Here is a 144179-nt window from a genome sequence, read left to right as displayed (position 1 = left end):
AACCAGACTGAGAGACCATTTAAAGGCTCAGGAACCCTTTGCAGGTGTTATGGCTTAATTAGCTGATTAGAGTGGGACACTTTGAGCCTAGAATATTGAACCTTTTCACAATATTCTAATTTTCTGAGATTGTGGATTTGGGGTTTTCATGAGCTGTAAGCTATAATCATCTCAATTATGATGCATCATGGCTTGAACTATCTTGCTTTGCATGTAATGAGTCTATCTCATATATTAGGTTCACCTTTTAAGTTGCATTACTGAAATAAATGAACTTTTGCACAATATTCTAATTTTTTGAGTTTCACCTGTACACTGAATAACCCTTAAAAGTTTCTTGATTTCCTCTTGTACTGGCTCTCTACAACAAAACTGGGGTGTGGTGGGGCAGCAAGGAGGTCTTCCAGATGCTGTTTATTCCCAAATGTAGTTGCTTCAGAACTGAAGGATCTCAGAGGAGGTTCTAGTTCAACCCTCAGGCACCTTTTCCCTCATTAATTTAAAACAGATTGTCTGGAAGTTGAACACCAGTGAATTCAGGTCAACTTTTAGGGGTTTTCCCCCCCTGGTCAAGGGAGAGTTTTGATATGATTGATGAAATCTGTTAGAATCTTCTCATCCTAAAATGCTGCTGAATTTAATCTGAATGGGGAGGTTTCTGCTTAGGCAAAGCTTATAATTTATGAAGGAGATGAAATATTGTTGCATGTCATTCTGAAATTGTTGAAGTGTTGGTTTTGTGGAAAGGATTGTGATACATGAGAAAGAGAAAGGAAAGGGAGGAGAGGTAAGAAAAGGGGAGGGAAGGAAGGAAGGAGGGAAGGAAGGAAATTATTGTGTCAGCTTGGGCACCATATACTGTGATAATAAATGTTACATATCAATTTAATGTCTATCCTCTTGTTAAAGGTATGCATAGTGACTTTTTAATTATTTAATGGGAAGCTTATCAGATTCTGGTTTTTCTAAATAAAATATTTAGAGGGTGTGAACAATGTGCAATATGAATGTCTTTTCTTTGATGTACTTTAAAAGTGAACAAAATTTAGCTTCCTCACATTGCTTTGATATCAAGATGTTTTTTGAGTAATGAGTTCACCAGTCTTTTTTCTCCAATATGGTACTTTTCTGATCTTTTTTTCATCAAAACCATGTTATGAAAAATATTATTCATTAAAATGTTTTCTTCTTTTTATCATATTTTATATTGACAGATATTTTACATTTTGGAAACACATATACTAATCGTGTGTGTGTGTGTGTGTATCTCAAAACCAACCTTTTAATTTAGTGAACTATTTTATGCCATGTTCCGATGAATTCAGAAAGCAACTTCACAGTTAACTTCACAAAGTATTCATTAAAAATTACAAATATTTGTGTAACTTAATTACAAGTAATATTGCAGTTAAATGATGCAGCTAAGTAGAGGTGGTTTGTTTGCTTGAGGTCAGCTATTTTGGAACTTTTAAGGATTAGATTCAAGTTATATTAGTCTCATCACTATAATTCCTTGAGTGGAGTCCTTATTTAAAATATCCCAGTTATTGAACATAAAGAAAGGCTATTTTTCTCATTCTCTTTCTGACAATTTCACTGTTTAGCATTCACACAGTCCCAGAGGGCCTACCAATTCTTTGGAACAAATCTGAAATTCCACAAAGAGCTACACTTTTTTTACCAGCAACATTATGTTGCTGGAACAGAAGCTTTCTGTGGGTGGAACAACAACCCCTTTTGTTGATAATTTATGAAAGCACTGAAGGAAATGATGATAATGAAATGATGAGATGTCAGAGTGCTGAGTTGATGTACTGTACCGTCTTAAATTATGGGGGGAATCACAAGCTCCCCCCACATCAGTGTTTGCAGGTTCCCTTGCTGTCTTCTGCATGGTAAACAGCAGTGATGCAGCATTGCAGTGCAGGCGCTGCCCCTTCTGTACAGACATGTGATGTCATGAATGCTTATACAAAAAGGTAGGGTTTACATCATTATACCACAATGACACTTTGCTATTTCTACTCATCCTTGTTCATTTGAAGATATCTTTGGCTCCCCTAATAATTTTTCTTTCTTCCTCCTGTCTCTGAAATATTGGAAACTGGAAACTCTTCCTGCTTCATTTCGTTGTTTGTATAGACCACATCTAAATTTCTATCCTCCTTTTTCAACATATTATTTCTCAGAAAATACTCTAAGCAGTAAACATGAAAAGTAATCATAGTGTTGCTTCAAGATAATGTGTAATGTTTTCAGAATCTGTGAGGAATGATGGCAGTTTCTCATGGTTAAACTTCAAAAATAAACACATAAATAAAGAGAAAAATATACTTCTGACCTTCAATATTTATTTCATTTAAAGTAGAAAATGCTCTGGTCAAACGTTTTTTTATTTCAAAGCTACAGTTCATAGCAAACCTAAAACCTACACAGATGTAGAGGGACACATTTTATGGTTGAGCTGTTTTTGTTGATGTACTATTTGAAAGTCATTCTTCTAATTAAAAAAGTTGCTTCTATATTGCAATCTTTCTCTCTTACATGCACACACACACACACAGAGAGAGAGAAAGTCTAATTGCTTTCTTCAGATGAAATAAGATCCATCCCAAGTTGCAATTATTTTCTTTTTCTAGTCCTCTTCAATTTAACTTTGGCCACAATTTGAAAATAATACAGGTAATTTATATAGAGCTTTAAAAAAGAGATTCCAACATCTAACTATGCACTAATTAATTCTCAAACTTTGCTACTGTCTATGTAGACAAAGACAATTTGTTCAGAAAAAAGAACATCTCCAAGAGTTTCCTGAGAATAGGACAGGCTACTAGTAGTTGTAACTTTAGCCCAGTTTCATTCTCCCTCCCCAAGCAAGGATTATTCTTGTAGACTGTTCAATTTTTTTTCTGCAATACAAGTAGTGAAGGGCAACTTTGCAAGATAGTTCCTTAGAATGATTGCAAAACATTGCAACAAGAGACCGCGATTGAATAAGCTGGGTGGTGAATTCTGAAAGCTGTAGTTCACATATCTTAAAGTTAGTAAGATTCATTTCTCTAAACTAGCAGCTCTCAGAGAAGTTTAAATATTTTAATACTATTCTACGGGTTGTCAAAGGGGTATAATGCATGTTGACTCAGTATAAGAAATGCTGGAGGACAAAAAGGGAGGATCCATTTCAACTGGTTTTGCAGCTTCATATCAAAAATAGCACTTCCAGAACAAGCAGAACAGATTGATACCAATAAAGGAAAACATTTGTAACTCCGGGTTGAGTGGTGTGTGGCCTACTGGTGAAGACCCCCATCTCCTACTCGTAAGGTTGGGAGTTCAATCCTAGGTAGTAGCAGAGATCTGCTATACAAAGAAAAAAATACTTGCTGTGAACTCTGCATGGTGTCAGGAAGGGCATCTGACCAGTAAATGGTCAGCTCCATCCAGTGGCCTCACCTCTACCTTGAATTAAGAGATTACAAAGTCAAAAAATGGGATCTTATTTGTAGCTCAGGGTTGAAATGAGTGCTGCTTGGTTCTTTCTGACCTGGTTATTTTCTTGTAGAAAACAAGTCAAAAAAATGCTAGGGAATCTCTAGAAGCCTGGCACTCTGACAAATTAGTCATCAATAAAAACCATGTCTATATACTATGCAAAGAGAAAATGGACAAACCAAAAAGGGAACAAAAAGACCAAACTACCTCACCACCAGCAATCAGTACCCAGATGAACATAGGTTAAGTCCATCTGACCAGCAATCCATTAATTAACATTCGGCCAACAATCAAGTAAACAATACTCTATACAAGGCCTGTCAAACTGGCAGCCCATGGACTGGATATGGCCCATGCAGGCCTCACCCACTCCAGCTCCGCAAAGGCAAAAAACATTATGATACGTCACATAATACGTCACATAATCTGGCGTTCACCATGAAATGGTGAAATGCTACTATTTTCATCTATGTCTCAGCTGGACATAAACAGGGGAAGATCTGACAGGTGTTCTGCCCTAGCTGAAGAGATAGGAAGAATTATAAAACTCTTGTCCTTTTAAAAATAAAATGAAATGAAATTCACCATCCTCAAAAGATAACATCCCAGAAAGAAAAACAATTGATGCTTGCTTTCCCAGCATGGATGAGACCAGGGAAAAGAAGCTGGGAAGTCCACTAATATGGTCAAAGAAAAAAAAATCATGAAATCAAGAAAGGATCTTCTTAAAATGGCTTCATTTCAAGATGGTTTCTTAAGATGTTTCATTCCTATACAAACATCTTGTTAGGATATGTGCAGAGTAACCCTTGTATAAAAAGTCTATGCACATGGAAAACGGTTTATGAGAACAGTTATGAAGAAATTTACAGCCACACAGAGTTTAACCAGTTGCTTTAATGTTTACCTGAAGAAATAGCACAGTCCAATAAACAGTCCATGTCATACACGTTTTTAACAGTCCAGAAATATCCAGTTATAAAGTCTTCTTACCGGTTCCATGTCTTTTACAGCAGATAAATATCAAACCATAATACAACAAATAACCTTCAAAATCAACAGAATATCAAAATAAATCAGTATCGGTCTGTAGTCAGTATCAAAGGAGATCATCAGTGAAAAAGAGAAAGAGAATTAAACCATGATCTATAACTCCCTCTTATGGCAACTTGTAGCATAATTAACCAACCAGAACACAGCATACTACATTACAGTATTTTTCCTTAAAGCTGCAAACATATATATTTGTAGTTTATATATTGTCAACCCAACTACATTATTTACATATACATAACATTTCTCCCCTTTGGGTTGGTCAATATATAATACATTATGTCTTTAATTCATATTTTTTCACAATTAATAACTCAAACAATTTCATAGAGATTAGAAGATTCTTTATCTAACTCTACATACAATGCTTGTTTGAACTCTGTTATATTTACGTCACTCTCTAATTCACCTTCTAGAAAACTCAGTACATGTTGTTTGTTTATTTTCTTCCTCTACCTTCCCTATCAAATCTTTTGCAGTTATAGATGGTTCGTCTTTTACTGATTCATCAATATTCCTATCATTTTTATGATCAGTGAACAATGGAGTTTTTACAATAATACTATGTTTTTTATTATTATATTCTTGTTTAAACTTTCGCCAGCCAACATGCTCCAGAAATTTAGCACTTTCACTCCAATATATATTAGTAGTACCTGGCTCCCAAAATTTAAATAATCTATGATTAGTTCCATAACCTACAAAATACAATTTCTGAGCTCTATATTGTCCCTTTTGCCTTATTTGCATGGGAGTATGAACCCATGCTGGGGTTCCAAATGTATGCAAATAACTAAGATTTGGTTTTCTTCTATGCCAATGAGTAAAGGTAATTCACCAGTCGTTAAATTTATTACATTATTCAAAACATGGTTAGCACATATTATTGCTTCATCCCACAGTTGCTCTGATATACCAGAATCAGACATCATATTCCTAGCCATAACCTGTAATGTTTGTCTTCTACATTCAATATATGACTTATGTTGTAGTCTATAAGGATCAGAATGCTCATGTTCATTTCCAACTTTTTGTAATATGGTTTCAAAATTGTTATTAGTAAATTCAGTATCATTATTCGTAATTAATCTAATAATTTTCTGTTTCTGTTTTCTTTCAGTAAATTTTAGCCAGTTACAAAATACTGGTATGTTTCTTGCTTTGTTTTCATTAAGTAACAGAAACCATACCTGGAAAAATGATCCATAATACTCAATATATAACAGGCTCCACCTATACTAGGTTTTCTAGGTCCAATGATATCAGCAAATACAACCTCTAATGGTTTACTGGTTTTCAGTCCATTTACCATATTTTCAGAAATTACCTTGTTTTCCTTTTTATTACACATATTGCAATCTACATACCTTATACAAGGTTTTAAATCTATATCAGTAGACAACTCAACAGTTTTCTTGATCATTTTGAAATTTATATGTCCCATACGTCTATGGAGTAGATCAGGGTGTCAAACACAAGGCCCATGGGCCAAATCCGGCCCGCCAGACCTCGTCTGATGGCCCGCAGTGCCACGCCGCCAGCCTTGCAGCCTCCCCTTTTTTTTCCAATGAATTTACTCCGTGCCTGCGGAGTAAATTCATTTAAAAATAGCTCAAGTTAAAAAAAAAAAATACTTACCTTCCGGGACCTGGCCCGACTTCTTCCTGCCCGCACTGCTCTCTGGGTGTCGGACGTGGCGTCATCACGTGACGTCCGCCCGACATCTCCAGGGATCAGAGGAGCGCGCGGACGCCGCGGAGAGGAGCAAGAAGAAAGAAGTAAAGAAAGAAAGAAGTAAAAGGTAAGTAAAGTAAATGGAGGGGGCAGATGGCTGGGCACTATAAAAGGGGCAGTCCAACAGCAGCCTGAAAGCGAAGTTCCAGGATGCGACAGTCGACGACTTTTACCATCTCCTCCCCCTGCTTTGATGCCACAGCTCCGACTTCAAGCTGCACGTGTTCTGTCCATGTTTGGGAGCACTTATCTATGTGAACAGATGTTTTCAGTCATGAATCTGAACAAGACCAAGCTCAGATCACGCATCACTGATGATAACCTCCATGCTGTTTTGCGGATTGCTACAGCACAAGACCTAACGCCAAACATCGATGGACTGACCTTAGGAAAGCGATGTCAGCCATCTAGTCAGTAAAGTTAAAAAAAAGGTAATGCCTTGTGTTTTCCATATGTTTAATAAACAGTGTTTGGCAATATTTGTATGTTTAAAAAAAAAATAATGTTTGTTACCAAAAAACATTTTTCAATACATTGTACAATAATTGTACATTTGAATATCTACTTGTCATTATTCTGACTATGTTTCTGCTTTCAGAGCTTACATTATTACAAAAAACAGTAATAATTGAATGCAGTGACATTAATTTATGATAATAAAGAGTGGACACATAGACCTACAGATACAACCGGCCCTTTGATGGGGACCAAACTGCTGATGCGGCCCCGATGAATTTGAGTTTGACACCCCTGGAGTAGATGAATACATTCATCATGAGGCTTCTTATTCTCATAAGCTGACTTAACATTACTTGATATATCATCATTTATAATAAACAAACCATTTTCCAATCTTGCAGTAATACTTTTACCTTGTTTGTCTATTAAACATGTATCTCCCTGAAATGTTACTACAAATCCTGCTTTTTCCATTTCTCTTACAGATAGCAAATTAAACTTCATTCCAGGTACATATAACATCGGTAAACTTTCATTTATACATGAACAATATTCAGTACTTTCTCCATATGCTTTCATTTTTCATCCATTAGCTAATGATATATGCTGTTCACTCTTTCTCATGTTAACAAATCTTTCTTTACTTTTAGTTATACACTGTGATGCTCCACTATCAACTACCCATATATCATGGTTTACATTTGTAGTTATATTTGATATTGCTAAACTAACATTCTTATGAGCTCTCTGTATATTATTCTGTTTCTCACCCTTTTTACAGTATCTGGCCATATGTCCTTTAGCCCCAAAAGAAAAACATTTCCTAACAATATAGGCAGTTGAAGACAGTTTTTCTTCCTGTGGTTGTCTTTCTCTCAGTTGAATTCTATCTTGCCTTTTTCTTGACTCTTCTAACAGTCTTCCAGTTATGCCAGTCAAGGTAAGTTCATCTCTGTTTAAAACTTCCAGTGAAGACACATAATCATCATAAGTTTCATGCAAAGAAGAAAGAATAATGTAAACCTGATGAAACTCAGAAAAAATCAGTTCTTTTTCTTGTAGCTCCTGGAAAGTACTTTTCATAAACTCCAAATGAGCTAACATAACATTTTATAAGATGAGCTCGAAACAGTTTACATGTAAGATATATGTGTGCACCCACACTATCTCGAACATAAATCTTCTTCAGAATGTACCAACATCTAGCAGCAGATTCTTGACCACGAATATGGACTAGCTGCGGATCACTCAGTGTCAGTCCAATTATACTAAGAGCCTTTTCATTATCCCGGTTAAATTCAGCTATTTTCTTTTTATCTTCATCATTCGATGGATCCAAAGTTGTTACATCCGGTGGATTATTCACTACAGTCCATAATCCTTCTTTACGCAGAAGTAGGCTGCACTTCATAAACCAGGAAACATAGTTTGTTCCATCCAACCAGGTTATCAGGGATAAACTGGTTGACTGTTCTTGTGCCATTATAACAATAAACCAGAGTTAGATGTCTAAATATGAAACTGTGTATTCACACTGGTTCTCAATATCTCACTAGGCCCATAACCAATGTTAGGATATGTGCAGAATAACCCTTGTATAAAAAGGATATGCACACGGAAAACGGTTTATGAGATCAGTTATGAAGAAATATGCAGCCACACAGTGTTGAACAAGTTATATTAATGTTTACTTGAAGAAATAGCACAGTCCAATAAACAGTCCATGTCATGCACGTTTTTAACAGTCCAGAAATATCCAGTTATAAAGTCTTCTTACCGGTTCCATGTCTTCCATAGCAGACAAATATCAAACCATAATACAATAAATAACCTTCGATATCAACAGAATATCAAAATAAGCAGGGTTAGTCAGTATCGGTCTGTAGTCAGTATCAAGAGCTAACATCAGTGAAAAAGAGAAAGAGAATTAAACCATGATCTATAGCTCCCTCTTATGGCAACTTGTAGCATAATTAACCAACCAGAACACAGTATAATACATTACAGTATTTTTCCTTAAAACTACAAACATATATATTTGTAGTTTATATATTGTCAACCCAACTACATTATTTACATATACACAACACATCTGAAGGTATGAAAATCTGAAACTGTAGGTCATAGAGGGCCAAACATTTTATATTCGGTTTGAATTTAGGTTTTTTAAATTACATTTATATCCCATTGATTGCTGGGAAGGAACACCCAGGAAAATTAAAGAGCAGCAGGTTTCTTGTGTGGGCCATTTCATCACAGGCCAAAATGTTATTGACAGATGGCTGTAAAAGACACTTGGAAAGACGTGTGGCTGTTCTCAGTGTTTAATCTAAAACCTACCTTGTCATAAAAAAAAAAATAGAAAGTATTAGGCTCAAAGATATTTACTGTCAAGCTTTTAAACCCAGTAAAAAAGAATATGTGTAGCTCATGGTTGAACTCGGGAGTCCTTGGTGCTCTCTGTCTTGGTTGTTTGTTTGCAGATGTTTCATTAATCCATCTGATAACATCATTTGGTGTGGGGTTTGCTCCCTGTTTATGTATTGTACCTTTCCTGGTCTGTGTTGTGGATGATGTGGTTTTTCTCATTGATAATCCTTAATTCTGTCTGTTTGGTATTATTCCCTTCTTATCTTGGTTTTGACGTCTGGAGAGGATGTGTTCTGGCCTTTTTGTTTCCTTCTTAGCTTTTTTGGTCTCTTTTGAATGGAGAGGAGTAAATGTGATTTATTTCTATGTGTCTATTGATGGATGATTTGTCTCAACTCCAAACTTCCAGGAATTCCCTAGCATTTTTGGACTTGACTTAGTGTAAGATGCTAACAATTTCCTAGTTGAAAGTATGGTTAAGTTTGTCCATGTGTTGTAACACTAAGGGGTTTTCACTACGTCTTCTGACTTCTAGTTGGCGTTCATGGATTCACTCTGCTATTAAACCCAGTTTAAAAGAAAGTGCTTTTATCTTCCTTTTAAATCCCATTTAAAAGGAAGTAAATAGAGGAAGAGGAAAACTTGTGAAATAAAGTACTTGACTGTTTAACAAGCAGAACATGTGGAGAGGAACATATAGAGGCTGCTCAAAAGTAGTGAGCTTGGAGAAATCAATCCGCATTTCTTTTGAAGTCAAATAATACAATGTGCCAAAATGGAATCTATCAAAAGTCACGTGATTCATGGGGTCTGTTAGTTCTGCCTCAAAATATTTATCAACTCAAAAAACTATTTAGAAAGATGCATATTTGTGATTGTTGCCTACAAATGGAAAAATAGGTTAGGTGTTTCAAGGCTCAATAACGGGGCAGAGATTCCACTCACTTTTCCCCTTACTATTTCTTTCTCTCTGTTGCTACAAGCAGTAAAAAGCTATATAATTAGAATGGAGAGGGTGTGGCTGGAGGGTAAGAATGTAAATAATGGAATTATTGTTGTGCTTTTATGATGCAGGCTCTCCCTCTTTTGTATATGCATTATGACACTGCATACACAACCTGACACTGCATACACATTTAGAGTACTAAGAATTAAGTTGAACTTCCAGTTAAGTTGGCAGGATCAGCACAGAAGTGGAACAATCCATTAGTATATGTTAATGGTAAGGAATTCAGGAACTGAGAAAGTAAATCAAGGCTAAATCAATGGTGGCTTGCTGCCCCAAAAGAGCTCTGATATAGCTGTATGCATTAATAAGGCAATAAAAGCTCTTGGCCCCTTACTCAAGTCAATTCAGAGTAGCCACTCAACCATCCATCAGCATTCTTCATATGAAGAAATGAAGTTGTGCTGTTGTATATTTTCTGTAGCAATCTCAGAAGCAGCAAAAAGCCAATAAATCTGAAGGCTTTGAAAAGCTACAAAATGATTCAAATCCACCTTGCTCACAAATCTTCTGAAACTTCACAGCTTAGCTTAGTTCTTCAACTTGACCAGCAGAAGATTCACAGAGATGAAATATTTGGTTCTTTATTACAGACAAGCAGGAAGCCATACAAAGAATTGATTGCTTACTGGCAGTGAGAAGAGGGTAAATGGCTGGCATGAGAGTTTAAAGCGTGAACAATTCTTCTGTCCTGAATTACTACATAGACTTAGGATAATACTTGGTGGCTTTGATAGTGAGCAATTGTTATTTGTTGTTATTTTATATCGCAGCCATTCCTGTTATATAAATCCTGACCTGGAAATCATGGGTTCTTACTGCTTTGACTTGTGATTCTATCCCAGTGGACTAAAATGCAATGCTACACAGTCCTATTAGATATCATCCCCAATATATAAACATTTTTATTTGAACAGTTTATGAGGACACTTACCATACAAAATGTTGCCTCTGGGGTAAATAATATATCTCCTCTCTTTTTCTTCTTCAATGGAAAAAAAAAGATTGTGATTCCTTGTTTTCCAGATGAGAATGCAGCCAGCATGTTACCTGAATGCAATGAGAAAGTTAATGCAGTTTGCATGCTGGCTTTGTAATGAGATGTTCCTGAAGTCTTGCTAAAAGTGAACAAGCTGTGACGTGGGAGAAATCACATTGTTAATGGGGCTGCATGTTATCTGCTGACCACATGAAGGGGTCAATGTAAGACCATTTTAACTACCTGCATTTTCATGGCCTCCATAAACACTGCTAATCACTGTGGAATAATCACTGACTTTGAGCTCATTTTGATCTCCCCAGTGATCAAATCTCTACTGAATTGGAACTTAGAAATTTGTCCTCCCATTCATTCAGGACAAAAGAATTACACTGGTAAATGTTAGCAAATGTGGGCAGTTATTTGGTGTTAGTTTGGTGGAAGGAACTTGTCTCAACTTGATGGACTGAAAAGTATTTTCAATGCCATAAATACAGAATAGTGGATTAACTTCTAACAGATCCGGGCAAAAGAAGCTTCTCATTAGAGTATCTAATTTCTTGGTCCTGCTCTATTTAATAATGACATTAATATTCTGGAAAAAGAAAGCCAATGGTATATTAATCAATAATTGCAATATCTTCCCCCAAAGATATTAAGGAATACATGCAAAGATTGTATTTTGATTGTATAATCATTTGTCTAATAATCTGCCTCCTCCATGATTTCCCACATACCAAGTGAACATATTTTAAAGGAATTCCTCTCACCAAACATTTAATGTTAATGAATTATGAAGGATAAAGAGTTAGGCAACACAAAACAAGGAGATAGCAATTTTCTATGCTATTGCAACAATACAGTTGGCTGACAAAATCTGTCAAGGCAAATTCAGGAGCTTCCTGAAAATAATTCCTCTTTCTCCCTGTCCTCCTATTCTTATTTGTATTTTTATTCTTATTCATGTCTAGAACACAGTATTTCTCTATCACAGTATTACTCTGAGTTGTGATAGGAAAAAATGGAAGTAACAAAAAAGCCATGTCAAGCAATAACAGCATGCTGCCTATTTACTCATCTTGCTTAATTTTATGTAGTTATGTAGACTTGCAGTCCAGTTTTAAGCATGTCTGCTTCTAAATATTCTCAAGAATGTGTGCTTAGGCTTACAGGTTAAGGCCAAGTTATGTCATACAGGTAAAAGCTTGGTTATCTTACAGATTGCTGGTTGCCTAAAATTTATACTTCCATGAATTCTCCACCATCATTCTCAGCCAGTAAGACTTTTAAGATCATATTGTGAATATCTGCTCCTGACTGACACTGACTACTCCCAAAAGCTTCACTGGATCAAGTCTGAATGGGAGGCTGAAATGAAGTCTTACATCTGTAGTGTAGACTGGGAAATTGAAGAAACGTCTCAGAAAGAGGCAATGAAAAGCTTATTTGAGGGACCACTTATCTTCAATCACATCTATTCAGTCTGTCAGTCTGACACGAAGGGCATGTTATGGGTCTTGTCTGTGAAGGGATGTCATTAGGTGAGACCCAAAAGAGAGCCTTTTCTCTCTTCTCTCTGCAGCACTCATCCTTATAGGATGGAGAAGTTCATGTACAATACAGGGACCTCCTCATACACCTTACATTCTTGATCCAAAATTTCTACTCATCTATTTGATAACATAAAGTTGTTGGACAGCTGGTTTTCATCTGTTTTCCTTATGGGATACTGTTATAATTTAGAAAATAGTTTGTGATGGTAGGGTCTAGCTTTTCTTGGATAATTCTCAATTATGGGAGTTTATATCCTAATTTTCAGTACTTTTATACATCAGTCATCCAATGATTTTCTTTCTCTTGGACTTTGGCAATTCATTGTTTGATTCCACCATAGCATCAGAGGTGGGATTCTACCGGTTCTGACCAGTTCTATAGAACCCCTTGTTAACTTTCTAAGCAGTTCGGAGAACTGGTACTGAGAAGCAATCTCCTTGTGTTTTTTTCTACCCTTATTACATTATTGCCAGTACACCTAGACTTCCTGTCTCCAGAGCTTCTGGGGCTTGATTTTCTTAAAGGGGAAGGGTTGTTTTAAGATTTTTACACTGCTGTTGGGAGGAAATACTTCCCTGGACAATCAGCACTTTCAAGAAATAATTGAATAATGAAGCAATCTCCTTGTGTTTTTTTCTACCCTTATTACATTATTGCCAGTACACCTAGACTTCCTGTCTCCAGAGCTTCTGGGGCTTGACTTTCTTAAAGGGGAAGGGTTGTTTTAAGATTTTTACACTGCTGTTGGGAGGAAATACTTCCCTGGACAATCAGCACTTTCAAGAAATAATTGAATAATGAAGCAGAACTGTCAGAAAGAAGCTTTTAATGACAGGGAACCAAGATGAGTGACATTCAGCAAGGCTTCTTGGGTAGCTAGAACGATTGACATTCATACGTGAGTTTATATACCCTTTCTGAGTTTTGTTCTAAAACTGGTCTTTGGTGAAGGTTAAATTCTGTGCTTGGTGACATTTAATCCTGTGTTTATTGGTGGGATAATTTTCCCTATTCAGCTTCAACAAGCAACAGCTACTGTTGTGATTTAATTATTTCTTTTGTGTTTGAATTTTTTCCTGCCTCATGGTTTCTTTTTCTATCTGAGGGAGGGGGTCTTCCTTCACTTCTTTAGTGGTATCTGGCACTGTCCTTTCAGTGTGTACTTCCAAGAGGCAGGATGCAAGCTTGGCACTGATTTTTTTACTGCTTTTCTGTGGGGCATGTGAACTTTCCTTAAATCTAGATGATTTCCTTACGATATCTTGTGAGTGAGTGAGGCCAGCTGATGTCTTTAAGTGATACAAATGGATCTAAGGATTGCTTTTCCTGGGTATGCTTTTTCTGGAGAGCTTAAATGACCTCTCTGCTAAAGGGTTTCACTTTTTATGAGGAAGAGTTGGCTGCTGATAATTATCATTGCATTTTAAGCATTTTAATTCCTCAAGGTGCTCTGGCACCCTGCCTGAGTTGTAACTCGGACTTGCAGGTATTTTTAATCTAATGATTAGTATTTAGGGCAGCTTTTTTCAAGCAAAGAAGCTTTTTGTATTTTTGTACAGGTAATCCTTGACTTACAACAGTTCATTTAGTGACCATTCAAAGTTATAATGGCACTGAAAAAAGTGACTTATGACCATTTTTCACACTTATGACCATTGTAGCATCCCCACTGTCACGAGAGGCCAGGCAAGGAGAAGTGCCCCTTGACATGAATGATGTCGAGTTGGCCACGCCCACCTAGTCACATGACCACCAACCCACACCCGCCAACTAAGCCACGCCCACAGAACCAGTTGTTAAAAAAATTGAATCCCACCCCTGCATAGCATGTTGATCACATAGTTCCTTTTAATTCAGCTACCTATATGTTTTGGATGGACTGTATGTATTTTATTAGACTAAGTATTTATCATATGATTAATTACCTTCATCATGATCAGTAGAAAAGATCATTTACCAGACAAGATTGTAAAGAAGTTACATTCCATTCAAACATGGATTCGTTCTAGTTCAGCTGGTCCTTGGTTTCTGATTATATCCAAAGTACCCTCCAACACTGATCTTTAATTTTAGTTTAGTTTACTTTATTGTCATTGCACCTCGTACAACAAAATTAAGTTTCATCTTCAGTGTACATTATGACTATAAAAATAAACACAAACACACATCTTTCACATTCTATACATTGACTTGAAAACCCCTGATATTGCATTTATACAGAAAATCTGAGAAAGTGTACAGTGCAATTTATAGTCTTCCCCCACAGCTCCTCTCTCTGTGTAAACAAGGTCAATTCATTCCATAATTTGGAGGGACACATTCCTCCCATCAGATTAGTTAGTAAGTTAAATCTTTCCTGGACTCATGGTAGACTTGTTTTTGAAATCATTTGAGCTAGCTATGCTTGAAAGACTATGCCAAATATTATATTGGTAAATCCTTCAGATATGCACTAAGCCAAGGAGAGGTCAAGCCATTTTTATTTTAAATTTGCTTCCCTGGTCACAAAAATTCTGAGAAAAGTCTTTACATAGCATACTCTTTTATAAGCACTTCACTATACATTAATTATTACTTGTTATTGCTCATATCTTTTTTCATTCATCCAATACCATCCTTTGCAGGTTCCTTTCCACCTGCCCTTCTTTATTTGCAAGCATAGATTTCTGTTGCTATGTGCAAACTGACTCACAACCACAACAATTTCATAAGATGGGGGAAAGGAACTGACAAGGGATAAAAGCTTTTAAAGGGCAGAACCTTTACATCTGTTCTTCCTGAATGAGAACATAAACATGTATGTATTTAGTATGTTCAGATACTAAACTACAGTATTGACCTTTACTTTTCAATAATCGCTAAGTATTTCCCATTGAGATGGAAACCTTACATTAGAATATGAAGACAAAGTTAGCATTCTGAAATCTTGAGACAAAAATCAAAGAGTAATTATTTGTTGAACTTCCCATTATCCCACATTCATTTTACTTATGATGACTTAATAGCAGTTGGACTTGAGGCCAAATGCAGTATGTAAAAAGGCTTGCATTTGTGGAATCATTGAAGTCCTATTTGAATAATTAAATAATTAAATAATCTACAAAACAGACCCTTAAAACAAAGTATGGCCATTTCTTACTTGCCCTCCCCAAGTCAGCCAAGTGGTCTCTATCTTGTTGAGGAAGAGGGGCATTCTCTGGCTAAAATGAAGGAATCAATTTATTTTATCACAAATGAGTAACTATTTTCCAAGTGTAGTGAGAGGACATTTTTTTTTTCCCAGTATGCTAGTTGAAGATGTCCAAAACCTACAGTGTCAGTTTTGGATATATTGCTTGACAAAATGTGTTCTTCATTTTGCTCATCTGTCTGTGGAGTGCTTATCTTGCATTACTTAAATATATCACTAAATGGCCTCCAATATTCTTCCCAGAGGATTGTATACATATCAGCTTAGCAACTCTATCAGATGATCACTTGTAGCAGCAATTATTTAAATCAAAAGCATGGCCCTTCATCAGACTATTAGGCAAATCTGCTTTTTTCATCCATCTGTTGCAGCCTTCCATGCCCTAAATGTTATCCAGAAATGCAAATGACATGCCAGAATAATTAGCACAAAATATGAATCATGAGTTAACTTGGAGCCAGAATTTCTGGAATGGGATTGCCATCTGATTTCAAATTATGGATTTTCACATTTTATTAACAACAGTGCTTAAACATACTATATTCAGCATGGAGTCATGTGCTTCTCTGTATGTCTATCTAACACTTCTGCTTTAGAAGCTCCTAGTAGGCCTTACAATTGAAGGTGTTGGTTATCACCTCTAAAGCCCTTTATAGCACAGGAAGTCTTGTCTCCAGTTGTTTCTGCCTATTCCACATAGCTTACCAAAAGGGGCATTCTCCAGGTTCCTTTCTTGAATTGGATGGGACCTAGGAGGTTGTTTTGCATCTACCTTATGGATTGATCTTCCCGCTCTCCTCTAGATTTGACTAACTTTGATCCTGTTAGCTTTTAGATAAACTTTCATGTTCAAGTTGTTTCATCAAAGGTTGGGACCAGGAAGTTAGAGGAGCTCATCCTTGGAGGTGGAGTGTATGCTGATATGCACTGAGCATGCGTTTTGTTGTCATTTTTTGCCCTTTTTTGTTGTTGGTAATGGTATATTGCCTAGAATTGCATTTTTACAAGTTGGATGGCCATCTAGACTTGTAAATAAATAAATAAATCATTTGACACAATGCAGAAAACCATGGGACTATACCCTCCCTTCCTTATAGTTTTATATTTATTTATTTATTTTATTTTGTCAAGCAATTATAAGATAACTGTTATGTTTGGAGAATAATGGAGACCAGACATCTGACCAGTGACTTCAACTCTTTAATAATAGTAAATAGAACAGAACAGAGCAAGGCTATGGGCAGCAGCAACCCTTTTATAGGGTTAGCTGCTACCTTATTAACCAATGACATGTGCAACAAGTTCAAACTAATAACCAATGAGAAGTGTCAAAATAGTGGCCAATCAGGGACTAGTTATGGACCAATCCCTAGTTGTTGTATAAGGACCAATCAGGTGTGCAGGTTTCCAAACCCTGATTTGCATTTATGCTAGTAACTTTTATTGATTCACAACACCCCTCCCCCTTGGGTTCTGTTTGAGGGGAGCTGTAATAAAATCCTCAAGATAGACAGGCCGTTTGGTCTGTCTGGATGATTTCCGTGGCTCCACCGGTTTTGGTCTAAGGTCCGGTTCCGGTGGAGCGTTTGGATGATCTTTATTAAATTCTGTTTCGCTGCACGGTGATTCCATGCTGCTTTCACTGTGGTTGTCTCCGCTACTCCGTGTTTCTTCGGGGTTTTGCAGTTCAGTTTCCCCCGTATTAAAGTTCCCTGAAAAAGTCAACTCCCTCCCCGCTTCAAGTTCCGGTGTTTCGCTGGGCCGTAGGGTTTCCGTTGGCCTGCTATTTGTCATATCAAAGTCAATTTCCTCGATATTTCCTCCCCCTTGAGATGGTGAACCCGGGGAGTCATGGGCGCTGGGTGGTAATCTCGATCGGAGTTGGTCTATGTGGCGTTTCCACACCCTCCCATCATCTGTTAGCAGGCGGTAAGATCCAGGCCCGGTAAGGTGGGTAACGGTTGCGGGTATCCATAACGGGTCGCCGGAAAAGTTTTTGGCAAAGATTAAATCACCTACCTTAAATTCCCGGCATTTGCTGCTGGAGCCGAAGGGCTTTTTCCGGTGCGAATGCAGGGTGGAGCCGGTCAAGGTGCGATCGTAGTTTCCGCCCCATAAGAAGTTCAGCGGGTGTTTTGTTGGTCACACTGTGGGGCGTGATGTGCTGCAACAAGAGAATTCGATTGATTTTCTCGTCGATGTTGCCAAATTCCATTTTGTGAAGGGTCTTTTTTACAAATTGTACCATGCGTTCTGCACGTCCATTCGCTGCAGGGTGCGCGGGCGAGGTTAGCGCATGGCGGATGCCCCGATCAGCAAGATATTGTTCAAAGGGTAATGCAGTAAACTGTGGGCCGTTGTCCGAGACCAACACGTCCGGAAACCCGTGTGTGGCAAATAGTCTGTTTAATTTATTGATAACTGAGTCCGTTGTAGTTGTGTTCATTCGATGGATCTCGAGCCAATTTGAATAGGCGTCGACAGTAATAAGGAAAGTGTGTCCTTTGGTAGGTCCCGCAAAGTCAATATGAATACGGGACCAAGGTCCCCTCGGAGTTTCCCATTCGGTTGGGCTTGCTTTAGGCGGGGCGTTGCTGACGTCCTGGCAACGTTGACAAGTAGCGACCCAGGCCTCGATTCTTTTGTCGATTCCCGGCCACCAAGCGTAGCTGTGTGCGAGTGCTTTCATCCGCACGATACCCGGATGTCCTTCATGCAATACGGCCAAAACAGTTTGTTGCAATTTGCCAGGGATTATGACTCGATCGCCCCACAAGATACAGCCTTTTTGGGAAAACAGTTCGGTTTGGCGAGCTTTGAAAGGCGCCCATTTCGGTGCTATTTGGTCCGTCGGCCACCCCCGTTCAACCCAGCGTAGGATGTGTTGCAGAACTGGGTCACGTTTTGTTTCAAAGGCAATGTCTCTAGCCGTCAATGGTGGTACATGTAGAGCTTCGATCTGTAGTGTTGAAATGGTTGGGGCTGGATCTACAACAGAGTCTGGGAGCGGCGTTTTGCTCAATGCATCAGCGTGGAGAATTGATTTCCCTGGGCGATGTTGCAAGGTGTAGTTGTAGGCCGCCAAGAATTCAGACCAACGGGTCATTCTGGGGGACAATATATACGGGGTTGGTTTATTACCCGCAATGATCCCCAGTAGTGGTTTATGATCAGTAATTATCGTAAACGCACGGCCATAAACATATTCATGAAATCTTTTAACTGCAGCCACAATAGCTAAAGCTTCTTTGTCCAGCTGACTATAATTTCTTTCAGCTTTAGCTAACGTTCGCGAAAAAAACGCGATGCGGGCTTCCGCTCCATTTGGTAATACGTGGGCTAGAATTGCCCCAACCCCAAAAGGTGATGCGTCACACGTGATAGTGAGCGGAAGAGTCTCGTTGTACTGCATAAGTACAGAATCAGAAGTTAGCAATTTCTTTACTTGTTGGAAAGCATATTGTTCCCATTGTCCCCAAACCCACGTTGCTTTTTTGTCTAATAGTCTATGCAATGGTTCAGCTACCGTTGCTTTGTGGGGTAAAAAGACATTATAGAAATTGATAAGTCCAAGGAACGCCTGTAGGTCTGCCTTGTTCCTTGGAGTGGGGGCCTTTTTAATCGCCCTTAATTTGTCTTCGGTGGGATGGATTCCTTGGCTGTCCAGGAGGTATCCCAAAAATTCTACTTTTTCGGTACATAACTGGCATTTACCTTTTTTAACTCTGAGGCCTGCATTTGGGAATCTTCGTAAAACCTCTCTGAGTCGTTTTTCTAGAATGTCTTTGTTAGGGGCGGCGATGAGTACATCGTCGAAATATGGTACGACCCCTCTTATCCCTTGTAACAACCTTTCCATTAAGCTCTGAAAGATTCCGGGGGCAACGCTTACCCCGAATTGGAGCCGGTTGCATTTAAATGCGCCCCTATGCGTTACGATAGTTTGCGCCTCTGCCGTGGTTGGATCTACAGGCAATTGTTGATACGCCTGGGCTAGATCTAGTTTAGCGAAAACTTTCCCGCCACCCAGGGAATGGAGCAAGTGTTGCACTACCGGCACTGGATATGCACTTTGCTGCAGTGTGTGGTTTAAGGTGGCCCGGTAGTCTCCGCAAATTCTTAGTGACCCATCAGGCTTGATAGGCGTCACTATAGGGGTTTCCCAGCGGGCGTGGTCGGTGGGCTCCAGCACGCCCTGCGCTATTAGCTTATCGAGTTGTTCGTCGATTTTAGGCTTCAAGGCGAACGGCACCCGACGCGGCTTAAGGCGGATGGGTGCTACCTCAGGGTTCAAGTTAAACGAGATCGAGGTCCCCTTGTACTTGCCTAGTCCGTTCGCGAAAACGTCTTGGAATTCTTGCACGAGTGCTTCCTCCCAATCGCTGCTCTCGGCCCGGTGGACTCCGGCTACAGTGATTCCGAGCGGCCTGAACCATTGAAGGCCTAAAAGACTAGGCCTGTCGCGGTCCACGACAATCAGTGGTAGTGCGACGGTGCGGTCCTTGAACGAGACCTGGAATCTGCGGGACCCGACGACGGGAATTCGGTTACCCTGATAGTCTTTGAGTATAACCCTTTGAGGGTTAAGGTCTTGGCGGCGAATCGTTGGAATGAGCTGTTGGAGCGTTTTCCACGACACCATCGAGAGGGAAGATCCCGAGTCCACCTCCATCACACAAGGTTTGTTTTCGATGGCAACCTTTACTCGGATTTTTCCGGCATCAAGGGATGTAGCGTGGCCTATGGAGATTGTTTGGTGGGTCTCTTCCCGCCTGGTTTCTTCACGCCTGGTGGAAGTGGTGGACGGTTTGTTTCTGTAGGAGTGGTTTCCCCATTGGTGGTTCAGTTTTTCTCGATGTGTGCCAAAGAATCCGGAAGACTGGCATTCGGCCTGTCGGGGTTTGGAGTTTTGTTTGCTTCTGCAAACCTTTGCGATGTGACCTCGTTTCCTGCAAATGCGGCAGAGTGCGTCGAGGAATTTGCAGCTGGATCGTGGGTGATTCGCCCCACATCCTGCACACGGTCGGGATGAGGGTTGTGTGAACTGGTCTCGTTCCGTTCAGAGTTGGTTGACCTCTTCCTCATCGCTTTCTGATGGGGATTCTAGGTCTTCGTGGTGAGTCGATACCGGGTGTCTCTCTGAGCGAGGCGAGGTATCTTTGGCGAGTTGACGTAGCGGTGCGTTGGTGCGTCGCATTCGGGCTGCCGACTTCTTGGTCGCCTCCGCTGCCGTGGCTTCTTTAAGGGCATCGGTGAGGCTGATGTCCCCCTTAGCCATAATTTTGCTCTGGATCGTGCCATCTTCTAGGCCCAGAACCAGGCGGTCCCGGAGGGCTTCTTCTAAGTCGGAGAATCCGCAGAGGCCTCCAAGGTTGCGGAGGTCCGCGATGTAATTGGCAAGGCTTTCGCCCTTCCATTGGTCCCTCTGGTAATATTCGTGTCTTCTGACTAATGTTGGCACGGTGGGCGCGTAGTGAGCCCGTAGTAAAGGCTCGAGGATGTCCCAGTCCATCTCTTTTACTTCGGCTGGCTTGGCAAGTGATTTTGCCATTTTAAACACGGTAGGCCCACAGTGAGTTAGAAAGATAGCTCTTTTTTTTCCGGTTGTTGCATCTTTCAAATTGTTGGTCTCCAGAAACATCTGGAACCTATCCATGTATGATTCCCAATCTTCGGTTTCTGGGTTGAATGGAGCGGGTGGTACGGCACCGCTGGCCATGTTGCCGTTGATGGTGCGTGTTCGACCACGTGCTCTGTTGGTTGCTCTGTAACTCAGTCAGCTCTTCGGTCTCCGCATCCCATCCTCGTCGCCAGTGTTATGTTTGGAGAATAATGGAGACCAGACATCTGACCAGTGACTTCAACTCTTTAATAATAGTAAATAGAACAGAACAGAGCAAGGCTATGGGCAGCAGCAACCCTTTTATAGGGTTAGCTGCTACCTTATTAACCAATGACATGTGCAACAAGTTCAAACTAATAACCAATGAGAAGTGTCAAAATAGTGGCCAATCGGGGACTAGTTATGGACCAATCCCTAGTTGTTGTATAAGGACCAATCAGGTGTGCAGGTTTCCAAACCCTGATTTGCATTTATGCTAGTAACTTTTATTGATTCACAACAATAACAGGTACAAGTATAAACATAGTTATGAATACATGAAATGGATACATATAAGAAAAATAAAAGGAACAATAGGACAGGGACGGTAGGCACGTTGGTGCGCTTATGCACGGCCCCTACAGACCTCTTAGGAAAGGGGTGAGGTCAATAGTAGAAAGTCTAAGGTTAAAGTTTTTGGGGTTTGGGGAAGAAACCACAGAGTCAGGTAGAGTATTCCAGACATTGACCACTCTGTTGCTGAAGTCGTATTTCCTGCAATCAAGTTTGTGCGGTTTACCTTGAGTTTGTATCTATTGTGTGCTCTTGTATTGTTATAGTTGAAGCTGGAGTATTCATTGACAGGTAGGACATTGCAATATATAATTTTATGTACTATACTTAGATCGGACCGCAGGAAGCGTAGTTCTAGATTTTCTAGGTCTAGAATTTCAAGTCTGGTGCCATAAGGTATTCTGCAACGAATAGAGGAGTGGAGAACTCTTCTTGTGAAATATATCTGGACTTTCTCAACTGTAATAATATTAGATACGTAATACGGATTCCAGACTGATGCCCTGTATTAGTTAAGTCAAGCAGCCATAGCAGAAGCTTGTCATCACCATTGACTATACAGAAGTTATGAATCTAGACTGAATTAAAAAAAATCACCCCAGACTTGATAATTCCACATATGACTCTGGGAACACATTGTGAGATATTGTAAGCACTATGCTACAAGTTAAAAAAAATGAAAGGAAGGAAGAAAATTTTATTGATTTGTATGGGATTGGGAAATAAGAACTCTCTTGAGAGTTAGTCTAAAAGTCTTTTCTTTTCTCCTTCCCCTTTATCTCTTTCTCCTAAGGCAGGCTTTGAAAATAATAATTATTTATTTGTCGCCTGCCTTTATTATTTTCACAAATACTCGAAGTGATAAACACATCCTTCCTCTACCTATTTTCTCCAAACAGTCCTGTGGGATGAGTTGGGCTGACAGAGCACAACTGCACAAGGTCATCTAGCTGGCTTTCCTGGCTAAGGTGGGACTTGAATTTACAGTCTCTTGCTTTCTAGACTAGTGCCTTAATCACTAGACCATGGGTGTCAAATTCACAGTGTCACATTGCTGCTTTTCCCCTTCGTGGACCTGGCATGGGCGTGGCCTGCGCATGATAAATCTGGCCCACAAGTCACCAGTTTGACACCCCTGCACTAGACCAAACTGGCTCTAATTCAAGGAAAGTGCATAAACAAACAAACAAACAAACAAATAAATAAATACATGTAAATTAACCCCTTAGGACAGATTTTTTTTTGCTGTTTCTCTTTTAATTTTGCTAACTAATTAGCTATTAGCTACTAATTAGCTAAAGCAATTTCTGTCATTTTTTAATAAAAAGTCAAGTACCAGATATCAACTATGTAAGCAATTTCAGGGGAAGAGTGAAATTGCTATAATTTTGGCTTATTGGTGTTTGTATTGTTTACATAGCTGAATAGATCACTCTAAGACTTGTAAAAAATAAGTTTTCTTATTCTCGTATTTTGTCCAATAATTGACCTATTTTTATGGCTTGTTAAATTTTCAACCACTTCAGCATTGAAAGAGATAATCAAGTAGTATACATAACATTGAAAATCAATATGAAACAGGAAAGAAGAAAATTGCTGTCCAGAGTCATAAGAGATTGAGGCAGTTTATAAATCTTAAAAATTTCATAAATAAATAAATAAAGCACAGCAGCTTGCATTGACTATCACGTGTCAGATGGATGCATTCCAGCTGAAATGATCGAATTGTTTCAGAGCACTCAGTTAATTGAATGAGAGCTTAGTTGTTTTCTATATAACTGAAACTCTGTTATAATTAGCTAAGGATATTGATGATACCAAATCAAAAATTTAAAAAATCCAGAAAAGAAATAAACAATGATGCAGAAGCAATGACAATGGAAATATGAATGGTTTATTAAAATCAATGCAGAACGTATTGCACTAAATAAGATCATTCAAAGGTGATCAAAGAGTATATTAGAAAATACAACTGGCAGCTTATACAAACACTGAAAAGGACAAAACCACAAAATAATAGTTCTTCAAGATCAAGAAGCTGGACAATTCAATCACAGCAAATTAGCATGAAATCTTAGAGTAGATCAATTACTTTTCTTTTAAATTACATGCTGAAAATGCAAAGCAACTGGACACACCAACTCTCAAAATGCTGATGCCATAATTCCAACTGAAGTAGACTGTTCATGATCTTTTATACGGCAAAACAGCTGAGCTGGATATAATAGGGGGCATGCATAAATGCACCAACGTGCCTACCGTCCCTGTTCTATTGTTTCTTTTATTTTTCTTATATGTATCCATGTATTCATAACTATGTTTATACTTATACCTATTAACTTGTAAGCAATTGACAAATCAAATCAAATAAAAATAAAATAAATAATCCCAGATATATATTCCCCAATTATTGAAATGCACAAAATATTAGCAAATCCATTGGCTATCTGACTGACGGTGTGACCAACCATAATAATTTGATCTTCTCAAAAAACAAACAAGTATTTATACTTTATACTGTAATTTCAAATTTCTTCCTAGCGTATTCCCACAAGTGCAGGGTCCACTTTTATACTGTAATTTCAATATAAAGTACAAATACTTTTTTTTTTGAGAAGACCAAATTGTTATGGTAGGTCACACCATCAGCCATTTGTCATTTTTATCTTGTTTGTTTGTTTGTTTTAGTATTGGGCATGCAAGGTCAGGAAGGCTGCAAGTTCATCCATCTCTCCTCCACCAGGAAGAACCAATGCTAGTTTCAGCTTCCCATGCAGAATGCAGCCAGCAGTTTCCCACCACCTATCTACTTGCAATGAATGCATTCAGTAACTGCTAGGTGGACAGAGCTAGAGACAAAAAACAGGAGCGCACCCACGGAGCTGGACTTGAACTACCAGAGTGTTGGCAATTGTTCAACACATCTAGCATCTTTAAGCCTCTGTGCTACTGCATCCCCTGCTATCCATCTATTGAGTTCTAGTAGTAGTGGCAGTGGTAGTAGTAGTAGTATTTTGATTTTCATTTAATGTACTGTATCATCCAATTTTTTGTAATTTAAACTGTTCATGAATACTAAATAAATAAATCATGGTTAAACCAATCTACACGTATGTTTGAATCTATATGAAATTCAGTTGTTACAACTCTCATTTGCTGCATTGTTGGTCAGCAGGTGTTTTATGTACTAAATGGTCTATCTCTCTACCTGGAACTAATTTAGAACTCTAGTTATCTTCTTTCTCTTCTCTCCCTCTTCCACAGAATATTATATGGCCACCTTTTTATATTTAACGTAACCACTGTTGAAAATATTGAAGAATACAAGTGGTGCTTTTCTTTCTTTTCCCATAGAATAAGATGTGCAGGGAGTTTTCAGGAGAGTCCAAGTTACATCACTAAGCAATATGGTCAAAGTGCAATACTACAGAAGTGCCTCACATAGCAATACCAATCCTGGCAGTTCTGGTTGCCGTTGTGACCATCGGATGCACAAATGAGTAGGAAGAAACAGAAGTCAGAGAGAGAGAGAGAGAGAGAGAGAGAGAGAGAGCATATGTGCCTATGCCAGGGGCTGAAGGGGGTAAGGGCTGAAGGCAGGGTAATGGGGCAGTGAGAAGGCTGACAGAGGCTAAGAAGGGCAAGCAGAGTCTGTAAGGAGGCAAGGGCTGCAGGCATGTGTGTGCACTATGGAGTGTGGGCAGACAGGTACTGCTATGGAGTACAGCAGGGGTGTCAAACTTGTGGCCCATGGGCTAAATGCATCACACACTGGCCACACCCACCTCCATTTTAGCGAAGGGGGAAAAAGTTGTGATACATCACGTGTCGTGAGTTGGACACCCCTGGAGTACAGGATTCCTGGGATCTCACAATCCATAGCTGGCTACTTTGACTGTGCTTGTGGGAAGCCAGAAGGTAACATCAGAAATTGGGATAACATAATTGCAGGGACAATGCAGAACCTAGAATTTGGGGGACCCATTGTAAGTTTCCCTTGTTCATTGTCATTATGATTTTGAACACTGAACAAATAGTTTTAACCCAAGGGAATGTACGTGCCTAAGAATCAAATACTCTTGTGTCTATCCATAAATGTAAAATTTAAGGAATAGTGTAATAAAAGAACAGAACAGAAAAAAAAATACCCTCACTAATTTCAATGAACAACAATTTAACAGCTATATTAAATGGTATCATAAAAGCCACTAAAATTCTTTCTAATAATTTCTATAGTCAAGTGGGTCATTTTCATTTGCAACCTAATTACTCTTGCCATCTACATTTATGCTTCACATGAGGAAAATTTTTAAGCAGTATTTTTAATAAAAAAGTTAAATACAATACAAAAAAAACAACAAAGCTTGAATGTTGCTTGTGTGTAAATCATATTAAACAAGGCATATACTCTGGTTGTAAATTATAATACAATTAGGGCTTTAGCCTCCTTGTTTATTCTCATTATATCACATTCTCAGAGATACTACAGATGGCTTTCATCTTTAAATTCTCAAAACTGTCAACCCATACCAATACATTCAGTATTTGAATTTATTTTATTAATTTCATATTGCCTATTTAATTAAAATAAACTTAACCCAAAAGTCTGCCCCTGAATAAACAATAAAATTCACGTCATGCTAACATTTGAGTGTGTCTACTTTTTCCTCACTATCAGACTATATGAACTCTTCAAAGAAATCTCAGTGCAGGATTCCATTTTGTGCCCCGTAATTTAATCACTGCACATTTTGATTGATTGGTTGCATTTTTATTCCATTATTCATATAAGTACTGTTTCTCAAACTGGGTCATGGTAATTAGATAGAAAGTCCCTGTCAGCCGGTTCATAATCCAAGCAGACAAGTATCATAAGAGACAATTGGAAGTGTGAGGGTGGTGCACTGACTGAAATCTGGACTAGAAGACTGGAAATGTAGCCCCAACTCTACCCTCAGCCATGGGCTTATTGGAAAACCTTAGGCCAAACCCCCCCTCTTTTTTTTCATAAACAACACTTTCCTGAAAGGTTGTTATTGTGAGAAAAACTTAGGGAATAGGAAACTATATATGCATGAACTGGGAATGGGGGTGGGACGGGAGAAGAAATTAAAACCCATTGAATATATAAGTAGAGGGAGGAAAGAGGTTCTCAGTATGCACAGTTTCAGCTTCCTGACCTGCTTATATGCTCTCAATTCCTATCCCTATTCTATGTTTAGCAGGTATATGGTGATTTCAAAATCAAGAACTTTTAAAAAAGCAATTAAAATATCAGAGTCATTCCCCCGCCTTAAGCAAAGCAAAGCAAAGCAAAGCAAAGCAAAGCAAAGCAAAGCAAAGCAAAGCAAAGCAAAGCAAAGCAAAGCAAAGCAAAGCAAAGCAAAGCATGACTAACTCTGCTCACTGCGTAGGGTTCAAATCTGATCGGCTCCAGGTTGATTCAGCCTTCCATTCTTCCGAGGTCAGTAAAATGAGGACTCAGATTGTTGGGAGAAGTATGCTGACTCTGTAAACCACTTAGAAAGGGCTGGAAAGCACTATAAAGTGGTATACAAGCCTTTGTGCTATTGCTAAGTACTATGACTCTTAACACATCTTTGCGAACAACACTTGAAAATAGTAGCTTGAAGTACATCTCATAACTGGCATATTTGGGCTAATGTATTTTCTTTCCAATCCTATTTATATGTATATGCATGTGAATATAACAACTTGATACAGAGTTATGGAGGACATCTATATAATAATATACTAAAGATATTAACTAACAATGAGATACCTGTTGTTATAGTTGACAGAACTGAAGATGAGAAAGATAATCCTATTCTACAAGGTAGCTCATCAAATTCAAGGCAGAACAAAGTTTGAATCCCAGTAGCTTTATTTAGTGACTGAAATAAATGCTTAATTTTGTACTACAGTGCTGAAATATTATATGAAACTATAACATTAAATAGAATTCTCTGTATCAGGCATCAAAGGGAATGCTGTGGTTCACTGGAAGCCAGTGCAGACGGCAGCGGAGTTGGACAGTGGGGGAGAAAGGGGACCAGTCAGGGAGTCTGGAGAGGACTTGGACGAGGATTCTGCGTCCGATACAGGAATGGGGCCAGGACCATCTGGGAGTGGGGTGCTGCCTTTAGAGTCTTCAAAGTCTGGCAGCAGCGAAGCAGAGGACCCCATGGAGCCTGTTCCCAGTGCACGTGTGCACAGAGCTGCTAGAAGGCAAGAGCAGCTGAAGCAAAAGGGGCGATTCGGGAGTAAGGCTGGGAGGTGACTGCCCCTCCCATAAGGGATAAAAGTCAGACCTCAGTGATGAACACATTGCAGGAAGCAAAGCAATTCAATTGGATTCTGAGTCCTTCTTGAAACTCTGCGTACTCTGGTTGTTGTTTTTTCTGATACTTCTGGTGGTCTCTGTTATAATTACTTTGAAGACTTCTGTTTTTGGCAGCATTCCCCAACACTGACAAGTGTGGGCTTATCTTGGGGAACTGTGTATACTGAGTTCTGGCTGGAAATGAAAGTAATTCCCAGCATTGCATTAAAATAGGTTTTGCTTTTGAAACAAGGTTGTGTTTCAATATGTTTGATGAAGCCTGGGTCAGAACAGGGAAAGAAGTGCACATTACTTTACAATTTTTCTTTGCCAATTTTCTGGTAGTGCGACCAGTACCACCACACTGAAATACCTACTTTGGAAATCATGCCAGGAACAGCTTCTGATGAGGTTTCATGGCAAACTAGATGTCCCTGAAGGAAAAGGGATGCTATTCAAACAAAGATAAATAGCCAGATGGTGAATTCTGACCAGCAAAGAAAATGGAAAGATCAAGCTCACAGCTGTAATGCAACTTATATAGACATAAAGTTAACATGACCCTTATTTATTAGCAACTTTTGGATGTAACTATAGTTAAATAGAGATTTTTTGAGTGACAGGATGAAATTCTACATGTAAGTGATTATTTTTTCTGGATTGTGAAGCAATAAAGGAAAAAAAACTGGTATTAAATAATTGGCAAAAAGTTTAAGAAGAAGTCATTATAAAAAAGTTTAAAATGGATAAAAGCGGCAGTTATTAATATATAATAATAACAACCCCCAGAAAAGTGGCAAAAATAGTGGGGATGGGAGGATGAGTATGCAGAGAGAAGAATTAACCCGATTTGCTTCAAAAACGTTTGAACAACTGAGCAGAAACGTAGCTAAATCACTGTATAAAAGATGGAAAGCTATGTAAAACAATTTGATAAAGTCTATACAATAAATCTGAGATTTTCAAGAATAAGAAATATTCCAAAGAAAGTTTTGGTATACTTGTCAGGAATAAGACAAGAAAAAAAGTTTTGCAGCAGCATTTTTATGTAAGACTGAAGATACAGATATAATAATTATTAAAGAAATTTCTACTAGAATTTTGCATAAGAGAAAATAGTATTCTTTTTTGACTAACAGATTAAAACAGAAAAAATACAATTTCAATGGAATAAATGGAAGGATTTTTACTCTTAAACAGCAGGTGATTCAATTGAATTCTGAATAAAATTTAAAAAAAACAATGACATTTCTAGAAAAAAATTGAAAGCAGAATTGAAAGATTCAAATGGAGGTAGAAGAAATTGCAACAAAAAACTCAAAAGGATGATACTGACTAGGGGGTACAGGTATTGCTTCTTCTAATTTTTTAAATTTGATTATGGATTACAAATGTTTAATGTGGAATGTAAATGGAGCAAATGCTCCTCAAAAGGGAAAAAATCATTATTTGAAAAATTGGAGAAAGATATAATTTGCCCATAAGAGACACATATCAGATACTTTCTGTGAGTTACTTTCTGTGAGCTTCCAGACAGATTTGAAGCAAGCATAAGCCCCAAAATTCTTCACAGCCATGGTTTTGCTTTAGTAAATAACTACAGGCTGCCCATTTCCAAGGGTTGTTTCCCAAAACTGCCTTAGCTCTTAGTTTAGAGCATCCAGGGTTTGTGAGGCCAAATTGAGGTTAGCCAGTGTGCAATCCTGGCTATTAATATTTTTGAAATTGTGTAAATGGAGACACGTAAAAGAACATAAAATATTTGACTTGTAAAAAACTGGAAGAAGAATTTTATTTCTGCAGGAACATAAACACAATGAAGTTGTGAGGGTGAAGATTTGTTCTCCGAGCTTGGGTGTTGGTTTCTGAACGTTTCATTACCAGGCTAGGTAACATCTTCAATGGAGTTTAAGGGATGTCAGTGTTCTTCTGTTTATAAGGGCTTCAGGTGTGGGTCTGGCAAGTGAGGATCTTGTGATGGGTCAGCTGTGAGTCATCAGTGAGTTGTGATGGATCTTGGGATAAAGAGATTACATCAGGTCAGGATCACTAGGAGATGAATGCTGGTGGAGGGGGTTGCATGGGTTATTGAGGGTCAATGCTGTCTCTCGGTTGGCTATGTGGTTGATTTGAATTCTGACGGGTTCATAGGCTGGTTGTAGGTCAATGTTTCTCTTGATGGAATTGCTTGTGGAGTGCCAGGCTTTGATGAACTCACGAACATGGCAGGTAGTCATGTGATCAATGATTTTTGTGTTGCTTCAATTGAACTGGTACAGTTTGGTGTCACAAACAATGAAGTTGTTTTGTATATACTGTATTTTTCAGAGTATAAGACACACTCCCCCCTAAAAGAGAGTGAAAATTAAGGTGCATCTTATACATCGAATGTAGCCCCGCCCACCCGCTATCTCCCACCCTTTGGCTGTTTTCACAACCAGCAAGTCTGCTGTTAACATTCACTTCTGGGAACAGCTGATTGAGGATATTCTGGGAGGCCGATCCACCAGCCAATCAGCTGCTCATGCTGAATCAGGCTGCGATAATGTGCTGAAGCTGACCAGGCTGTTTGCTAAAGATGCTAGCCAGATGAATACTGATGCTGGTAGGCAGAGGCAGAATCTTTTTTTCTCCCTCAAAACTAATGCATGTCTTATACTCTGGAGTGTCTTATACTTCAAAAAATACGGTAAATCCCAGAACTACCATCAAAATTTATATTATGAGCATCATTGATTTTTTTGAGGTGGAAATTAGTTTGAATTAAACTAAGACTTTTGATATTGAGATTTTTTTTTTATTAAAAATGACTAATGGAGAAATTAATTAGGTTTCTCTTGATAAAATTGTTGTTTGATGGGGGATTGGAATGAAATAATCTCCCCACAATTGGACAAAATTTATGAGGAAAATATTAAAAACAGTGATGGCAAATTACAAAGTTTTCTTTGATTGGATGGACAATTTTGGCCTGGTTGATAATATGGAGGCAGAAAAATGGCAGTTTAAGAAAGTCTCATGACTATTCTAGAAGACATCAATTTTCAAGAATAGACGTGATTTGAACTTCAAAGAACTTGGCTATTGGGACTTATAAAGCAGAAATATTACCAAAACATTATTGGATTAGTTTGGTTTAGAAAAGAAAATCTAATTCTTTTAGATGGAAAGAAGAACAAAATGTTGCTGGAGAAAGATGCTATAATGGAGGATTGTAAGAAGAACTAAAAGAATTTTTTGAGAATAATTGTTAAAAGCATTGTTGAGGATGTTGGGGAGGCAAGTAAAGTTATTACTATATTATACAATGTAGTAGTGAACTTAAAAAGAAGAATCTAGATAAAACACAAGCGATTTTGGATGAAATAAAGAGAAAAGATGAATTTTAAAAATTGCCATATTTCTCAATAAATTAATATTTTGCAATGACAATTATCTATGTTAACAGTAAGAGAAATGGAAATGGAAATAAAAATGAAGCAAAAAGCCTTTGGATCTGCAAATAAGCTCAGGAAGTGACTAGCATATAAATTATGAAAATAAAATGAAATGATATTTAAATTACAAGAAGGAGATACTGTAATTAATGGACAATGTGATCCATTTCATCAATACTGTGTTTCCCCCCAAATAAGACCCAGTCTTATTTTCTTATGGACTCCAAAATAAGCCCTAGGGAAATAAGCCCTATGGCTTATTTTGAGGAAAACACAATTTCAGGGTGATCAGCCCAGCTGGGCTCCCACCCCCCCTGACATGCACACAAGAGCCGGAAAGCATGTGAGGACCAATGCTATCTGGCAACAGCTGCAGCACAAGAGACACAAAGACAAACTCCTGCAGCTGGCCACCACTCCGGCCCACCACCATTCAGTTTTCCCATGGCCTGCACAGTGCATTCAGATTGCCTGCCCCGCTTTTTTCTGCTGCCAGTGTCACCATGCAAAGATAAGACTCCCACAGTTGGCCGCCACTCCAACCCACTTTCCCACAGCACATGCATTGTGTCTAGATCACCTCCCTCCCTCCCGCAGCTCTGCTTTGATCTGCTGCTTTCACAGGTACTCAATTCACCTGTGCTGTGTGAGCTGTGGCTGCTTCCAGACACTGGTGGCCCATATACACTCATTGCCTCCTATATTGGCCATGCCCACCCCCCTTAATTAGGGCTTATTTTTTGGTAAGGCTTATATTAGGCATTGGTAATTTGGACTAGGGCTTATTTTCAGGTCAGGTCCTATTTTAGGGAAAACACAGTATTATTATTCTTTGTATAAGGGAATGACATTTCTCTAGAAAAAATAGATGAATATCTAAAGAAATAAAATTTGCTGAGGATTACAGAGGAACAGAGACAGAATGTGAATAGACCTATAACATTAAGGAAAGTTTCTGAAGCTATAAAAAGATTAAGCTAGGAAAGGTGCCTGCAGCAGATGGATTATTAGGTCCTTATTATACATGTTTTGAGGATTAACTTTTACAACTTTTACAAAACACAATGAACTCTGTACTACAGGGAGAAAAGATGTCAGAGACTGAGACAGAGGCCAATACAGTATTAATATCCAAAGAGAAACAAGATTTGACTTTAATAAGAAACTATAGGCCAATTCATTATTGAATAATGACTACACGTTATTCAGCAAGATTTTAGCTGAAAATAATTTTGCAAGAATGCATTCATGCAGATTAATGTGGGTTTTTACCTAAAATACAGTTAAAGGACAATGTTAGAAATGGGTTGGATATTTTGGATATCTAAAACAACATAATGAAAAGCAAGCCTCACTGATCTACTTAGATGCAAAGAAGGCTTTAAAAAATTGAAATGGACTTCTTTTTTCAAGGTTTTGAAAGGTAACAGTTTTGTTCAGAACTTTATAAAATAAATAAATGAATTATACCTTGCAAATATTAACACAGGTGATTGTTAATGAAGATTTATAAACCCTCATATATATTCGTAGATTTTCATGGGTACAGGTAAGTAGGTCTAGGTGTGTTCTAAGTAGGTCTAGGTAAGTAGGTCTAGGGGCAGTCAGAAAAGAAGAAAATACTTCCTCCCTCTTCCAGCACCTTAAAGCCACAGGACATGAAATTAATTTCGAAGGAACCAAATTAATATCCAACACTGAACACTCCAGCAAGAGAATAATCAGGGAAGCCATCGAAATAGAGAAACACCCCCATAACATGAATAAATGGGACGATACCTCCCGCCTACCAGACATCTAGAAACTAGCCCTCACCAACAAACGAGTCCCAGCCATGAAAACCAACACCAGACCCAAAACAACACGGGACACCACCGCCAATCCCCCTCATCAGACCCAGGCCCAAACCCATCCTATAAACAAAGGACAACCACCATCCAGAAACCAGACCATGGCTGCTTCGCCAGCTGTCTCACCCCCCCGATCCCAAAACCAAACAAGCTGAAATATGCCAAGAACACAGACCCCAAACTCGAAGCCAGACCAAAACCCAGAATGCTACATCACAGCCACCTGCTCAGGATATTACATCAGAAAACTCTCTCTCTCTCTCTCTCTCTCTCTCTCACACACACACACACACATATATATATACTTTTGTTTTCGCGGGTATTTATATGTATGGTATTTAGGTTTCTTCAGGTATTTTCCCATGTCTTAATATTTGTGATTTTATTATAGCGACGTTTCGGCAGAATCTCATCTGCCATCCTCAGGCTTGTGTATTGGGTTCTTTTTAATCTTGTGTGTCAGGCTTAGCAGCCATTTGTTGTTTGAATTTGGTGCTGGCTTTCTGCTTTATTTAAATGGTTTTTTCCTCATCTTGATTGGCTGGGAGTCTAGGTCTGTTTTTAGTGGTCTTCGAGTTGCTGTGTTCTTGATTGGTTGGCAACATTGTGTTTTCTGCATTGGAATTTCTTAGTGAAGTTTGGTTTCTTGTGAATGGCCGATAATTATTTATTAGGAAGCTAGGTTTTATTTGGGTAGCTGGCTGGGGCGTGTTTGGGCTGGAGGTATTGGGGGGTGGTATTTGTGTCCAGGTGCTTGCCTGGATTGTGCTATAGAGATTTTTTTGTTTGTGAGTGCAGGCTTCCAGATGATTGATAGTCTGGTGGAGTCATCTCTTCTATTCATACTATTAGGTCTTTTATCAATTTCTATGGCTTCTCTGATGATTCTGTAGCCAGGGTTTTCTATAGTAGCTAGGGTTTTGGTGCCACTGAAGTTGATGCTATGACCTGTGGCTTTCATATGTTGGACCAGTGAGGAAGTGTGTTCCAGCTTTTTTATTGCATTCTTGTGTTCTTCAAGATGGGTACTTATCCTTCTGTTGGTTTGTCCTGTGTATGTGGCAGGGCATGATGCGCAGGGTACTTCATATATGCCTTCTAGATCACTTTTATATTTGGGGTTTCTTAGGATGGCTGCTATTTTTTTGTCTGTTTTGAAGGCAGTCTTGATGTGATGTCTGCGTAGATACTATGTAGATACTATGTCCCTGATTATTCTCTTGTTGAAGTGTTCAGTATTGGAGATTAATTTGGTTCCCTCAAAATTAATTTCATGTCCTGTGGCTTTAAGGTGCTGGAAAAGGGGGGAAGTATTTTCTCCTTTTCTGACTGTGTTCTTGTGTTCTGCGATGCGTGCATTTATTCTCCTGTTGGTTTGTCCAATGTATGTGGCTGGGCAATTGTTGCATGGTATTTCATAAACTCCTTGGTTTTCTAGCTGGATCTTGTCTTTGGGGTTTCTTAGGATGTTGGCTATTTTTTGGTCAGTGCCGAAGGCTGTCCTGATATTGTGTTTGTGGAGAATTTTGCTGATTTTAGCTGTGGTGCCTTTGATGTAGTGGAGGAGGGCGATACCATTGTCCTGTTCTGTGTCTCAGTTTCTGGGGGGTATCTCCCTTAGGATTAGGTTGGTAATTGTGTTTCTTTGGAATCTGTTGGAAATTAATACGTTAGTGAGGGTCTGTAATTCTATTCTCAGGTGGTCTTTATTGGCTAGGTGTTTGGTTCTGGAGATGAGGGTCTTGGCTGTGGAGTTGATCTGTGCAGGGTGGTGATAGGATTGTGTGTTTAAGTAGCAGCGTGTGTTTTCTTCCGGTGAATGGTGTGTCCTAGGGAGCCATTGGGTTTTTTGTATAGGATGTCCAGGAAGGGAAGTTGGTTGTTGGCTTCTGTTTCCATGGTGAATTGTATTTTTGGGTGTAGGTTGTTAAGATGTGTGAGGAAGGTGTCCAGTTTTTCTTTCCCATGTGGCCAAATTATGAAAGTGTCATCTATATATCTAAGCCAGAGTTTGGGTTTGGGTTCGGATTTGTCTATAGTGTTGGTTTCAAAGTGTTCCATGTATAGGTTAGCAATGACGGGTGAGAGGGGTGATCCCATAGGTGCTCCTTCTATCTGTTTGTATCTTTGTCCATTGTGGATGAAGTATGTGTTGGTTAGGCAGTGGTTGGTCAGATCTAGGATGTGCTTAAGGGGGTTATATTTGTTTTGGATAGCTGTCAAGGCTTCTTTAATAGGTACTTGGGTGAAGAGGGATATGACATCGAAGCTCACGAGTAGATCGCCGGGTTGTAGGTTTTGTTTCTTTATTCTTTCTATGAAGTGGAAAGAGTTTTGTACGTGTGAGGTAATGGATTCAGTGTAGGGCTGGAGTTGTTTGGCGAGAAATTTGGCAAGATTCTGTAGAGGTGAACCAACGACCCAGGAAATTACAGCACAAGACCCAGGATGTCACAGCAATAGAACTCAGAAGGTCATCACATAGCCCATTACCCAGGTCATTACAACACAGGAGGCAGCCAATACCACAGCCAATACCTCAGCCATACATGTTCTTACGAAAAAGCCAACCAATCTGCAAACATCAACTCCATCAACCAATCAAGAAATAACAACACAGCCAACCTCCCCTCCAGAGAGACGGCAGTTCCAATTACGCTTTGCTCTCACAAGCATGAAGCCGAAAGCACCAGCCTGAAGATGGTGAGTGGGACCTCATCGAAACATCACCAAGATACTCTCAATCTTACATGGGAAAAGACCCGAACACGCCAAGACCTGCATATACATATATACATATATACATGTTATGTCTCACCTTTCTTTTTTCCAAAAAAGAGAAAAGAGTCCAAACTCACACAAACACAGGCAGGTGAGCTGACTCGGTCTTTACAGAGTTAATCCTTTATACTGATAATGTCCTTGGCATTCTAACACACTCTGCCTGCCAAGTCCGAAATGATAACAAGAAAAATTACTCACTAAAGATTCCAAAGCAGACCACAAGAAACAGTCACAACGAAACCTGGAAGAGAAGTAAAACTTTGTCCCGTACAAAGTTTCTGGAGAAAACACACCCACTTTTATCCCCTGTGGGGTGTGTCTCAATGACTCAGCTCACTCTCTGATCCTCCCATGCCTCCTACATTACAGCTCACATTTCTTCCTACGTCACTGCCTAGGATCAAGCCAACATTCGTCCACTTGACTCCCTGTCAGGGGCTGCTCCGATATGCCCTCCTCCTCCTGATTAATCTCAGGCTGTTCCTCTCGGTTGTCTGATGGAACCTGAGGCATTATCAGGGAGGAAGGTCCTGGGGAGGAAGGCATTGCCAGAGAGGAAGGTCCTGGGGAGGAAGGCATTCCCTGTTCCTCCTCCTCATCTTTCGAGTCCTCTTCCTCTAACAGCACAGGCTCGGGAATCGGAGCCACAACACACACACACACACATACACATATATATATATACACACAAGCCTGATGATGGCAAATGAGATTCTGCTGAAACATCGCTACAACTTTAAAAGCACAACTATAATGACGTGGGAAAATACCTGAACAAAGCTGAATACCATACATATTAAGAAAACATATATATATGTTGCCATATCAATCTGCAGACATCAATTCCATCAACCAATCAAGAAATGACAACACAGCCAACCTCCCCACCAGTATATATAGGGAGACGGCAGCTCCAATCATGCTTTGATTGCACAAGCACGAAGCCGAAAGCACCAGCCTGAAGATGGCGAGTGGGACCTCATCGAAACGTTGCCAAGATGCTCCCAATCTTACATGGGAAAAGACCCGAACACACCAAGACCCGTGAAAATCTACAAAAACAAATATAAATATAAATATAAATATAAATATAAATATAAAATATATAAATATATAAATATATAAATATGTATGTATGTATGTATGTATGTATGTATGGCATTCAGCTTTGTTCGGGTATTTTCCCACGTCATAGTAGTTGTGCTTTTAAAGTTGTAGCGACATTTCGGCAGAATCTCATCTGCCATCATCAGGCTTCTGTATAGTGTTCATCTGTGAGTCAGGCTTTTACAGTGGTTTCAGATTTGAATTTGGGGCAGCCTATTGCTGTGCCAGAATGGTTTTTTCTTCATCCTGATTGGTTGAGAGTCTTGGTCTGTGTTTATTGGTCTTGGAGTTTGCTGTGTTCTGCTTGATTGGTGTTTCTAATATCTTCTGTCTGTTTTTTGGCTCTTTTTGTATCTTGATTGGCTGGCAACATTGTGTTACTTTATTGGAGGCCTTTAGTGCAGCTTGGCTCTGGGTAAATGGACGGCTATCATTAGTTAGGAAGCTAGGTTTCATCTGGGTGCCTGGTTGGGGTGTGTTTGAGCTGGAGGTATCAGGGGGGATCTGTTTGTGCCCAGGTGTTTGCCTGGCTTGTGGTGTGGAGATTTTTTTTGTTTGTGAGTGCAGGCTTCCAAATGATTGACAGTCTGGTGGAATCATCTCTTCTGTTCATGCTTTCTGGTCTTTTGTCAATCTCTATGGCTTCTCTGATGATTCTGTGGCTGGGGTTTTCTATAGTGGCTAGGGTTTTGGTGCCATTGAAGTTGATGCTATGACCTGTGGCTTCCATGTGTTGGACTAGTGAGGAAGTGTGTTCCAGCTTTTTGACTGCATTTTTGTGTTCACCCAGGCGGGTACTTATTCTTCTATTGGTCTGTCCAATGTATGTGGCCAGGCATGATGCACAGGGGACTTCGTATATGCCTTGGTTTTCCAGGTCAATTTTATCTTTGGGGTTTCTGAGGATGGCTGCTATTTTTCTGTCTGTTTTGAAGGCAGTCTTGATGTGGTGTCTGTGTAGTATCTTACTAATTTTGTCTGTAGTGCCTCTTATGTAGGGCAGGACAGCTGTTCCATAGGTCTGTTCATCTTCTGGGTCTCTATTATGTCTCAGTGTGTTTTTGTGGATCAAGCCGGTGATTTTGCTTTTGTGGAAGCCGTTGGCTGTCAGTACTTTGGTCAAGGTGCATAGTTCAGTCTTAATGTGTGTCTTGTCTGCCAGGCGTTTGGTTCTAGTAATTAGTGTTTTAGCCACGGAGTTTATCTGTGCTGGGTGGTGGTGGGATTGGGCGTTGAGGTAGCGGTTGGTGTGTGTTTTCTTCTGGTATATGGTGTGTCCTAGTGTGCCATCTGTTTTTTTGTAGATTAGTACATCTAGGAATGGTAGTTGTTTGTTTGTTTCCGTTTCCATGGTGAACTTGATTTTGGGGTGTGTGCTGTTTAAGTGTGTTAGGAAGTTGTTTAGGTTTTCTTTTCCATGGGGCCAAATCACGAATGTGTCATCGATGTATCTTAACCATAGTTTGGGTTTGTGGATGGCATTGGCCAGGGCTCTGGATTCGAATTCTTCCATGAACAGGTTTGCAATGACAGGTGACAGTGGTGATCCCATAGGGGCTCCTTCAATTTGTTTGTATCTTTGTCCTTTGTATATGAAATATGTGTTGGTTAAGCAGTGTTCTGTTAGTTCCATGAGGTGTTTAGCTGGTTGGTATTTATTTTTGATGATTTCCAGGGTCTCTTTTATCGGGACTTGAGTACCAGAAATCCAGGTGTTATAGAACTATGAAACCTTAATGGGAGGGGAAAATCTAAAAACAATGCAGAAACAATATTAATTTATTTGCTGCTTAGAATCTAACGCCAGCTTCGCCCACTGTCAGCTTCTGTTCTACCTGCCAAAGGTTGTGGTTTTTAACATTCCCCCCCCCCTCATAAATCAGTGACCCTTGGAAAAAGGCCTCATTGGACCAGTTCTTCCATTTGAATGCTCTATTACAGATACAGGACAATAGTCAACCTTGAACTGCTCTTTAGGGTAGAATATGTACCATTTTAGTCTATTGAAACAAAGCAAAACAAAAAAAGGACCTGTCTGATATTCTTTTGACTACCGCACAACTCAGGCATGCTGCAATATATTTGTTATCCTTTTATGTGGCACAAGACAGCTTGTCATCTCAGTTATTATTTGCAGCAATCCTTTGTAATAGTTCTTCCCCCCATTGGCTACAGAAAAGTGATGACAGCTAGCACAACAGCGTTCAATGTCTGCATGAGCAATACACTTCAATTCCCACCTTTAATACAAATCTGTTTCTAGCACAAGGACAAACCCCTTCCATTAGCAACTAATGTTTGCAAGTGCCCATGCAATTAACTAATGGCATTTTTTAAAATTCCATCTGGCAGCTATTAACATTGATAAGTTACTTTTGCAAAGCTTTTTTTATGATGCATCAAATTCCTGCTACTCATTACAACTTCCACATTCTCCGTTTGTTAGATAATTCTTTATAGCCAATTGTGAAGTGGCAAAAGTAATAAACCCATGAAAGAAAATCAAAGTCATTCTAGTAAACTTACTCATTTATTTTCTTTTCACTCCAAATACCCCAAAGCCTCCAAGACTGTAATAAACCTTGACTTTATACAATAAATCTTTATTTACCTGGACTACTAGAATCCAGATGTTTCCTTCATTTGTATGTACCTAATGTTACCTTGCTAGATGAGTCATATTTCTTAAGTACCCTTAGTACTATGGTACAAATGAGAGTTGTAGTGAAATATTGCAATATGGTATATTCCTACTCATGTTCCAGTTATTGAATTTTACCTCTTTTTAAAATCTATCAGAACACTATACACTTCGCCTTTCCTTAAGCTCTTGAAGCACAGAGATACTTATCTTTATTTTATTCATTTAATTTACATCCCACTTTTATTTTGCACAACTCAAGGCAGCAGGCATAATGTTGCTGTCTAATATGTTCTCCATAACTACAATCCCATGAGATAGGTTGGAATATTAAGGTCATGCTCCAATCTATACATTACACATTTATACATTACATGATTTCCACATACATACCTCTTGGAAGATAGAAGATTTTTTCTGTTTTTACACAGTGGATATCCCATGTGGTGTTTTCTATTACATTGACCATTAGGGTAGCACTACTACCTATCAGAAATGGGTAGCCAGATCTTATTCTATAGGGTTCCAATCCTCTACCAGGAAGCAAAGTACCATAACTTTGTACTTTGAATTATTATATGCAGTATGTTAGTTTTAGAAGCTATTCGTGTCCCAATGATTTGGGCATGGCATAATGTAACTTCTGTATCTCTCTCTGCTCCAAAACTTAAAGGGAGGTGTATATACCATTCTGATATATTCTCTGTATCCCTTCCTGAAATTCTGAGCCTCAAGACCTGGATAGCTCCTAAAGCTAATGTGTTTTGTAGAGTCATCTAAAGTGTGAATTTCATCTGCACTTTTGGTTTAGAATCCCAATAAATTGCATTGAATGTGGCCAGTGGTTGGTTTCTGACAGTTTCTTCTTTTAGCTACATTATTAATCACTATATTAATGTACATATTTCAAGTAATTTCCCACTTGAATTATATTTGTAGTGGTTTACCTGTTTTGAGTCTTTTAAACAGAGAATTATTGAGTTACAAAAGTGTCTTTTAAATGCCATTCTAGTCAACATAAATCACTCCAAGTAAATATTGGTGACCCAATTTTCTTTAGAAGCTCCCCTCTCATTTTCAAAAGGCAGCCCCACAAGAAGAAATCGTTTGCCATTGCCACAAATCTAACAATTGCTTTTCCAAATGAGCGATGCCCCTTGTTGTTTTGAATGGGTCAGGTTCTTGCTGAATTTAATTATTATATGACTTTATCCTGCTCCAGCACTTCTGAGGCTTCATCTGACTTCCACAGCTCATACATGGTACTATTGGGCAAATATTTTAATATATTATTTCTCTCTTCCTTGTCTCCCTGATTAGTCCCTGAGGACTTCAATCTGCAAGACCTGACAGCTCTCATCTCTCATAGAGAGAAGAAAGAAAACAGAAAGACTGTAATGTAATATTTTCAGCTAGGTCTAGATTCTAGGCAGGAACATAGGACAAGCCAGCATTCAAGACCAAACGGAATGGCTGGTCCCTTATGAGCTTACAGAGATTAAGGGCATTTGGATTGGAATGATATAAGAAGAAAGACAATAAAGTTTTGCTAAAGTAGGTAGGATATGGGTAAGATGTATAGTGAAATAATTTCCCTTCTTTCACTATTTGAAACTAAATGCAGACCTTCTGTATAAAAGGAAGTACTTTTTCAGCCCAAAAAGTATATGGTGGAATTTTCTGCCATTAAATATGATTGCGGCTACTTATTTCAATTAAAAAAGGATTGGACAAGGTCAGAGAGAAAAGTAGCTATTAGAAAATATACAGGATAATGATGGTGGTGATGATGATGATGATGATGATGATAGTTGTGGTGGTGGTGGTGGTGGCAATGGTGGTGTGCCATCAAGTCATTATTGACTCTTAGCAACCATCTAGATATATTTTCTCCATCATGATCTCTCCCCAACTAGGTCCACAAGAAACTATAATAGTGCACTCATCAACACTATAGCAGTCTACCCACCTTACTGCTGGTTGTCATCTTCTTTCCTTTCCTTCATCTTTTACAGTATAACAGACTTTTTCAGAGAACTGGATCTCTGCATAATGTGTTCAAAGTAATATAATTTGAGCCTGCTCATTTTTACCTCATGAAAGAACTCTGGTTTGGCTTATTTGATCATCCATTTGTTTGTATTTTGGGTGGTCCAAGCTATTTGTAAGACCCTTTTCCAACACTAATGTTCAAAATTGTCAATACTCTTCCAACATTGCTTCTTCAAAGTCCAGGGTTTGCTTCCATAGAGGGTCACTCACAGGGAATACTATGACTTGCATGATTCTGATCTTTGTAGGTATAAAGAGATCACAACATTTGAATCTCTTTTTCAAGGGTCTCATGGCTGTTCTACTAATTCCCAGTCTGCAGCTTGTTTGGTTATTTATTTCCTTCCTTTTATATTTACATTTTGGTATTAGCTCCCAACTGCAATGGACTCTGAACAATAAAAAAACTAGAAAAAGCATAAAAGCTACTAAAACATGAGGTCGGATATACAGCTGAGACTAAAATGATCTAATAAACAAAACCAACAAAACAGGGCTCTTGACAAATAATAAACATCAACCACAGACCTAGGATTAGGGCTAGTTTTTTTTTTTTACTATTTCTGGAATCCCAGGAAAAAGGCCATTCTTATCACAATTACATAGATTAAAGCCTGGCTGTCAAGAAATTTTCTATTCCACAGTTCTAGACATGATAGTCTCAAATAGCATATCAATTTATTTTAAAGTCCCAGATTCCATAGTTTTTTTTAGGAAAATAATCTTCTAGACTAACTTTCTCCAACTTAGTTTCCTTCAGATTCCAGGTTTCCTAGCCAGAATAGTAATGAAATTATGGCTGCTGGCTCTTAAAAGCTCTATTACTCTGATTCCATTAATTAACCTAACTGTCCAAAAAAAGAAAAAAATGGAAAAATATGTTGTGCCCAGATTTTTACAATCTCTGAGAAGTTAATTTTCTTATCCTCTATAAAGGGCAGGAGCTGTTCTGAAAGAGATTCTGTTGCCATTTGGAAAAAAAATTAATGACATATTTGTGTAATGATTACAAATGGGATGATGACTTAATCAGTCACTCAGGAGATTTTTATTTTTTTAGTTCATCAAATATCAGCAATAGAGGCTGAAAGTTTTTCATTACCCACTCATCCTGCTGTCTTAAAATGTGTTTTATTTACCTTCAGATTAGTATAGGTTATGTCAGTGTTTCTTAAAATGTGTTCCTAGGAGTCTTAGGACAACTCAGGAGACTGCAAAATCATAATTATTTGCCAGACATTGAAGATATTTGCAAAAATTTGAAACATCACTCTTCTCATTATATATTTTTATTTATTAAAATTATTTATTAAAAACAATGTTTCATAAAAACATTTTACTTATGTTAATGTCAGATGGCTTTATATTTTGACATGATTCAATAAATATTCTATGAATATGCATCCATTTTAATTTTTAGTAGGATAAATTTCAATAAATACAACCCAAGCTCTTTTCGGGTCTTCCATAATTTTTAAAAGTGGGACAGGGTCCTGAGTGGAAAAAAAGTTTTGGGTTAGGTCAACACCAGTGCAGACTCATTCCAGGAGTAGACCTGGGAATGAAAACCAAACAATTGTAGTGACAAAAGCCCATTTTTAAAACATTGTCTTTCTCTTAACTACATGCCACAGTCAGAGTTCTAATGACACAAACAATGTATACTTGATGATGGGGAGAAGGGAGTTAATTTAACAAAGTTTAGAACTGGGCCAGTTTGGGCTAAAACCTAACCTCTTTGATAGATCAGGCTTTAATCAAGAAATTGGATTTTTTTTTAAAGAAAAAAAGGGATGAGCAAAAGAAAGTGGTATTTTTATAATTCTATTCATAATCTTCACCCTATGGTTTTAATTCCTATAGTTATTTTGCTTGTATATCAAAAGTTTATAATCTCTGTAATGCTTCATGTGTTCTATACCAAGTGGCATATTCCTTAAAGGGATCTATGGCAACTCACATTGGCCAACTCACCCCAGCCAACTTACCATGGCCCACTTGCTGCAGCCAACTCCCCACAGGACAATTCACTTTAGGACAAAAGTTATGCTAATATCCAGAAATGGTGGAATTGAATCATCAAAGAAAGGATGCAAAAAGAGGGACAGAATGGAACGTGAATTACAAAAATCAAAATAATTTTATTTTATTTTGACTAATTAAATTTAATTGTTAAATTATCCTGCAGTGAGTTGCCCTATAGCAAGTTGTCCTATTCCATCCTTAGAATAAGCTCCTTATAACTCACAAAGTACCCATCCTTATTTACACTTATGAAATCTAACCTTAAAGAATTTCAATTCAAGCACAGAATAAGTAGTTCCTACTAGTCCTCAGTATATATTCAGTTCAAAACTACTGCAGCAATGAGCCAATGAAGGATAACCATGTGCTCAGGTTCAGTTGGGATTATTGCATCAAAGTCAAACAGTCTATAGACAAACGAATAAAATTGTGTTGTTTTCTGTTTCCTCCATAAAAGCAAACTCTTCTTTAGGCTATGCAGGAAGTGGTATGCCATTGACTGCTTCCAGGATGTTTAGAAAGCTTTCCAATTCAAGTTATAATACTAAGATTTTCTGGATGTCTCTTATCCAACTATGAACAACTCTTAACTTTGAATGAAGTTTTACTTCATTTTACTTAAATTTGAATGAAGTTAATTATGTGCTACCACTGAATTGATGGTTTGGCCTAAAACATTATTACTACTCAGTGTAGAACTGGTTCTATTCTGATATTTCTAGATGGACTGTAAGAAGGAGTATCGTTTTCCTTTTATCCCACTAGACAATGTTAAAGGAGTCATTTTCATATTAACACACTAAAAATCTGAACAACATCAGCTCCCTGCGTATGAGAACATAAGGCTCAACCAAACATATACGATTCTGTATGACAACATGAGAAATCTGATTCTGTTCCATAACACTACCACCACAATTATTCTTGGAACATATGCTTTCCTTTCTTTAGGCTATTAGTGCCAAGGCAGATTTTAGCCCATCTGCTTGTGTTTATTTGGGTACATCATCACTGACACCATCAACATCATCACAAGCTGTTGGACATAATTTAGTGAGCCAAAGATATACTGTAATGCCTAGATCTGAAATTCATAGATATGTAGATCAGAAATGCGTGGATGTTGGGGCTGAAAGCTGAAGGTTATAGGATGAAAGTAGGATGGTTAGCCAGCTGAAAATAATGGTAGTAACACTGGAAATGATTAGTTCTAAGACATAGCTTGCCCTCATTTATCTCAGAACAAATGTTACTGTATCACCATTGGCAAAAACAATGAAATTGGATTGGATTTTGCGGTTGCAGTTGGAAATTCCCTTTTAAAGTTGAACTTTGAATATTTGCTGGTCATTATAAGTTTTTCCACTTACTATAGTAGTTCTCATGTAACAATAGTAATTGGGACCAGAATATAATATCATGCTTTTCCACTAAGAAAAGCATGACATTACATGAATATGCTACTTAGCAATGGAAACTCCAGCATTTCCAATTGCCATTATTAAATGGTAGTTTGTGAGTGCCATTTCTGTCCTCCTGCTAGCTTTCCATTAGACTTTACTTGTAGGAAGCCCACAAAGAATGTCTCAGATGGTGATTCTGTGACTGCAAGATGATTGATGTCATTATGGACTGGCTCCTGAGAGCCCAATTTACAGTCATGTGACCATAAGGGTGGTGTGGCCAAAATAAGCATGAGGATTGATCATAACTGATGCTTCTTCAGTGCCATTATAAGTTTGAACAGTTGCTGAACAAACAGTTGTTAAATTAGGACCATCTGTACCTAGATTTCAACTCCATTTATAGAATTATCTCCTATTTATTTAAAATAGTTTCACCTCAAATAAATCTAATGGACCTTTAAATCAAAGGACTCCTAGCATTGCAAGTCAAAGTTTACCATGCATCTATTTCATCTTTTCCCCCTAAACCATCTTTATTTCTGCAGAAAGTAGTGGGAAAACCTGGAAGTTTAGAATTGGAAGATGATATTATCAGTCCTACTCTAGAATTTCAAAACTGGGATTAACTGTAAATTTAAGAAAAACTCATACTTTATGTTTATGTATAAGTGAAACTGCCAATGAGTTTTTATACTAGGATATTTAAATTGCCTTTGATTTAAGTTGATGGATTCAACACATACTGCTTAAAATTTAGTAAAAATGGTGAGGTTTCATTCAAAGTTAGAATACAACTCCCCAAATGTGTTGCCTTAGGTGCATGAATATTAAAATGGTTGGAATCAATCAAATATCTGCATTTCCAGTGACTGCATATCCTAAGGACTAAATTACACCTTATGTTGTGTTGAAATAAAGATTCCCACACTTCTGCCTTTCTGGCCATTGTCTTCTTTTTATCTCAACCCTTCACAAGTTCTCTGCATGAAACAAAATCACAGTGGCCGTCTTTTGTAGGATGATTTTCTTCATTTGTACAGAATAACGGACTCTTGCAGAGTTTGTGTCTTACCTGTTTCTTCAAAATATACAAGCTCAGCATGGGGGAGTAAACAATCACCCGACAGTATAGAGGTAATCTTTAAAGTAGCATCAATTTCCTCACAGTAACTGCTTACATTAGCAGCCCTCTACCCATCCACCCACATAATCTGTGCCAGCCAGCTGCAAAATAAAAGATATCTCTCTTCTTTGATGGATAAAAGTATTTAGGCCAGTGTTTCTTAACCTTGGAAACCTTAAGGTGCATGGACCTCAGTTCCCAGAACTCTCCAGCTGGCGAGTGGAGTTGAAGTCCACACACCATAAAATCACCAAGGTTGACAAACATTGATCTGGGCTATTGCTTTCCACCTATTAGACTTGGCAAATCTATTAGTTAGTAGTCACCAGTCAAAACCATCATTCATACTATGCTTTTAAATTCTGCTAATGGTCTTTCAATGGCCCTTCACTTGAAATTACTATGCTGTGTGAACTTTCATTCAAAAGTCTGTAGATCATTGTTTTAATCCAACTTCCAAAAAGTCATCAGTCAACATTACCTCTTAATTTATAGATAGAGTATTGAACTGAATGTATACATCCCACAAAATCGTTTCTCTTGAATCATGGAACTAGCTTTGAGATACATTCAAGCTGTTTGGGAAACATTGGTATTTTACAGAATAATTTTTAAGAAATATATAGAGAGACCTACTGCTAATTTGAACATAACATTTTAGGCAAAATGGATAAGTGTAGTCTGTTATATTATTATTATTATTATTATTATTATTATTATTATTATTATTATTATTATTATTATTATTATTATTATTATTATTATTATTATTATTATTTCTTAAAAATTGAAAATGTTATCCTAATCTTATACAGTCTGAAAGAGTTGTTTTTCTATACATGAAGGTTTATGGAGCAACTATACCACACAAAACTCAAAACATCATAACTTAACAATTATGCATGGATTATGTCACTTAAAGAAAATGAGAGAGGGGGGAGAGGGAGGGAGAGGGAGAGAGGGAGAGAGAGGAGAGAGAGAGAGAGAAAACATAAAACAGGACAACAATATTTCCTTGGGAACTCAACAGATCACAAGTTGGTGAAAAGAACACTTCCAAAAAATATTTTACACTTTTCTGACACAAAATCCTCAAAACCAATATTGATTAGTTTTCAGAAAGGGGATACTTGTATGTTTTAGTTGTAACCTTAACTGCAACATGATTCACCATTTGAAAACAAAAACCCCTTAACTCATACTATTGTTCAAGAACTTAAGATCATTTTCAGATTTAGTCGCAAAGAGGTATGGGTATCATCTTTATATTTTAGTAAACTCAATAGGTGGTGTTAGTGAAATATCCAGGATCAATCACATTTAGGGGCTTTTTTCTTAATATTCTTTCTGTTCAAAATACAATTTTCCAGTGCATGATCTTCCTTTTTTAATATCAAATGAACTTCTTAAACACAAAATAGCTTTACATATTTTAGCCTTTACTTAGAAATTGCCTTTCAATTGTCTACAGTAGAATTAATAAAATAGTTTTTCCAGATTGACATCTATCCAAATGAACTTCAACTGACTTTAACCTCAGAGAATGGGTAAATTTGTTTGCAAGATAGGCAAATACAAAAAATATTCATGGGGGGGGGGGGTTCATAACCATCAAAACCATACATAACCATACATCCTTGTATGCAGGGGTGGGATTCTACCAGTTCACACCTATTCGGTAGAACCGGTTATTAACATTCTAAGCAGTTCGGAGAACCGGTTGTTAGAAGAAATCACTGACCTCATCCTGTAAGGAAGGCAGGAAGGAAACATTCTGGTGTTCCTTACAGAAACTGCCTCTCCATTAACCCTTATTACATTCTTGGCAGCACTAGACTTCCTGTCTCAGGACCATCTCTGGAGTTTTTTCCCTCTCCTTTGCTGGTACTTTGCTTGTGTGGAGTGACCATTCAAAGTTACAATGGCACTGAAAAAAGTGACATGATCATTTTTCACATTTACAACTGTTGCAGCATCCCCACAGTCACGAGAGGCCAGGCGAGGAGATGCGTGCCTCGATGTGAGTGATATTGAGTTGGCCACACCCAACCAATAACATGACCACCAAGCCATGTCCACCCAGTCACATGACCACCAAGCCACACCCACCAACTAAGCCACACCCACAGAACCGGTTGTTAAAAAATTTGAATCCCACCCCTGCTTGTATGTAGTCTGATATTATCCCAATCTATTAAGTTATATTAAGTTCTGGTGTTGACAACTGAAACTCTAATCATCTTAAGAGAACATAACCTGAAGAATCTCCTTCACCCACCTGGATCTTATGCTCTTGTGCTTTTGAAGCCCTCTTCCAGATCTCTTCACTTAAGAAGATGAAATAGTTTGTAGCAATATTTCTGTGGTAAACAGTTATGAAATGTCTTCTCCAGAAAGACTCAATAGGTGCTCACACATTAGTATTGTTTTGGTGCCAGGTGGAGAAACTTTTTATTTCCCCCAATTAATTGTATTTTATTTGCATTTTAATTTACATTGTTTTAGAGTTTGATGACCACCTTGCTGCTATCTACTTTGCATGGTAATTTTGTTTTCTATATTAATTGGTTTTATTGTATATGTTTAAATTTGAATTGGTGTTGTGCTTGAGTATATGTGTGATTACAAATTATCTGGAGAACTAAGGCTATAAGTCCTAATAAATACACCATATGTAGCTTAACATATATGATTACCTATGTGTGTCTGTAGATTTCACATGGCAATCAATGGGAAAAACAAACCACTAAGTTTCAGTTTGTTTAGCTTTATCTCTAACATAAATTGGGCTGCTTTCCAAATTGACAAAATAAAGACAGAAAGTTATAATAAATAAATAATATGATATGATATAATATAATATAATATAATACAATGGTAATAATATAATACAATATAATAATATCAGATCCATAAACTAATGTGATCTTTTTCAATTTAGAACATTGTATCATATGGAATAACACAATACGACATCTCTTGTCAGTTTCCTATATGATGTTATTCCAACTATAAGCATCATTTCAGAAAAAGTTGTAGTATGCAGGATGTTGCACTTTTTAAAAACATTTTCTAACAACATAACAATAACCCAGAAACATTATGGAACTCTGACAGACAATGATCGTTAGAGATTACAAGAAAAAAGTCACTTTTTTAAACAATTACTGAGAAATATATTTTTGCATGTTTAAACTAATGTTTCAATTGTGGAAACACCTTATAAAGTATAATGCATTAGATATCCTAACACACACACACACACACACATACACACACACCCCATAAACACACACACGTATGTGTACCTGTTTATCACTAGAATTTTATCCTTGTTTCTTTCTCCTTGCTTACATTATTTGGCAAGCCTAGTTTTAAGTTTTCCTTTTCAATTTGAGTGGGAATCTGCCATCAGAATCCCTTGTTAAAAATAAATCTCTAAATTTATTTTCCTTAAGAAAGATGTTTCCTTAAAACATATTGGAAACCATATTTATAGTGTCATTGTCTTCTCTTTCCAACTTACTCCATTGCTGCTTGGATTTTTCTGAACCTGTGAGTGATCTTCTCTATTTCTATAGCAATAGTAAATACCTTGAGGCATACTATTTAAGAGAAAAAGGAAATTGAAAACACAAAGTCTCCAGTGGTATCAAAAACCTGATATCCCCCCAAACACACAAGCAAGTGAGCTAATGATTATGACAGGAGCTCATATTCCTTGATCATGCAAATAATGTGGGTAAAAGAAAACAAAGACCACTTAAACCATTGTCTCCAGAGCTTGGAGTTGAGTGGAGGTGCCCATTGAACATCTGTGGAGATATTCAATCATCCAGGTCATAGTTATCTCAAAGGTGCTCAGCTTGTCCCAAAAGGCAACTGGACTGTTTTTTCCAGTTGAAGACATTACATTTATTTCAAGAAACTTCATCAATTCTGGCAGGATGGTGAATGTGATGGAAGGATTAGTTCTGACAGGATGGAGTGGGGGTTGGAACGATAAGATTTCTTTGCTGTCATCTTGTCATTAGCACTCTCTCTGAGAGCTATTGAGACCACTTGGTTTTATCTGTGCAGACAGAATATGTCTAAAGGGTTGCTTAGACCCAGAAAAAAGGATGGTTATTTGCAAGACAAGAACTTTGTGAGAAACTGACTTTGGTATTGTGAGCAGTTGTCAAGGACTGGACAACAAGCTACTGGAGAACGTATCTTCTATATGTCTTATTTTGCTAGAAAGTATATCACCATCATCTCAAAGCCTTTTCTCCACCACTTCCTGCTGCTATAGCCATCTATTTTATGGAAGTCCTTCTCCTTGTAAGGTCCAGCAAAAATATCTCCCTCTCAGCAAAGATGTGCGGGAATCCTCTGGCTTCTGCCCAAGAGAACTGCTGGAAGAACCTTTATCAGTCTGGATGGTTGCTACAGCTTTGATTTCCTTCACTCAGCAATTTCCATGTGCCTAAGAATGTTTGGGAAAAGAGTAGGATTTGAATGTGTGCATATGTGTGCATCCAGTTGGGTAAATATATTGGCATATGAGTGATGTATATGCTCATATACATCAGAGTGTGTGCATTTAATGTTTCAATGGAACTGGAAAAACAAGATTACCTTCATAATTTTTTCAAGGACTAAAAAAATCATGCTAAAGGGCAGGGAACCTTTGAACCAGAAGTTTAAACAAAACGGTGGGAAGGGGAAGAAGGACTTGTGATCTCCTCTTTGAGGAGAAAGGATACACTTTCTATTATATGATATTCATAGAATCTTCATTTATTTGCAATCTTATTCATTAAACTTAGTAAAAATTACTTATGAGTAGGCATGCAATCATATTATCTGGTTAACATTTACTCAGTTTTGCAGATCTTCCCACTCTAGGGAATTTTGCATTTTATACATGCTTAAATCATCAATAATTATAAGTTGGCATTTACATTGATTCTTTTAAATATTTTTCATAGTCCACAGGATCTTAGTGTTTTTTTTCTTTGCATACCAGTTTGGCTTACAAACAGAATTAGTTATGAACATTGGATAGTTTGTTTGTTCATTTGCTGTGTGTGCTGTCCACATTAATTATGAAAATTGGGTGATTTGTTCATTTGCTCCATGTGCTGTGACAAATGAAAAAAGAGGAAGCTATAAATTAAATACAGCTTGTTCAGAAAATTAGGAAGCTTTGTTGAACTACGTGTCTATATTTAAGTATCACTACTGATCTATAATATCCACAAGTCCTGAAACATTGCCTGCCTAAGCTTTTCATTCCATTTAATCTTTTGAGCTTTCTTGAAAATTCTCCCTTAGTGCAGTACCGTCAAAAAAATTATGGCCTTTCACTAAATGAAAAGGATGTGATTTAGATCAGCCTCTCTTTACAAGTTCTAATCACCTTTCTCTCAAAAGCAACTGCTGCTAGAGATCAACCACAACATGTAAAAGCATGAAGAAATGATAGTAAGATTCTGTTCTTCTTTTGCAACAAGTGACACAAGAGTTCTTTAGCTTTTGTAATATTCCACTGAAAATTGTCTTTCCATGAAATATAGAAATGATGCTGTATTTCTATTTCCTAGGTTCCAATATAAGAATTAGGAATTATATTTTTTCCCAATATTTCCCACCCACACCAACCAAGTGCTGCACTACCAAAGTAACAACCCAATCTCCCACAAGAGAAACTGTGTAAGAATGCTATGTAGATGAGCAGAAACACACTGCAGCAATCCTGGACATCAGAAAAAGGGAACTTAACATCTATACATTTTCCATTGAAATGGATACCCATCCAACTTTATCAAAAAGTGTTTGACCACTCAACCCAATATACCACAATCAACACGAGCTGTGATAACACTGCCATGAACTAGTACTAGTTATAACCATATGGCATCACGGTAGCATGAAACCAGCTAAGACATGATGAAGAGTCCTTAATTTCACAACATATGGACAGATTTAACTCTAGTTTTAACTGGGAAACTGAGTATCCTAGACCGAGCCAAATCCAAAAACGTTACCTTGAAAGCTGGTACTCAGCAAATTGGCCATGATAGATATAAATGACATCTATATACCATTATTCAAAAGAGAAAATAATAAGACCAAAACACCTTTCCACTAGCAATCATTGTCCAACTGATCAGAGATTAACATCAAGATTAACATTAGACCAACAATCAAGAAGTAAACAATGCTCAATGAAGGAACCACCAACTCAGACAAATATACTAACAGTAAACAGTAAATATACTAACAGTAAACAGTAAAATATACAACAGTAAACAGTAAACAACACTAATCAAATAACCCCCAAGACCACTCGCACCAACACTGACAGAGCAAGCAACTAGTATGTAAAATTAGTGCAAACCGCACTCCCTTCTAGCACCACTGATGTTATCTAGTTTGGTAATTAAACAACTTCAAGAAAACAACCAAGTTCAGAGAGCATCAAGGACTCCACAGTTCAGTCCCAAGCTATAAATACACTCCTACATCAAGACTGTTTTCTGTCTATGCTTTTTTGAAAATAACATGTATAGTGCTTCATTCCATTGAATACAGAATAATTATGTAAGCTATTAAAGTCCTTTACCAGAGTAGATGACTGAGGAATGATGGGAAAAAAGTTTCATTCTAAGGTCATTGAACTTCTATTTATGGAAACATAGGAATAAAAAAAAATCACCTACTTGTTTTTCATCTCCTGGCAGATCATGTTAGTTATTCAGGTTCTTGATATATTCTAATATATCAGGAAGATAGTGCAGTATATAATATAAATGTTCTAACACAATAGAATTATTCTCCAAATACACAAAGCAATACTTAACTATGCAGTCAGAGGCCAATATAATATACTGGAAGGGGTCAATACACTCATCTCGGTCACCTCAGCAACAGCTCCCTCCGTACCTATAAGAAAATTGCATTGTGGCATTTTCATCATTTTTCCCATCTGCTACTCTGCAAAGGACTGTTTTATGATACAATCATACTGGGATTAAAGAAGAGTGCAGAGCATCTAGCACACGAATGGGATAATTTGCTGTTGACTAACATCTTTGAACAGTTTCTAGTTGAGAATATGGTCCAAATTCCTTTGAACCTATGAGATGCTCTATGAGGCAATAGGAGGGAAAATGCTGCTTGCCTAATTGTTAACTGAAACCTGTTTTATTATTTCACCTGTTTTCATCCCTTTATTTACAAGAACCAAAAATGATTGATGGTCATCTGTAAGTCTCTGTTAAAACTTTGAGAACATAAACCAATATTTGGACATGCTAAAGTGTACCTCCAAAGGCAACTCTATTTTCCAGACCTACTCTATCAAATAGAGAGTGAGTCCACATTTAGTTTGTGGCGGTCTACACAGAAAAACAGCAAAGTAATTTAGATACAACAATAAAGAAAGAGTCCTGAATAGAACATGGTGTATCACAGAACTGAATATAACTTTAGAAAAAGATTACAGAATTGCTGAAATCTATAGATATGAAATCTATCAAAACACAAACATGCTATTTTCAGGCAATATCATCACACATCTCAGATAAAAGCAAAAGGCCAGTGAGTTCCTTGATCAAAATGATTGGGCAGGAGGTTTTTATAACCAGACTTCAATTTGATCATGTTCATTAATAGATTAGAAACATGGACACTACAATCAGGAACAGCATCACCTATCCAGATGGCTCCAACCCAGTTAACTTTTCACAAAGTTCTGAAATCTGCTACTGATATGTTTTTTATAATTGCATGTATTGCTTACCTTGGAAGTCATGGATCATTGTTTATAGCTGCTGTTATGTGCTTCTGAAAGACACTACTGTGATAGGGCTGGCCATATACAATAAACAAATAAACAAATGACTTAGGGTAGCTGACAAGTGAGATCCTTGTTGTGGCCAGCCAGCGGCTGGCAGAGTTGGCAGCAGAGTTGGACAGTAGTGAAGAGGTTGGGGAGGAATCCAGGCCATTCCTGGAGGCTGAGGAAGGCTCAGATGAGGGCTCTGCGTGAGAGGCAGAGATGGGGCCAGGGCAGGCTGGCAGCCATCAGTTTCCTTCGGGCTCAGACAGCAGTGAAGCAGGGGAGTTTCTGGAACTGGTTCCCTGCCTATGCATATGCAGAGCTGCCAAAAGGAAGGCACAATTAAGAACTCAGGGTCGATGTGGGAGTAAGGCCACAGGTGGATGATGAATGCCCCCTCCCATCAGGATTAAAAGAGAAGCAAAAGGGGAGGGGGCTTTTGCAGGAAACAACTTGCTCGTTCCTTCATTCCAGCCTCGTGAGGATTTGTCTGTATAACTCAGCCCTTCCCTGTGAGCATTGAGTGTGGAACTATTTACCGGGCAGAGTTCCAGGATTGATAAAGATGTGAGCTAAATTAGTGTACCTTCACAAGACTGTTTGCCAAGCAGCTGGCTGATGGTGAATGAAATAAATTCACATTAATTTAATAAAAGAGGTTTTTGCCGGGACTCAGAATTGACGTAATTCTTTTTGGGAAGGTCTGGGACAGAACAATCCTACCAAATACCGCAATAACCAAATTTCTCTCTGCAGGCTTCAAAATTTATTTATGGAAAAAAGTGCTAGAGGGAAAAGGGTCTGAACAGTACTCATTGTGAGAGTCTGACAGATTTGGTGGGTGATTACTTTCTGTCTGAGGAAGACAAGGAAGGTACCAAAGCAATACAGTGGAAGAATAGCTTGGGGCTATTAGAATGCCCTGTGATTGACCTGCATTTTTTAATTAACACCTGAAAAAGTTGCTGCTTAAACAAGATAGCTCTACCTATTTACTTCAGCAAATGGTGAAAGAGCAAATTTCCTGCCCTAGCCCCAGTCAGATAATTATTTCCAACTTTTGTTTTAACTAGGCAGCCCAATACCTGCTAGATGCTTAACGATGTAGCTAATCCTCACTAATGCACAACTTTCCCTTACTGATGCCTAAATTAAGCAACTCCAGGGGTTGGAGGCAAGAGGATGAAGCCTATTAAACTTGCCTAATCAAAGCAACCTTTTAGGAAGTTGATTCTGGCACTTCTTCATCAGGAATTTAGCCCACGACAGGATTCTGCAGTATGGGCACCTTTTTAATAAATCTTTATTTATTATAAGCATTCTTGATATCCACCTTTTTTGGTATCTGAGACTCACAAGCACACTAGTGCACACTATAGAATACTGGGCACTAGAAATGCAGGTGCTTAGAAAAATTCTAAAAATTGTATATAATAAATGGGCACTAAGGGATAGGCACTACCTTATAATTCTTATACTTGATGGGGAGAAACATACATTTCTATTGTGTTATAAATTGGGCATTCAAAACTGGCAAATCCTCTTTCTTTATAAAACAAATGCTAAAACATAGTGACGGTATGTTTTCTCAAATACTTCAAAATATTGTATGGCTTTACCATTGATGACAAGATATGTCTCTGCTCCATTGCTGATCTTCAGTCAAACCATCACACTACAAATTTATTTTTATTTGAAAGGCTCAGACAGAAGCATGTTGCTATCTTAATTTTCATTGCTTACTGAAGGGAGGGGAAAAACCCTTGGCTCGCTTTCTTATAAAAATGCATACATTAGATTTGCTATTAAAGGTTGTTGTCTGCAAGTATACAATTTTTGTATTACCAGTTAAACTTTGGAATGTTATGTATGTTGTTGTCTGCAAGTATACAACTTTTGTACTACCAGTTAAACTTTGGAATGTTATGTATGCATGGTTAAAATTTACAGAGCTATGTGCCAAGTTGTGCACATGTATCAACGCGTGCATGTTTCTGTTTAAAATTTGTCAAACTATGTGTCTGTGATGTTGTGAAAAGATGAAGCAGGTTGGGGTTTAAAAAGTTATTTTTTCCTGCATTAAAGGGAGTGATTTAAAAAAATGTAACACAAACAAAACCTAGACTGTTTTTTTTTTAAGTTAATTTTTTTCTTGCATTTAAGTCACTAATTTAAAAACTGCAACAAAAATTACAATTATTACCTCTTTATTTGTTTGACAATACATAACATAGATTTTGCTTCCAAATTGCAATGCTTTGGGATTCCCTTAATAAGTCACTTCATTCAGGCTTCAGTTGAATCCATAAGGATAAGGGCTAGGATTATATTAATAATTCATTGTAGGGGTGATTAGTAGTTTTTTATTTTCTCTTTTTCTTATTAGATTAAATCAGGTCGTACCTGATCTGGTGATGCAAGCATCATATGGAATTGTTTTTGTTTACCTTGCTGATTAAAGAAACAGATACATCCCCATTTTGTGTTGCAAGTAGGTCTCTCTGTGTGCATGTACATGTATTCATAGTAACTAGATATACTGTTTTGAGAAAAATGTCTGGTCAACCTTAGACAGAAAATGTGCATTCATCTGTATTTTTTTCCAATAATATCTCAAAGGTGTAGTTAATGTTTTATAACTCTCACTGCCTTAAGAAAGTTCAAAACATCCTCAAAGATCCATCTCATCCTGGGAACCCTTTTTTTAAACTATTACCACCTGGCAGACGGTACAGAATAATAAAAACAAGGACAAATAGGCTGAAAAACAGCTTCTATCCCAGGGCAGTAGCTTTTTTGAATTCTGCTGTATAGTGCAGTGTTGGTGTGGTGTCGGGGGTTTCCGGTTCAATGTGTGAAGGGTGAAGGATGTGTGTTTGTGTTTATTTTCATGGTCATGGTCATGATGTGCACTGAAGATGGTGTTTGATTTCGTTGTACGAGGTGCAATGACAATAAAGTAAACTAAACTAAACTAATGTTTAATTTGGAATTAAACTTGGTTATTTAAAATAGTGGAGCTGATTTTGTTACTGAAACAGTCTTCTAATGCACTTTGTTTCCTGGATATATAAATTCTTTGTGTCTGATGGATTTAATCAGTAGATTGGTTAGCCAAGGTCAGTTTATTTGGCAAGGCTGAGATGAGTTCCTGGTTTTTGCCTCTTTCTGAGTTACTTTAGTTCTGATGTAATTGTACCATGACTGTAACTTAGATGGAAACAAAAAGACAGATTTTTATTTTTATTAACTAGTGACAGCTTTGATATTTTACATTTTTTTAAATCAAAACCCCAAATCTGATTTGGTGAGACTGATGATGTGCAGAAAAAATTAAAATGTATTGAAATTTAGAAGAAGTTAATCGAGTGGTCAGAGTTATAGAAACCAAACCTAGGAGGTAAAGATGACATAACTAAATCAAGCAGAAGAAATAAGACCAAATGACGGACAGAACACATAAAAAGGAATCCTGTTATATTTAAAAATGTAGTTCAATCCAGAACATGATTAACTGGGTCAAGAATTAATTGACCAAAAATAAATCAAAAATAAATTCAAGTTTCTTTAGGATTAACTCAGATCAGTCACTTGTATTGCATAAATACCAATTTATGCAATAATCAATTGTCCAATTTTTCCTATTTAGTCCACCAAGCCTGGAGAGAAAAAGTAATTAAAAAAAGAAATGCTTTCCATTACATAATTCACAGTCAAGACCTGGAAAGAAAACCCTCAACTCCCAAACATCTATTGACTGCAGCAGTGAAGCCTTGCCTACTGCTAGACACCTGGTCTGTAGGGTAATGGTTAATGATATAATGAAGTCTTGAACTAGTCTTCTGGCTCAGGGGATACTAGTTGCTCCCCTATTTTATCTAGTCTCCTGGTTCATGGGACATCAAACATTTTATAGATAACATTGGAGGAACAAGTCCAGAGGATGACTACATAAATATAATCTCAAAACTCAAGTTATATTTAGTATTGAATGAATTTGATTATATGAGGGCTGATCACCAATCTGAGTTTCAAAGCTCTAGTTATCTAGTTTACTAGGAAGAAAGAAACAGCTGCCTATAGCTCTTGGCTAAAATATCATGTTGGTCTAAAATTTTGCAGTCTGAATTTGGTATTCCGGAAGATGATGTTATCCAATCAGTTGTGTCCAAATTTTGGTGATTTTGTATCTTCCAATCTTGCACAATCTTTTTGCGTATTTCTATACTCTGGCTGGTGTCAACTTTGATGGTGTCCTGCTTAAATAACCATGTTATTGGATGGCTTGGTTTCCTTTTACTGCTAACTCTTCCAGACACATTTGCTTTCTCCAGTGAATTCCCCCAACATTTCATAGCCAAAGTAAGTGAGATGCAATTACATGATTTTGCCTTATGGTGACATGTAATTCTAGACATGTACTCCTAGACCTTACTAATTTGTTTTGTTTAGTGAGGAATGAGAGGACTTGATATGAACTGGCCTCCGCAAATAAGAAAGAGGAATAAATCTCCACACACACACACCCCACACACCCATTACATTCTTCTTATTATTTTCCTTTGTAGAAACTTAAAAAGAAAAGTTTCTAACAGATAAATTCCAATTAGCCTGTGGTATGATAGGAATTAGAAATCAAAGTGTTAGGAGGAGGTTTAACTCTACCACATAGCCTACCCTGGATCTGGTCTGGATTCAATCAATGCATATTTTTATTAAAATAATGTATCATGAAAAGGAGAAGATGCATGTACCTCAGGAGGCAGAATATTAGGATAAATTAATTTGCATTTGGAAAGGTGAGCAAGACATTGTCCAGTTCAAGTTCTACTCTATGTTTTCCCTTTCTAATCATAAAACAGCCTTTTGAGTATGCCCTGTTAACGATTATGTTAGCTCTGCTTGTGTTATTAGGCTCTAAACTTTTCAATTAATAACATGGAAAAAATAAGAACCATGGAAAAGTGCCACACAGAAAGGCAGGCAGTTTTAACATGAGAAATATATCTCCCTGAAAAGAAGAGCTCTATTGATTTTTATAGCAGTAATAGGTTTTCTCTAATCCTGGCAGCAATGCAAAATCTACAGTAAATATAATTTTTTTAGAATATTGTTACTGATTCATTTTCCTCATGTCAAGAAATAAAAGCGTATTCTTAATGAATGAGAGACTTTTAGTGTAAAATATTTAGGGATGACAAGTTGGAATGCTTACTGCTTTTTTCCAGCTGAGGGGACTCTTTCATTTGTTTGCTTTTCATTTAAAAACCAATGAATAGACCAGAATTGGATTTATGATATGCAGAAAGTTTACTATAGTGACATTATATAGCACTTTTTAAAAAAAGAGAGAGAAGAAAAGTAATTATTTTCCACTATTAGCCTCAAAGTTTTGTATGCTAGGGGACACAGTTAATATTCCTGGGAATCAGAAATTAGGATAGCAAACCTTGGTTAAACTTAGGCAGGTTGTGGATTTTCATTTGATGAGTTCCTCTTCTCAACTTATGGCGTATATTATTAGCTTTTAATTATTTCACCCTTAAAAATTGTAGGAAGTATCAGCTACATTGGCAGAATGATTTTAAAAAAAGAGTATCAGCTGCTACAAGTTACCTATTCTTGATTTAACAGACATAGTACTAGGTAGGGGGAAGAATCCATATATCTTAAGTTAAAATTTCCTTTGAAGTGATTATTAGAGTCATTCATTAATTTATATTGGGGAAGAATGTTTGTCTCAGACATTGAAGCCTATAAATGGGCCAGTTCCTAACTCTTACATATTTTTGGGCACAGAGTTTAATTAGCACCAAGTTACTATTTTTTTGCTTATTTTAACTTTTATTTCTGGTCTGTCTTTTATAGTTATGTTTTTAGCGGGTTGAGCTATAGTTTCTTTTTACGTGAAGACCGATGCAAAGAATGAGTTAAGCAATTCTGCTTTCTCTTTGTTGTCTGTAACTTCCTTGCCGTCTTCTCTCATAAAAAGGGAGTTATAAATAGATAAATAGGGATGTGTGTTTGTGAATATATATGCAAACAAAGCATAGGGCAGTATATATTAGAGAAAATATATAGTTCTTTTGTCTGGAAACCCAAAGCTATCTTGACACTTCATTTTTTTTAGAACAACATATTTATTTTCATGGGGCAGCAATATCAGAGAGCTCCCTCTTTCTAGTCCACTTGTTCTAAATTTCCAAATTCTAAATAATGAGAAAACTACTGTTATTTTGTGAAATACCCAGCTGATGGAACTATTGCAATGAGGACACCCACAGGTATAGCCTAGTAGGGGACCCTGACAAAGCTGTTTACTAGCTAAACAAACAAATTTAATAAAACACATGGAAATGCATTTCCCAGCTAATCGGTCTTTGAAATAGTTTGATTGTTTCAGGAATGTACAATAAATCCTGAGCAGTTATCTCTTGTTACTTTGTCTATAAAATAACCCTGTCCACCTCCCTACCATTCAGCACTAGAACTGTTAACAATAAAAGAATAAATGCCAAGAAAATGCTATTCATTTATTATGGTGACGATTATTAAGCATTCATCAAGATAGTGCCTTAGGAAATGAATCTTTATGCTCTTTAATCCTTGGGTCTTTAACAAGTATAATTGAAAACCTCTGTCTGGAATACAAACAGGGCATGTTTTACCTCACTGAGCAGACATGATTGCTGTTGCTCAGTTGAAACCCTGTTGCTTCAACTATCCTGGGCTTTCAAATCACATTATGCCTCCTCTCTTCCTACTGCAGAGAATACAGTACGTGTGTGAGGCAGCAAGGAATGATAAAACAAACAAGGCAATGGAAAGACATCCCTTTTCTCTGTTCTACCCTGCACTCCCCACTTTGGTCAAGCAGGGTCATGAGAGACTACAGCTGACAAAGTGTAACTATATAATCCCCTCTGGTCCCTAATCTATTAGATAAAGGAGTCTGAAGTAAAAGCCAAGAGGAACTACTCACCAGATGTTTGATAAATTTACATTATTCCAGGCAATTTGAGGTAATGCAATCTTGACATCTGAGTGGTGTAATTACAAGAGATGTCACCAGCCCTTCTAAAACGCTCTTGCATCAATCACCAAAAACTGTTCCAGAAAGATCAAACATCAATCTGCTCCTCTCAGTGAGGGGGTGGGGAGGTGAAAATGGAGAACAGCTAAAGGCTGGGGTTGCTTCCTGACTTTAAATTAAACTACAACTTAGTTGTAGAAAGCAGAGGATATATGGGAACAATAAAAGACTGGGCTTTCTTTTTCTATTTTGGAAGATATATTGAGATAGTTGTTGGACAACATTATAATCACTGGTGCAGTTTATTGTATTGTTTTTATTTTTATTATTGCCTTTAAGTGTTACAATATATAGGGTGCCAAGTAAAGTGTATCAGATATATTTGCACTACATTACTAAAGTGTAAATTTTAAGTTTTAGAAGTACTATAATAGGTATTACTAAAGCTATTTCTGGAATAGGTGTATTTTTGAATATAATAATTTAAGCAAGGAATTAGAGGTAGGAAAATATATTACTAATATAATGATGCCTAATTATTAATATAATTATAATATAGTATATTCAAAGAAGTTCTATGTCTGTTCATTTCATCTAGCTTGCATGACGGGGTATTTTTTAGACTTAAGCTTTTATTTTTTTAAAAAAAGCAAATATGTTCTGATTGTGACTAATACTTTTTGAAATGTCTTATATAAAATAACAAGAGGCAATTCTGGATTTAGATGCAGTTTGTCAGCATAAATATATATAAAACACAGAAAATGTGTATTTAGAAAAATGAATGATGCATTTTTCATCAGGCAAATAATCTGCCAGAAATTTAGTTTAGAAGGAAACGAGAAAAGAAATGTTGCACCCCTTGTCTAACAATAACATACAGATTATATTGGATGCTTAATTTTTCATGTCTTGCTGTTCTTTTGGGATCATTCTGAATAATGTAATGGTCTTTGAGCAGGCAATTTTTTTATATTATTCAATTTGTTCTAATACCCTGATTTAGTAAGTATGCAGGTAGTTACTGCAGTGTGGAATTGACAAATTTGTGCCAACTTAACTATGCTTATACTTGGCAAACTACATTGCTTAACATTGGCAATCTTGTTTCAGAGATTAGTTGAACAGTAGATATGTGTGTTTATCTGTATGCAAGTGTGTGGACTGCCAGAAAGAGCCAATCAAATAATTCACATATCATTTTAACATTTTTTTCTGGTCAATTTTGACTCATTTAAGAGTTTTAGGGATACATAACATTTTCCCCTGTATATTCTTTCCTTTTCTTTTGGTGTGTGAGGGTAGAACTAAAAGTTAGCCAGATGTCTTTCCAATTACCACCATGGAGCCAATATCCCAAGTTTATCCCAGCAGAATTGTGTGGGATTCTTTATAATCACCACTCTGTGCAGGATTACACTGTATGTAGGCAATGCATAATAAAATCCCCACATGAATCCCTCTAAGCTGCTGAGCTGCACTTTGTGTTTACATGAGCCCAGAGATGTCAGGTGATTATCGCATGCATGCTATCGATTGAATTTTAATCAAAGAAACAGAGGACTGTAACACTGCTATATTCTGTAACATACTTATTGTCTCTGAAGTTGGGCTGATTTCTTCTAACACATCCCTGAAAGGAGAGGAGGCCCCCAAGCAATCCAGTGACTTACAAAAAACACCCAGAAGATTTATCTGAGCAAAGCTTACAACTCTGATCAAAGGACTATCATACCAGTCTCCAATTAAAACACACAGCAATTAACTGGAAGCCTTCAGATATAAAACTTCAAAAATAAAAAAAATAAATCATTGATGGTTGGGGTGGGTGAAAATATGCTCAACCAACAGCTGTTATAATTTGCTATAAAATTCATCCACAATGAGAGTTTGTCAAGATGGCAACAAGAGTCTGGTGATTTATAGGTTAGCTTTAATAATCACATACAAATTTTTATTTTATATGACTGGGAGTGAGAGGCCATTCAGTATAATTTATGAGATAATAGTCTGAAAGGTCTAGGAAAAATCGACAAAACTGATTGTTGTAATGACGAGGCAGTTGAGTTGTTTGATCATGAACAACTGAATTATGATGATCTTGTATTTATATACATTTTTAGTTATCCTCCATCATTGGTTAACTTTGGTTACTGCTTAACTTTCGTTACTGTTTAGTACAGTAATCCATACAATTAATTATCTCTAGTTAAAGTCTAACATATGTTTACTTCCCCTCTCTAATCCTCCTTTATCCATAGATTAGTGACTTTGTTTGCCTGAGTTGTATTTGCTTGGAAACATTCTTTATTTGAGGTTTGCCATCCGAGATTGGAACATTCCTGCAATTACAACTCTACATATCCTCGTTTTTTATTTTAAATGGAGGATTCAAAGATTTATAAATGTATCACAATTGCAGAGGGTTAAGAGAGGGGGAAGCGGGATGAAACAATGTGAATAAATTTGGAATACATTGAATAAAACAACAGGTTGCAATTAGTACAATAATAATAATTATAGCATAAAAGAAAAACTGTCTGAGCCAAGACCAATCAGGGAGCCAATTGGTTAGCCACTCAAAAGGTGAGTAATGAGCATGGATATTATTTTGAATGTATGATTGTAAATTGGCAAGCTCATCCTCAATAGTTTTATTCAAAGAATGAAAATGCACAGCACATCCACGGCGTCCAACTAATGTACAGAACCCTCCTTTATGGGCTAAAGGATAGTCTATGGCAAAACGCTGTTGTAAGACATCTTGATTTAAGTCTTCTATTTCATGCTGCAAATCACGAATAATAGCAGTGGTAGCATTGATGGATTTTTCAAGTCTGCAGGTGAGACCAAGAATAGATCATCTGTTTTCTTGAGCAATTATGCCAGGATAAGAGCCTAGAGTAAGGACTCCTGTAATGGCCCCTGCCAATGCACAGCCAAATGTAGAACCAGAAGACAATTGTGTGTCAATAATGACTTCATCATTACATGTAGGCCCCAGAGAGGAACGCCGCTGTCGAGTTGATGGGAGTGTACCTATTTGAACAGGTAGAGTAAAATAACCTATAGTTGCACATTGATAATTCTGAGGATGAACATTAGTAGCATATTTATCAAAAAAGAACCACATATTAGGATCCTTAAGCTGCCAACCAGCACATATCGATCCTGTATTAGATTGATCAGAGGCATTAAAAATAGGAAAATTGTCAGGATACATATCAGGAGCTATATTAATTCCATGCAAAGAAGAATTAAAGGTACCTGACAACCAATAGTAGTCAGAACAATAACTATAATTCCCTAGCTTTTTAAATATGTGCTGAGCAGCATCATAATCAGACCATTTATGAAGCCAAGTGTGTTTAGCGTGACAACAGAAACACAGACCCCTTGTAAATTGACTAACTTTCAAGTAACGCCAACGGACAGAATTCAATTGCATAGGGGGTGTAGAAAATAGCCAGGAGTGTGAAATAGATTGTAGTTGTGAGACAATAAATGTAGAAGACATGATCAAGTTAGGGGTAAAAGAAATTTGACCAAATGCCATTGGGGGCTCATAGTATAAAGTAATATTTGTGCCATGGGTCATAAACATGCATTGGGCATGATGAACCCACAAATTAGGGTTAAGATGAACCACAGAAGTGTCATTTTGAGCAGAAACACCATTAACCATAAACAAGAAAATACAAAATAAAATGGTAACAGAGTTAGCAATAATAATAGCAAAAACAGCAGCAACAAGATTTTCAGGAGTCTGAGGTAATGAGGCCTGTTGCAGTTGTTGTTGAGCTTGATATGTAGTAGATTTAACCTGGCCCCAAGTGATGGGTTGCAGGCGCGTCGACCTTGGAAGACGGACTTCCGTGTTCAGATGAAGATTGAAATCCGGAATCAGGTTGTGAAAGCCCTGATTCCATGCCATGATACGGACGAACACAGTGCGCTGGAGCCCACACTGCTTGTCAAGTAGAAGGATCTTCCATGGCGGCGTAACCGCGACCCCAGGTGATCAGCGGTGTAGGGCCTTTTCAGGTTGGATCTGGAGCTTGGCAATACTTTACCAAAGGCCTTGCTAAAGATTCAGTAGTTCAAAAATGCAAATTAACAGGTGAGTCTGCAAGAGAATCTAAAAAGGTTAAATAATTCCAAGTATATAATGCTACAGCAATGAGATTTTGAATCTTTCGCAGATGGTAAGGGCCAGACTCAGTTTGTAATTGTTTCTGAAGCAATGCCTTAAAAGTATGATGAGTTCGCTCAACTATAGCTTGGCCCTGAGAGTTATAAGGAATTCCGTGCACTAAAGTAATATTCCATTTCTGACAAAAGGTTTGAAATTCCTTACTAATATAAGTGGGGCCATTGTCAGTTTTAAACTGAGAAGGCCGACCCATTACAGCAAAAGAGGATAGGCAGTGAGAAATAACATCTGAAGTACGTTCATGTTTTGAAGCAATAACCCAAAGGAAGTGTGAATGAGTGTCAATAGATGTATGAAGATAACAGTATGGCTTAAAGGTTGAAAATTGAGTTACATCCATTTGCCAAATTTGATTAGCTTGGGTTCCTCGTGGGTTGACACCCACTGGAAAGGGAACTGTCAGTTGCTGACAAGCTGGACAAGCACGGACAATATCCTGGGCTTGAGATAATGAAATTTTAAATTGCTTTGCAAGCAATTTGGCATTTTGATGAAAATAAGAATGACTAGCAACAGGATCAGCAAACAAAGATGCAACATCCTTTAAGGATTCATCTGCCTTCCAATATCCTTCAGTCAAGGCATTAGTAAAGGGAGTATGACTTTGAATGTGTTCTACATACAAAGAATACAAGCGAGTTTCCAAACTATGTTTTTAAAGATAAAAACAAGGATAACAAATTCTTATCCAAAGAGAGAGCACAATAAGAAAAGGGAAGAGATTGCATAGCTAAATACATATATTGAGTATCAACGATCAAGTTAATAGGTTGGTCATTGAACAATCGTAAAGCCAAAATCACAGCAGCCAGCTCAGCATGTTGAGCTGAAGTCTGAGTGGCAGTAAATTTAGAATACCATTGTTGTTGAATCTGCCAGACAACCACACCCCTTGTAGGTGATCCATCAGTAAAGACTGTAAGAGCTTTAGAAATAGGATTTCGCACAAAAATGGAAGAAAAGGCTGGATTTAAAGTAGTAGTATCCACTATTCTAGGATCCTTGGGTTAAGAATACAACAAGTTTCCCACATATTGAGAAAAGGCTATCTGATATGATTCTGAAATCATAAAATGCTCATGTTCAACTTTTGTACGAGTGAAAGCTATGCTAATGAGATCCTGTCAAGATGTAAGGCTCATTTATGACCTTTAATAATCAAATCCTTTAATGCTGATTGATAAGGATAAATGTTTCTAGGCAGAGTAGCTGACAAATTAATCCATTCATGAATGTTGACCGCTTGCGGGGATGCATTAGAATAAAGACATCCCGTGGGTAAGGGTGTAGTGGGAAGAATAGCTAAGCAAAGTCCTATTGTTAAGGATGTTATCCTGTCCACATATCGATGCTTAAACTTATTCAATATTTCTTGAAGGCATGTTCTTTGAGGATCAGTTAATACAACTAGATCTCCTAGTGATTGTGCTCCCTTCAAAGACTGAAATAAGGGCAACATATCACCAGTTGTAATGTAGAAGAATGGGCGTGCCCAATTAATAATTCCAAGTAATTTTTGCCATTGTACTAATGTATATGATTTCTGTACTTGTAATTCAGAAAGAATTGGAATGGAGGAATTGTGCAACATTCTATGTTTCCCATTTTTCTTTTTTATAACAAAAACAGGAGTATTCCAAGGACTAGTAGAAGGTTCTATATGACCAGCAGCCAATTGTTCTTGAACCAATTGTTGTAAAGCAGTGAGTTTTCCCCTTGATAATGGCCATTGTCCCACCCAAACCAGTGTAGAACAGAGCCATTTAAGAGGAAGAGCCATCATCAAGAATCAAATGGGCATTAAGAAGAGAAAGGATATCACGGCCCCAAATATTAGTATGAATATCTAGAATGTATGGTTGTAGGAAAAAGGACTTACCAGCAGATGTTGTAACATTAATTTCTTGAACACTCTGCCAAGCAACTGTAGAACCTCCTATTCCCCACAATGAAGAAACTGTCGTTTTTGGCCACTGTACTGGCCACTGTAAAGAGGAGATGACAGTAACATCGGCTCCAGTATCCAATAACCCTTGAAATGGTTGTTTATTAAGGAAAAGCATTAACAAAGGACGAGAGGAGTTCAGCTGATGAAGTAAGCCTACAGATAAAGAAGTTGATCCAAATCCTGCATCCCCACAATTACCTATACCAGAAGATGGAATTTCATGTGGAAGAAGCAATTGAGCAACAGAAGAATTACAAGGAAGAACTTGAGGAAGATTCACCCAAATCTGAATCATGAGGATACCAGTGTAATATGAATCTATTACCCCAGGCACAACAAAATAACCCTTTTTGTGTGCAGAAGAACGAGGCAAAATTAAGCCAACTAATCCCGAAGGAAGAGGACCTTTAAATTGAGATGGAACTATTTTAACTTCCATGAGAAATTTAAACTCAATTTCCTCTTGAGTGATTAAATCGATTCCAGCGCTACTGGCTGTGGCTGGGGAGGAGTGAGAGAGACTGCTGGAGGAGTCAAGTAATATTTGCTTCCAGTCTTCAGGGATCATTGTATAACCATTTTTTATTCCTTCTACAAGTCCTCTTGTAAAATTACCACTAATCCCATAGTCTGTAACTGCATTTTTTTTAACTCTCTTAAGATCTGATAAGGCAGACCCTCCCATTCTGCTACTTGCAATCCAAGCTGTGGCCCCTGACCAGGACGATATTGTACTGGACAAACAGACAGTAATTCTGCAAGTTCTGTTCCTGAAACAGAGGCATCCCTTTTACAAGTCTCTACCATTTTCTGGAAAGAAGACTGAACAAGAGTCAGGAGGCTTTTGCTCTGTATCTGCAGGAGCTGAGGGAATTGAAGACATATATTCAGGTGAAGAAGGGGGACAAATGACAGCATTAGTATAACGTGAAGGTGGAGGTGTTAAAAGAGAAAGTTCATTGTGACCAAATTTTTCAATTGCATGCCTACATAAATGCGACACATGCAAAACTTCTATTTTTGCTCGAGGTTCAGTATGCAATGTTTTCCAAATACATTCCCAATCAGTTAATTTTAAAGACCCCTTTTCTGGGTACCATAGGCACTGAGCTGCAATCTCCTGGACCAGCCTTAAGAGATTTCTCTGTGGTACCTCGGTATTATTTTTCTTCAACAAAAAGCCTAATTCATCTACATGCTTCCTTTGTTCCTCAGAAAGCGAAGACCCCATACTTACAGAAACCAAAAGGTTGAAGAAACCACAAAGGGTTGAAGGTGCACCAAATCCTTGCCAGACAAATTAAGAGGGTCCCTGTTCAGGCGCCACTTGTTGTAATGACGAGGCAGTCGAGTTGTTTGATCATGAACAACTGAATTATAATGATCTTTATTGGAGTATAGTCTTGTATTTATATACATTTTTTAGTTATCCTCCATCATTGGTTAACTTTGGTTACTGCTTAACTTTTGTTACTGTTTAGTACAGTAATCCATACAATTAATTATCTCTAGTTAAAGTCTAACATATTTTTACTTCCCCTCTCTAATCCTCCTTTATCCATAGATTAGTGACTTTGTTTGCCTGAGTTGTATTTGCTTGGAAACATTCTTTATCTGAGGTTTACCATCCGAGACTGGAACATTCTTGCAATTACAACTCTACAACTGATCCCTCTAATGCACATAGATCTTGTTCGTAAGAGTTATCCCAGTGGTTTGCCCATGTGTTCTATTATGACCCTATATTCATATGTTTCTTTTGGGTTGGCTTGTTGATTCTATGTTTTATTATAGATCTTAGTATTATCTGAATGAAAAATTACAAACCTAAAGAAAAATCAGTGGATGGCTATAGCTGAACCTACATAAGTAGAAACTGGAAGACAAATAGAGAAGGGCCATGAAGAAGAAGCAATAATACTCTGCTTATTATTTGGGAGTAGAAGTCCTTTTTAAATAAGATACTGAAATCTGACTCCGAATTTTATGAAAGTTTTTTTTTAATCTACAAAAGACTCTTCTGTCATCCAATGATAATCTGCCAGCTAAAAATGTTTCTCATGAATTGAATTGCCTTGACAATAGGTTCTGATATTTTTAAATATGTGATTATTATTACCTTTATTGTCAGAGTACAACATGTGTACAATGAGATTGGCTGAGCCTTCCTTCATGCACTCCCCTCCAACATAACTCACAGTGAGGACAGAAGTCCCTAACCCAGTCCCAATCTTATTACACTATGTGACCTTGTTGCACAATGTGCCGGCCCTGCAAGTCTGTCATACTATGTTGACATGAGGTTATTTTCTGTTCAGAAGTCTGACAGCCCACGGGTAGAAACTGTTCTTCAGCCTGTTGGTGAGGCTGGCTATGCTTCTATATCTCCTACCCAATGGTAGGAGAGTGAAGAAGTGCTGACCGGGATGTGAGTCATTCCTGAGAATTTTCCTCATTCTTCTAAGGCAGCGAGCCCTACAAATGTCATCTAGTGGTATCAGCCCATGATATTTTGTGCGGTGCTCACCAGCCTCTGTAATGTCTTTCTATCCGCAGCTGTCAAGCCACCATACCACACCGAAATGCAATATGTGAGGACACTTTCTATTGTGGACGGATAAAAGGAGGTCATCAGTCATTATTCCACTTTATTCTTTCGCAAGATCCTAAGGGCTTTTTAGGCCACTTGGGTTGTGTTGATTTTCCAGGTAAGATCTTTGCTGAAATAGACTCCCAGGAATTTAAAGGAGGAAACTCTCTCCACACACACCTCCCCCATTTAAAAATAGACAGTAATGATTTGAAAAATTTCTAAATCTTCTCATGGAACCCTAATATCCTAAAGATCTTTTCAGATTCTATATGTGCTTTGTCCACTTACCCTTATTTTAAAGCTTTTATATGCATACAGTGAAGATATCTGTGTTTCAGCTTCAGGACCATAGACAGCAGTCCTATACAGTAACCAAGACCAAAATCATTCTAGCATTGACTAGAGCAGGGGTCGCGAACCTTTTGGATCTCAGGGACCACCAAACTCATACTCTTAAATCCCAAGGACCACTAATATGATTTTTTTTTAATATATTTAATATATTTTTATGTTAAATATAAATTATATATATATACATACATTTTATGTTAAATATAAATTATTGGATGCCACTCCAGGGGCTTTTCAGCAGTCATCTGCCTGCAGAAGGACTGCCGCTCTTGGTGATTAATTGGGGGAGGGAGGGGGAGAAAGTGGGAGCTCCTTTCAGATCCTGGGTGGAGGGTTGAGAGGCTCAGATCTGCAGCTGAGGAAAAGCTGGGGGGGCTCTTCCAGCGTCATCTGGAGACAGGCAAGGAAAGGTGTCCCTGGAGGTACTTTGCTTGCTTTAGCACTTTGCTGCCAAACCCAGCCACAGCCAGTGATTATTTGGGGGTGGGGAGGGGAGAGAAAGCATCTCTCTACCAGGGGAGGAAAGGAGATGAAACTGTTAGGAATGTAAGTCACCTAACAGTTGGGTTGGAAATATATAAACCAGGATAGACATTTTAATACTGTCTCTTTAAGGGAATGCTAAAATTGTAATTGGGTGTGGTTCCTCAAATGGCCATAAAATGGAGCCAGAAACCTGGGTTGCTCTGTCCTGTTGTTGAGAGTGTTGCCGTTCCTGCATTTCTCTATTGACTGTTACTGATCATTGTTATTGTTGGATTTGATATGAGTCTTTTACTGAACTGTTTTTGTTACTGGACTTTGTTATGTGGATTATCCCTGGACTGAAAACTGACTGCTTTAACCATGAATGACTTGGACTGTTTTTTGAACTTTGCTTAACCATTTACTGGAAGTAAAAACCTACATTTTACTATACAGTGTATCTGTATACTGGTTGTGTGTTATTCTTCACCACTCTCACTACATCTCCCTGTGAGCACTCATTCTCCTAACGGGGAATTACCTAAACAATGGGATCTAATCTACCACACCAATCTACCATGCTCCAGGAGTTCTTCGAAATCATCAAATGCTCCCACTTGCAGTTCCCGTGCCTCCTGCCTCAGATCCCTGAGATGCATGCTCCCACACATGATGGCGATGGTGGCAACAACAGTCCCTTCCCCCAGTGCCTGCTGTCAGCTCTCCCCATTAGTTTTCTAGCTTTGAATTGCTCCCGGCTCTCTCTCTTTCCTCCCCCTGCCCACGTGCAGGAAGGAAAGGAAAGGGAGATGGTGCACAGCTCTCCTCTTTTCCAGCCCTTGCTGCCTTTCCCAACATCAAAGCCTCGGAAACGCAGGCAAAGCCACAATAGCGGTAGCGACCTGAGTTGCTTGCTTCTCCACTACTGCCTCCTCCTCCTCCAGCACTACTTCCTTCTCTGAGTAGGGCAATTCTTAACTAACCGAGCATGCTAAGGCAACTCACAACGCTACTGCTGCAGTGGCTTTGCCTGCAATTCAAATCTAGAGAACTAATGGGGAAGAGCTGACAGCAGGCACTGGGGGAGGGGACTGCTGTTGCTGCCGCTGCTGGGTGTAGGAGCTGGTTGGTGCATGCATCTCAGGGGCCTGACTCTAGGGTCCCTTGGAGAGCCAGGAGGCACAAGAACTGAGCGGGCCAGATTAATTGCTTTGGGAGGGTCATTTCTTCTTTGGCGACCGCTGGACTAGAGCACCCAGCCAGCTTTACATCTTGGCCAGAAGGCTGCCAATCTCTCAGAATAATAATTGACTTCACAAATGACTGTTAGCATTTAAGTCTGTAGTTGCTGACTTCATTTGCCTATGTAGGAGGGGAAGGCAGGAAAAAAACATCTTGATCACAAGTGCTTTTTCAGAATCTAAAATAATTATTCTACTGTCCATCCTTCAAAATTAGTAGATAGTGACACTTTTCTGAAATAGGATGTGATTTTGAGGATTCATCCTGACATTCAACTGTTTTTCTAAAGCTTCTAGCATCTGTTTCCATGATCATAAATTATTCTAGGTATATCAGAAATGTACAAAGTGCCCCTGATTGCCACTAAGTGGTTTTGGAATCAGAAACAAGATTGATTAAAATGATAATCTTTTAGTTGAAAGAACTGAACAAAAGGACTAAATAAACTCTGTGGCTATGTTCATATGCACCTGCCATTTATCTTACTGATATAGATAACTGTATAGAGATCATATTTTTAAAAATAGCATTATTTTGCTTAGTTTGAGAAATATAGGCCAGAAAAATATATTCTGTCTTTTTTCTCTTGGAGAACAAAGGAGAATTGAAAATAAAGATGGGAAAACTTCATCTTACATCTTTTATCTGTTCCTTGCTTTTAACCCATTGTCCATAAATCCAATTTCAAAAATAAAATAAAATAGAGTGGGTTTGTTTAGATCCCCAATTCATCATGGCAGATATCAAGATAACAAAGTAGTGGCTAGCAGTATTTCTACAGAAATAACATAGATCCTATCTCAAGATTTAAACAAAACAAAACAGTGTATTATCTTCAAAATAGGCCTGATATTAGAGGGTATCACATAAAAAGAAGACACTCTATTTCCATATTTCATATTCTTCCCCAAATGAAGCATTTCAAGTTAATTCAAACTTTAATAATTTTCTAGAAGAATAAACAAGTCCATTCTAATGAACTGTATGAGGATTTAATTAAATACTTACTAACATGCTGAAGAGTATTTTAATAAGATGAAAGTTTTTTTAATCTACATCTTCTTGATAGGACAATAAAGCCACCAACTTCCAGAAGCATGATAAACCAGTCTCAAAAGCAGCTATTAATCATTTCTTGTATCAAATCATATGGTATCCATTTTGTAATAACCTCAGACTGAAAATGTTAGTGAATTATAACATGCCTTTTCAATCTGTGACTAGGGTCCATTGGAATTTCTTAGAAGAATATAAAGTTTTCATAATGAGATCAATATTATAGAACAAGCAATCTTCTGTTCCCCATCTTCTTATGGTATATAAAACACAGAGAAATCATGGTGTATAACTCACATGTCATAGAGGAGAACATAAAGTTTACTAAAATGCCATTTATAAACTATGCATGGGATACTTCAAATTTTTAGGCAACATATGGTGATTTCTTGATATTAGCTCATTCTTTCCTCACTAAATGTTTTTTTTTTTTTGAAAGAGTTAGAGATATAGAGAGCATGTAAAAGCTAATAACTGAGAGAGAATGGAAAGTTACTAAAGATGGTATGAATACTGGTTTGTGTATATCTGGAGAAGGCTATAGAGAAAATTGTATTTCCAGCAAAAATAAGAATTCAGGTTTTGTGCAAGTAAAGAATAAGAACAAATAAGGCTCCCTGAAAATATGCCACATGGAAGCTACAGGTCATAGCATCAACTTCAATGGCACCAAAACCCTGGCCACTATGGAAAACCCTAGCCACAGAGTCATCAGAGAAGCCATAGAGATTGAAAAAGACCAGAAAGCATGAACAGAAGAGATGATTCCACCAGGCTGTCAATCATTTGGAAGCCTGCACTCACAAACAAAAAAATCTCCACACCACAAGCCAGGCAAACACCTGGGCACAAACAGATCCCCCTGATACCTCCAGCTCAAACACACCCCAACCAGGCACCCAGATGAAACCCAGCTTCCTAACTAATGATAGCCGTCCATTTACCCGAAGCCAAGCTGCACTAAAGACCTCCATTAAAGTAACACAATGCTGCCAGCCAATCAAGATACAAAAGAGCCAAAAACAGACAGAAGATATTAGAGACACCAATCAAGCAGAACACAGCAAACTCCGAGACCAATAAACACAGACCAAGACTCCCAACCAATCAGGATGAAGAAAAAACCATTCTGGCACAGCAATAGGCTGCCCCAAATTTAAATCTGAAACCACTGTAAAAGTCTGACTCACAGATGAACACTATACAGAAGCCTGATGATGGCAGATGAGATTCTGCTGAAACGTTGCTACAACTTTAAAAGAACTACAATGACGTGGGAAAATACCGAACCAAGCCGAACACCATATATACACACACACACACACACACACACACACACACACATTATACACACACACACACACACACACACACACACACTTATTTAATTATGACAAAAATGTAAATGCTTAATGATAACAAAATAAAATTTTCCATGCTGGAAGCCTCTCCCCACCTGGCACCTTCCAAAGACACAGAAGAGCGGGCTGTGTGTGTGTGTGTGTGTGAGAGAGAGAGAGAGAGAGAGAGCTGAGGGGCCTCAGGGCAACTGCTGCTGGGAGAAGCAGAGGCAGAAAGGGGGCAGCGCCCCTTGGATGCCACTCCAGGGGCTTTTCAGCAGTCATCTGCCTGCAGAAGGACTGCCGCTCTTGGTGATTAATTGGGGAGGGGAGGGGGAGAAAGTGGGAGCTCCTTTCAGATCCTGGGTGGAGGGTTGAGAGGCTCAGATCTGCAGCTGAGGAAAAGCTGGGGGGCTCTTCCAGCGTCATCTGGAGACAGGCAAGGAAAGGTGTCCCTGGAGGTACTTTGCTTGCTTTAGCACTTTGCTGCCAAACCCAGCCACAGCCAGTGATTATTTGGGGGTGGGGAGGGGGGGGAGAAAGCATCTCTCTACCAGGGGAGGAAAGGAGATGAAACTGTTAGGAATGTAAGTCACCTAACAGTTGGGTTGGAAATATATAAACCAGGATAGACATTTTAATACTGTCTCTTTAAGGGAATGCTAAAATTGTAATTGGGTGTGGTTCCTCAAATGGCCATAAAATGGAGCCAGAAACCTGGGTTGCTCTGTCCTGTTGTTGAGAGTGTTGCCGTTCCTGCATTTCTCTATTGACTGTTACTGATCATTGTTATTGTTGGATTTGATATGAGTCTTTTACTGAACTGTTTTTGTTACTGGACTTTGTTATGTGGATTATCCCTGGACTGAAAACTGACTGCTTTAACCATGAATGACTTGGACTGTTTTTTGAACTTTGCTTAACCATTTACTGGAAGTAAAAACCTACATTTTACTATACAGTGTATCTGTATGCTGGTTGTGTGTTATTCTTCACCACTCTCACTACATCTCCCTGTGAGCACTCATTCTCCTAACGGGGAATTACCTAAACAATGGGATCTAATCTACCACACCAATCTACCATGCTCCAGGAGTTCTTCGAAATCATCAAATGCTCCCACTTGCAGTTCCCGTGCCTCCTGCCTCAGATCCCTGAGATGCATGCTCCCACACATGATGGCGATGGTGGCAACAACAGTCCCTTCCCCCAGTGCCTGCTGTCAGCTCTCCCCATTAGTTTTCTAGCTTTGAATTGCTCCCGGCTCTCTCTCTTTCCTCCCCCTGCCCACGTGCAGGAAGGAAAGGAAAGGGAGATGGTGCACAGCTCTCCTCTTTTCCAGCCCTTGCTGCCTTTCCCAACATCAAAGCCTCGGAAACGCAGGCAAAGCAACAATAGCGGTAGCGACCTGAGTTGCTTGCTTCTCCACTACTGCCTCCTCCTCCTCCAGCACTACTTCCTTCTCTGAGTAGGGCAATTCTTAACTAACCGAGCATGCTAAGGCAACACACAATGCTACTGCTGCAGTGGCTTTGCCTGCAATTCAAATCTAGAGAACTAATGGGGAAGAGCTGACAGCGGGCACTGGGGGAGGGGACTGCTGTTGCTGCCGCTGCTGGGTGTAGGAGCTGGTTGGTGCATGCATCTCAGGGGCCTGACTCTAGGGTCCCTTGGAGAGCCAGGAGGCACAAGAACTGAGTGGGCCAGATTAATCACTTTGGGAGGGTCATTTCTTCTTTGGCGACCGCTGGACTAGAGCACCCAGCCAGCTTTACATCTTGGCCAGAAGGCTGCCAATCTCTCAGAATAATAATTGACTTCACAAATGACTGTTAGCATTTAAGTCTGTAGTTGCTGACTTCATTTGCCTATGTAGGAGGGGAAGGCAGGAAAAAAACATCTTGATCACAAGTGCTTTTCAGAATCTAAAATAATTATTCTACTGTCCATCCTTCAAAATTAGTAGATAGTGACACTTTTCTGAAATAGGATGTGATTTTGAGGATTCATCCTGACATTCAACTGTTTTTCTAAAGCTTCTAGCATCTGTTTCCATGATCATAAATTATTCTAGGTATATCAGAAATGTACAAAAGTGCCCCTGATTGCCACTAAGTGGTTTTGGAATCAGAAACAAGATTGATTAAAATGATAATCTTTTTAGTTGAAAGAACTGAACAAAAAGGACTAAATAAACTCTGTGGCTATGTTCATATGCACCTGCCATTTATCTTACTGATATAGATAACTGTATAGAGATCATATTTTTAAAAATAGCATTATTTTGCTTAGTTTGAGAAATATAGGCCAGAAAAATATATTCTGTCTTTTTCTCTTGGAGAACAAAGGAGAATTGAAAATAAAGATGGGAAAACTTCATCTTACATCTTTTATCTGTTCCTTGCTTTTAACCCATTGTCCATAAATCCAATTTCAAAAATAAAATAAAATAGAGTGGGTTTGTTTAGATCCCCAATTCATCATGGCAGATATCAAGATAACAAAGTAGTGGCTAGCAGTATTTCTACAGAAATAACATAGATCCTATCTCAAGATTTAAACAAAACAAAACAGTGTATTATCTTCAAAATAGGCCTGATATTAGAGGGTATCACATAAAAAAGAAGACACTCTATTTCCATATTTCATATTCTTCCCCCAAATGAAGCATTTCAAGTTAATTCAAACTTTAATAATTTTTCTAGAAGAATAAACAAGTCCATTCTAATGAACTGTATGAGGATTTAATTAAATACTTACTAACATGCTGAAGAGTATTTTAATAAGATGAAAGTTTTTTTAATCTACATCTTCTTGATAGGACAATAAAGCCACCAACTTCAGAAGCATGATAAACCAGTCTCAAAAGCAGCTATTAATCATTTCTTGTATCAAATCATATGGTATCCATTTTGTAATAACCTCAGACTGAAAATGTTAGTGAATTATAACATGCCTTTTCAATCTGTGACTAGGGTCCATTGGAATTTCTTAGAAGAATATAAAGTTTTCATAATGAGATCAATATTATAGAACAAGCAATCTTCTGTTCCCCATCTTCTTATGGTATATAAAACACAGAGAAATCATGGTGTATAACTCACATGTCATAGAGGAGAACATAAAGTTTACTAAAATGCCATTTATAAACTATGCATGGGATACTTCAAATTTTTAGGCAACATATGGTGATTTCTTGATATTAGCTCATTCTTTCCTCACTAAATGTTTTTTTTTTTTTGAAAGAGTTAGAGATATAGAGAGCATGTAAAAGCTAATAACTGAGAGAGAATGGAAAGTTACTAAAGATGGTATGAATACTGGTTTGTGTATATCTGGAGAAGGCTATAGAGAAAATTGTATTTCCAGCAAAAAATAAGAATTCAGGTTTTGTGCAAGTAAAGAATAAGAACAAATAAGGCTCCCTGAAAATATGCCTTAATGAAGAAGTTGGCTTTCTGCACCATTCTTAATTTCACTATGATAGGACTAAGCCAAGCAACCAGTCACCCCCAAAAATAAAGGATATAAAATACCAGGCTTCAGTTAATAAGTTGCTTACAGAACTTAATTTTCTGCAGGCTGAGGATAGCATTTTTCAAAGCTAGACATATCTGTATTGCTGTAAGTACAAAACACATAACACCATTAATCAAGCACACTGTCCACATGCTGACAGAAAGATTTAATCCATTGCTTACTGTTATGAACTAAAGCAAACACGTTAGCTTAAAAACCCTAATAGTTTTATCCTACAGCAGGCTTGTAAACCTGCACTTCTGATTGGCCCGCGAATAGCGAGCTGTGATTGGCCATCTCTGGCTGATCTGATTGGCTGACAGCGGGTCACCCCTGATTGGACGCTTTTAGCGCGGGTAACTTAAATCATTGGTTGTTGTGGCTGCAGCCAGCTCTATAAAAAGAGCTGCTGCTGCCCATTTATTTGCTCTGTTCTGAAGTCACTAATAAAGAGTTGAAGTCACAGTTCAATGCCACGTCTCCGTTCCTTGCGCCCATGCTCAGGACTTAACACTGGCGACGAGGATGGGATACGGAGACGATAGAGCTGACTGAGCACTCATCGAGCATTACAGAGCACGTGGCTGAGAGCGCAAGCAACAAATGGCAGGATGACCAGCGGCGCCATACCACCCACTCCATTTGACCTGGCAAACGAAGACTGGGACTCGTATATGGACCGGTTCCAGATGTTCCTGGAGACCAACAATCTGAAAGATGCTACGCCTGGCAAGAAATGAGTGGTATTCCTGACCCATTGCGGGCCCACCGTTTTTAAAATGGCAAAGGCGTTTGCAAAACTGGCGGAGGTGAAGACAATGGATTGGGATAACCTCGCGCCGATCCTCCGGGCCCATTATGCACCCGTGGTGCCAACACTCATCCGAAGACACGAGTTTTACCAGAGAGACCAACGGAAAAATGAGAGTGTTGGAGACTTAAGTCGCTGACCTCCGGAACCTGGGTGGACTCTGTGGTTTCGCAAACCTCGAGGAAGCCATGAGAGATCGAATAGTTCTGGGATTAGATGACCACACGACACAGAGCAAGATTATGGCGAAAGGAGACATCAGCCTCGCAGATGTCATCGGCGATGCTACTGCAGCAGAAGCAACCAGGAAGTCAGCCGCTTGAATGCGCCAAGCGAACGCACCGCACCGCCAACTCGCTAGTGACAGTATGCCTTCCTCTGAGAGGCACACTACTACCGCCCATCATGAAGACCTCGAATCCTCATCAGACAGTGAGGAAGAGGAGGTCAACCGGCTCCGGTCAGAACGCGACCAACGAGACCAACGGAACCAGAGACTCCCGCGCCAATGCGCTGGTTGCGGGGCAAACCACCCGTGGTCAGACTGCAAATTCCTCGATGCACTCTGCCACTCCTGTGGAAAGAGAGGCCACATCGCAAAGGTCTGCAGAAGCAAGCGGGGGTCCAGTCCAATCCGGAGGGAGAATAATCTCTGCCAGGCTATAGGCAACCCACCTGTAAATCGGGACCGCCTGAACCACCAATGGAACAACCACTACTACAGAAATCGAGCACCTGCCACTTCAACTAGGCGAGAAGAGGCACACCAAACCATCACTATCGGCCACGCTTCGTCCCTGGATGCAAGGAAGATCCGAGTAAGGGTCGCTATTGAGAATCGACCTTGCGTGATGGAAGTCGACTCAGGGTCGTCCCTATCGATGGTCTCCTGGAAAACCCTCAAACAGCTGATCCCTGCCATCCGTTGCCAGGATCTCAGCACTCAAAAAATCATATTAAAAGACTACCAAGGAAACAGAATTCCGGTTGTCGGTTCCAGCCACGTCCAAGTATCCTTCAAAGACCGCATCGCAACGCTACCTCTGACCGTCGTCGATCGTGACCGACCCAGTTTGTTAGGTTTACAGTGGTTCGCCCCACTCGGAATTGAACTAGCTGGCATCCACCAAACCGGAAGCCATGACTGGGAAGAGGCCCTCGTCCAGGAATTCCAGGACGTTTTCACAGAGAAGCTAGGCAAGTACAAGGGAACCCCTATATCGTTTAATCTCAGCCCCGATGTAGCTCCCATTCGCCTTAAGCCTCGTCAGGTGCCTTTTGCACTCAAGCCAAAGATTGACGAGCAACTGGACAAATTAATAGCCCAGGGTGTGTTGGAACCGATTGACCACGCCCGATGGGAGACCCCAATAGTAACACCCATAAAGCCAGATGGATCGTTAAGAATTTGTGGGGATTACCGGGCCACCCTAAATCACGCGCTTCAGCAGAGCGCTTACCCAGTACCTGTGGTTCAACACCTTCTTCACTCCCTGGGTGGCGGAAAAATATTTGCGAAATTGGACTTAGCTCAGGCGTACCAACAGCTACCCGTAGATGCGAAGACTGCAGAAGCCCAGACTATAGTCACACACAGAGGTGCCTTTAAGTGCAATAGACTCCAATTCGGAGTAAGCGTGGCACCGGGCATTTTCCAAAGTCTGATGGAGAGACTATTACAAGGCATAAAAGGGGTCGTGCCTTATTTTGATGACATCTTAATAGCTGCCCCTACTAGAGAATTATTAGAAAAACGACTCAGAATGGTTCTCCAAAAATTTAAAGACACCGGCCTGAAGGTAAAAAAAGACAAGTGTCAACTTTGTACGGAGAGGGTTGAGTTCCTTGGATACCTTCTTGACAGACAGGGAATCCACCCTACCGAAAAAAAACTAACTGCAATCAAAAACGCCCCAAGACCTAGAAATAAGACAGACCTCCAAGCCTTCCTGGGACTCATTAACTTTTATAACATCTTCTTGCCCCAGAAGGCGACCGTGGCTGAGCCCCTACATAGACTTCTTGACAAAAAGGCTTCCTGGGTCTGGGGACAGCGTGAAGAATGAGCATTTCAACAAGTAAAAGATCTCTTAACTTCCGATGCTGTATTAATACAATACAACGAGACTCTACCCTTAACGGTTACCTGTGACGCCTCACCATTCGGAGTAGGAGCCATATTAAGCCACGTCCTGCCAAACGGTACTGAGGCACCTATTGCGTTCTTTTCGAGAACTTTATCTAAGACTGAAAGGAACTATAGCCAACTTGATAAAGAGGCTCTCGCCATTGTGTCTGCAATCAAACGTTTCCATGAGTATGTTTATGGAAGACCCTTTGCCATAATTACAGACCACAAGCCATTACTTGGCATTTTAGCGGGAGACAAACCAACTCCCCACATCTTATCACCAAGAATGACACGTTGGTCAGAGTTTTTAGCCACATACGACTACCAACTGCAACACCGTCCGGGAAAAGCCATCCCCCACGCTGACGCCTTGAGCCGTTCTCCGCTACCAGAAGTCATAGATGACCCAGCTCCAACCCTAGCCGTATTGCAAATCGAGACTCTTCAGTCACCACCGCTGACCGCACGAGACATCGCCTCGGAAACGAAGAAGGATCCTTCTTTGGCACGAGTCCTCAGCTGGGTGGAACGAGGTTGGCCTGACAACGAACCCAACGACACCTTCAAGCCGTTCAGAAACCGACAGACAGAACTGTTCTCTCAAAAGGGCTGCATCTTGTGGGGAGACAGAGTCGTCATCCCGGAGAGACTACAACATAAAGTTTTAAAAATGTTGCACGATGGACATCCAGGCATCGTGCGGATGAAGGCATTGGCAAGGAGTTACGCGTGGTGGCCAGGCATAGATAAGCAGATAGAAGCCTGGGTGGCCACGTGCAGCAAGTGCCAGGAGACTCGCGCCGCTCCTCCCAAAACACCCCCAACTCAGTGGGAAACACCTCGTGGTCCCTGGTCCCATATCCACATCGATTTTGCGGGACCCACAAGAGGACACACTTTCCTTCTAACAGTGGATGCCTATTCCAACTGGCTCAAGGTCCACAAAATGAAAAGCACCACCACGGACGCAGTCACTAAAAAACTGAATAAGCTATTCGCTACCCACGGATTGCCGGATGTCCTGGTCTCCGATAATGGCCCCCAATTCACTGCCCTGGCATTCGAACAGTACCTAGCAGACCGGGGCATCCGCCATGCCTTAACATCGCCAGCTCACCCTGCGGCCAACGGCAGGGCTGAGCGAATGGTCCAATTTGTAAAGAAAACTTTACACAAGATGGAACATGGAGACATTGACGACAAGATAACCAGGATGCTTCTCCTCCAACATATCACTCCAAGCAGCACCACAAACAGAACCCCGGCCGAACTTCTGATGGGCCGAAAACTTCGCTCACATCTTGATCGCCTTCACCCTGCCTACACACCAGAACAACCCCTGGGGTCCAGCAGCAAGTGTCGTACATTCCAGGTAGGCGACTCCGTTTTTGCAAAAAACTTCTCGGGTGACCCATTGTGGGTCCCCGCTACCATAACGCAACTTACGGGGCCCCGATCCTACCGTCTACAAACTGCTGATGGAAAAATGTGGAAATGCCACATTGACCAACTTCGTTCCAGACTGGCACCTGACTGGGGGAAGGGAAACCGAGGGGGCCAGAAAAGAGATAGAGTATGACCCCACGTTTGAAAACCAGCAAGCAGCACAACCAGCCAGGGATACTCACCGTCCGAGGAAGAACCAAGCCAGGGGATTGCCTCACCACGGAGCAGCCCTGCGTCAGAAACGGAACCAGGGAACCCAGATGACAGCATTGGCGAGGGCAGAGATGACAACCCCGAGTCACAAAGCGAAGCGGTGGGACCGTCTTCGCCGCTGAGGGCGGCAAACAGCCCACCGGAACCAGGGTCGGGGCAGGAACCAGTAGAGCAACGCAAATCAAATAGACAGGTAAAACGACCTGCCTATTTACGAGATTACGTCACCCCACCCCTCAGACGGAACCTAGGGGGGAGGGGTGTTATGAACTAAAGCAAACACATTAGCTTAAAAACCCTAATAGTTTTATCTTACAGCAGGCTTGTAAACCTGCACTTCTGATTGGCCCGCGAATAGCGAGCTGTGATTGGCCATCTCTGGCTGATCTGATTGGCTGACAGCGGGTCACCCCTGATTGGACGCTTTTAGTGCAGGTAACTTAAATCATTGGTTGTTGTGGCTGCAGCCAGCTCTATAAAAAGAGCTGCTGCTGCCCATTTATTTGCTCTGTTCTGAAGTCACTAATAAAGAGTTGAAGTCACAGTTCAATGCCTCGTCTCCGTTCCTTGCGCCCATGCTCAGGACTTAACACTTACATCTTCTTATACTGTAAATTCTACAGGGTATTAGGCCAACTTACATTCTGCCCCTATTAGGCAGAGTCTTTAGAAAGCCAGATAATTTCTATGTGACTCTTCTAGAATATTTAATGCACCTTCTTCAAGAACATTTCATTAATTTTATTCCCTTTGCCATTCAATAGCCGAATTCTATTGCTGTGATGAAAATAAGGTATAATTGATCATAGGAATAATCACTTCTGTCTTATTCATTACTTCAGATGTAATATATAGATCCTCACCTATCTTGCTTTAGGGGACAAGAATTTCTACTCCATAATTGTAATAGTTTAGACTGATACTTGCTATTTATTAACATATGGTACTTAACCTATGATACACTTTTATTATAGGACTCCTTGTTATTTCACTCACCTGGTTGTACTTTTATGTTGCATATTTTATAAATATTGCTGGTCATTGACTGAATAAACATTACTGGTTCTGATACTAACATCCTTTCCGTTTTTCTGAGATCTCCTTACAGCAACAAACATCAGGAAGACTTCTGCCTTGGCTCACATGAAGTTCAAAAAATAATCCATCTTTTTCTCTCTTTTAGCAAATTTAGATTTTTCTGGGCTTCTAGGAAAGTTGCTATCTTACCTTCTGGAGACATTAACTATCAGCTCGCATCAGATTCTTAAGATTGTGTTTACACTGTGTGAAGAAACGAACAGATGTGAGCTCTTGCAATAAAACTGGGCTTTTCTAAAAAGGAAAAAGTGAGGAAGCATAGAAACTACATATAGGAGTTTGGACAATAACATTATTTTTGTTCCACCTTGAACTGACAATGGATTTCACACTAGTCTATTTTTCTACCCAATACAGATAGGAAAAGCCCAGGACTTTTAAAGAGGAAAATTTGAAATTAAAGGGATACTCAGATAGGCAGATGTGGATGTTTGATAGTGTTACAGATATTGTCGTGGGATGTAAGCTGTTCCGAGTAAAGCCACCTTTTGCAATTGACTGATGGTGAATTTGTCAATACCGATGGTGTTCAAGTGGTGCTCCAGATGGTTTGGGATTGCACCCAAGGTACCTATGACAATTGGTACTACCTTTGCTTGCTTCTGCCATATTTGTTCTGTTTCTATTTGCAAGTCTTTGTATTTTGTTATCTTCTCCAGTTCTTTCTGTTCTATTCTGCTGACACATCCATTATCCACACTTTTTTGTCTTTCTTATTGACAATTGGCAGTATTATGTGGCAGGTGCCTATCTGTATAACTATAAAAGGTAAGCATCCAATTATTATAATTCATCGATTTAAAATTCTCTACCATCCTCAATCTGTACATTTTGTTCTAAGATGTGGTTGTAGCTAGTGATACTGATCCATCTGTTCGTTCATGAGTGCTTTCATTTCCACTCAGTGGTATCATTAATGTCCCCCACAGCATTAAGTCTCTAATTTATCAGATAAGTATTTACCCTTTTTTCACTTCAGAGTAGGATGCCTGTATGCCTTTCCTTCAAAGGAAGAGCAACCTATATCTGCCACAGATGCCTAGCATCTAGAACTGTAGAAAAGATATTACTTACAGTCACATGGTGAACAGCCACCTGTGCTTACAGCTGTTTGTCTCTTATAAATGTGCGGGAGTCAAAAATGTACTGTTAATGAAGAATAAACTGCAGATTATGATTTGCTTTGTGGCTAGTAGAGAACAAACAGAGGAATCTTAATGACTCAGCTAGTGAAATAAAGTCTCTCTCGCTGATCTTGAAATGAAGATCATTTAATATAAGATTTTTTCCCCTATCAGGGGAAAAGAGAAGAACAAGATGGCAGCAACCAGTAATGTGTCAAGCATTCTGTACTCAAAGCAAGAGCTCATTAAAGCATTGCTATCATGACTGAACACATTTGTTTAAAAAGTAGTCTATCACCATCTTGTTCTCTATCACCACATCACTTGTCAGCGAAAATTGCACAAGATTACTACCTCCAATGACAACCCTCGTCAATTCTCCTTCCATATATAATAAGTAATACAACCTATAGAAGTACATAGAAGTCCTATTGCAGTGGCGGTGAAACTTTTCGGCACTAAGTGCAGAAACGGGACCGTGTGTGTACCGGAAACCAGAAAAGCAGCTCCCCGATGCATGTGGGGAAGTGCTTGAAACTAGAAGCTTAGCTTCCTGGTGCACACATGCATGCCAGGCACCTGGTCTTCCTATTTCTAATGTGCATGCACACATGAAGACCAGCTGGTGCGTGCATGCATGCCGGAGAGCTGCTCTTCCAGTTTCTGGCATTCATGCATGTGCGAAGACCAGCTGGGTGGTGTGCATGTGCGCACCAGAAATCAGAAGAGCAAAGGGCGAGAGTTGGCATGCCTGGAGAGATGGCTCTGTGTGCTACTTCTGGAACGCATGGCATAGGTTCGCCATCATGGTCCTATTGTATAGGAGAAAAGGCTTAAAAATTGAACATAAGTGCCAAAGTGATATGAGAGACATCCCCAAAACTGATAAGCAGAAGGTGAGGCACATTTCCTCCTGTCCCTGTTGCACCTTGGAAATGGTCTTTCCTTTATTCTTCGTAAGGTTTTCTTCTTCTTTTTTCCATCCTGCAAGATTTCAGTTTATTTTTCAATTAAACCAGCCATTTCCCCTTCAGATTCCGATTTCCTTGTTGCCGTGCTCACTTAGACATACATGCATTGAACCTAGCAAATAATGCAATCAGATAAAAAATCAAGAGGAATGTCATTTATATGTGGGTACTTTTTCCTCCCACCTCCACCTCCTCCCCACCCACACCTCCAATGTGAACATATATGTGTGCATTATTTTATTGAAGATTGAAAGAAAGAGAATTTTCAATATTCCTGGGACTTTTGATGTTCCTCTCTTTAAATAGTTGCATTTGATTTCAGGTTAAGCCCATGATTGCATATAGTTGCCTTTTCCTCTGTTTATTTTACTCTTGCTAATTAGTATTATGAAACAATATTGTCAGAAGAATGTTTAATGGGAAACGAAATATATCTCCATAATAAAGGTAGTGTAAACATCACACATAGGGAATAAATAATCTGTAAATCAAAAGCACATATACTGTACATACTACTACAATGGGTACATCTTCAATACAATTATTGCAGGCATGATGTGTGAATATATACTACAAGTTTGTGGCTATGTCCTGTTCAGCTGATTTTGTTGTTGCCGCTGTTGTTGCCCTTTGCAGATGGCATCACCCTTCCATTTAATCTCTCAATAAAGGAAAAACAGTCAATCAAGGCCATCTTGTCTTTAACAAAAGGCAGCAAATGGAGAGCTTTTTTAAAAAAAAAATCAAATGAACAATTTTTGAGGAACTAGAGCAGCAGTTAAATATGGCAGAAGATAGGGTAACCAATATAGTCATAACTTCAATTGCAATTGGATATGTACAGCATATATCTTTCCATGTAATACCAACATTACATTTCAGAGATGCATGGGATACTCACATAGTTTATATGTGTATCAACAAGGGCCACAGAACATCATGTGTTGCTATGTGATACATATACTAGGATGCAGTGACAATTGCCAAACATCTACTTCATTCTCTGCTCTAAAGACCAAGAGTAGCTGAAGACACACATCTCTATGCCTGAAAAAGCAAAGATGCTTATAGAACAAAACAGATTTTGATATTCCCTGCCTTGCAAGGTACTATATACTTAGGTTCTGAATACAGTAGATTCGTCTTTGCTTGAATAACTGCAGCTAAAACCCAGCTGTAAAATTAATGCAGGAGGCATATTTAATGCACTATTGAGCAAAGTGTGGCCCGACTTTACACACATTCAGACTGCACAGCTCTGAGAATTCTTTGGCTGATGCAAAGTTGAGCATTTTTTTCTCTTTATTATGAATATTTTATTTTATACTGGCAACAATTTGTGTTGCTAGTGCACCTATTTACAAAAAATGTGGGGAGGAATGATTTCCTAAGAGCTATTTGTGCATGTACATCGGACTGAGATGGAAGTGAAATGCAAAATTATCCTATGATATTCCTCAGTTTTTTCTGTCGAAACAAAGTGAATATCTGTCACCAATTTACTACTGAACATAGAAAACTACGAAAGATATAGTAGGTGAAGTAGTCTACAATAATGCTTGATTCATTCAATATCAGGACTATTGTTAGCCCTTAATCCATTTCATGCGGGTTTTTTTTTTTGTCAATAATCTATGAATGCAAGTTTCCCCAGCATGGAAGTTTTTTTTCGTACAAAACACTCAATCCCTCCCTCTCCCCCTCTATCTGTCCCCTCTCTCTTTCCCTCTCCCTCCATCTTTTCCCCCTCTCCCTCTCCCTCTCTCCCCCCTCTCCCAATCCCTCCATCCCCTCCCCCTTTCTCCCTCTCCCTCTCCTGCTCTCCCTCTCGCCCCTCTCTCTCCCTTTTCACATCCCCCTCCCTTCCTCTCTCCCTTCCTCTCACCCTCCCTCCCTCCCTCTCTCTCTCTCATGGCTTTTTACCCAATACTTTTTCAATATATGTGCTTTTCTATGCAATTTTTAATGTACAAGTACAAAATTGGAAGAAATACACAATGCAACTTGCCTACTAGTAACTCAGGAGTTATTGAACTCTGAATTCAATTGTACTGCTTAAAAATTGGTCCAAGAAACATTCTACTACCCATCACTACCAATCCTTTGAGTCTTCTGTGACAAAAATATTATAAACACTTAATTGCAAGTAAGCTGAATGTTTAGCGCACATGATGCACTAAATATTTGTTTCATTGGGCAGAAAGGTGGAATATAAATTGTACAAACATGCTTTAAAAGACAGAAAAAAATCAGCAATAAATAAATTGAATCCATAAAAATATATCACTGTTCTGTCTTAGAATTTCTCATTTTGTGAAATTTATTATATTACATTGTACTAAGAAGGGGGATTGTAAATCATAGGCATGTCATCTTTGAACCTCTCTCTCCCTCCTTTAAATAAGATTACATTGGGATATCAAATGTAAGTGAGCTTCATAATATTCCTTTAAAGCTTTTATGGTGACTATTGTTGCTGCTTTAGCACACAATGTATGTTAATAAATAATTCCACAGAGAAGAAGTCAATTTCCTTAAAGAAAGTGAGCAAAAGGACAATGGACTTTAAGATTCTGGAACCAAGACCCTTGGTTTGATAGCTATCAGTAGATTACTGTTACCTGAAAACAGCCCAAAATTTCAAGAAAGAAAGTAATAATACTATGATATCAAACACAAGAGCAAGAGAAAAAAAACACACACACAGTGGAAGGAGAAAACCATGAGACATAAAATTAGTTTTATAAAATCCTGAGAAATACTAAAAGCACCAAAGAATTGAGCAAAATTTCCTCATTATCAAAATTAGGAGACTTGGCACTAGAAATGAGTTTCTCAAATGAGTTTAAAAATTATTTCCCAAGCAATAAAACATCAAAATACTTCTTCTAGTAGCTGTAAATGGGTAGAGATAAGAATGCATGAATTTCAACTCATATTTCCTATCAAAGAAGTATTCCAGAATGGTTTTTTGTTTTGTTTTGATAAAAATCTACTACTGTATATATACTATATAGTATATATATATATATACTACTAAGAATATATACTACTAAGAATAAGTACCCGCCTGGATGAACACAAAAATGCAGTCAAAAAGCTGGAACACACTTCCTCACTAGTCCAACACATGGAAGCCACAGGTCATAGCATCAACTTCAATGGCACCAAAACCCTAGCCACTATAGAAAACCCCAGCCACAGAATCATCAGAGAAGCCATAGAGATTGAAAAAAGACCAGAAAGCATGAATAGAAGAGATGATTCCACCAGACTGTCAATCATTTGGAAGCCTGCAATCACAAACAAAAAAATCTCCACACCACTAGCCAGACAAGCACCTGGGCACAAACAGATCCCCCCTGATACCTGCAGCTCAAACACACCCCAACCAGGCACCCAGATGAAACCTAGCTTCCTAACAAATGATAGCCGTCCATTTACCCGGAGCCAAGCTGCACTAAAGGTCTCCAATAAAGGAATACAATGTCGCCAGCCAATTAAGATACAAAAAGAGCCCCAAAACAGACAAAAGATATTAGAAACACCAATCAAGCAGAACACAGCAAACTCCAAGACCAATAAACACAGACCAAGACTCCCAACCAATCAGGATGAAGAAAAAACCATTCTGGCACAGCAATAGGCTGCCCCAAATTTAAATCTGAAACCACTATAAAAGTCTGACTCACAGATGAACACTATACAGAAGCCTGATGATGGCAGATGAGATTCTGCCAAAACGTTACTTACATGTATGGTATTCAGCTTTGTTCGGGTATTTTCCCACGTCATTATAGTTGTGCTTTTAAAGTTGTAGCAATGTTTCGGCAGAATCTCATCTGCCATCATCAGGCTTCTGTATTGTGTTCATCTGTGAGTCAGACTTTCATATCCACTTCTATTTTAAATTTGTGGCTAGGCTACTGCTGTGCCAGAATGGTTTTTTCTTCATCCTGATTGGTTGGGAGTCTTGGTCTCTGTTTATTGGTCTTGGAGTTTGCTGTGTTCTGCTTGATTGGTGTTTCTAAAATCTTCTGTCTGTTTTGTGGATTTTTTTGTCTTGATTGGCTGGCAACATTGTGTTCCTGTATTGGAGGCTTTTAGTGTGGCTTGGCTCCAAGTAAATGGATGGCTATCATTTATTAGGAAGCTAGGTTTCATCTGGGTGCCTGGTTGGGGTGTGTTTGAGCTGCAGGTATCGGGAGGATCTGTTTGTGCCCAGGTGTTTGCCTGGCTTGTGGTGTGGAGATTTTTGTTTGTGAGTGCAGGCTTCCAAATAATTGACAGTCTGGTGGAATCATCTCTTTTATTCATGCTTTCAGGTCTTTTTTCAATCTCTATGGCTTCTCTGACAATTCTGTGGCTGGGGTTTTCTATAGTGGCTAGGGTTTTGGTGCCATTGAAGTCGATGCTATGACCTGTTGCTTTCATGTGTTGGACTAGTGAGGAAGTGTGTTCCAGCTTTTTGACTGCATTTTTGTGTTCATCCAGGTGGGTACTTATTCTTCTATTGGTCTGTCCAATGTATGTGGCATGGCATGATGCCCAGGGGACTTCATATATACCTTGGTTTTCCAGGTCAATTTTATCTTTGGGGTTTCTTAGGATGGCTGCTATTTTTCTGTCTGTTTTGAAGGCAGTCTTGATGTGATGCCTGTGTAGTATCTTACTGATTTTGTCTGTGGTAGCTCTTATGTAGGGCAGGACAGTTGTTCCATAAGTCTGTTCATCTTCTAGGTCTCCATTATGTCTCAGTGTGTTTTTGTGGATCAAGCCAGTGATTTTACTTTTGTGGAAGCCGTTGGCTGTCAGTACTTTAGTCAGGGTGCATAGTTCAGTCTTTATGCATGTCTTGTCTGCCAGGCGTTTGGTTCTGGCAATTAGTGTTTTGGCCACGGAGTTTATCTGTGCTTGCAACATGATGTCCTGATGTGTTGTGTCTATGGAGATTCTCAGTCATCCAGGTCATGGTTGTCCCAAAGGTGCTTTTTTAAAGAGGCAACGGGACTTGCTTGTTTTTCTTTGAAGACATTTTACTTCTCATCCAAGAAGTGGATCACTTCTTCAGCTCTGACTGGATAGTGGGGAATGGAAGGATTTATACTCCTTGCAGACAGCTGTTCATTTGCATTCTTTTAGAGAATTGTTGAGGCCACTTGGAGATTTATCTGGGTCTTGGGAGTCACCTGAGTAGTACAAATGGGTGTGGAGCCTTCTTGGTTGAGGCAATTAAGTCCTGGAGCATTGATGTTACTGACTCCAAAGTGCAATCCAGTACTGTTATCCTGCTCTGATAGACCCTCAAAGCATCAAGATAAGCATGACTTGTTTAAATAATTAGGTGCTGGTCTTGCTTTCAGGACCCTTCAGAATGAGACTTCAGAAGCCATGTGTCCTTTCCAATGCTTTGTGCTGAGTTTCCTCCTAAACTGGAAGTGTAGTAGGTAGGAGTTGATACAACCTGATCTGCTGCCCATTCTGGTTGGTCTGGATATTCAAGTTCCCTAATTGTGAGAGTAGCCTGATAAAAAGGTTTGATGAGCTTGATGGGCAATGCCAAGCTTTTTGCCCATTCCTATGCACTCAGCAAATCAGGTGCAGAGATAGGTAAGTCTGTTTATTTCCAAGCTGCAACTAGAAATATTGAAGAACAGTGTGCAGTGTAGCAAAAAATAAAGTTATTTACCCTGATTGTGATGTCTAACTGAAGTGATATAAAATGTAGCTGAAACTGACAGCTGACACACTACCACTATTTTTTTAAAATAAGAAATCATAGACATGATCTTAAAACATCCATCAAATAGTCCTCCATCCCATTAAACACGCAATCACACACACACACACACACACACCATAGAAACTCCAAAATATAAAAGTTGAAAGGTTTTATAAAACTCTTCTCTGGGTAATATAGGTAAAAGTCTGAAAAATAAGAGCTGGAGGAATTGTATCTGGCACTATTAGGTGTTTTCATATTAACTTGCACTCTTAAAATGAAGTGGGAGAGAGCCTTTCACATTGGTGGTGGAAATTTCTATATTCACAGAAATAATTTAAGTTGCTAGATATCAGTCAATCAACACAAAACTGGATAGGAATATTTAATGGAAGTTTCTGCGTTTATTAAAAAAAAACCCTCTTCAGGCGGAATGGCTGAAGGTCAGAAAGAAAGAGACGGCTGAAGTTATGAGCTATTTTTGTACTCTTGTGAGTAGAGCTGATTGTACTCTTACATGGAATGAAAAAAGAAAGAGTTGAGGCAATTAAGTTGCACTGTTATCATATACAGAATAGAAATGTAAATGATTATTAATGAAGCTTGTGTGTATGCATGTGTGTGTGTGTAACTGACAATGGGTGGAATAGATGGATTAAAAACAAAATACTGTAGATGCATCATTTTATAGCATCTTTAGTGATTGCTTCTATAATAATATACATGCTCTTTCTATGCATATCATGTGTTACATTTAGCACTCCATGTTGTCTATTAATTAAATGTAAAACTATAATTTAATCAGACTTTAAGTATAATTTCTAACAGCAATAACACTTACTTATATTGCTTCACAGTGCTTTACAGCCCTCTCTAAGTGGTTTACAAAGTCAGCATATTGGCCCCAACAATCTGGGTTCACTTTTTACCCATCTTGGAAGGATAGAAGGCTGAGTCGACCTTGAGCCAGTGAGACTTGAACTGCCAAATTGCTGGTAGCCCACAATCAGCAGAAATAGCCTGTAGTACTGCACTCCAGAATGGGACCTGGTGGCTCAATGGCTAAGATGCTGAGCTTGTTGAGCAGAAGGTCAGCAGTTCAGCTGTTCGAATCCCTAGCGCCACATAATGGAGTGAGCTCCCATGACTTGTCCTAGCTTCTGCCAACCTAACAGTTCGAAAGCACGTAAAAAATGCAAGTAGAAAAATAGGGACCACTTTGGTGGAAAGGAAACAGCACTCCATGAGCCTTCAGCATTTAGTCATGCTGGTCACATGACCACGGAGAGTTTTTGGACAATGCTGGCTCTTCGGTTTTGAAACGGAGATGAGCACTGCCCCCTAGAGCCAGAAACAACTAACGGTAAAGGGGAACCTTTACCTTTACTGCATTCTAACCACTGCGCCACCATGGCTAATTCAGTTTCTGTGTTGACAATAGAACTATAAATTATAAAATTATATAAAAACTATCTATGACTTCTTTATTTGATTAATTTGAGAAGTGAGTTAAAATAAACTGAAAACAGGGGAAACCATCTACTTGAAGATAAAGAAGAATCCTTTAAAATCCTCCCCATAATCACATTTCTGGAAACCAAAAAAAAATGGAGGCAGCATCAGAAGAATAGGAAGAGTAGGAAATTCTGCTTTTTAGACACTGTCTAATCAGTCTTCATATTTTGTGTTCTATGATATTTTGTAAGGTGAAGATTTGTTCACAGCAGGACTTTTCACAGTGAAATCTAATTTGTTGTTCTCTCAGATGTTGATCTATGGCACTTTGCAGGCACTTAAGGAGAATTATGCATTCAATTTCTTTAGAATTACTACCTGAGTTAGACAAGACTGTATTCTATCTCTGCTCCTCTTCCTTGTGCTCCTCAGCTATGTTATCTGATGAACATCATGCACTGGGAAAGGCATTCATTATTCTGACCAAGACCATCTTGGTCACCTGAATTTTGCACATGATATTGCCTTGAGGAAGACAAGATGAAACTACAACAAGTGATGACTGCTTTAGATAAAGAAGCAACCAAAATTGTCCTCGGGATAAGTGCCATGAAATCAAAGATCATATATGTGAGCTCCACCGCACAGATATGAAGAATCACATTTGGATGACAGTGACTTGATGAACTAGAAAGGTTTACCCAGGGGTGGGATTCAAAATTTTTAACAACCAGTTCTGTGGGCATGGCTTAAGTGGTGTGTGTGGCTTGGTGGTCATGTGACTGGGTGGACATGGCTTGGTGGTCATGTTATTGGCTGGGTGTGGCCAACTCAATATCACTCACATCGAGACATGCATCTCCTCGCCTGGCCTCTCATGACTGTGGGGATGCTGCAACAGTTGTAAGTGTGAAAAATGGTCACTTTTTTCAGTGCCGTTGTAACTTTGAATGGTCACTCCACACATTCAAAGTACCAGCAAAGGAGGGGAAAAAAACTCCAGAGATGTTCCTGAGACAGGAAGTCTAGTACTGCTAGAATGTAGTAAGGGTTAACGGAGAGGCAGTTTCTGTAAGCAACACCAGAATGTTTCCTTCCTGTCTTCCTTACAGGATTAGGCCAGTAATTTCTTCTAACAACTGGTTCTCCAAGCTGCTTAGAATGTTAACAACCGGTTCTAGCGAATAGGTGTGAACTGGTAGAATCCCACCCCTGGGTTTACCTATTTGGTTTACCCACCCTAATCGCATGAAATGTAAATGCAGAGACAGATGTCAAGTGCCGCCTTGGAAAAGTAACACCTGTTTTCCAGAGGATGAATAAAATCTGGTCCTCGTCATCTATAGCAATGAAATTTAAATTCCTGTTTGCTCGCCTCTATAGTGATCCCAACTCCTATTTATGCCAGCGAGATCTGAAAGGTGTCAGCTAGTATTAATAAGAGATTCAACATCTTCCAACAAAGCTGTCTTTGCTGAATCCTAAACATTTGCTATTTTGACTAATGTTATTAATGAAGAAGTGGTTCAAAAGAGTTTCTCCTGCAAATTAAATCACATTGTTGCATGCAGAAAACTCCAACTTACCTATACTCCATATGGAGAACAATTGAATTCCCAAGGGGGCAATGAAATGGACCCTGCCACTGACAAATGACCAAGAGGACGCCCTCAAATTGCATGGGAAAGGACGTTCATAGATGACTTAAGTATTTTAAACATCACATAGGAAGATACCGAAGGACTCACCTAAAACCAAAAATATTGGAGATTCCTTTCTGCCCAATATACTGCATAGCATGGGAGGATGTAATGCTAAATAAATACATAAATCTAATTGGTGTTAATATTCGACTTATCATTACTATCAGTAGTTTCTACTACAGCCCACACGGGAGTACCTATATTTTAAAATATGCTATCCCAGAGCCATAAATAATTCTTGATTTGATCAAATAGTCCCATCAGAGAAATCAGACTGGTGTAATCTATGAATGTTGTAAAATAAATAATAAATCTGAACTTAGTAAACACTCATGGGCTATTTACCTATTGCACATGGGCTATTTTCCTACTGCTATATCCATACTATGGACTCACCAGGTATTTAACAAACTTAGTTTCAGCATCAATATTTGTCATTTGTTTGTTTGTTTGTTTGATTGATTGATTGATTGATTGATTTCTATAGAAACCCATCTCATCAAATGACTGTGGGTAGCTCACAATTCAAACTATACAATTAAAATTTAAAAATTATTTTCAAATGATAAAAACGGGGAAAAGGATTAAAAACATAAAAATATTAAAACATCTAATTTGAAGTACATACAAATGTCTGTACATACAAAAGCAATGTTACTAATTTAATGTGTAGAGTCCTACTTCACAAGTTTTACCCAATGTAAATATTCATAAATAGAAAACATGCAACCTCCATTCTCATGGAATTAATGAAATTTATTTGCTCAGCTTTTCAAATATTATTTTTTTAAAGAAAATATTTGTGGTTTTGTTGAGATTGACAATAATTATCACCTATTTTCAATGCCCATTTGGTTTTGATTGCTGCTTGACAGCAGTTCAGATACAACCAATATATTTTTTTTTCCAAGAGGTTTGCTGTTTCCAGTAACATTTGATATATGTCCCATATGTCTGGCAAGCAAATAATCTAATCTTGCTAAAAGAAAAAAAAAAAACCTTGTATATTCCTATTAAACTTGCCAAGATTTGCGAAAGCTATTATATTATTTTGAAGGCTGTAATGCATTGCCTTGGCATAGTTTTATTTATCTTCACCGTGAAAACCTTAAATTGCATGGGGTAAAAATAAACGGTCCACCTTGGGCACATTGTATATTTCAATAGCTTGACTTTTCTAACCATCGACCCTCTTTTTATTTTAGTCATTTTTTCCCCCTAGTCTATTCATAACCTTCAGCTTTTGAGATATCAGCTCTGCCCTGCCATGTAGCCATTTCTCTGTGGTGACAGCCCTGAGGAGCAAGCAGGGCAGAGAGGGGATTAGATCACAGGGGAAATCACAAGTCAACTGATGCAATAGAGTCTCCGCTTGTCAACAGAGTGGGAAAAGATGAATGGATAACACAGAGAGAATGGACAGAAAAGGTTAGAGTGGCCACAGAAAACCTAGAGCTTTCTCTTTCTTTCTTTCTTTCTTTCTTTCTTTCTTTCTTTCTTTCTTTCTTTCTTTCTTTCTTTCTTTCTTTCTTTCTTTCTTTCTTTTCTTTCTTTCTTTCTTTCTTTCTTTCTTTCTTTCTTTCTTTCTTTCTTTCTTTCTTTCCTTCCTTCCTTCCTTCCTTCCTTCCTTCCTTTCTTTCTTTCTTTCTTTCTTTCTTTCTTTCTTTCTTTCTTTCTTTCTTTCTTTCTTTCTTTCTTTTTCTTCCTTCCTTTCTTTCTCTCTCTCTCTCTCCTCCCTCCCCATCCCCCACTCTCTCTGATATTAGGATATACAATGCCTCTGCAGATCTCCAGGAACATAAATCTATGAGATACCAATTGCGACAGAGTTCAGCAGCAAGCTAAAACTTGGGTTGCAATATATTAAACATTGAACAAAAGTAGTCACTCCAATAAGTGGCAGTTCTACACAGGTGTGTCATTGTAGAGATGTGAAGGCTTAGGAAATGTCTTCAAAAATCTGTGTTAAAAATAGGGATTTTGCATTTTTTTGTCCACCCACCCTCCCCCCAAAAATCTGTTTTTGCCCAAATGCCCAAACCATTTGGAGAAGTTGGAAATAATTAGAAAGTATAAAAGAATACTTGGATTACATATTTTCATTTAGAATAAGAGAAGATTTTAATTTTCTAAAATGTCGACTAGCACTGTATATCTGAAATACATTTATCTACAGTGTCAGTTGCAGGACAGAGAGAATTGTCATATGAAAAGCAGCTTGCCTCAGTCTAAGCCTTTCTTCAATCCTGATCATGCCTCTCTCTAGAGGATAAAATTAAGTGTCAGTGCCAGAAGCAGCAGAAATTATTGAAAGTAGTGGCAGTTCAGATATTAAGACTGAATAGACAATGTCTAAAAATGTGAATTTTAGGATAAATGGTAATCATGGCATAGAGAATGCAAAGGATCTGCAAGCCAAGTACTAAAAGAGAACTGTGAAAAAATGGGACTGAAATAAAAGAAGACGAAACTAATGACAACAGATAGAACAAGCAGCCTTAGACTTGGCAATGATCATATCCAAGTTTATTTTATTTATTTATTTACACGCACACATGCATACACGCACGCACACACCTGAAGGCACGACAAGAAGCAATGGATGGAAACTATTCAAGGAGAGAAATAACCTTGGCTTATTTCTAGGCAAGTGGGAAATAACCCAAGTAATTTGGTACAGTAGTGGAACTGAAAGAAAGGAATGGAGAGAAAGTCCATTCACAAAAATCATTGGTGGATGCCATGGAATACTATTATGGTGAAGGATCTTTTCCTGGAACTGAGATTTGAAGATAGTCAATTCAGAAGACCTCCCAGTAAATCAAATGGGGGACAAAAATGAACACAGTTCCAGATGCCCCAGAAATTTGTCATCTTATTTCTTCTGCCCCTCAACATCAGGCTCCCTTGTATTGTAAAGTGGAAGCACTTCACAAGTGTACTGTTTTACCCATGTCCTCTGATACTAGTGAATTGTGATGCACATATCTTTCCATTATAATATACAGGGTATAAATAAATTGTATTCTGGGTTGTTCTGCTTATCCAGGGGTGGGATTCTCCCAGTTTAACAACCAGTTCGGTGATTGCACGTGCGCAGCTTTCAAAATTACCTACCTTCTATGTTACTTCTAGGGAGTAACACAGCTGAAATGCGGCAATCCGCTCTGCCACACGAATCAGCTGAGAGGATATGGGTAAGTGTTATGTCTCCTCTTTAATTGCAGGCGAGCAAAACAAAAAGCAGCCATTTCAGAATTAATTCAAATCAAAAACAAACCTTCACAAGAGAATGGCTGGAGTAAATTCCAATACACAGCAATAAATCCACACTCTGTCCGGCAATCCTGGCGTGGCAGTAAATCACAACCCTCAGAGAGTTTGCTGCATGTCTTCAATCCCAATTAGTCACTTTGCTTCTGGCGAATTCCACCAGCCCAGCCGTGTCCTTTTATTCACTTATGAAGCGTGCTAATTTCCCTAATTAATGACTAGCTCGACGCTTCCTTTCTCAGCCTCCTTTTGTTTCTGACATCTAGCCATAAGTTCTCCAAATTTTCATCTCCACTGGAAAACTCTCTCATGCCTTCCCTGTCAGCCATTCCCGGCTGCTGATCAGATAAATAACCAGAGGAGGTCGAAGGTCCTGACAACTCTATTACTTCAGGTCTATCTTCCCTTGTTACATCCATCTCCTCATCCTGGTTACTATCCAAATCGCTAAGCAATGCCGGCTCATATTTTGCTGCCATGTCCTCATCACTTGAACTCATATCTGCCACAGGAGCAGAATCCAAACCTGGAGCCACAACAGGTAAGTACAGCACGGGTAGGTGGGCAGGCTGACCTGATCGTTAGAGAGAACCGATTCGCTTAACAGCTGATCGTCGGAGCCAGAGTTTCACCCGAACCGGTCTGAACGGGCAGAATCCCACCCCTGCGCTTAACTATTTTCCTTGCTCTGTGCGTAGGCCCAAAAATATATCTTTAACAAAATCTTGAAACCAAAGATTTCTTAGCGAGCATTCTGGCCCTCCCTGAAATACTCTTTGGTTGGCAACTTAGCCTGTTGCGGTTTGTGTTTGTTCAGAAGAATGAGCGGTAGCTGTTCAGAAGAATAAATCCATTCCCAGTGATCGTTTTGTAGGTAAGGCTGAACAAATGAGAGGTTATCATCTGCAGTGACAGTGCTCAGAGGCACAATGTCAGGTTTCTACAGATGACCTATTGGTGAAGTACTATTGTTTCCATTCAGGTGTCAGGATGAGCTATTCTTCTCTCTGTATTGCAGAATGAAAGGAGGCTTCTACTGTTCCTCCAAGGGGAATATATCAGATTTGGTCAGGGAGATGTTTTATTCACTGAATAAATAAATCAAAGGCTTCCCTGCCCACTATTACTATCATTTTGTGTGAAACTCATCTCAAAATGTGCCTTTTCTAGGAAACAATTAGAACAATATGATAGATTTGTGGGGTGTGTGTGTTCTTTTATGAAGGATAATTCCATCATTGAAAGAAGACATCTATATAGCTAGTGTAATTTGCACGCCTATTATTTGATTTATTTATATTCTAAACCTAAACAAATCTGAACTCTATTTCCTCCCTATATCTCTAGTTACCTTTGATGCTTTGATGAAATTTGCCTGTTTCTGATTTATTTTCTCTCCTTCATTTTGCAGGATGTTTGTGAATTTCTTCAGACTTCTTCTTTCGAGTGTTTTTGACTTGATTTTATTGTTAAAGGTCAAGGGATTCACCACTACCAGTGCTAAGATTTCCATTCCTTATCTTTCCATTAATTTCATGCTTAATTGGCCATTTAGTATGAGGGGAAAAGATCTAATGGGAGGCCCACAGGTGCTTTGTCAAGAGGCCACTGGACTTTTTGGTGTTTTTTTTTAAAGACATTTTGTTCGTCATCCAAGAAGCTTCTTCAGTTCTGCCTGGATGGTGGGGAATGGAAATATTTATACTCTTTGCAGACAGCTGGTCTTTTGCATTCCCACCATCTAGTCAGAGCTGAAGAAGCTTCTCAGATGAGAAGCGAAACATCTTCAAAGAAAAACCAGAAATTCCAGTGGCCTCTTAAAAACGCACCTTTGGGACAATTATGACCTGAATGACTGAGAATCTCTGTAGAAGGAGGCTCCTTTTAATGGAAGGAGCTTCATCCCTGGGATTTTCCATGGAGATGAAACTGAAGTGTTCAAAAACCATCAGAGATATGATTATATCATTTTGTTTTAAGAAAAGGTATTCATATATATTTCTTGGCCAGTACATATTAAAATAAGTATAAAAAACCTTAGTGTTCTCATGAGAGTAACTGTGAAATTCCTTTGGAATACAATTGAAAAGTAGATTCTTGTTCCTGAACAAGAACAGGTAGGGAGAAAAAAACAGAATATGTTTTCTGCATTATATCTCCTTTCCCTCACCTCCATTATTCAATATTTAATTGAGGAAGTTGCCTTGGTCCAATTAACTCAGGCTAGTCAGTATTGGGTGAGTGTATCTCTCTAGTAGTTTGTATTGAAGAAAGTTTTTTCCTCCAGTGATCCTATATAGAGATATTGAGGACTATTGTTGTGCTGTATTGATTAAATAAGAATGCATAAAAGAAAATGGGAATGGGAATCATGCTGAATAAAAATTGTGGTCAGTCAGATAATACAATGGAAACAAGTCTTCTTCTAATAACAGAACAAATTCAGAAGAATTCCTAGGAAATTGTAGAAATAAATAGCTCAGCAGTGTAGGAAGTTAGCACCCACCCCACTCCTAGAAAATTGAAATATCCTAAGAGATATTAAAAAGGCAGAATATTTCCTCTAAAAAGAGTAGAAACTCAGAAGCAGAAACTCATTCCCACCTTTGTTAATGGGTGGGCCATTAAGGCCTGGGCCAGAATATTTTACATAACAAGGAACTCCAGATAAAGCTATAGCAATTGCCAAAAGCCCTTTTAAGGGCATAATCTTCCAGCAAGGCTCAACCAAGCCTGGAACTCAGGACAGCCTACAGAGTTGCCCCTGCATGGCCATGGGAGTTTGACAACCAATTAGAATACAAGCTCCAATTCAAATCCCAACAGAGGGTATAAAACTCAGCCACTCTCAGCACCTCAGTCCTTTTTCTTTTTCTTTTTTTTCTTTTTACAAACTTTTTCACATTAAAAACAAAAATCTCTTTTTTGTGGACAACATCTTTCCGGGTCATCACCTTTACATACAAATATGACAGCAATTATACATTCATATATGCATACTTAATTCTATTATTACCTTTTCCATTCCAAATTTTCAGTAAGGAGAGAAACAAACACATTAATTCTAGCCTCTTTCATTAATCTCAATCGAAACATCTTTTTGTTTCATTTCAATTATTTCAAATATAATCCTTTAATATTTATTTTAAAAATAAAGATAAACAATGTGTTTGCATAATAATAATAATAATAATAATAATAATAATAATAATAATAATAATAATAATAATAATAATAATAATAATAATAATAATAATAATAATAATAAAATTACCAATGTCTCTCCTTGCTTTTAATAGTCTATATTAACTTATTAATTTAGTTGGTTCTTTAGTCTGTCATATTCCCTTTCCATTACACATTATTTTTATAAATTCTAGATTAATACAAATTTCAACACTAAAAAAAAAAAAAGTATAGGTTTCCCCCCTTTTACTGCTTTGAGTGTGACACCTCAATGATTAAAATATAGCTTTATTCCCTCATCTTAATTCCCAATAAACCATTATTTTTAAGAAGTTACAATAATAATCATTACATCTTTTCACTTGGATTCCGGCTGGCTCGGGGCACTCCAGCGGCGAGCGCAGGCAGAAACCGCGCATGATCGCGGATTCCTACCTGCCGCCAAAGCTCTGCAAACCGGAATTCCCATTCCCCCCTTGATTTTTAATAAGAGTTATCAGTATCTATATTACCCTATTTTCTAAATATTTTAAATTGCAGAAATATTCTTATTACCCCTTGTCACCCTGCAGCATCCCTTTTTAATTCATCAACCATTATCTCTGAAAAAACCATTTCTTTTCAGCATTTTACTATTTCTGTATTTCTTTATTTCATGCACCTGTTTCTTACTGCTTCTCCTCCCCCTCTTTTCCCCATATCTTTTCTCATTCCAGTTTATATCCCTCTCTTTCTTAATATCTTCCTTTCCCCTTTTCTGCTGGGTCTTTCTGCCTTTCCCAACTTCACAGGTATTCCCCCTTTTGATTGCCTTCTTAAATCTCAACTTTTTAACCTTCCTTCTTTCCCCACTTCTTTGTAGTGTTCTTTGTGTTGTCTATTTAAAATGCCTTCTCCTTGAATCGACTCCTCCTCCTCTGAAGCTCTTTCTTCTTGTTCTTCAATCGCCATTTCCATTTTTTCTAACACAGAGCAAAGTGATTCACCTCTTTCCTGTAGTAATTCTCTCATATTTTTAAGTTCCATTTTTAATTCCCAAAGAGATATCATCATTACACCCTCTTATATTTTTTGATCGTTAAAGTCCACAAAAAAAAACCAAAAACACTTTTACTCTCCTTCTTTCTTCTTTCAATTTTCTAAAGTTCTCAGTTATTCCAGCCCAGGGTCTATACCAAAAACATCAATCAATCCCACAGTCAGTCTATCCTTGCTTTTTTCTTTATTCTGGTTCTGCTTTCACTTTCTAAGATTCTTACTTTGTTTCAATATTTCTTTAATGTTATATCCACACAAGTTCATTCAGAAACAGGATGCTTTCCTTTTTGTTTGAGCTCAAGTTTTTGTCAAAAGGTGGCACTCTCCATTATACAAAGTCTCCACCTTTTCCCCCTATTCTCTTATTTAGGGTTTTTCGAACCTCAATATTCCAGCACAGTCCAGTCTCCAATTTGTAAACTTTATTATTATTATTTTTTGACAATCTTAAGTCCAGCTTTATTTTATGCCTGTTTATTGCCAAAATATTTTAGTCCAATTTAGTTGAATCTTTAGTTCCGGCTTCTTCCTTTCCCGGTTCGAAGCCCCGCTTAGCTGTCAAAAATATTTTTTATTTTTTTTCCTGTCCCTTTGTAATTTCGCTGCTCACTTTTCTTTTCTTAAAAATTCCATGTTACCTTAATCCCGTGGTATTTTTGTTTAGTTGTATTGCCCAGTTGTCCCAGTTCAGATGTTATCCACCTCTTTCTTCCCTCCTGCACAAATCTTAATCCAGCTGAGTCCTCCTCTTCAAGGTGGTCATTTTAAACCACCTCTGCAGTCGTCTTCGGGGGGGAAAAGACCAAGCCCAGGGGGTCAACCTGGCTTGCGGGTCAATCTGGCTTGCAGCTTCCCCTTACTCCGCCACCTCTCCAAGGCAGCTTCAGCCCCTAATCGTAATGATCAGGGCTCTCCAATGAAAGAGCACGGACTATAGCCGCAGAGAGTCACGATCTACGAAGCGAAGAGGCTCTGCCTTCTTCTGTCAGTCCTTTTTCTTGATCTCTTCCTTTTTACTCTGGAGCTCCAGGCCATGTGGTCCTGATATTAAACCTTCCAAACAGCCTCCATGTTTCCAGTGTCTTTTTCCCCACTTGGAACTGAACCCAGAAGGATATTTCTTACAACAATAGCAACATTTCTTCTATTAAAGAATAAGATTTAATATATTTCCCTTGTTCCATTGCACTTGGTTTGAGAATTATTCTGCTCTGCTGATTCTTCCATACTTTTCTGGTTTCATTTGAAAAATGGGCAAAATTTCAAACTGTTTTGAATTCATTAATTTATGTTTCATTTTATAGTTTTCTTTTATTCTCGACAGGTTGCTGATTTGCTCCAGGACATGTGTATGCTGTTTGCATCTGCATGTAAAGAAAGCAGTTGTGATGTATTTGCCTAATTCTGTCCAGAAACATTCCTATGGAAGAGACATTCATCCTGTAGTGTAGACAATGGCTAAAATGATGATGATGACATTAGAAAACATCAGGATTAACTTTTTAATTTGTATGCGGAAGGGGAAGAGCTGACTTAAAACTACTGAAAAATTATATATACTCAATAATTTCTAAACAAAATCTGAATTAAAAATGCAAGAATATACATGGAATGAAATCTATATGCAATCCCTCCTTTATGCAATTACTCATTTTGGTTGTTCACTTATGGTGGCTCCTGGCCAGAAACCCCAATTCCAGATGTTTAAGTTTTGGCAATATTTGTATGCACCCATCAGGTAACTCTGAAGGCACATGGGCATGTGAATAACATCAATTACTGTATTTTAGGCTATATTGTTTATAAATGATGCTATTCTCAAAGGAAAAATGCATTTTACCTACAATTCCCATTAAAAAAAAATCCCCCAAGCCACAAAACACTGAACACAGAAAAGAGGGAGATTCAAAGTGGCACTAAGGAAAATTTCTGAACAGTGAGAACAATTAATCAATGAAACAGCTTGCCCCTCAGGATTTTGGGATGCTCCATTGTTGGAAGTTTTAAAAAAAAGATTGGATAACTGTTAGAGTTTGGGGATTAACCCCTAGAAGAGTATTGCAGCAGTAGTCAAGCCAGGCAACCAAAGAAGAGCGGAAGGGCCCCAGAGTATACACACACTGAACACAAACACTGTTTGTAGTTTAAATAGTTTTTAATCCAGTTAGAGTTTAAGCATTGTCATTCAGTCCATTAAGTCATTCACAGTATTTCCATCCAGTAAGACTCACTAGTATAGTCCAAGTTAAGAGTCCTTGCAATATCTTTATCAGTCGATAAAGATATCTTCTCCTCCTCGGTTTCACTCTCCAGAGAAACAAACGCTGGATATTCAGCAAACAGTAGCAAACAATAACAGTTCAGTCACAGGCACTCACAGTCAGTAATCACAGTTAGTCGCAGCAGCACACAGTTACAGTAGCACACAGTTACAGCCAGTAACAGTAAACTCACAGTTCACAGACAGTAACAGACAGACAGTAACAGCCAGACAGTAATCTTTCCAGCTTCTAATGCTTCCTTATATTGTAACTTCTTACCGCACCCTTAATCGGCTAATTGCCTGCTGCATTGTGCTTAAAGTGATAAGCACTTAAACCATGATATCTAAGTTTTATATATTTATTCACCCAAACCATATTTGGTATCAATGTTATACCTAACATACTCCCCTTTTGGGTGAAATAAATATATAATACCTTTACAATCTTATCCCATATTTTTCACAACTCTCCTGGTGCTTACTGGCACCTTGGGCTTTAGTAAAATTATCAGCTAAATTGTCCTCCGACATACAGTACTCTAGCTGAATCATCTTACTTCTTACAGATTGTCTCACGTTAAGGTATCTTAGATCTGTATGCTTGCTCCTTGTTTTTACTCCAATATTTGTGGCCATTTGAATTACTGCCTGATTATCTTCATGTATAATTATAGGATAATCTACAGTTATACCTATATCAATTAACATTTGTTTATACATTATTAACTCTGTACATAACAATGATAAACAGGAGAATTCTGCCTCCATAGTAGACAAACTTATATGCTGTTGTCTTATTGACTTCCAGCCTATTAATGTATTACCCAGCATTATGGCTGTTCCTGAAGTCGACTTTCTAGTGTCTCTTTCTGATGCAAAGCTAGCATCTGCATAAGCACTCAAAATTAAATCACCCTTTGGTTCTAAATACAATGAATAATTCTTTGTCTTTTTAAGATATCTTAATATCCTCTTAGCTGCATTCCAGTGTCTTTCACATGGTGCAGAATTGAATCTAACCAACTGATTCACGCAGTATGATATATCTGGTCTAGACCAATTACTAATATAACTCAAACTACCAATTAAAGATTGATAAATCACCTTATCAAACTCAGGGCTTTGTACATCAGTGTTGCTAAACTCCTGACTCATTGGAGTCTTAGCTGGCTTACAAAGCTCCATCTTGTAATCTTTTAGCAATTTGCTTATCTTATCTTCCTGAGATATCTTAAAACCTTTCCGTGTTTTCTTTATATTCAAACCGAGATACTTCTTTATCTCCCTAATTGCTTGATCTTTATTCTCTTTCCTAATGATGCTATTATTTTATTTGCTTCATCATTAGTTTCAGTTATCAAAGCAATATCATCTGTGAATAGTAATAATAATGATACTTTCCCATTTGTCTCCCTCTTAAACAGACATGGATCGGCTAAACCAGCTTTAAATCCTATATTGTCTAGTTCCTTTACAATATACTGGTTCCATTCATAGCCTGATTGTTTAAGACCATAGAGGCTTTCTTTAACAACCAACAATCATTATTATCCTTATTTTCACCTTTAATACCAACAGGTTTTTCATATAAATAATATGTTTTAATGGGGCGTGCAAGTAAGCAGTTTCCACATCTAAATGGTTAACTATATAATTTTTACTAGCTGCCCACACTAAAGCTGCTCTCAAGGTTGCTGCCTTAAGACTAGGTGCAAACACCTCATCATAGTCATTAGCATTCTGCCCAAAACCTTGGGCTACTAACCTTGCCTTATGGATTAAATTACCATCCTTATCTATTTTTACTTTAAATATCCATTTGCAGCCAATGGATTTCTTTCCTACAGGTAATTTGGCATTTTCATACACCTTCATATCACTTAATGAATTCAGTTCCTTATTCATTGCTGCATACCATTTTTTTTTTCCTTATTAGGATACTTTTTAATTTCTTCTACAGAATTAGGAACTTGATTAATCTGACACACTGTGTTAGCCTGGTACCTATCAGGCGGTCTAGATACACGTGTAGTTCTTCTGGGAATTACAGGGCTTACAGGAGGACTTTGTTGAACTACTATCTGTTCATCTTCCTCATCCTGTTCAGCTATTGAATCTGTTTCTTCCTTTATGGGCACTATTTCATCCTGTATTTGTCTCTTTACTTTATTTTTAAAGTTACAGGGATAACTAATGGGATTTCTATAGGATTCAATAATTACATCTTTATTGGCATCCTGTTCTAATTTCTCCCATCCTTCATGTTCTAGAAATTGGGCACTAGCACTACATAACACTTTAGATGTGCCTTTCTCCCAAAATCTATATGCCCTATGGTTTGCCTGATAACCAACGAAGAAAAATCTTTTAGCTCTATGTTGCCCTTTTTTTCTGATTTGTGCAGGAATATGCACCCATGCTGGTGCACCAAATGTGTGCAGGTAACTTAGATCAGGTTTCCTGCCATGCCATCTGGTAAATGGTATTTCACCTGTTGTTGTATTAACAACGTTGTTCAATATGTTATTAGCACACATTGTAGCCTCCCCCCACAAAGAATCAGGTAACCCAGAATCATTTAACATTGTTCTAACCATTGCCTGTAGTGTTTGGCCTCTTCTTTCAATAAAAGCATTATGTTCTGGCCTGTATGGAGCAGACTTCTTATGCTCTATTCCAGCTACCTTAAGTCTGTTCTGGAATTTGTTATTAATAAATTCCGTACCATTATCTGTCACCAGGGTTATCAGTTGACGTTTAGACTTTCTTTCAGCAAATCTAAGCCAATTGAAAAAATGTTGATATGTTTCAGTTTTGCTTTTCATTAAATAGCAAAACCCATATCTAGAATAATGGTCCATAATGCTCAGTATATATCTAGCACCCCCATACTGGGTTTCTTTGGACCTATTATGTCTGCAAATACCACTTCTAAAGGTTCTTTTGTTTTGAAACCATTTAGCCTATTTGCAGGCAATACCTTACTCTTATCTTCACAGCAAACATTACAACGCAAATATTTATCACAAGATTTTAACCTTATTCCTTCAGATAACTCAACTGTACGTTTTAGCATTTTAAAATTTACATGCCCCAAACGCCTATGCAATAAATGGATACATTCATCATGAGGCTTTATATTATTAAATACAGTTTGAGCCTCCCCTTTCTTACTATTATCTAAGACATATAATGTTCCATTTAAAGCTGCAGTTACCCTTTTGTTATCTTTTTCAATTATGCAATTATTATCCTTAAAAGTAATTACATAACCTAATTTATCTAATACCCTTACTGAAAGCAAATTAAACTTTAGTTGCGGTACATACAACATTTTTATATCCTGGTTTATGTACGGACAACGTGCAAAACCTTGACCTTTGCTTTCAGGTTCCAGCCATTGGCAAGAGATATATGTTGAGAACTTGTAGACATTTTTATAAATTTTGTCTTATCTCTTGTGATGCAGTGGGATGCGCCACTGTCAACCACCCATAGATTATTCTTCACATCAGAATTGTTAAACGTGGCTAGTTCAAATGCTTTCTTTGGCTTTTTACATTCTGGCCTTTTCTCTTTTGCAGAACCTTGCCAAATGTCCTCTGCCTCCACAATTAAAACACTTTTTAATTGTGTATGCCGTTGAAGATAAATTCTCTTCTTCCAGGTGCTTTACTTTGCTTTGCTGGTTTCTTTCAAGCTTTGAAGATAATTTCTCTTCTTTCTTATCTTCTCTCAGCTCGTCACGCTCACGCCTTCTTCTGGCTTCTTCTAGTAGCCTGCCTGTAATCTCGGTTAATGAGAGGCTTTCTTTTGGCAATACCTCTAACGAAGTCACATAGTCATCATAGCTTTGATCTAATGAAGATAATATTATGTAGACTTGTTGCAGTTCATTAAATATAAGCTCTTTTTCTTGCAAATCTTGAAAAATGCTCTTCATACAGTTTAAATGAACTAACATATCTCCATTCCTCTGAAGATGCGTTCGAAAAAGCTTCCGTGTAAGATTTATATGTGCTCCTACACTGTCCCGAACATAAATCTTCCTGAGGTTCTCCCAGCAGTTTGCAGCATTTTCTTCTCCACGAATATGGACAAGCTGCTGATCACAGAAAGTCAGTCCTATGATGCATAAAGCCTGCTCATTCTTCAGTTTAAAGTCTTGTAACTTTTCGTTATCATCATCATTAGCAGGATCCCAGCTACTCACATCTGGTGGGTTTGCTATAATGTCCCACAAACCTTCTCTGCGTAGAAGTAAACTACATTTCATTGACCATGAAACATAGTTTGTTCCATCCAGCCTGGATATCATGGACAGTTGTGACAAATTTACTTGTGCCATTACTCTTCAGATATTTTAACTATTTTAAACTAATTAAAACAGTTTGTTTTTACAGTAATGTGCAACTCACACCAACTCTCTCTGCTATATCCTGGTTAGTTAGACTATGCTGCTGGGCCCATAACCAATGTTAGAGTTTGGGGATTAACCCCTAGAAGAGTATTGCAGCAGTAGTCAAGCCAGGCAACCAAAGAAGAGCGGAAGGGCCCCAGAGTATACACACACTGAACACAAACACTGTTTGTAGTTTAAATAGTTTTTAATCCAGTTAGAGTTTAAGCATTGTCATTCAGTCCATTAAGTCATTCACAGTATTTCCATCCAGTAAGACTCACTAGTATAGTCCAAGTTAAGAGTCCTTGCAATATCTTTATCAGTCGATAAAGATATCTTCTCCTCCTCCGGTTTCACTCTCCAGAGAAACAAACGCTGGATATTCAGCAAACAGTAGCAAACAATAACAGTTCAGTCACAGGCACTCACAGTCAGTAATCACAGTTAGTCGCAGCAGCACACAGTTACAGTAGCACACAGTTACAGCCAGTAACAGTAAACTCACAGTTCACAGACAGTAACAGACAGACAGTAACAGCCAGACAGTAATCTTTCCAGCTTCTAATGCTTCCTTATATTGTAACTTCTTACCGCACCCTTAATCGGCTAATTGCCTGCTGCATTGTGCTTAAAGTGATAAGCACTTAAACCATGATATCTAAGTTTTATATATATATTCACCCAAACCATATTTGGTATCAATGTTATACCTAACAATAACCACTTGACATAGAATAAGGACTGTCTTGGGCAGGAGGTTGTACTACAAGACCTCTAAGATCCCTTCCAACCCTATAATTTATTATTCTAAAGCTAAATTCATAGGATCAATAAATTTAGAAGCAATAATTAAAGCAGACTGCACTGGCTTCTCTGTAGTCAAAGAATGAACCCTCACTCCTGCCCCAATCTCAAAGTTAGTTTATCTCTTCCTATTATTATTACACATCACATATTCAACATAGTGCCCATCATATACTCAACTATCAAAGAAATCCCCGAAACAGACATGTAAGTCCTTTTTTCAAGGAGGAAGCATTACCTCTATCTAACACACCAGGTACACACAATATGACAGAAAACCATACAGCATAATGATTAAATAAAATAAATAAAAGCATAATAAGAGTCATAAAATGAACCTCAGTGTCAACTCACATGGTAAAATCATATAAATTTCCAATTTATTCCACCTCTCATTCTCCCAAACTGGTACAAGGAAAAGGTTAGTAGGGAAGAAACCATTGTAAACATTGTCTCAAAGGTGCTTCTTTCTCTCCTTTCCTCTCTCTCTCTTTTTCCCTCCCTCCATCCCTCTCCCCACTCTTTGGGCTTGCAATTTCCTGCCTCAATAGAAGCCAGCAGCAAGTTGCAACTTAATTCTAGTTCTTAAAACTGTTCCCTCTCCAATGATCTTGCCTTTTTCTCTTTTTTTTTGAAAAGTAGTCCTTGGTAGATTACACAACAGCTGATGTGGCTTTTTGGCTAACTGGCTTGATTAAACTATGGAGTCAGCCTTCAAGATGGAGTCAGCCTTCAACTTTCAGGAAAAAACTTTCAATACATTTTCAGGAAATGCGATGTAACAAGCTCATCCTTTAAGCCAAACTGATGGAGATGCATGCTGTCAGCCTTAATGCTAGCAATATTCTAACTATGAAATGAAATGGAGTAATTATTCACGAATTGTTGAGCAAATGTTACTCACTGAAATAGATGATCCTGTAAACCTCAAACACCTGCCAATCTTGTTTACACAGCTGTATGTAAATATCAATCACTGTTTAATCTCTTGAAGGAAACAGAGATGGCATGTTAACACTCCAGAGGATCATGGGTATTGAGTATTCAAAGTTCTTATTTGAAATGATTTAATATATATGTTTTCTTTAAAAAGAAAATATATATGCATAAAAATAAACTGTGTTTTGCATATTGTATCTTTTGTTTCTGAATTATTTTAGTTACATCTCTTCCTCTGGAAACATATCTTTGTTATCATTTGATAAATATTAGAACTAAATGCTCATTGCAGTGACTTGTACAATTAAAAAAATTGTTAGAAATGTAAAAAAAATATCAAAGAAAACTAGGATGCAAAAATAATTTATGAGAGGTACAGAAACATGTTTAGATATGCATCAAGGGGTTAGAGTTTAATTTATAATTATTTAGAAAGAAACATTAACAATCAAACTTTAAGTATGACTAAAATAAACATTTCTTTAGTACCTTTGTCTGAAAGATTGTGATATATAAATATTTGGTTAATAAACACTAAATTTATTCAAATTATCATACTAATTATCACATACTATCAATAACTGGACTATATTATATATTACCCCTTTTTAAAATGTAAACTATACACAGATCATAAAAATTATGAAATATGTGCTCTTGGCAGTTAGATGTAAAAAATTCCCGCTGTATTTTTGACTGCATTAATAAAACAATTCAGAAAAAAATGCACTAATAATAAATAGGAACCTCTATAATTCAGATTAGATCTCCTTAAATAGATCCATTTTAGATATTTCCTTGGAAGCATTCTTCATTATTTAGGTTTAAATGCTGTAATTCTAGTTTGGATAAGGAAAGCCCATCCATCACAAATGTTCAACATCTTAAGAAATATTCAGTTTCCTTGGGTTACTTTTCTACAATGGTAGGTATTTCACGTTTCTCTATATCAGGGCTGTCAAATTCATGGCCTGCGGGCCAGATGCATCAACGCTGGCCATGCCCATGCGTGGTTTAGTGAAGGGGGAAAAAACTTATGATATGTCATGTGATGCCACTGTCTACTATTTTCACACAGATTTTTTAATTGTTAGGGCATGTGTCAGTAATTGTTAGGGCATGTGTCATCAGTTTACAAATTTTTTAGTAATCTGGAGGATTCTTATTCACAATTTTGTCATTTTTGCTGTTGAAAATTGAAAGTTTTCACTATCCCTAGTAAATATTTAACAACAGTGATTACACAGAGTCACAGGAGAAAAGTAAGAAATTTCTCATAACTTTTATTTATAGAAGTGAACTATGAGAATGTATCTTCCTTCCAAAGATACATCTAGAGACTAATAAGATGCTGTATTGCAGTATCCCATGATAAAAGGAGAAGGTTAAAATGGCCACAGCTGTTTCTTTTCCTTTCTGGCAGTCTGGAAATTACATTTCCACCATATGAAAATGACTTCCTATCAGCTACTACAGGGAATAATATATTATTCCTAAAAAGTGTATGAGAATTAATTTTTGTTTTTAGCAAAGATAGTATTTTCAACTCAAACTTTAATATTCCTTTAGTTTTGTTGTTTTATCACTATCACACATGTATGAATGTTCATCACATGAGAGCCTGGCTAATATATAGTAAACTTAAAAGCTGCTACTGAAAAATACTTCTTATTCCATTATTGATATAATAAAAAGATGAATAAGATGATAGACAGATAGATAGATAGACAGACAGACAGACAGACAGATAGATAGACAGACAGACAGATAGATAGACAGACAGACAGACAGAAACAAACAGACACAGACAGACAGACAAAGTACTGGGTCTGTATAAGTGATTTGCAATTGTCTGGCATGGCATAGGCTCTAACATTAATAATTTACTTAGTAAATTTATATGACTGTCCATGTCACCAAAAACGACTGTGGCTGCTTATAAGTGAAACAACAATTAAAACCCATATCACATTTTTTTTTAAAAAAATCATATATTAATAACAAGGAAAATAAAAAATAAAAGGAAATTTATGGAGTAAAACATAATCCAAGATAGCAGGAGTTCAATCATCATTTAGCCTTCTTCAACCATTAGGGCTAATCTCATTTTGGAGGGAATGATGTTCCAGAGGGTGAGGGCTGCAGAAAAGGCACATCTCCTGCCAGGCAGAACTCATTCACAGATAGAAAACTGGTCCCCAACCTATCTGGCTTTACAGACCGGTAGGAGGAAGAAGAAATCATTCCGGGTGAGCGGCAAGCACTCCCACAAACAAGTGAAGCTCCGTTTGTGCCCACTGCTTGCACAAATGGAGCTGCCCAAACATGTGCACCTGCCATTGGCCCAGTTCCAAGCAGGCTGTAGCCCAGGGGTTGGGAACTTCTGATCTACAGCAGAAGCAAACTGGCAACCAATGCATCTCATGGAACAGAGGTGTAACTCATGTTTGAGTGCTGAAGCTTCAGATACTCTTTAAAGGCAGTCCATGCCAAGCACAATAATTATAATAATCCATTCTGGAGGCGACCAGGGGTATGAGTGACAATGAGTAGAACCTCACGAACCAGGAAGGGATGCAACTGGCACACAGCACAAAGCTGTGCAAAGTCTTTCCTATTATGAGAAGCACCTGTTCCTCGAGAAGAGATCAAAAGTTTAGGAGAAACCTCAGGTTGCATTCTGAGACCGTACTGTCATACCTCACACAGTACCAAAGATAAGTTCCCAGATCCAGTATGTCCCCAAACCCAAAGACATTTAGCATTCAGCTGAAGCATTTTGTTTCCTATCCAGACCTCTCCAGCTCAAGGAAAGGGGATAAGACATCAATGGAATTGCCTAATTCATCAGGACCAAAAATATATAACTGGCTGTAAGGCATCCAGAAAGTATCCATGATATCAATCACTCCGAGACATTTTCTCTCCAATTGATTTATTTAGAAATAGATCTGGCATGTCAAAGGCAATTTCCCAAAGTGAAAATTTTTCACGTGTTACACAGAATCCACCTTCTCTTCTCCCTTCTCTCCTCCCACTTCTACACTTCATAAATCACGATAACCAATTAACTGCCACTGGAATTTCCTAATACGCCATACAGAATAACCTTGAACTTTTCAACTCATCCAACTCTCTTAAAAAAATATGTGGCAGATGAATTTCAAAGCTGACACTGGCAATCATTAGCATATTGATGATTCCTCACCATATGATCATGAATGATCTCACCAAGTGGCTTCATGTGGATGTTAAATAGGTGTGGGGGGAATAGATGGAAAACCCCATATAATAGAGGTTAAATGTGGGACCTGTCACTCCCAATTAACAGCAATTAGTACCAGCATGCATGAATCTGCACAAACTGAACAAACCATTAAAGTTTAATCCTACTTCCTTCCTTTTACTCTTGATGTTATAAAGTTGTTTAATGAAACATCTGCAAGAAAACAACCAAACTCAGAGAATTTCAAACCCCCCACAAATCTTTAAGACGGTTCTCCCAGTATAATTTCAAAGTTCCTTATTTTATGCTTCTATAATCAGGATTTCTGATTCCAAATTCTGAGTGTGAAGTCCTGAATTTCTCTAGTGTAATTTTGCTGTCTCAAAGCAACTGGGACAAAGCCATCAACAAAAGGAAGCTAATGATCTACAATGAACAGGCAGAGCACCTGTTAAGATGTTAGAATGATTAGTGTTATAGAACTGTAATAAATAAAATAATATAATAAATATTATGAGTAACTCCTTTTAAAATCTAGGCTTGATGATTACCACAAATTGTGCCAAAGCAAAACAAACAACCAAAATAGCCTTGTTACCAGCCTTCTTGTCTTTTCCACTTGTTTGGTTAGAATATAAGGTAGGTAAAGAGGGAGAAATGTTTTTCAAAAGGAATAAATTGACTGTGATTAATGAGGATGGTCAAGGAAAATTCATAATCTCAGGGTAAGTAATAGTCAGTGGATTTACAGTAAATGCATCACAGGACAGAAGCCATTTGGCCTCAAGCCATTTTTTCTGGTGAAACAAGTCATTTTGTCATTTGTTCCCCATTTAATTAGTTAACTTCATGAACTCATCTTCTTTAAATATCTCAGAGAAGTGGACAGACAGAAAATGTCAATACATAGCCTGCCACTTAGATGCAGTCAAGGTCTTTTGAATAGATTTGCATCAAATGTTTCATTTGTTTGTTTGTTTGTTTTTGCTACTCAGGAAGCAAATTACAAACTGTAGCATCAGGACACAATAATGTTTTCCCCTTCTTTCTTTCTTTCTTTCTTTCTTTCTTTCTTTCTTTCTTTCTTTCTTTCTTTCTTTCTTTCTTTCTTTCTTTCTTTCTTTCTTTCTTTCTTTCTTTCTTTCCAAAATACAAGGAAAGAAACAACTTATGGATACTACTGTGAACTTGAGAAATGTTCTATGGTAGATAACTTCCTAAAGGCTTGTCTTGACTTGGCCTTATATGGGAGGACACCTCTGTTTTCAATTTTCTTTCTCTGCAGTTTTGTGTTTTCAGAAATCCATGTGGTTGATATCAGGTAGGAAGTAAATTATTATCTGAACATGAAAATCTTTTCCTTTCCTTTCACAAAAATAAACGGGGAAACACTTTGCAAAATTAATTTGCAAAATGTCCTGTGATGGATTTTTTTCCCCCCTGTAGCCCTACTTTGCCTTTGGCTTGTCCATTTTTAATATTCATTATTCTAAATACCTGGATATGTTACAAATCTGTTCTACTCCAATTGAAAACCCATGAGTCCAATAAATATATCCAGTTATTGGGAGCTGTAGTTCAGGATCATCTGGATTTTCTATTCCTGTTTTGAAAATAAAGCAAAGATTCATGTTCAGTCAGCTGTCACTAGAATCCTTGCAAGAAGATGGGAGAATGTGAGAAATGAATTTAAACTTTTGTGCATGCATCCTGTTAACAATCAATGTAAATTTATTACATTACATTAATTACCTAGGAAAATTATAATTTCAATTATATGATTCTCATTTTTGTGGAGGAGTGTGATAATTTATGTGTAACAAAACCAGACACTAAAATTATTGAAAACAAATAGTAGAAGACAATGTAATGTACATGTTGGAATTGCTATGACATTTCAGTGGAGAACTCTATTGACCTAATACCTTTTTAGGAACATAATTGACCTAATACCTTTTTAAAAAAAAAAATAAAAAAAAATGTTTTAATGATAAAGAAGATACCTTTTGCAATATTTGGTTGCCCGTTATGATCTTTTCTTTGAAAAACCCATGATAATTCCCAAAAGAGCCCTAAGTTCTCCAGAACAATTTCACGATCACTGCTATATACTTTGAAATTTTGTAGTATTTTCTATCCTGGTATTTTTCTTTCTTCCACAGAAGTTAAAGTTTGCAAAAGTGATCTCCATCTGCTAGGAACAGTTGGCAGGCTATAAGCAAATAACAATTACAATTCTTTCTATTTGAAGATGCAGTGTGCAGTTTTATCCAGTGGAATGAAACCATTAATATTTTCTTGCATAGGAATCACTTATCAAAATAAGATGCTTTCGTGTGTTAAAGGCCCATTTTAAGAATTATTTATTTTGCAATTTTGCTACTGAAAATTTTAATATTGTATAGACTTTTTTGGGGGATAAAGACATTCTGACGCAATTAAAAAATAAGTTCACATTGTCCACACTTTAACATTAGACATTCCTTTGTTTTATATTGCCTCACTTTTGAACCTTTAGTCATAAATAAAAATGATTGATATATTGTCTGACTTCTTGTTCTTGAATTGTAACACACAAACACCTCAAAAAACAAAAACAAAAAAAACCCATCCACTCAATTGGCCACAACCCAATACACCACAAATACTTGAGCAACTATCTAATATAACAAACTCAAGTCTGGATTTCTGATATGTGTACTTCAAATTGAACCTTTTTTAAAAAATTAGGCTACTATGATTAATGCTAAAAAAATCTGGAAGATAAAATGTACATTTTTGACAAGCCTGGATTAAGATTGAGTTAGCAGCTTTCGAAAAAATTGGGGTGATTACATAAAAGAAAAGCTAAAACTACTTTTTTCATTCAAAAAATTGGCATATAAGCCAAAATAAATTAAACATTTACTATGTAAAAAGTTGGCTCTATAATTTCCCTTTTATGGCTATAACAGCATTTGCAGCCCATCTAAGATGCCATATTAAAACTCCCCAAGAGGAAAATATTTAGAATGTTCAGATAAATATCAGACAGCTGCATCAATTTTTTTTAAAGAAAAGGATAGATGGCTGAGAACCAGGAAAGGTTGGTAGAAGTTTGAAGAGGAGCCATTAAACTCCCTTGTATTGTACCAAAGGAGGGAAGGCAAAATAGTCCAAAAAAACTTCATCATGTGGAAGAGATGATGAAATGATTGCAGATATACTGCAGGATGTGCTGTCATGCTGCCATTTCCATTGAATTGTAGCACCAAGAACAGAGCTGGCTACTGCAGCTGTTTCAAGAGGAAAGAGAATTGCATGCCATAATTGGCTTTTTTTTTTTTTACTACCTCAAGATTCCATACTACCAGCATGTTTTTAAAAAGAATAATTGGTTCCCCTACCAAGCTAAGAATACTTGGAATAATCACTCTACATAATAAGTACCCGTTTATCTTGTTGGCACTCTCTAATTTGCTCCTAGGTTTGAGAGGCTTCCTTGCTACACAGCATGGATTGCAGTCACTCAGATACTTAACACTTTAGCTAAATTGCTCTCACTTTGTTGCTTTGAAGTATTGTTCTCAAGTGTTATTTGGTATTTTTTCCTTGTCATCCTTCCAACAGTTTTTAATCTCTGAAGTCCAGATTGCTAGTTACCTTACAACTTTTCTTCAAAACTTTTTTAAGACAGCCTTCCTTTATTTATTTTTTTCCTCTCCAGTCTGTTTTTACAGTTTCTTTCTCACTGCCTGGGTTCACTATTCAGCATAGTACTTGTGTTGTCCAGAAAAGGAAAAACAAACAAACATAGGGAAACAGGACACACAAAAAGAAAACACTTAGTTTTCCTCTCACACTGAAAAAGGTGATTTCCAAATCTATTGTAATTGCATTGCCTATTTATTTGGTACTCAAGGCATATTTAAGGACTCTGGGACCTATTATGCATTATAAATGCCACACATTTGTAAATTGTTGATGTCTTTGTGATTAAGTGGAAGTTTTCTTCCATTCCTAGATAACCTTTGCAGTGTTATTTCATAAGGGAAAAAGTGTCCTGCACTTGGACAAAAACTATGTTTTGCAGGGAAACATTTTAAACTTCTAATGCTTTCATTGTGCCTTTTTCATTCTACATTTTGAGATTTTGATGTATTTAATCACTAAATTATGTTATTGTAATGTTTCTGGGAATTGAAGGCCATATGTCTTAAGTTGCTATGTCTGAGAAACATGTTCTAATGGGATAGTACCTTCTGAAAATTCTTGATCCAAACACTGCAATGAAGCTCTTGATATTAACTAATCAATTCAAGACTGAAATTATTCCTATATAACCAATGCTTTGATGTGAAGTACAGTGGTACTTTCTTTTTTATCTTTTATTCAACTTTGGATGAAAATTTAAGCAATATTACTCTTTAAATCTTACTCTTTAGAAATTTACAAATTCTAAATGGCAATTAATATTGATAGTTTTTTTTTTCTTTTCTCTTTTTCTTTTATATTTTATTTTCACTATTTGGTCAGTTTATTATAGCTCTAAGACCAGATGCAATAAAATACCTAACATTAGAACTGTCACGTACCTACACATCAGCAGAAAAGCAATGTATAAAAGGATCTAAAAATTACAAACATATATAAAATAGAACAAAAATAGCATTGTAAGAAGTTCATTATTTAACTAATGGTGTAGTATATTTGCAATAAACTAGAATTAGTTTATCTAGTCCTATTTCCTGTTTGGTTTACCTGATACAGCTGACATATAGACAATATATATTTCCCCTCATCCTAAGGTCATTTTCACACCTTCCATTACACTGGGTGATGGTCTGAAACAGCAAGCACTTGGATTACTTTGAATATATATTAGAAAATAGAGGAAAATGCTACCTTGGCTTACACCTCTATAAATTGGAAAGGATGTAGATAAATATCCGCAAGAAGTACATCTAATTCTCAGGGAGGTATTTGAATAAAGTAACTGAATAAGTTGGTGCAGTCCTTTATCAATAGTTTTGCCTCAGACTGCCCCATTTTCTCTCCCTTGGTAATAGGTCAAAAACAGTCTTAAAATCAACAAAAGTTAGAAAACAAAAATGGCATGCAGTTATCTTTTTTTGGCAAAGGATGGAGAATATTATCTCATGTAGATTTAATATGTTCTGTTTTTAAACAACAGAATACCAATATTTTAATCATATTAGATAAGCATTACTGCAGTGAAATCTGCCTGGAAACAATACATCATGCTTTGTATTATAAAAAAAAACAGTATAATAATAAAAAAATCAGAATCTCAAACCTTTTGTTAGAGGAAAAAATGAGTCTAGTTATAGGAAAATGGGAGCATTCTTACACTGTTTATTAAGTTCTTTTGTTTTCCTGAGACGTTGATCTTCTTTATTGTTTTTTTACTGTAAAGAATAGTTATAATTTTTGAATTCCCACAATGCAGTTCCAGTGGATAATTATAGGGCAGGGATGGTCAGATGTAAGTAAAATATGATTATGAATTGTTTTGCAAAATATCTACTTTTAGGGAAGGAATATAGAAGCAATGGAGAAGACTGTTGTTATTTCTAGGAGTTTAATGCCACATTTAGATTTCTCCTTCAGATTAAGAAAAGATAGAAATTTAAAGCTCATTTTGAAATAGCCTGCTTGGTATTTTACTCCTGTTCACTGTATAAAGAAGAGGGGAAACTTCCTGTAGCTTCAAAGCTTTTCTTGCTATGAAAAGCTCAGATTTTGGATTCCCATCCCAGAGTCATGTGCCTTGCAGTCAAGATCAGAGCTTGCAGTCTCCTGACCATAGCAGAATGAAGAAGTCCAGGTTTTGAATAAAAAAAAAAGCCCTTGAGGTTGTTATTAGGGGTGGGATTCTTCCAGTTTGGCCTGGTTCAGGTGAACCTGTATCTCCAAAGATCTGATCAGCTGATTCATGCAACACCGTGTATTTCTGTGCACCAGCTGTTTTACAAACAGAGCTTGCAGAAGAAGGTGAGTTGCAAATGCTGCATGCATGTGCGAGGCTTGTGCTCATTGAACCGGTTGTTAACATTGGTTGAATCCTACCCTTGTGCTGGCAGTTTTGCATAGAACCTAGTACTGGGTACTGTGGAAATTCATCACTTTAAGGCACGGGTGTCAAATTCGATCATGTTACATGACATCACATGACATATCACAATGTTTTTTGCCTTTATGGAGCTGTGGTGGGCATGGACTGCATATGATGAATCTGGCCCACAGGTCACCAATTTAACACCCTGCTTTAGGGTATAACTGTTGTCATTATTAAGAAGCTGATGGGAGCTTGTAAAATATGTGGATATTTTCTTGCTTGGTGTGTACACTTTTTATGTTAGGCTTTTAAATTTGTTTGCTTAAGTTAACAACAAAGATTAAAATCCCCTTATTTACTAAATGTTCATTGTCTCTGGATCCAAAAGAAACAGCTGCTTGGACACTTGATCACTGGCCTAACACTTAGCAAAACAGGGGAGAGGCATGGAGAGACAGAAAATCTCAGACTACCATCTGAAAAATATATTTGCTTATTTGATTCAGCTTTTATTGAGCAAATTGAAGGAAATCAGGATCACGGATCTCTGCATGTGAAGCAGAGTTGGAAATAAGCTTATGTTAAAGCAAAGAAGAATTGCAACTTTAAACCAAATTTTTTATTAGCACAACCTCCACTTTCCAAAACTGTCCCACTTATATTCTGTTTTTCAAGGAAAATACTGAAAACACAACTTCTGTATTCATTGTCCAGGGGTGTCAAACTCATGGCCCATTGGCTGGATGCGTCATGTGCTGGCCATGCCCACCCCCGGTTTAGCAAAGGGGGGGAAAGTTGTGATATGTCATGTGATACGTCATGTGATGACATGTCATTATGAGCTTGACCCTGTCATAGTCAAAAAGCTGAAGCTATGAAGATGGGAGAAGGTTATTCAGCCCTATTTCAGCATGAAATATATGTCATGAGAACATTTAACATTCACTGAAATGTCTAGCAGTATTCATGCTTATCAAAAAGGCTAGAGTAGCTGGGAAATGAGGTTCTGAAGCATCCAGAAGCTGCAAATAACTCTTTTAGGCTTTCACTTAGTAGACAACTGACCTTCACTCATCAGGTGAAGATAATCTTTCAACTAAGTGTGTTAGCCATTTGTAATTAAATTAACTCATTTGACTCCTTTTCTGGAACTCCCAAAGAAATTTCTTCAACCCCTACATAATGCTACAACGTTTTGCAGAATGTGAGAGGAAAGAGAAATTTCTCTTTAGATGCATCATCTGAACAATTCGGAAAGCTGCTTAAAGGTATTATTAGGAGATCAGCTAAATTCCTCAGGGAAATTTCACACATCCTTATCAGCTACTAATTGGAAAATATATTTATACTAGTTTACAGAGGGATAATGATATTAGGCTTTTGTAAAAAAAAAAAAAAAAAACACAGAAAAAGGCTTGTGGCAACTTAGCCACTAAAATATTTATTATCACACCAGCTTTCATGTATTACATCTACTATGTTTGATGAACTGGGCTGTGATCCTCAAAAGGTTTGCAATAACTTTGTTAGCTAACCTTTAAGATGCCACATATTTGTTGCATTTCTTTTGTTGACCACTTTCATACAACACTTTGTAGCAAGACAGGTCAGTTCATTTTTCCAGACCCCTTCCCCATAGAAACTTCCAAATTCACTGCACCTTGTGAAGTCTCCCCCCACCCCGCACACACTGTTTTTAAATATGTGGAAGCTTTTACAGCAAATGCGAAGACTACATTGTCTCTCTGCTTAAGGCAGAGAAATCACAACTCATGATGTTCTTAGAAAAGGACTTGCTGATAATGCCACTTGCAAGAAGCTACTTTTAGTAAGATCCCTAGTTGTATTTCATTGCCTGTTGCAGAACACCAGGATCTATTCTATTCTATTCTATTCTATTCTATTCTATTCTATTCTATTCTATTCTATTCTATTCTATTCTATTCTATTCGTTATAACGTCACTAATCATTGACACTGCTACATTTCAAATTTTATCTGTCCTAGTGGTACTGCAACAATGTAGAGATGGTGAGATAATGAAAACTCAAATAAAGGCTTCCGGTTTTGCAAGGCTCGGCGGTGGCAGGAATTCACGATCCTCCGCGATTCCTGCTGCGCTCGCTGCCGAGGTTCCTCCGATCCAGATGGATCTGGAGGATAGGGCTGCCCCGTAGAGGCAGCCGAAGAGAGAGGGGATCCGGATTTGGGTTTGGGGGTATCGCAAACCCCCTCCTCAGCCGGCAAAACCCCTTTTTCCCAAGGCGGTGGAGTGGCGGTCAGCAATGGCCGCCACAAAGAAGCCTGCAGCTGGGTAAGATTTGTGCAGGAGGAAGCAGATGAAGGCAAAAGTTTTGGCTGAACCGGGACTAGAAGAAACTTTTAAATACCCTGGAAACTAAATTGTTCGAAGGATACATTGTCTCCCAAGGAAGATCGTAAAAGCGGCAAAAAAAAGCTGAAAGGGAAAGTTACTTTCTTTCACTCTCCCTTCCCACAGAAACAGCAGTTGGAAATCTGGAAAACCTGCTTGGGCATAGAAGGTAAACTTGAAATTTAAAGCCAAGGGGATAAAGGATTTCTGGACATTGGAACTAAAAACTTAAAATTCTTTTTATTTGCTATAAGTAGAAGGGAAGAGGTAAAGATTTATTTTAAGATTGTACTGAAGGAGACTGCTTTGAGTTTACAAGATCAGAAATAAAAGGTATTACGACTTCTAGAAGATTACTTTGGAACTGTGTATTTGAATTCTACCCTAGGAAGAGAAAATATAGAAAGAAGAAAGTGCTAAATGAAACTGTTTGTTTTGATTTGGTTTGCTTTGTGACTTTGGGATCTTTGTGAACTATTTCTTGAAAGTTTAAAGATATTTGGATTGTTTCAAAAAAAGGGGAAAAATGGCATTATCTTTTGAAGAATTACAAATGGAATTTCAAAAATTGAAAGAAGAGGAACAGGAAGGCATGGGCTCTTCTGGATCTATTTTCTACTTTTTAGAAATGGAGATTTCTACCTATCAAGAAATACAACAGTGACAGAAAGGCTGGGATCAAGAAGAAGAAGCCATCTTTAATGGACAAATACTCTTAGTGGAGGAAGAAAAGCGTAAGGGGGGTAAAGAAATGGTGAATTCAGGACTTAAAAAAGCAACCAAGAAAAAGAAAATAAGATGAAAAATCGATATGATGTCAGAAAGCAACAGAAAAGAGAAATACAACAGAGAGGGAAGATAAAGAGAGTGAAACTTGAGAGATGGGGGGGTGGTCAAAAAGCTAGAATTGACAAGAAAGGAAGGGAAAAAGGAAAGAGAAGTCATAAAAGCTTTAAACAAGATGTTAATAAACAGGTTTTTTCAGAGATAAGGGGTAAGATATAATTTTATAAAAATGATTCTGCAAAAGTACATAAGATTGTATGGTAGATATTAGTATTTGAAATTGAATTAGAAAATTAAAATATTATATGAATTAATAATGCATTAAAGGGAAGCTATGAAAATGTTTGAGATTTGATAATAGAGTTTAATTTACTATGAAATATTGCTCTTATTATATTATAAACTCAATATTCCTTTTTTCTTGGCTTTACTATTACTTATTAAATTTAATATTATTGGCTTGTTTTATTATTTTGAAATGTAGTACTTAGAATGTACGAAGCAGAATCAGTATGGAAAGTATGTATTATTTTAAGTGTAAAATTTAGGGGAAAGATAAAAAGTTGTCATACTTCAACCAGTGGTTACAGGAGAAATATTGTATTAGAAAGAAAGGAAAAATAGATGATTGAAAGAGAACGGACAAAAGATGCAAGTATAATTATTTAAATTGAGAGGAAATAAATAAAATAGAATTAAAAGAATGATAGGAGAGAGAAAATATATAGAAAACATAGAATGTTAAATAAGATATGAAATAGTATATTATGTCAGCACGAATTTGATTTATGTCTGTACAAAAAGATCTAAACCCGGGGTAAGCCGCTTTCCAAAAAGAAGTTTTATGTATTTATGTTTTGTGTAATGTTTGTTTATGTTTGAAAGGATGTTAGAAGAGAACTAATATATATAATCTAAGGCAAAAGAAATACAATTAAACAGAAGGAAAGGGAGCAGTAAAGAGAAGTTGGGAAAGGATATGAAGTTGAACCGATAAGATAAATATATATATTAATTGTGTTTGTATAGAAATGTGATAATTTGGAATTATCTTGTTTTTAAATAAGATATTCTATGTGTTTTTTAGAAAAAGATATTTTATGTTACTACATCCTATGTTTTGTTTGTTTGTGTATGTTTTTTAAAAATATTAATAAAATTTGTTCAAAAAAAGAAAAAGAAAACTCAAATAAACATGTACACCCCCCCCCAACACTGGAAGTTTTTAAGAAAAGATTGGATAACCATTTGTCTGACATGGTATAAGGTTTCCTGCCTAAGCAAAAGGTTGGACTAGAAGACCTCCAAAGTCCCTTCCAACTCTGTTATTCTATTCTATTCTATTCTATTCTATTCTATTCTATTCTATTCTTAACCAATAGACATATTTAGAAGTAAGGAAGCAAGCTTACTCAGAAAATGACTGCTCTGTGAGGAAAGGAAAGGATTATGATTATAGCTGTATTTGCCAGTCACAAAACATTCATTGACTCAAAAACAATTAAAGATGTTCAGTTCTCAAAGATATTCTGTAGGTATCTCTCCTTACTTTTTCTAGAAGCTTTGAATACTGTACATTTCCAACCAAAGCACTCAGATCCATCTCCCCAGGTCATAAGAATACAGAATGTAGATGCTTATGTTAATTAGATGTATTCCAGTTTGTTTTATGTAGCAACGGCCTGCTTATGATTTCTATTTAAATTCTTTGTTTTAAAAACAAAGGTGTTTAAAAAGTTTAACTAGCTTCATAATTGCTGTTGCTTATCGTCTGCTAATTTGATTGCTTCAGAGAAAGCTTTAGTTGTCATAACCATGCTAATTCTTGCTATAGGTGTATACCTGCACCAGGTCATTCACAATGTCTAATAAGAAATTAATTCTGGAAATGAAGCATAATGGCTAGTTTTATTATCAGCTCCAAGCCAGAGATCACTGTCATGCAACTGTTAACTACAAATTGGCAAATATACATTAAGGAGATGTTCAGTAAGATGGATTCCTGCAGGAGGATACAATTGCTTCTTCAGGATAACAATGCATCCTGTGACTGAGGCCTCATTTAGGTCCCCAGGATTTGATCTAAACAACAGTTAAAAACACACATAAGGCATTTTCTTATATAAGCAGCATCCAATTTCACTTTCAAATACACTTCTCTGCAAGACTATTTAAAACTTGCCAAGCTAAACCTGGGCTTTCCTGCTTTGCCATGATTTTTATTATAGCTAAGAAACCAAGATGAGAGTGAAATTTCTATATGAGAATTAAAATAAGTAGTAAGTGGATCCCCCAAAAAAAGATGACTGAATAGCAACCTAAAACTTATCCAAGTATATATATGTTTGCAAGATATATTCTTAGTTGAATGTCGTCGATGTCAGCCATTCAGTTGTATCCATCCGTTATTTCAGATCCACCATGGTCATTTAGGTGTCATCCTGTATAGTGTCCAGCCATCAGGTACTAGGGTAACCTCTTGCCTTTTTCTGCTGATCCCTCTCATTTTTTTCAATTGAATTGTCAGGGTTCCGGCAGTTACTCCAATTAAATCATGAGCCTTGAGCCACACTCCCAAAACTAAAGAGAATTTATTTGAAGATAACATTCTACTTCCGGCACTAATCTGAACGTAGCCAACTCTGAGATACGTAATTCACTGTCACCCTTGATCCTGCTTTCCCCCCCATCCCTCTGGGTGTATCAACCAATGAAAAAATGTCCATAGCCAAGAATCTTCAGTCATGCTCTCCAATTAGATATTTTCGTGGCAGAAGCTTCAGCCATCTAATCAGTCATAGAAGAAAATATGAATGGAACATACTTTCGATTTCACACTGTTGCCTGCTCTTTGAAACTCCCACCCTTCTTTTTGCTGTCAACTATAAAACGTGTATACAAAATGTTTTATGAGTTGACATGAATCAGTTCTCATGATATAACCAAAATCATGACAGCTTGTGTTTGGCAATCTTGCCCAAGCCTTGGTTTGGTTCAGTCTTGGACTTGTTTGTTTGTTATGAATAATAGTCACCTCCAGCACCACACTTTAAAGGTGTCCAGCCTTCTCCTATCTTCCGTTTCCAGATTCCAGGTTTCATAGCCACAAGTAGCAATTGGGGAAATTATTGTGTAACCTAACCTGCATTTGGCTGAGAAGCTGATGTCTTTACTCTTTCAGATGTTATTTATGCCAGACATCACAGTTCTTCCAAGTACTATATGCCTTCTAATCTCAGGGCTGTAGTCACCATTTTGGTCAATTTTAAAACCCAGGAAGATGAATTCCTTTACTGTTTCAAGGATCTCATTGTCAATCTACCTGTGTGTTTTCTGCAGTTGTCATTATCTTTGTTTTCTTGATGTTAAGGTGCAGTCTAAATTTTTCACTTCCATCTTTGATTAGCCATCCCAGATCTTACTTGCTTTCTACTAGTAATGTTGTATCATCAGCATGTTGGAGCTTGTTGATATTCCTATCACAAATTTTAACTCTAATGGTAGATTCTTCCAAATGTACAGGTGAAACTCAAAAAATTAGAATATCATGCAAAAGTTCATTTATTTCAGTAATGCAACTTAAAAGGTGAAACTAATATATGAGATAGACTCATTACATGCAAGGCAAGATAGTTCAAGCCAAGATTTGTCATAATTATGATGATTATGAAGACCAGGATGCTTCAATAGCGGCCTTCAGCTCTTCTGCATTGTTCGGTCTCATGTCTCCCATCTTTCTCTTGACAATGCCCCATAGATTCTCTATAGGGTTCAGGTCAGGTAAGTTTGCTGGTCAATCAAGCACAGTAATCCCATGGTCATTGAACCAGATTTTGGTGCTTTTGGTAGTGTGGGCAGGTGCCAAGTCCTGCTGGAAAATGAAGTCAGCATCCCCATAAAGCTTGTCTGTGGAAGGAAGCATGAAGTGCTCCAAAATCTCCTGGTTGACGGCTGTGTTGACCCTGGACTTAATGAAGCACAGTGGACCAACACCAGCAGATGACATGGCTCCCCAAATCAACACAGACTGTGGAAACTTCACACTGGACTTCAAGCATCTTGCAGTGTGTGCCTCTCCATTCTTCCTCCAGACTCTGGGTCCTTGGTTTCCAAATGAGATGCAAAAGTTGCTCTCATCAGAAAAGAGGACTTTGGACCACTGAGCAAAAGACCAGTTCTGTTGTTCTTTAGCCCAGGTAAGATGCTTCTGATGTTGTTTGTTGTTCAGGAGTGGCTTGACAAGAGGAATGTGACATTTGAAACCCATGTCCAGGATCCATCTGTGTGTGGTGGCTCTTGATGCACTGACTCCAGCCTCAGTCCACGCCTTCTGAAAGTCCCCAACACTTTTGAATGGCCTTTTCCTGTCAATCCTCTCCAGGCTGCGGTCATCCCTGCTGCTTGTGCACCTTTTCCTTCCATACTTTTCCCTTCCACATAACTTTCTATTAATGTGCTTTGATACAGCACTTTGGGAACATCCAACTTTGTTTGCAATTACCTTTTGAGGCTTTCCCTTCTTATGGAGGGTGTCAATGATGGTTTTCTGCACAACTGTTAGGTCAGCAGTTTTTCCCATGATTGTGATTCCTACTGAACCAGACTGAGAGACCATTTAAAGTCTCAGGAACCCTTTGCAGGTGTTATGGCTTAATTAGCTGATTAGAGTGGGACACTTTGAGCCTAGAATATTGAACCTTTTCACAATATTCTAATTTTATGAGATTGTGGATTTGGGGTTTTCATGAGCTGTAAGCCATAATCATCACAATTATGACAAATCATGGCTTGAACTATCTTGCTTTGCATGTAATGAGTCTATCTCATATATTAGGTTCACCTTTTAAGTTGCATTACTGAAATAAATGAACTTTTGCTTGATATTCTAATTTTTTGAGTTTCACCTGTATTTCTGTATTCATGTTGAATAGTATAGGTGACAAGATGAAACCTTGCCTTTTCAAAATCTGAGCCAATTTGTGTCATATTCCATTTTTACAGTGGCTTCCTGATCAGATTATAATGACTGAATGAGGATGTTGTGTGGTGATATTCCCAGTTCTTTGAGGCTGTTGTCATGGTCAACACAATCAAAGGCTTTTCTGTAATCAATGAGGCACATGTAGAGGTCTTTTTGGTATTCCTTTGCTTTTCTATCATCCAATGTACCGTATTTGCCGGCGTATAAGACGACTTTTTTGCCCCGAAAAACATGCCTCCAAGTGGGGGTCGTCTTATACGCGGTATATCCACTGCCGCTTTCGGATGCTTGTTGGACGCAGCGAAGGCGCCTCTGGCTTCCCGGATCCCCTGCGCCGCTCCGCTTCATCCCGCTCGCCTCGCTCCGCCCGAGGCTGCAGCCTTCCTGCTCTTCCCACGGCCCCTGGCACTCCGCCCTGCCGCTGCAGCCCCGGGATTTCTGGAGGCGTTTCTGGTGGTGGTGGGGGGTCGTCTTATACGCCGGGTCGTCTTATACGCCGGCAAATATGGTAGATTGGCAATATGATCACATGTTCCTCTTCCTTTTTTTCCTGCTTGTATATTAGGCAGCTCTGTGTTGGCATTTGGATCCAAATATTGCTGGATTATCTTCAAGAGTATTTTGCTCATGTGTAGTTTCAAGGCTATGTATTTGTGGTTGGAAGAGTCTTTTGGTATTGGGATAAATATTGATATTTTCCATTCTTTGGCCACTGACTAGACTTACATACACTTTGGCAAAGTGCTATTGGTGCTTCTGTTGACAGTAGTCTCAGCAACTCTGCAAGGACTCCATCAACTACTGGGGCTTTTCCGTTAGGCTAATGGTTGAGTTCTCACACTATTTCCTCCTCCAGGAGATTTTGTTCCATTTCTGGTAGGTTAGCTCCTCTTAATGGCTTGGCCTTGTTTTTCATTTGTGTAAAGTTTTTCTATTCCTGCCATCTTTCTATGACAGCTTGTTGGTCATGTAATTTGTATCCATTATATCCTCTGACCATAGTCTTTCTTGCCAAAAAGGGGTTTCTGGCCTTCTTCACATAAATGAAACACTCTCTTATCTGAACTCTCATGGCTGCTTCCTCCATTTTGTTACATTGTTCTGGCCAAAACTTTTCTATTTTTTCTTGCACTCTCTGGAATTTTACATTTTTACATTTTACATACAGTCTTCACATTTCTTCCCTGACATCAATAGCTTTTGCTTTCTTTCTTTTTTCTGCAATCTCTGTTGTAGCTTCTGATATCCATCTGGCCAATTCCATTTGTTTCTTGTACCTATTATGTTCTTGGGCTATTTCAGTGATGGTTGTTTTTATTTTCCTGGTTGTTTTTGCAATCCCTGAGAAATCATCTGTAAAGGGATCATCTTCCAATCTCCCATGGCATGTATGCTTCTTCATCTTGGACATATCTCTGAATGTGAATCTCTTTCTCCATTTAAGTGCTTGCCATCATGCCATCATGCCAGAATAAAGGTTCAACACTTCCTAGTTATTGCTACAGTAGGTATCCGGGCTTCCCATGTGCTTTTTTAAAAAACCAACTGCCAATCTTCAGCAACCAAATCTGTCTAGATACTTCATACTTAAGTGGTCAGTAGAGGGGGCTTGCATGAGGGCACTAAAGTGCCTATCATCCCTTTCATTATATTTTTATTCTCTTATTCTTGTTTTTGGTTGAAAAATTCCAATAAATAAATAGATCCACTTAGTTGGCATACATGACTCTTTATAAATGATCCTTTATTCCAATTCTTTGGGAAAGTAGTTCTTTCCCAAAGTTCCTATGTTAATTAAGAGTGCATCTTGAATGCCTTCTTGTTCCTACAGGAACCTTTTCCTATGAAAAACAAAACAAAAACTCCTCTACATTCATGTTCTCTTACCAGCTAGCGAACACAAAACAGAATGTTTGGGTTTCTGCACTGACACATGAATAGACAAGAGGAAGTCATGTCTGAAGCCACTAACTCTTGTAGAGTTCTTTTCACATGACAACACTTGTGTGGTAGTTTTGACTTAAAAGAAGCATTATTATTATCTTGCAAAATATCTGCTACTACAGATATATATCCAGCATTGCAACCACTAACTTACTTATATAGTGCAATTCCAAGCACAAATAATGTCATACAGTACATTATTGCTACTACAGTATATTGAGCCTCCATATCCCAGTAGTTTTCAAGTCATACCTCTTGAATCTTTCTGAGCTTTATTTCATGTATATTAAACTCCAGTGGTTATGGGAAGAGTTACATGGAAGGTCATGTATTGATCAGCTGTGCTAGGAGCTTTAATTGAAGCTATTAACATTTCCATTTTAGGAGGGTGTTGCTTATAGGGTTGTTTAAAAATTAAGAGTCCAGTGACTAAATCTGTTCCCTTCCTCCTCTGTATTCAACTTGGCTAGCTAGCAATAAAAAAATCAATTTGGGAAGGTCAGAGTAATCATCCATAGTATATTTATGTACTGAATGCATCATTCTCATCTCATTTATTTGGATCGATAAGTAATCTAAATAGAAAGTAAAAAAAAATACCATGCATACATACAACAAAACTACCAACCTTCAACATTCATAGCTGCATCATACGGACAATCATTTTTCTACTTTCGGGGTAAAGTTTGACTTAACAATAATTTCAATGTTGATAAATGGAAACTCATATATTCATGCCTCCTTCACAGAGATCATCTCACTTTCCAAATACTGACTTGATAGACAGTTGAAAATTGAGTATAGTCACACAATCCATGTCAGAGTCACATGTATCAATCACTTTTAGTATGTGTGTTTATGTGTGTCTGTCTACATATGTGTATGTGTAAATAAAAGCAGTTTTTCCATAACCACACACCTACTTTTTCCCCATCTTCTTATATGCAAATTGATCAGAGAATAAATGTTGTCAGTGAGCTACTTTCACTACTATTAAATGATGCCACAGAGTTGATTTTGGTGGAATTTGTCAATTGACACTGGATTATTTTGCTGGATGTTTAAGTAGAATCTGCATTAGTAATCCAGGTCTGAAGGCATCTGAATGAAAAACTCTTTAGGTAAAATAGATTTGTAGCTAGCCCATGTTACGATCAAGTATATTATTCACCACAAATCTGATACTATTTTATCTGAAAATGAATCCTCAGAGGAATTTACTTTTGAAGTAAGGTAATATTTATCTCACATTTTTTTTCTCAATGCATGTAGCTTTAAGCATAATTTGATACATTTCAGTTGCAATCAATTATGTCATAACGTGGAATGCAGAAGAAATTGAAATAGAAATATCCCATTGAATTGGGTTCTGGTTATGAACTTCATATTAGTCCCTGCAGGAAAGGGTTGAAAACCCAGATGACCTTTTGTATGATCTGGCTACATTCTTATCTGTATCACAATTGTAAAGTTCTAGAAAATCCCAATCTCTCAAGCATCCCTATTCTCTGGACAATCCTATCTTAGCAAAGCTAGGACAAATTCTTAGAAAGAGCAGAGGGATGAGTTTCCTGTTTCTGCCTAGAAAGAAGCAATACAACTAATCTTAGACTATATAAAAGGCAGTTATAATGGGAAAGGCCCACATGCTTTTTTTTTTTTTAAAAAAAAACAGCCACTAACTCTGGGAATGCAAATTGTCTCACCGCCAGTTATCTATTTTTCTGTGGACTATAATGAAGCATTCACACACTCACATGCATTAGAGAAAGTATCATTAAATAGCAAACGTTCAATCAAGCATTTAGTCATTTTTGATGCATTATTTGATATTGCACATTTTGCCATTTCAACAAATAGGAATTGAGTATGTTTTCGCACACATGGAACACTTTTTTGGACCAAAGAAAGCTTAGTTTCCTAAAAGATGGGGCAGTTTCCATAGAGCTAGGGGCGGGGGGGGAGGGGGAGGAGAGAAATAAACTCCTAGTGGCAGCAAGGATTACTACGAAATAATTGGTAAATCTCAGGTATTAATTTAGTGATGGTCATTGGAATAAATGTTTAATTCTTTTTTATTTGTACTGCAGATTTTTCATTGAGGTGCCCTGAATTATCAGAAATACCATCTTTTGCCTACTCTGTAATTTTTCTTTTTCCATTGTGATCTCTACAGCCATCAAATTTCATAATAAGAATTTATCAGTTTCAACTTTTTTTAAAAAAATAATAATCCTGGGCTAAAGGAGGTCAGCATGGACAATCCAGCAGATAGTTTTCTTCTTCTGTGACCTTGCTGAAATTCCAACTTGAGTAAAATTATGCCTTCAATCTAATTCTTATGTATAGAAACAATTATATGCTGATGTCCTTCTCTTCTCTCAACTCCAGGTAATAATAAACTACTCCCACACTTCACTGCATAATTATCTGAACTTCAGTCATTAATATAGATGACATGAAGACATTTATTGGTCAGGAGTCTTTGGAATGTTTCAGGTAAAATCATAGAGCTCCCCCTCCCCAGATATGTAAAACCCATTGAAGATCATGATAATTTATCTACAAACCTCTATTCAAATTTCTTTCACTTTTAAATATAATGGTGTTTCCATAGTATTAACTTTCCAGGATCAGATCATTTTCCTGATTTGAGAAGTTATCACTTTTAAAAATATAAAGTGAAATGGAGTAAAAACATATCCAGTATTATCATTATTATGATTCATCACACAGCAGGAGTAGAATTCCACAAGTCTTAAAGTTGCCGAGGTTGGAGACCCCTGCTCCAGAAAACATTTTCTGCTATCACCATTGCCAGTGGAACACTTTAATTTCTTGCAAGCTCCTGCTGTCGGCTAGTCTCAGAATCTAGAAAAACAGGGGGTGGGGGAGATTGTGGCAAAAGACTTTGAAACACAAGTACTACAATGGCTTTTAATTAAAAAATAATGAGTTCTATCCATAAATTTAGCTTTTAAAATAGAATGAGATCATTTGCATACAAAAATTGCAATGACTGCCAAGAAAAAAATTGTTATCAGAATTTTAAAAAGATGCATTTCACATTTTGTTTTTTTTAAAATCAATAATATAAATCACAATATTAATTATGATCTGAGAAGATTAGAACTTTCAAAAGTTGAGTTATGACCGAGCACTCATTATGAGAATATTCCCCCTAGTATTTGTGTTACTCTTAGAATACAAATTGCATGGCTTAGTTGTGTTTTTCAGCAACAGTTAAAATTCTTAGCAGAGCCCGTGATTTCATCAACATGAAACATTCAACTGTCAGCCAATCTGGAATAATTTAAAATTTTCCATGTACTTGATGAATTACCAGGGTTTACTGGCACGGCTTTTGTATACTGATCTCCTTCTATGTATCTCTTATCATTTTCTTCAGTCCTTTATAAGATACCACTCACACTATCAGTCCTATGGTTAGACCACACCAAGAAACCAACTCTATATTGGTCTAAAACTATACTTATTATTACAGCAACTACAGTAACAGTAACTTGCATGTCTGAATGTGCTTCCCACCTCCATCACTCTGTTTTCAGGTGAATTAGGGAGAGGCCCTAATTAATTTTTCTAGTTAGATTCTTGGAATGGGCTTCAGTAGCATGTATTTAATCACTGCCTTGGTAATGCATCTTCCCACTATCCTTCAAGACCATTTTTTATCATCTCTATACTCATCACCCTCTCCATGCAAGTTTCTCACATATTGATCAGAAATATATGAGATCCGGATAAATTTTAGAATGTAGTAAAGAAAAGCTCTGGCTGTGTGGCAGCATCTTGGCCAATTTCACTATTTTACATGGAAATCACTACAAATGCATTAACCTGCTTAGGAATTCTATCTATCACTCTGACTGTCTTTCTATCGGCTTGACAGCATCACTGATTGGCTCTTTGATCCTTCATATTGTTTTGTTTTAACCAGCACATAACACAATTTTTTTCTGTAGTCTCAAAACACACCCAATGAAAACATCTTGCTTTTCCTTACACCTGCAATTTTCAAGTGACTGCTGTCAGCAGTTGACAATATATTAAATGTCAAGAAATCAATCATGGTTCTTTCCCCCAGTGTTCATTTAAATTATATAGCTGGGATTGAGCACCTTGCTCTGTAAATGTACACAGATTTCAACATCAAATTCTGTAGCTCTTCCAATGTTTTAGTCATTACCCTAAGATTGATCACAGTAATTTTACTGATATTTTCCCATCCTTCATTTGTGGGGAATTGATAAGTATGTGTTGTGGACAGAGAAAGAAAACTGGAACTGTGGTTCTGGTATGCCATTATAATCAATAACAGGCTCATGAAACATGCATTCTGCCAAGCAGCCTTGTTTATTTATTTAATTAATATGCTACCTTACTCCCATTGGCTTTGAATGGTTCATGCATCCATTTTATATATTTTTTAAAAAAATAACCAGTGCATTTTTTTCCCTGCACTTCTTTTTCTTTTCTTTTTGATTAGCTTGTTTTTTTTTTTAACTGCAATGATTAATATAATTACGATTTAAAAAGAGAACATTTTTATAATAGACATGATGAAAATTCTTTAATTTCATGACATATAGAGAGATTAACCATAGTTTCAATCGGAAAAATGTGACAATCCTAGATCAGGCCAAGTCTAAAACTGCCATGGAACTTCTAGAAGCCTGGCACTCTGACAAATCAGCCATCAATAGACACATAGACATTAACAACATATATAGACTATGCAAAAAAGAAAATCAACCAGCCCAAAAGAAAAAACAACAACTCCAGCACCTCTCCACCAGTACTCAGCACTCAGATCAGCATAGATCAGAGGTGTCAAATTCAAGGCCCATGGGCCAGATCCAGCCTGTGAGGTACTTAGATCTGGCCCATGCAGACCCCATGGAAACAGCGAAGGACTGGCCTGCAGTGCCTCTGCCAGAGAAAATGGAACTCGAGAGGGCCACACGTGGCCTTCCTGAGCTCTTCTTTTCACTGGAAGAGGGTTGCAGGAGGCTGTCATAACTGAAAACGGAGCTCGGAAGCTTGCTGCCAGACATCCCCGACATGAGTGACATCCAGCTGGCCACACCCACTCTGGCCACGCCCCCCCCAAGGTCAAACACAACCCTGATGAAGCCCTCAATGAAATTGAATTTAACATCTCTGGCTTAGATTAACTCCAAGGTTAATTTCAGATCAACTATCAAGTAAGCAATACCCCAATCAAGAAACTGCCAAAAGCCATCAGTAAACAGCTCAACCAAATAATATCTAAGATCACCACTCCCCACACAGACAGGCAAGGCACCTGAATATAAAGTGACAGCAAACAGCACTCCTTACTAGCACTGATGATGTTACCGAGTTAGGATAATGAAACGTCTGCAAGAAAACAAGCAAACTCAGGGAGCACCAAGGACCCCTCAAAGAGAACTTTCTTTGGATAATGGTAAGTCAGTTACAATTCCAGCATTGTTATGAAACTATGCAAAGATAAAATAGAGTGCTTTTCATGCACGTTGCCTGAATATGTTGGAGAAAGGACGAGTTGAAGATGTGAAAAGAGAGAGAGGGAATATGAATGAAACACATTAGAGGAAGGTCACAGAAGAAAGGCAATGAGGCCAGAATTTGCATCTCAGTCACCCTTTCAAACAATGTTAGAACACATAGAATTATTCCTTATAATATCTTATGCGTACCACATATTTTATCTTTTTAGCTTGAATTCTTAGGCAAAATGAAACTAGGACATTCTTCTTATGCTTATGCTTACTTATTTGTAAAAGTTTTTTTTAAAATTTAAAAATAAACTTTATTAAAGATTAAAAAGAAAAATATGTACATTACATAGAATACAATATTTCATTGTAAACGAAATCAATATGCAACTACATAACAAATAAAAGCATGTAAGTTTCTAATCAACTAAAACAGTGTGATCTTTTATTGAAAACAATTTTACTAATATTCCTTTCCTATTTTTGGTAAATGCTCTTGATCTAACCACTTCATTGTTCAAATCCTTATCTTTTAATTCCCTGGTTTTTTATCCTTGATCCACTTGTACCATTTTTCCCAAGCTGTACTATATCTTGAGTCTTCCTCATCCCTAAGTTTTTGTGTAAGTAGGTCCATTTCAGTGCAGTCAAGAACTTTCTTTATTGGCATTTGGACTTCCTTCCAACATTGTGCCAATGCAATTCTTGCTGCCATAATTATATGGAGAATTAAATATTTTGTTTCTTTTGCATAGTCCCCTTTTAACATTCCCAACAAAAATATTTCGGCCTTAAATTCTAGTTGGATGTTTGTAATTTCTTTTATTCACATTCTAATTTTTTACTTTCCGGTATTTTTTACTTTTTGGGCAAAGCCACCAAATGTGGAAGAAGGTACCCCTCATTTGCTTACATTTCCAGCAAGTCGGACTTAAGTTTGGGTACATATTCGCTAACCTTGAGGGTGCCAGATGCCACCAATAACACATTTTGTATTGATTTTCTTTATAGACAGCTGATATTGTTATTTTGTAATTTTGTTTCCAAACTTTTTCCCAGTTTTCCAGATTAATGTTGTGCCCTACATTCCTTGCCCATGCAATCATTGGGCCTTTAACTATTTCTTCTGCCATTTCAAATTCTAATAGATTGTTATACATTTTAGAAATTAATTTTTCATCCATTCCCTCTAATATTTTATCTAATTGGTTCAGTTTTCCCTCAATTCCAAATTCTTCTATATCTTTTTTATACCTAGTCTTAAGTTGTAAGTATGGCCACCACTCTATTTTCATCCCTTGCTCTCTAAGTTCTTGGTTTGTCTTTAATCTTCGCTGAGAATTTAGGACATCATAATATCTAATTCTTCTTGTTTCTAAAGCATTGGGGTGGATCAATGCCTCCATGACGGATACCCGTCCTGGAATCTTCATATAGTGTTTGTGTTTAATCTCTTTCCACACTTTCAATAGTGAGCTTCTGATTTTCTACCTATTAAAGTGTGTATAACTCTTATTTCCAGGGTTCCACATGAAGGCATGCCACCCCGCTTCCAGATCGTGCCCTTCTAAGGTCAATTTTTTTGTTTTGTTTCTCAGATTGGCCCATTCTTTAATCCATGTTAAAACTACTGCTTTATAGTATAGTTCCCAGGCAGGGAGCCCAAATCCACCTCTGCATCTATTATCTTGTAATGAGCTTAATTTTATTCTCGGTTTTTTCCCTGACCAGATAAATTTCATAGTAATTTTGTTTAATTCATTAAAAAAATTTGTCTAATTTAATTGGAATAGTTTGAAAGAGAAATAGTATTCTTGGCAAGATGTTCATTTTAATGGACGCAATTCTCCCTAACATTGATACTTGTAGTTTCCCCCATTTTTCTAAATCCTTTTTTATTTCTAGTACTATCTTTATATAATTATATTCTTTTATTGTTGAACATCTTGCCGTGAACCAAATTCCTAAATATTTTTTTTTAACAATTTGTATACCCATTTCCTCTACTAATTTCTTTTTTTTTTTTTTGTTTCTCTGTTAAATCTTTCTGTTATCATTTTAGTTTTATCCTTATTGTTGTTAAACCTGCAACTTCTCCGTATCTCTCTATCGCTTTAATTAACTTTGGTCCTGACTGTATTGGTTCTTCTACGAAGAATACAAGGTCGTCTGCAAATGCTTGGGCCCTGTATTCTTCTTGTTTGATTCTTAAACCTTTTATTTCCAAATTCTATCTGACTCTTCTCAACAAAATTTCTAGAGTCATGATAAAGAGCAGAGGTGAAAGTGGGCATTCCTGCCTGACCCCCTTTCCTATTTTAAATGAATTTGTCATTTCTCCATTAATTATTATCCATGCTTTTTGGTTTGAATATATTGACTCTAACATTTTTTTCAAATTTGTCCCGAAATTTCCTTTCCTTTACTTGCTGCCTCATAAATTGCCAATTTAATTTATCGAAGGCTTTTTGAGCATCCAGAAAAACTAGTGCAGCCTGTTTTTCTGGATGTGCCTCATAGTACTCCAGGATATCTAGTATTGTCCTTGTATTGTTTTTAAGTTGTCTTGTTGGAAGGAAACCATTTTGATTTGTATGTATGTATCTACTCAGTATTTTTTAATCTCTCAGCCATTATATTCATAAATATTTTGTAGTTGGCATTCAATAAAGAAATTGGTCTGCAATTTTTTATGTGGGTGGTATCTGCGCTCTCCTTTGGTATTAATGTAATATATGCTTATCTCCACGACATTGGTAGCTTTGCCCCTGTAAGTACTTCATTATAAATTTCTAAAAGAATTGGATCAAATATTTCCCCTAAATTTGTATATAATTCTGCAGGTAATCCATCTGTTCTGGGTTTTTTATTATTTTTTGTTTACTAATTGCCTCTTTTAATTCCTTCTTAGTGATCTCTTCATTTAATCTTCCCCTTTCTTCTTCTGTTAGTGTTGGAATATTTTCTTCCTCTAAGTACCGTTTAATTCTCTCTTTACTCATATCTTGTTTATAGAGTTCGCTAAAATATTCCAATACTATTTCTTTTTTCTTTTCCATATTATTTTGTATCTTTCCCTCCTTATCTTGTAATTGCTGAATCCATCTCTTTTCTTTTTCCTTCCTTAACCTATATGCCAGCCACCTTCCCAGATTATTTGTATTTTCAAAATAATTTTGCTTTACTAATTTCAATGCTCTTAAATTTCTTTTCTGTTCTAATATGTTCAGTTTATGTTTGGCTAAACTACATTTACCTATAATTTGCTCATTCTCTGGTGTTAATTGCACTTGTCTTTCCAATTTTGTAATATTCTGTAACTCATTACTTTGTTTTTCTCTTTTTTCTTTCTTTCTGGCATTATATGCAATTGTTATTCCTCTTAGGTAGGCTTTCGTTGTGTCCCACAGATTCTGTAAAGAAGTGTGTTCTTCTTTATTTACTTCAAAAAACATTTCTAATTCTTTTTTAAATTTTGCTAAATATTCTTTATCTTTCAGAATTTGTGGGTTAAACATCCATCTTCCTCTTTGTTTTGATTGGCCTTTCCATATTACTATTAGAGGGTTATGATCTGCCCACACATTTGGTGCTATTTCTACTTGTACTTTCATTAGGGTTTTGCTTATCCATGCCATATCAATTCTTGACCATGATTTGTGGGGAATAGAATAAAAGGTGAACTGCTTTTCTTTTAGGTTATATGTTCTCCAAATAGCAATTAAATGTTGTACTTCATGATATTAAAAATGTTTTTGGAAAGGTGTTCTTTTCTTCTTTTTTTTACTGGTACTTTGGTAGTCCTTTTTTGTGTCCGAGACTGTGTTGAAGTCTCCTATTATGCAAATATCTTCTTTGCCTAATTCTAACTTTTTTTCATGTATTTTTTTGTAGTAAATTTCTGGTTGTTTGTTAGGAGCATATATTGCAACACATAAAAGTTTCCTCTGTTCCCATACAACTTCTAATATTCATGTTCTCCCCACTGAATCTGTATACAATACTTCTGCCTCTATTCCTTCTCTAACATATATTACTACTTCTCTCTTTTTTTCCTCCCCTAATGCTACATACAGTTTTCCTAATTTTTTTATATTGTAAATATTTCTTATCTTGAGCTCTAATGTGTACCTCCTGGAAGCATACTATATTCATTTTTTGTTTTACCAATTTCTTCAGGGTTTGATTCCATTTCGATGGAGAATTAAGTCCCTTTATATTTACTGGCAGTATTTTCAAATTATTATCCATTTTCTCTCTTTGCCTCTAGTGATTAGTTCCTGTTATTCCTTGCTTCTGTTTGTGCCCCATTTCTTACTCTGTTTTCTTCTTGTGGTCTTTCTTCCTTCTTCTCTTCCTCCTCTTCCTGCTCTTTTCCATTCTTTTCCAATTGTTGGTCGTCTTGTCCAGCTGATTCCAAATCTTCTCTGCTGCTACCGGGTTCTCCTGTGCCTGTTAGTTGTGCGTGGAAATCTTGCGCTTTATCCACTGTGTCTATCTTCATCTTCTTCCCTTGCCACAACACCAACATTCCCTCTGGTATTATCCATCTGAAAAGTATATTGTTTTTATTAAGTCGGCCAGCCAGAAAGTGATATTCTTTCCTTTGTTCAAGAACTCTTTTGGGGCTTTGTTTTAATGTTATGATTTCCTTTCCTCTATATGTAATAGGCTCATCTCTAGTAATTTTATAGATTATATCCCTCAATTTTTTTTCATGCAAAACGGACGTGAACTTCTTTTGGCAGTCTGAATCTTCTGGCATAATTTGTGTAGACTCGGTAGACTTCATCTAATTCATTGATTATCTCACTCTTATCTCTCTAGAGTGCCTCTGCGATAATCTCTGCCATTATTGCTGTTAAATCTTCCTCCTTCGTTTCTTCCATATTCTGAAAATGTAGGTAGAACAAGGCCCTCTCCATTTCCAACTGAATCAGTGAGTTCTCTACTTTCTTTTCCCTTTCTTGCATTCTTTGATCTACCGACTCTAATTTCTGTTCTGTTTTTTCTGTTCTTTTCTCAATCATTCGGAGTCATTGGTCATTCTTTTGTAAGACTTCTTGAATCAGACCTACTTTCTCATCCAACTTCTGAATGTCCTTTCTCACTTCTCTTTTCACCTCTTCCATCTCTATTTTCATTTCTCCATGATTCCTAGTCATGCTTTCCTGTAGCTTTATCATTGTCTCTTGTATTGATAACAAGGTGGCTTGCATGGTCTGTGTATTCATCGTGGCTGTCGTTTTATCTGTTGTAAGCATTCCCTCTATGGATCTTTGTGTAGATGGAGATGGTATCGCTGTGGTTGTTGTTGGGGCGAGTTTCTCCCCGGTCTTCACTACTTGTCATTTCTTGAATATTCTATTTTGTTGTCCTAATATTCTTTCTATCTTGTCCCACAACACCACTGAATGCTCACTGTTTCCCTAGTTTCTGTCAGTATCCTTATTCTAGCCTGTAGTCTATCCCTCTATGTCTTGTATTAAATCCTAATTTGTTCAGTAAATTTCAAAAAATAATTAATCTATGCAGTTTTACAAATCAACCCCAATATCCAGAGCTATTTATATTAATTCTTTGCCAATCTATTACTTTTAATATACTTCTTATATACTTTTATTTGTTTATACCTTAATACTTTATATTACTTTAATACTTTTAATAATAAAATGTTTAGACAATTGATTATTTAACAGCTAACTTATACAATTAAATTCTTCTCACTAATAGTCAATCTAAATTTATAAAGTTACTATTCTATATTCCAATATATTTTGATGACAATAAAAGTTTACTGGTAGGGGAAAACAAAACAATTCCTAGAATGAGTCAATCAGTATAATTCTTAGAGAATATCTATATTAAATTCTTTAACTTGTGTTATAATATATATTACTTAAACATTCACTTTTCTCTATATGTATATATTCTTCTTTACACTCTATTCACTATATAATTCAATCAATATATGTATTTAAGTATTTTATCATATAATATAATCACTAAGGAAAAAGAGAAAAAAAGAAAGAGGAAAAGAAAATAAGAGAAGAGCTTAATCACAATGCTTTTAAGTATATAGGTTAAAAAATATTATAATCACGATTATCCATTAATTTTCAGTAAAGGTATTCTGAAAGTTCCAACCAGATTTCGTAAATCTTATTGTAATGTTAAAAGTTGTGCATTTAAAGGGTTAACTTTTACTTCTCTTTTTGCACTGTCAGAATCATTTTCCTTTTCAGTCTTTTTATCTGCTTCTTTGTTTCTTCTTCTGCTGCAATAATGTTATTCTTTTAGGAATCTAAAAGTTTCAATTGCCCCTTTTCAAATAGTCCACTTTCATTTCCCCTCTTCTCTTAATTCATGTATAGTCCATTATTTTCTCTTCTTCTTTGTTTTTTCCTTCACTGTTACTGGCACTCCCTTCGTCCTCTCCCTTATCCACTCTCCTTGCCATATTCACTGTCCAGGTGACGCTTTGAGCTTTCCCTTTCACCGTCTCTTTCTGGGCTCATTTTGGCAGTTCCAAGCTCTTCCGCTCTCACTGCTAACACAGCTTCTTCACACCGTGCTCTCTCTTCACTTCCCTTTCCTATTTTGTGGGTCGTCTGGTCTCTGGATCGGCCATTAAGATCCGACTCTTCAGTGCCAGCTTTGAGGGCTCCTCCAATCGCACCACTGAGGATTGCACCTTCCCTCTTCAGCTCCAAAGATTTCCTTCTCTGTCACGGATCCCCCCAGGACTGATTTCACCTCGGATGGCCACCGGAATGCTGAAACTCAGCAAGGCAGAGCAGAGTGCTGTCTCCCCATGCCGCTCAACCACACGCCACCCTTTGTAAAAGGGTGTAAAAGTTGTAAAAGTTATTTGTAAAAGTTAATCCTTTGGAGTTCTTGAGGCTGAGCTTGGTTGCTTGTGTGAAGACATTTCATTGCCCAGCTAGGTAACATCATTATCTATTTGGGAGATGAAATGTTTGCAAGGAAACAATCAACATCAGAAAACACTAAGCAGTTCATAGTTAATTCCTGAGCCTCAGATATTCTTTTCTATTGGAAATCCATCCTTCTAAAAGTACGGTTGTATATTATGATGAACATCTATAATAATGTTATATTTGAAATCCTTGATTATTCAAATTAAAAATACCAAGCAGATTATGGCAACTTCTCAGATTCAACTGCACATTTCATACAGATATCTCTTGAAGCAGATATCTTTTACCGTACAACTAAATAAAATTAGAACCCATTATCATTGCATAGGCTGACATTAAGAATTTGACAATATGTTTCATGCCTCATTTGGCATCAAAGACCTCAGTCATGACTCAATAAATAAATCCACAGATTTCATACTTGGCAACCAATATAATTTGTCATTAAGTCTGGCCTTGCTAGTGTTTGGCTTTATCTGCTTAAAATATTGTTTGTGTTAGCAAAGGAACTACAATTATTTTGGGGGAGAAGGGGGGAGAAGGAGGTAATTAAGCTTAAAATCCTTATATCTAAGTGAAATATCAAAATCGTGGGGATATGGGACATGTCCAAAGTCTCTTTCTTGCATATTATGTTACAGATAGCTGTACCTTAATAACAAGAGGGATTTTTTTTTCTTGGAATCATTTGGTTTAGCGCCCCTTCTCCTTTTTACAAGCAAGGCTAGACCCACCACAAGACTCAATAAAGCTGCCAGTTCAGAGAGAACTAGGATATGAAGGGGGGACGCCAAGTTCCAATCTACTATACTCCTTCCCCCAGGCCTAAAAGATAGCTGGATAAAGCCCCTGGCTAAATTGTACTTGATGATGCCCCAGGAAATGGAAGAACTCTAGTCGTTCATCATCAGAGTCAGACCTGTCACTGACTCACCCTTGAATCCTGAGACAAAACCACCAGTTCTTCTCATCCTAACAGGAGGAGAACAACATTTTGAGGTCAAGGAAATCCTTGCTTCTTTCTGCTATAAATCAAAGTTGCAGTGCCTAATTTTATGGGAGGACTTTTCCCATTCTGACACTGAGTGGGTTGAGGTGTCCCACCTGCGCTTCCCCTGCCTTACCCACCATTTCCATGCTAAGTACCCTAACAAACCCAAATGACCCTTCTGTATATGATATGCTATTAACTATTATTGTATTTTATTTTGAAGGACTAGACTTATTTCAAGAGGTCTTGGCTGTATCTCTGCTAACCATGCTTCATGAGCTGACAGTCTGACATTAGCATGGGGGGGGGATTGCAAGGAAGAAGTGGGGGGATGGAAGCCCAGCTGCACCTGGTGACAAGTTTCAGCCAGCCAAAACCGACTATTGATATGTAGAGCTGGGAACTGAGAACCTGTTTTCTAAACAATATATAAG

The 144179-nt window shown here is 37.8% G+C and overlaps 1 pseudogene; it reads right to left on the bottom strand.

Moving 5' to 3' along the window:
* Positions 1–63731: 63731 nt before the first annotated feature.
* Positions 63732–65525, bottom strand: LOC148131399 (uncharacterized; annotated as a pseudogene).
* Positions 65526–144179: the final 78654 nt, after the last annotated feature.

This window comes from Notechis scutatus, chromosome 3, assembly GCF_049901735.1.
Source record: "Notechis scutatus isolate UNSWTSFEM ecotype Mainland chromosome 3, rNotScu1.2, whole genome shotgun sequence".
Lineage (NCBI taxonomy): Eukaryota > Metazoa > Chordata > Lepidosauria > Squamata > Elapidae > Notechis > Notechis scutatus.
The sequence above is the reverse complement of the archived record's forward strand: the minus strand, read 5'-3'. Positions and strand labels throughout refer to the sequence as shown.